The following is a 126,658-nucleotide window of genomic DNA, read 5'->3' as shown; positions in this document are numbered from 1 at the left end:
AGAAAACAGAAATGCTGCTTGTTAGCTGACCTCAGTCTTCATGAGATGGGTGGGTGGCTTTACCAAAAGGCAGTCATCTTCTCTGTCAACTCTGACACTGAAGGTTGAGCAGAATCATTCCAGGCTGGACTGGGAAGAGTAATTTCTCCATTTGATATGGAGAACTTTTTCCATGGAGCCACCAGTGTTGTGTCCATTGCAGCCACATGAAAGTGCAGAGTGACCCAGTGAAGGATATGGTCATGTTGTTCTAAACAAGCATGGTTGTGGTGGTTGGAGTGCTGTGCTGGAGTCACAGCTTTTCCATTTGGCTGGAAATAGAAGGGAAGCAGGAACCTGTCCACTTAGGACATCCCAAATGGAAGAGCAGACCCTGGGGCCAGGCAGCAGACACAGTTCTCTCATATTAAGTCACAAGTTGCATATAGTCATTTGTCTAACCTTTTTGGCCTTTTGTGTGTATAGAGCAGATGCTAATGCACCTGAAAATAGCAAGTCTGAAATTAATTTATTCATCCTTGTTTCATATTTTAAAGCTTATATTTATATGTATAAAAATATGTCTACAAATACATCTGACAGGAGCATTTCCTGGTAATCCCTGACCCACTCATTTCCATCATGCAGAGCTGACTCCCACATTCTGCTCTGCTCTCCAGAGCCCATTCTGCACAGTAACATCCATGCTGCTTCTGCTGCTAGGCTGAGCACAGACTGTTACTGGAAATTACAAGGCATTGCCTGCATATGCCATCTCTTGGAATAAACCCCCTATTTATTCCCATCCTCCCCTGAAGCAGAATATGTGTAGATACTATTCTATGGTGGCCCTTTGAAAATCTTCTTGAAAATCTTGGTCAAAGTATAGAAGGCAGGCAAGCCTTGCAAGTTGTTGCCTAATACAGGTGTAGCTCCAGATGTGTTTTCTGCTGAAATCCTGCATTCTAGGGCATCTTTATTTGTGATAGCTAAATGTCCTGATAAGGGGAATCTCAGACAGGTAATGTGAGATCTTCATGTAGTGGTGCTTGTTGGGTTAGCTAATTTCAAAATTGCTTGTTTTGGCAAGCTGCTCTATGTTGCCTAACTCTTGTTCCACAGATGCCACAAACAGATCCCAGAAATGAAAGATTCCTTTGAAATGCACCCAGGGTTTGTTAGGAGGATTTAGAGAAGTTTTGGAGTAGCTCAATTTGCCATGGTGATGAAGTAAAAAGGCATTTCTGAATTTAAGACTGGCTTGACAGACCTGGGAGGAGGCATATTTTAGTGAGTGCTTTGACTGGTGTGAATACCTGTTGGGAAAGGTCCATCCCAGGCTACTTTTCCACCTGCTGCTGGGTTTCCTTGCCAGTTCAGTCAGACAATTCATTTCAGACTGATGATGAGATGTCATATAGGTGCTGATTGTAAAATCATGATTAAAAATTTTTTTTATAAAGGGAGTGAAATGCTAGAAAGTGCTAGAAGAGAAATCACTATAAAGACTCTGAACTACTGATGGTCTTAAGACTGATCAGGCTGAAAATTAATTTCATGATCCTAAATACATGCTTAAAATACTGAGACCAGAAGAGTGTCAGGATAGTAACACATGTTGGCAGCATCCAGGTGTTTGAAAAGGTTAGGCAGAAACAAAATGTACTCTACTCAGGGGAAAGGAGTACAGATTAGGGCCTTGTCTTAGTGGGGTGTCCAAGACAAGTCTCTGCATCTCCTGAATTTTTTCTGCATGGGTTGCCACATCCATTGATCTCTATGCACAGGTTTTATTGTAACAGCATGGAGGTACCAGGGAAAGATTAGCTCTGAAAAGCAAGTTTTAAAATAATTGCTTTAGAGCAATTTTGAAAGATGTTTTTTCCTTTTATTCAACCATGAAATGGAAGTGTCCTGCTGATGGCTCCAGCATATTTTTTAATTGAATAATTAGCATGGATAATAGGCATTCAGCAGCGTTTTTGTTGATAATCACTGGATTTACTAATCTCCCAGAAGGTGGGATGATTCAGAATCTTTTAATGCCCCAAAATAGAAGATAATTAAAACCCTACACACACAACTTGAAATAGAAATGAGTACAAATGGTGAAGAGAAATTAGAAAGTGAGCTTGAGGGAAGAGGATGGTGGTGGTGGGGATAAGAGTGCTAAGAATAGTCAGGATACTTATGAATTGACACGTTCAGTACTTGGAGTTTTCCTTCACTTGGCTCTCACCAGTGCTGTGTATGGTGGGGCTCAGTGGGAACTCTGGTCACACATGCTCTCAGGAGTGGGTGTTGCACGAGTCAGCTGCTGAAAATTGTGTGTGCAGTAATCCCTGGCGAGCTGGCCAAGGGGAGAGGACCCTGCCAGGGTTTTGTGGGGAGGGTTTGCTCGCAGAATCACTGATATGCTGCTCCCAAAGAAAGTCCAGTGAGGAGGTGCCTGCCCTGGCTGTGCTGCATGTGCCTCAGTGGGTGGGCATCGGAGCCAGAGCCCCAGGGCACAGAGTGAACATGCAGGGTTTGGGTTGAGCTTTGGTGTGACACGTTTCCTTGCACTAACACCACTGTGAGTGTAGCACACTGCTCCTGTTCCACGTATCACTTGCCACGTATCACTTACAGTCACCTGACAACAGAGGGGCTGCTGCCTGCTCTTGGAGTTAATTCTCACAGGAATGAAGAATTGACACAAAGTAGGCTTTTTTATTGCATGTGTAAGAGATATTATTTTGACATCAACTTTTCCTCTTCTGAAAGAGGTGGAAAAAACCCTGCAGTCACAAATCTGTCATTTACTTGACTAGATGGAGACAGTCATGCTGAGGTGACTGGGCATGGGATGGAACCCAAATGGAATAAGGAGTTACTAATCTTATTTCCAGTGTCCATAAAACAAAGCTATTAATTAACCTGCTTAATAAGTACTGTTTTTACAGAGGTACAGTGGATACTTGAGACTTCACTATTCACTTTAAAGAACAAGTGATCAAGTTTGAATTGGCACAAGCAGGGCAGGGCTGGATTTCTCACCCGGGTGCTTCTCTGCCAAATCCTGGCTATTAAAATACATGAGTGTGTGTTTGAAACATCATTTTCCAGCTTTGAAAAAGAGATGCCATTCCAAAGCAAACATCATTTGCTAATTTGGAGACTCTCTTTGGTTTGTGGCAAGCATCTGTCATGAAATTGGGAATCTCTAGAGAGGCCTGGTCTGCTCCCACAGAAATTTTTACTGACACATGGGAGGAAGAGAGAAAGAACACAGCAGTGGGCAGGGCATTGCAGTGTAACCTTAAATTGCTCTGACCCTTCCCAGGCTGTGATGCCTTCCTGTCAACACAGACAATTGTTCCTTGAAGTATCCTCCTGCCACTAACCAGTTCCAGATGAGATGAAACAGTGGATTTCACGGAGTAACCCTGATACAATAGAAGGATATTTACCTTATTGTGCCTGCATGGGAGCTGTTCTGGTCACAAACCCACACAGATCACTGCACCAGGATGGCTTGGCAGCCTCTCTGTGAGTCAGTAGTGCTGTGCATTGGCAGAGCTCAGAGGAAAAATTAGGCAGTGTCTCTGGAATTGTGCTTGCCTCTAGCAAGTAGCATTGTTTTCTGTCATGTAGCAGGACTCTGCTGCAGACAAATGAAGACCAAAATAAAGCAGATTTGGAGCACTGCTTTCGATGAAAAGGCAGACTCTGCCTGGGTTTTGTGCATCAGGCAGTGTAAGAGCTACCAAGAGCATCGTGTACCCTTCACACAGCAAGCAAGCAAGAAAAAAAAGTACTAATTTCTCCAGCTAGGTATGCCCACTTGGGGACAAATGTTACCAGGAAGGGAATGGCCAAGAGGACCAAGATGATTTCATTCCCCATTAAATCTCTATAAGACACAGAAAGGAGGAGCTCCAGTGCCTTCTATTCAAGTGGCAGATCTTAGGAGTCTCCTCATTTCAGTGTAGCTGGTTTTGGTTTTGGTTTTGTTTTTTCTTTAAAATCCTGCTGTTCTTGAAAAATAAGGTCAGTTAATTGAGATTTTTCTTGGGCAACTGTTTTAGAAAAGAAAATGAAGCAGTGAGCTTTAAAAACACCAAGACTGGAATTTAAACTAACCCTAACTAACTAACCAACCCTAATATTAACTAATATTTATTATCATTTTGAGGTCCTTTGGATGTCTGACTCTAGTTTATAGGTCTATATCATGCTTTCACACACATTATTGTTCCAACTATCTCTGGGATAAAAGCTTGTAAAAGCATTACTTTTGCCCCAAAACTCCATGGGGTAGTATAGTATTTTACCACTCCAATGCCAAGGGGGTTTGAGTTGGGGTTTTTTTGAGCATAATATTCATTAAATACTTCAGAAAGGTCTGATACTGCAAAATTAATGTGAAAAAGATTATGTGGGGAATTATTAGGCAGTGATTATTCACATAACTAAAAATTTGTCATGTGAAAACATTTTTACAGTAATAAAGTCATATAGCCTAAATATTGTAAGTTATTTGACATATAGGGAGTTCTGAATTAAAACTGGGCTTTGTTAATAGAATACAGTTATTATCACTGCTGAGCCTTCCTACAATGTCTTTTGTAAATTTTCCCCCCTCCTGTCTTTTCCTTCTTCCAAAAGCCATAATCCTGGAATAGATGGTTTTGAAACTGAATTTTATATAAACCAAGTGTAGAGCCATTTCAGAAGCTTTGAATTCACTTTGGGTTGTTCTGTGCTCCAAAATTTTATTCATTTAGTGCTTTGGAGTACAACTGGGATCAGAGAACACATTGTCAATGTTAATAAAACCATGTTACCTCAACATTATCCATCCAGTTTTGTAATAGAGGAGGGATAGTGCCTGTATTATTTCATGTAATCAAAAGAACAGTTGTTGATTAGTAATTAAAATTTCCATTCCATATATACAAACCAGTGGAAATCTCAAAGATTTCCAAGATGCTTTTAATACATGTAGGGTACTGTTTATCCATGTGCTGGTAGAATTATTGGGAATTCAAATCCATGCAGAGTTCACTTTTTGTTGTAGTCACAAGACATTTTTTATGGATGACAATCTTTAATTTTTTTTTTTTTTTTTGCTAGGTATTACTCTTTTGAGCAGCTTGGGATTTAAGAAAACATTTTGTTTAATGTACATTGAATCTGTTTTCATTTTCAGAAGGCTACTTGTCCCTTGCATGGCTTATTATAATCTTGATTGATTGAATGACATTAAGCATCCAGAAATTTTGAGTGAAGGTTGCACTTAAAGGTAATGCTGTCCTCTCATTTGCATGTGCCAGACATGCTGCTTAATTGCTTGGGAGACAAAACTCTCCATGTGCATCCCAAGAGTGAGCATGACCCAGTCTGCAGGGAAGGGAAGTCGAGCCTTGGACTGTCCCATCTTCAGGCAAAGTGAAAGAAGCAAGGTGGTGGGAATTTTCCTCTTCTCTTGCCCTGTGATTGGAGAAAAATGTAGTTTAACCTTTAAATCTCTCTGGGAAGTAGGATACTAAGCAGCATTCCCCTGTGGTTGTTACAGAGTCCATGATTTGAAAGAGAAGGAGGGTGGTGGGGACCCTCCCTGTTACCATTGCTGGGAACTTTGTAGTGATGCTGCTTTTTTCACTCAGACTTTTTCTTTTTTTTCCTAGTGAATTATTACTTTGGTCAATGTGCATTATTTCATGCTACTAGCAAATGTTGGTAAAAATAATTAGCATATGAGAATGATAAATAGCTTGTGGCCATGAGGTACAACTTAAATTGCCTGGATTATCCAAAGAAAAGAGGGAGTACACGTGGGGATGTGGCATTGGAGACTTTGCTTGCTGATAACTTCATGCATCTCCTTCCACTTTCAAATATTAAAACTCAGGCTAAGAAAACCAGTGCTAAATGTTTTCTTTTGTTTAGTTGCCCTGGTTCATGTTGCTTTTTTCTGTAAGTTATATATAAAGAAAAATCTATTTTAAAAGCTTTTGGAGAAGTCTTTGTCTTCCATCTGGCATGAAGAGCATTTCTGGAGGGGAGGGGAAAGAAACAGAGTACTGTCTGAGGTAAATTTGATAGTAGAAGATGGGATAAAACAAGAGGCACTTAGACTAATTTAATTAATGCCATGGTGGATTTAAGAATATGCTGTCCTCTACAAGCATAAACATAGATCAGTAGCTGAATTAAGGAGGCAGTATTAGTCTGCACCTGTTGGGTTTCAAACTGAATTCAGACCTTGTTTCAGTATTGCAGTTGGGACTGGCAGTTGCTGAAGGGATTAAATTATTTAAAGCCTTCAGCTGGCTAGTGTAGGCTAGCAGTAGCTTATAAAACACTTAATCTATTTTTTTAATCTCTTCATATGTTTGCTTTACTTAGACAGTAAAACTATACACGACACACACCTGCCACATTCTGAAGCGTCTTTGTCAGATATTTTACATTTATCAATTAGAGCAGCCTTTAAACTGTAGCCATTTGGCTTTCACACACAATACCCTTCTTGTTAGCCTGCACGTTTTCTTCAGTGAACTCAAACCCAAATGTGAAGTATGCAGACATAAAGTCATTTTCCCACAATTTATTCTAAAAAAGATGTTCCCTTCTAAAGGCAAATGCTGCTCTCCAAATAATTAATGTTTACTGTTACCTTTTGGGTTGTCATTTAAAAAAAGAAACAAACAGTTTGGAGCTCTGGAACTATTTTTGCAGTGCATTAGTTGACTGCTTATAAGATAGTAGAGTAAAGCAGTTAAAAATAGGTGATACAGTTTAGCTTGTTACGTGTCTCTTGTTTCTAGAAAGCCAAGAGTAAGTAATGAATAGCAGCAATATGGATTGGACAGAAAAGCCATTTGGATAGCTGTGCAACACAGGATTAGTTAGGCAAATCCTCTTAGGTTTGATAAGCCATTGCTTAGACCTACAGTTTATTTTGTCATTGGTTGCTCCTATTAATGTCTTCTTTCTGTCAGAGTTTATTACTCTGATTTCAGTTTTGCATGATACCTTTTTGTGTCAAAGTGAAGTGCCACTTCCATCCTTGTAAGTACAACTTACAACCCTCCTAATGATAAGCAGAGAAATGCCTGGAGTCAATTCAAATCAATGCTGGCATCCCCTTAAGAGTCTTTTAAATAATGAACTTTTTATATGGATAATTTCTGTTGAGCAACTGGTGTGTGACATCTTTTTAATTTGGCCTTCAGTGTTAAGTTACAGGACAAGCAGGCATATGTGTCTGCTAATAAGGATGAGCAAATGCTAATTCATGGAGATGAGATGGTTTCTGCAGCATGCTCTTTATAAAAAGCATATGGTTTTGATATTTCTGGGCAACCTTTAATTTTTTTTCTTCTTTATGACATTGCAAAAAAATAATTTTATTTCTGTAAAAGGGGTAAAAGGGGTGTTTTCTAGTACCATCAATACAGAATAACTTTGCTGCTTGATCTCCTCTAGGCTGGGTTTTATTTTTTGCTAATGTGTAGAATATACTTGAAAAATATAAAGTACATACTTTGAAGTCATGTTACTAATTAGTGCTCACACTCTGTTTCAAACTTTTTTTAAACTAGGGAATGTGCCATTTTTCATGAATTAAGAAAACACAGAGGAGAAGTAAAAAGTCTTAACCTGCTTAACCAAAAGACAGAGACTAACAAGCACCTCAGGACTAGAGCAAGATGGCTCAGCCAGCTGGGTGGGGGGAAATGTGCAAAAAGTCATGGGAAGAATTGGGCATTTCAGTGGGTGGTAATCAGAGTTTCATCAGCACTGGGATTTCAGATTGTTAGACAATGCTTTGTACGTGTCAGGGCTCGTGGCTGCTGTGTGCATGGAGCACAAAATGTGGGAGAATGTTCCCAGTGCTCCTTGTTAGTCAGAATTTACTGCAAGTCTTTGTTCAGCACTCATCTGAATATTGTTTCTTCTGTGAGAGGGTGTTATATCTGAAATCCTCTTTCACCTTGAGTGACCTGGGAAACTGTTCATGTATGATTCATCTGATGTGATCTATGAATTAGGTTGAACTCTGCCATATCCCCAGACCAAACCAAAATAAATCTAAATTATAGTAGAAATTTCACTGTGAGAATACAATGCCCTTCAATAGAAAATCAATTGAAATCAGAGCTGCTTGTAAAACCTGCAGGAAAAGACAAACCAGAACTGTGGCTGAAAGAGCAAAGTGGGGAATGCACATGACTGAGTGGCACCTTTGGGTTGGTGTCTGTGAAAAATGAGAGCTGTTCCAGTTTGCTCCTGTCTGACAAGGCCCTGGAGGCCATTCCAGCAGGGAGTGGAATACAGTGTGTGCCCTGGCACACCTCTGTGCTGGAGGCTCTGGTGGCACAGGCACAAAACCTCCGTTCCCAGAGTCTGCTGGAATGACAGCACGTCAGGAGAAAGGCAAGGTCTGAACCTTTGTGTGGGCTGGAAGTGAAAAATAACCATACAGCCTAGGAGAAGCATGTTCTTAAGATAGGATAAAAAATTACTGAATGCAGTGAAATTTAATAATCTTAAATTTATGTAATGTTTATAAAGTTTAGGACCACCTCATTCAAATAAAATTAAAACCTTGCTGATATTACTACTGATTTTTTACTTCCTCACAGACCCCTACAGAGCACCATGATTTCCCTTAGCTGGAAAGTGAATTTCCTGCAAAGCTTTGTGATGGCAAGAAGAATAATCTGATTTTACCACTATTTCTCTTTGATTCTTTGGCTGGTTTTCAGTCCTGCTGTGTTGCTGGGACCATGAGGGGCATGAAGTGACACCACAGCTACTGTGGCACATCCAGGATGCACTGAAACAGCATCAGGGAGAGGAGGTTCTGCAGGGATGTCCCAGTGGGCTCAGGAGACAAACTCATCTCAAGAGCTTTAAAAATAAGGCAGTGATGATTAGTGGGAGAGGAAAGAGTTTAGCATCTTTTTTTAAAAATTATTTTAATTTTTTTTAAACTGAACCACACAACTTGCAATAATTGCATATTCCCAATGCCAGGATGGGATTATATTTGTAAGGTTTTCTTAAAGAATAAAATATTCAGCGAGTTTTAGTTTGATCAATATCTAGATTAAGGTCAGCAGTTTTGCAGTATTAACCATTCTTTTCTGGAAAATACTGATTAAACCTGGCTCTCCTCTAAGAAAGACTGATTCAACTCAGTTGGAAGAATTCATGAAAATGCAATGATTTTGTAGGAATCTGTAATAAATAATGTCAACATGTTGCAATGTAATCAAACTGTTGCCTTTAAATCATGATTTTCCTCTCTACTTCAGCTCAATTATTTCTCTGGGCTGTCTTGGTGTGTCTTAGGTAGAAGAACCTTTCTACACATGTCAAGGCAAACATTTTAGGGGATGTGTTATCCACTTTATTTTACATACTCATTAGCACCAATTAAGCAAGAATTGTATACAGAGAGATGAAATTATTTTAATTATTTATTTGGGAAAAAAACCCCCATGGATTTGTCATTCTGATTCGTGGAAATGAATTCTTTCTAGGCAGCATTAGTGATATTTCCTGTGAAAGGTTACTTTTAATGGTATAATATATGCTCTCTGGCTCAGACAGAATAATTTTCTGAGCAAATATTGATTTAGAATTAGGGTGAAAAATAGATCTCACTTCCTCATGTTAAACTAATTTCAAATTAAGATTTAAATTAAAAGGTTAGAAAGAGGTCTCAAAAATAAATCACTTTGGAGGCCTCACAACTTCATTACTGTTTGTCTAATAAACATCAAGCTTTAAAAATTATACCCTGGATAGAAACTAAATGAAAATTATGATTCAGAAAGGAGCTTTGCCAAAGATGTTTTGATGAGGAAGTTTGATTCCACAGTCACTTAGTGAGTGTAATAAGGTACAAAAGGCAATGTAAAGTTGTTGTAAATAATGTAAATGCAAATGATGTTAGAAATGACAGAACTGAGTCTGCTGGAGCAGAAGTCATTTCTGAGGCTACTGTGGAAAATATGAGATACAATCACTGAAATGAAAGGGGGGAAGGATAAATGCCCAGGTTGCTGCCATTGAGATACTCCACCAGTCATCAGAAATAAAGCCAGGAGATGCACTTTTTTCTTAGGTTTAAAGCTTAACTTAAAGGACATGGGTCAACCAGCTCATTTTTAAGTATGACTTAGTGCAAAAGCTACAGACAGTGATTAAATTCGTTTTAAGTGCCTTACACTAAGAAGTACATTTGTTAAAGAACTAGATAGCTAGGCAATTTGCTTTTGTGTTTTTAATTAAAGATAATATTTTGTGTTTGGAAATGCAACACAAAGAAGTTAATTATTGAATTAAACTAGAGCTTTTCAGTATCATCTGCTGAGTGGAATGCTATTCTGCCTTAAAAGCCTCATATAAGCAGCTAAAGCAATCTTTCACACATGTAACAGATACAACTATTTAATAAAAAATGAATGAGAAGCTACTCATACCCTGCTGTGAAATAGTTATTAGTTCCTGCTATAATACATGAATTTGATTCTCCTGAAGAAATGCATTTAAATGATAAAGAACGGTTGATGTCTGATTGTTACATTTCATGTGTTCAACCAAAAATATTTATACTGCTTTTAAGTTCAGGAGACAAATAGGTGTCCTCATGCCAAGCTATAAAAAGCTGATTTCTATGTCTATGATGGTATGTAATGATGAGTGGAACTTTGTTTAGGATTTTTTTTAATGCTTTTTTTCATTAAATTGACATCTCCAAGGGCTCTCTTTTGAGAGGGGATGAACACATGTTTAAACAGTACTTGAAGAAATGGAAAATGTCTGAGTAAAATCTTGATCCCACCCATTCTACTGATTTTTTTTTTTAAGATTTCAGTGGGACTTGCATTATATTTATTGGGCTTTACATGACACACACATTTTTGTCTTTCAGGAGAAAAAAAGTCTTGGCAGTCCTACAATAATGAATAAAACTGGCACTGGCAAAATTTCTTCCTTCAGGAAATAAGGACTCCTGAGGCAGGTGGGCAGCTGGTGCACTGATATGATGCTCCCTACAGTGCTGGCCAAGGTTGTCTCCTCCTTCCTTGCACACTCCTCTTTTTCTCTCTGAATCCATCTGTCGTCTCTTGTCTGGTACTTGGACAGCAAGCTCTGGAAGGTTTCATTTGGAAGCCATCTTTGTGGTTTATATTTATTATATTATTGACTCCTGACCGTGAAATTCTTTCCATAATTTGGGCTACTTTGTTAATTAATTAAAATTAATACCAATATTCTGGGTATTCCCCTAAATGCTCGTTAGTAGTTTAATATAAGCATTGTGAAAATTTTGATTGATTTCACACAAAGCATCAGGAGATACTTCAATGAAAATGGAACTTCTACTATTATCCCAGCATTGATTCTAAGAGCTGTACACATAAGAAAATAAATAACAAATTCAGTGTGCAAATTTTCTTATTGGATATTCATTAATTTTTTCTTGAGTTTAATTTTTTCAAGAGTTTTTCCACGGTCTGGGACGTTGCTTTCCAAGACCTGTGCACGTCCTTTCCCTGTTCTGTAATCTCTGCTTAAGCATAAGTCATAAACAAGTGATTAAAAAAAGATATAAAACTGGCTACATGTGTGTATACACAGTAGTGCTCAAAAATAAACACCTTAAAATACAATCAGTGTTTAAAATAAATGGTGGAACTTCTACTCTGCACACAGGCTGCTTGAAGAGCCCATAGCTGTTGATTAAATAATGCTTTTTCCTGCTCTTTTCCATGCCTTAATTTTGAGATGTTTCAGTCTGTGCTCCAACACTTGCCCTTTTAGTTATTACCTTCAGCTGCTTCTTGGTATTTTTGTTAAACATGAGTGACTGTGATCCATTTCCTCACAGGATGCACTTTTATCACATTTTGAGGATTATCCAGAATAAGAACCATCGATTATAATGTCCACATTTCTGTAATTAAATATTAAATTGATTAATAAAGCAGATTTTAAAGGAAATGTCTACTCTCAGATTTGTATTTTTAAATTTATTTTATTACATGCATATAGAAAATGAAGTCTATATAGATGCTTTTTGTCATTGAGGTAGAAACAGGATAAACTAATTTGCACGTATTAAATTGTTTTTGTCAGGAACAGCTGTACATAATTTCCTTTGTGAGATATGGCACAAGAGGTATGAATGGGAGTATTTCAATCCCTGACAAATGTACTTTTTATGTAACATGTACCAGTTCATTATCTTATTCTGAGATATGCAGCTTGTATTTAAAAAGGAAAAACGAATCTGAAAATGATCTGGAGGTTCAGTGCATATATTGGAACTGTGGTTTTTGAGTCACAAGTATAGCCTTGACAAAAATAACTTATTTGTAGAAGGATCTCCAGTTTTCTTGAGACCTTCAATTGAAGTAGCATCTGAGACTGGGGCTGTGAGCCTTTTCTTGTGCCTCTGAGTTCTGATGGCAATTTGTCCACTCCCTGTGATCCCCTCCAAGAGAAAATCCAGCAAAATCATTGCAGTGCTGTTGCCAAGCTCCGAGGATGCTGTGAGAATTTTTGCATGTACACATGGAATTAAATCTCACCATGACCTCACCAGGCTCAGTCTTCCTGGGCTGCTGCTAGTGTTTTGTGCTCTGCAGTTTCTGACCTTTCATTTTCTCAGCTGGTGTATCTCATTGATGTTCATTTTGGTGTTGAGTATGATGTGTATGACCATGTTTTTATTTATAGATATCTGTTTGCCATTTTCCTTTCCACTTCTCTCTCGTGTTCTTTCCAGCATCAGATCATGTCTAAGGCTGTATTCCCTGTTTCAGAAGCAGAGTGGTAATTTTATCAAAATATGATAAAGCCATAAAACCCAACTCATTTCCTGTCTACCTTCACACAAAATCTAATTAAAATGTCACATGGGTAGACATGATATTTTTGTGTATTTTACACTAAAACATTTTAAAATTAAATTTGTGTCTGTGTCTCTTAAGTCAGAAAACAACATGAGTTTTACATCTAACTAGCAAAGAGGCGTTAAAAAAATAAATAACAATATTTATAAAGGTTTCACTATTATCCAAATACTCATAAACTGAAAGTGCTACAGGTCAAAGCAGCAGCAGCAGCACTAAGTGCACATGCAGTTAGCTCAGCACAAGTGTTACCTGATCTTCCCCTGCATTGTCTGGGGAAGGATTGCTCAGAGGTGACGGGGCTTTGTGCCAGCCTGCTGCCATTGTTCCTGCCATGAGATACTTTCTGCCGAGTGTCTCATTACTAGGAGGAGACACGGTGGATTTCACTGGGTCAAAACAATTCATTAAACTACTGCCGAGCATCACCTTTTCCTTTGGAACCGATTTGGGCTGTTACTGGTTAGCAACAGAAAAATAAAAAAATAAGCACGAGTTTTGTAACCTTTGTAAGAATTCTGCACCTCTGAATAAACACATTTATAGGAAAATATGTTCTTTACTAAAGAAGGATTTTATTTTCCTTTATAATGGTTTGATTTGTTTTCATAACTCATGTAATTAATGTGCCTTTTCTGTTGCTCATTCTAGGAGGAGAGTCTCTAATGTGGTAATTTAAACCCTTAGAAGATATTTTTAACTGGTTTTCCATTAAGGATGTCTCATGGGGGAGGGGAGAAATAAGGAGATGTGCTTTTAAAAGGCAGGGAAACACACGGATAAGTTGCTGTTGTATTGAGGTGTTAAAGGAGGGTGTAGGTGGACATTTGCAAGCCACGTGCACATTGACTGGGGTAAAAATGCTTCTCAGGAGGGATTTGTGCCACAGACAGATTAGTGACAGGGCCTTACACCAGTGGAACAAAAGGGGGTTTGTGCAGTTTGGATTTCATTTTTAGCTGCTGATAGCAAAGCCCTGGCTCAGTCCTCAAGTGCTTTCACAGTGAGGTTGGAGAGACCCAGGTAACGAGGTCATTTCCATTTAATTCTAAAATAGGCTTGGATGTGATTCAGTGCCTGCCAGAGTTAAAGCAGTCTCCACTCCTGTGTGCTGCAGCTTGTGGGGGAGACTGGAACACACTGCATTAAGATAAAACTTCTCTTTGCCACAGCAAAACATCAGCCTGGACCAGCAGCCAGTTCATCAGTGTTTACTCTGGAAGGCTTTGGAATATGCAAAAGCACAGCCCCAGAAACATTCATTGGTGTCAATAGTTTCCCTGGAGTCAGTAGAGCTGGAGTAATGCAGGATTATGTTTTAATTCTGTAATTTGACTGCCTGCTTGTGTTTAGTGATGTTTATTTGTAGGAGTGATGTGTTTGGGAAAGTGAGGTCAGCTGGAACATGTTGTGCTCTTTGTCTTCCTGCAGCCCTTGATCTTCCAATGTATCAGTCACTAAGGAGAGAAGTCATTACTCACCTGTAAAAATGAAAAAATTTAGTATTAGTGGATGGTACCCTATGGATATTCTTAAAGGTAGGGTGCTTATTGATGCTTATTTCAAAACAACAGGAAAAAATGCTATATAATATTTGCTATTAAAGATTTTAAAAATTGGCACATTGTCATTGGAATTTTAGTTTTAAATATGCTTTTTATTTTAAGAAGTTAATTTTCTCCTCCATAGAAAAAGTGTTTCAATGTTTTTTAAACTTTTTATGTAAAGTAAATATTTTTCCAATGTTGGGTTATCATTAAATTGGGAGTGGATTATCTTATTTTTTGTTGATTGCCGTGAATATTAACATCCTCAGTTTCTATTAGATTCTCTCTATTTTATGTTGTAATAGTCAGATATTGTAAAATATATTTGTCCTTGCCAAACACCTCAAAAATAGAAACATACTGCATTTTTGTACACATTTAACATTCATTAACAATAACTTTCAATTCTTTTCCTGCTTGAGTGAGTGAGCAGACAAATGTAATTATTAAGTACACTTACGTGAAAGACAGACACCACAAAGGCTTCTGATTACATGAAAATAGCTGATTAGAAAGACTCTTGCAAGAAAATTTACAGTGTCAAACTAGAAATGTACATTATCATGACACATTTCCTGAAGACAGACCCTTTCCTTGTGGCTCTCCTAAGGTACACGAGTGAGAAATGATTTATGGCTCTAACAAAGAGTAAAACCAGACTGAAAATGAAAATACAGTCTGAAAAATACCACACCATGATACTTTAGGATTTGCTCAATCCAGTAAAGATATCTCAACCACCCCACAAAATATTGCATTTCATTGACTCTTTGTTAAATATGTTAATATGAACAAGATCTCAGCATAGTTTAAAACACAGCAATAAAGCACTGTCAAATCTTTACCTATTGTGTAGTATGAACACAAGCAGAGAAATAAATATCTCACAGTGTCCCTGGGCAAAATCATCTGTGACAATTAGCAGGGTGCCATATTTTTAAATTATAGTTGTCCCAGTTAGCTGTTTCAACAGCTATGGCACTGAAAAGGACAATAAGGTTGAAAATAAACTATTAAAAAAAAAAAAAAAGGAGAGAGAGAGAAATTCTGTAAAACTTTAATTGAACTAGTAGGTATTTATGTAATTTCAAGATAAATTCATTATATTTTTTCTACTTATGTTTTTTTTTCCTTTTGCTTGTGTATAAACATCACTCTTCTATTAAAGGTCAGACTTGATGATCTTGGAGGTCTTTTCCAATCTCAATGATTTTATAGTGTAGTTATTCTGCCTTTCTGTGATGTGAAAAATTAGGGGATTAGTGTTTTAGTTTGGATGAGGAGTGCATTTCATCTCAAGTTGCCCAGCTTTTGTCCACATGATAACCAAAAAGATTTTGGATTCCTTCTCACATTTTCTAAGAATGACCATTTTAGTCACCCTGTCATTACCTTTAAATGCCAGACAAGTTTATTTCCTAGGAGTTACCATTACCTGGTAGAATCTGAAATAACAATGTCAGGATGGTGCAGGAAGTCTCTTGGAACTGGATTTTAAAGGCTGAGGAAGGAACAAGTAGAAACACAGGCAATCTGAAAGATGCTTTAATCTGATTTTCTTCTTTGGAAGAGCCACAGTGGATCACTCCTCATGCATGCCTTGGGAGATGCACAGAGACCTGTGGTGTCTTTTTTTAAATCTTTCCAGAGTGGCCAGGCTGTTGAATTTGTAAGTTAAACAGCAAACAACAGACAAATACTTTCCTCCCCCACTCTGCCTTTTTTTTTTTTTTTTTTTAGTCCTGCATTAAATCTGTACAAAATAAAGTGGAAATAAAAGGTGAAATTTGGGCTTATTTTTTCAAATGACTCAGTGTAAAATGCATAGGGAAACCTGTGTGTTTTTAATTGAGGAAACACAGTGCTTCTCAATTGACCTTCCAGTTGTTGCAAAAAGGAGCAAAGTGTATGTTTGCTTTAAATTTGAAAGAAATTTTCCATTTACACCCAGCAACAGGAGGCTGGATTTTGGATACATCTAGCAAACATATCTGTGGGGAGGGGAGATGGGAAACTTTGAACTATGCTTATCTGAATATGATGGTAATCAGTGGGAAGTGCAGAATTAAATTTTTATATTTTAAAAGAGCACTTTTTATCAGTTTAACTCTGATCCCTTTACAGGTTTCCCCAGGAATTTGGATTATGAAAAATTTTGATTCAAATGCAGAATGTCAAATGCTTGTTTCTCATAATACTTAAGTGACAGTAACACCAGTTTAAAAAATGCTTTAGATAAGGAATTGTGAGCAAAAAAAATACTTAATTTTGTACAGTCTTCTGTCTCTTTGGGAAGGATAAATACTGTAATTTTAGCCAATGTGAAAACCACTGAATATTGTCATTTCAAATCCTATCATTTGAATCCATGAATTAATTCCCTGCTTAACAAATTACTGAATACTGTGAGAAAGACTAAAGACTGTGGCCTGCAAGTTTTAAAAAAAGACAAATTTAAGTGGAACCTTTGCTTGTCCCACCTTGTGAAGGCTTGGAAAGCTGCAGTGGTCACAACAACACATTGCCAACAGTTTCTGGGTTGTTTTATTTCATAAATTCTACCCAGGAAACTCAGCTGGAGCCTGCACAGCTCTCCCAGAGCTGTGGGCAGAGGAAAAACTCTGCCTTCCTCTTTGTGTCAGCTCTGACAGTCACTGTGTTCCTGACCCAAGAAAAGCCTTTTCTGCTGGGTGAGTTGAATCTGCTAAATGGGATGTTCAGTGCCAGCAGTGGAGAGCTATCCCTGGGAAAATTTAAGTGGTCAGGAAAATGGTGAGAGGCCAGTTCTGTCCCTTTTCCCTGGGAGTGTGGCTTGCTGTTCCATGCACTTGCACCTATGTTGTTAGGGACTGCTGGATGGAATTACAGCCCTGTGCTCTTGCCTCCTCCTGTCTTATCTTTGTGCCTTTGCTCTAATGGCAGAGCCTCATTCAGGACTCAAGCCTGTTCAAAAATTAAGAGTTTAGCTGATACAAGCAACTCATAAACTGATATGAACAGCTCACACTGGCTGTAAAAAGTGTTTTGATGATACAGCTTATAGCAGTTTTGACGAGTAAAACAAATTGTTCTAGCCAAAGCATTTTCAGTCTGCATCTACACTTGGGATTTTGATAACAAAAATAGCACAAAATGTCACTGGTAGGTGTTCTGCCAAAAGCTGCTAGCCTGTGTTTGTCCTCAGATCATTTCTTTTTGCTGCATAATAGATTACATCTGTTGGAAGTATCTTCTTCTTCCAACTTCTGGGGTTTTTTTTTCCACTCAGAGCACTCACACCTAACTCTCTTATCCTCTGCAAAGGCTTAGAGACAAGGAGGAGCAGGAGCCCACGGAGGTGTGTGTTTCAACACTGAGCTTCACAAATGAATCTAAATGACACAGGGCCTCCTTCCACTGAGTTACTTAAGCACTTTGAAACAAAACACTCCCCTCCAAACGGTATCAGGAGCCCACAGTACTGAGAGGTGTAACAGGAGTTTCCACATTAACCCCTCAGCTGCCTACCAGCACAAATTAGGAAAATTAGGACAGGGAAGTGTTTGCTGCTTTCCAGGTGACCAAAAAAAGAGAAAAGAAGCAATGTGAGGGCTTCTCTGACACAGTCACATTTAACCTCTGATAGAAACGATCATCAGGGTGTTTAAAGCTCGCTGATACATCTAATGTTGTTTTACTGTGCTTTGTGGGCACTTAAAAAGTATTTTGTGGCCAAAGTAATCCTTAGGAGTCACTGCCAGAGGAGGTTCAGCACTGCAGCCCTCGGTCCCAACGCTCAGGAAATGGGCAGTGGATGAGGAAAACTTTAATTGCAACAGCTCCCAAAGAAGGGAGCTTACTGAGGGAGGAAATAAGGACAAATAATGGATCTGCAGAGGGGTGCTGTGCTCCACCAAGGAACTGAAGGAGTTTCAGAGAGATTTGAGAGTTTGATTACAGCCTGGTGATACTCCTATTGCAGGGTGAGTGGAAGTCTAGCTTGATCTAATTAGCAAAAACTGGAACATGAGGACAAGAACTGACAGGGCTGGGATGCTTCAGGAGGTGCTGTCATTTAGCAAACGTGACCAACTCAAAACTCCAGTGAGACAACAGTGGTTAAGAGAGGTTAACGAGCCCAAAGTCACCCCTTCTTTTCTAAATCTAAATTCAAATCTGTTCCTGAAAGTTGGTTAAAATTTGGCATATGGATCCATGGAGCACTGGATTCAGAATTTTGCCTGTTAGTAGAGGATTGGTATTGTTCAAATTTACAACTGTATTTGGATTATTTTGGTTATCAAACTGTAAGAAGGTACATAGTGAAACATGAGAAATTTGCCAGAAATAGATCCTAAAAAACAGCTGGAAAAATTATGCTGAGACTTGCCAGGGAACCAAAATTTGGGGTAATATACACCAACTTAAGTATGCAGATGAACTAATTGAATCAGCACATATTTAATGTGCTTTTTTTGTTAAGCCATTTTAGATTTTGTATGGTTAAGTAATCAACAAGAATGTTTATCAACATTTACTGCTATTTATATGTTAATAAAATGTGTAGAAATAACTCTGTAGGATGTTATTTTTTAGGAGCTTGATTAATATTTCTAAAATTAGTAAGCAATAGATGTGATGAGCAGCTCTTGAGTGCTATAATTTACTACCATTGACACCCACCTGTTTCTTCCCAATCCCTAAATTATATGGCTCATTACTTGCAAGACTGAGAATTGGTGATGTTGTGGTATTAAACCCAATGTTAGGTTTTAGCACTTCTGTACAATAAGCCTAGCTTCTCCAATTAATTAATTCAAATTCTGACTTCACCTCCTAGCAATCTTTATTACAAGGATTTGTCCTAAATAAAGGTTAAAATCAAGCAGACACGTGTTGAAAATACTGGAACAAGTAGTGAGAAAAAATAGCAGAGTACGTGTAGTTGTGCAAGTAAATAAAGAAATTCTTTGTTATTTTTGGCAAGAGGTGGAGAAGCATGTGATGTCCAGTTGTAGCTGTAGCCAAGGATTTATCTTGGGGCTAAATACTTTTTAGGCAAACAGTGTAATTCCTTTCTCGCCCCACATCAGCTGAACACTATTTCGGGTCAAGAATGCTGTTTGCAGAAATTGACCAGTCCTACAACCAACCACTAAAATTTAAGTGATGTATAATATTAGGGACACGTTGTTACTTGGGGGTGTGTATCCTGTTATTTCGTGAAGCGTTGAGCAAGGCGAAATGCTGAACTGTAATGCAGGATGAGGACTGGTCGATACATTTGCTGCGTGCTGTCACCTCTGGAGCTAGTGCTGTGTCTGACGGGCTCGGGCTAGCGTGGCAGGGACTGCTGGCCAGGGAAGGATGTCAGACCACAGCTGGAAGGTTGGTGCTTCGCGGCTATTTTCAGGGCTGGCTGGGCGAGTCTCTTCGTCTTACAAGGCCAGAGCACCCGTTTAAATGAATCGCGAGTTCACATGTTCATTCTCACCTTGCCATCGAAGCTGCAGCTTTTGAGCCGGGCCTTTCTCCTGGCACCGGTTATGTTAGGTGTGAATGGTGTTAGGGGAGCGGGGGGAAGAGCTCACCGTCCGGGGAGCGGCGATTGGGGCGGCAGCACCGGAGGGGGATCGGGGAGTGCCTGGGAGAGCCCCGAGGGCATGAGGGTGCGGGGCGGCAGAGAGCGGAGCAGCAGGAGCATCTTCACCTGTTCCTGCCAGGACTTGCCGGGGGGACCGTCAGCAGCTGCTGAGGGCCACACAGCTGCGTCCGTGTCCGGTCGGTGCGGAGGGCAGGGGGAGCGAGCGGCGGAGCGGGGCCGGGCGGGGAGCGAGCGGCGGAGCGGGGCCGTGAGGGGAGCGAGCGGCGGAGCGGGGCCGGGCGGGGAGCGAGCGGCGGAGCGGGGCCGGGCGGGGAGCGCGCTCCGGGCGGGCGCTGCCGGCGGAGCGGGGCCGCGCTGCGGCGCGCGGCGGGGCCGGGCGGGGGCGCTGCCGCTGCCGGTGCCGCCGGGCCGGGCGGAGCGGGCGGGCGGCCGGAGCGCCCCGCAGGCTGCGCCCCGCGGGCCGGGCTGGGCGGGGGCCGGAGCGGGGCTCGGCCGGCGCCCCCTCCGCTGCGCTCGGCGCGGCCGCGGCCCGCCGCTCCGGGGCCATGGGCGGCGGCGGGCGCCTCTAGGCCGCCGCGGGCAGGGCGGAGGCGGGAGGAGGCGGAGGCGGCGGAGGAGGCGGCGGCCGGGGGCGGGTTGGGTCCCTCCCCGGGAAGATGAGGCGGAGGCCCGGTCTGTCGAGCGGGCTGAGCTGGGGCTCTTCCCTCGCAGCCGCCAGGACAAGATGGCAGCGGCCGAGGCGGCGGCGGCAGCAGCAGCAGCAGCAGCGGCGGGGCTGAGCGGCTGAGCCCGGCCGGAGCGGCGCCTCCCGGAGCGCTCCCGGACATGCCCAGGGCGGTGGCGGCGGCGCGGCCCGACCCGTGAAGGTGAGCGGCGAGCGGCGGAGCAGAGCGGGGCCGGCCCGGCGGGCGCGGAGCGGCGCTGCCTCCGCCGCCGGCGGTCGCGCCCTGCCCGCGGGGGCTCCGCGCAGCCCCGACCCCCCTGGCCGAGCGAGGAGCCGGCAGCGCCGCTTCCCCTCCGCGAAGTTTCCCGTTCCCGGGCGTCGAGGCCGCCCGGAGGGTGAGGCGTGCCCGCCCCTCGGCCGCTGCCCCGCCGCCCTCCTCCGCGCCTTGTATGGAGCGGCGGGGCCGCGGGGGGTCCGGGGTGGTGCCGGGCGCTCCTCCCGGCCCGGGCGCTGCTCGGCCCCGCCGCGCTGGCTCCCGGCAGTCCCGGCGGGACGCGACCCTCGCCCGCTGAGCCCCGCGGAGACACCGCGCCGGGGCGGCAGATGCTGCCCGGGGCCGCTATCGCTCGCAGCAGCTGGAAGGGAAGTGGACGCTGTAAAATTTGGTCAGTTTCCCAAGAGCGAGCTGTGCGGGAACAGAGGGGTTTGTTTGCTTTATTTGAGGGCTCCGCCGTAATGGTTGCGGCAGGGATTGTGCGGGGTTTGTTCTGGATTCGTCGTGGTGTCAGTTGTGAAGCTGGCAGGTGCGTTTGCGTGTGTTCAACGCGGTAGGACATAGTGATGAGTTTGTGAAAATTATTTTTGTTTCAATCCAGCCCTCAGTCGTCAGTGCTATGTGCTTACACGTATGTAATAAAGAGCTTTCTTTTGAGGCTATACTTTTGTTACTAACTGTTGCATCTGACTTAAAATGTCAGAAACTGCGATTGTTTCCTTTTTTGTTAACTTAGTTTTTAGGACTCCAGGGCTTGACTCGCCAGAAATTATGTGGCGCTTTGTTGTTTTTGCATCTTCCTGCTTGTGTATCGCCTTGTTTATTTCAATTATTGTAGTGCCTTTAAATTGTGGGAGAATATGTTACTACGAGAGACGGTTGCATTGGGTAAAGCTGCAGTTGTGGATAACAATGCATGTTTCGGTGATTATTTATTTTCAATCCAGTGTTACCTCCCATGACATCGTTTGCGAAAAGTTTAGGCTCTGCTTGATGCCACACCAAGTAGGAAAGCTCGGATGGACTGCGAGGGCTTACTTTCTGACATAATAATTCCATTACAGACTTAATTTGCTCGGGCTTTTCTATAAGTTGAAAACACACGCAAGCAACTGTCGAACAAGTGTGGCAGCCAGCAGAGAGATTAATTAAGCACCTGGAAAATAGGTCAATACTGTATTACGGAGCGGCGTGGTGAGATGGCAAATAAATAGAGCGAAGTGTTAAGGCGGGCTTAGCGGGGGAAAACTGATCCCGCTTTATCTGCGCTGCCGCGGACCTTTTATGGTAGCGCGCACCCAGGGGATGCTCGCAGCCCTGCAGACGGGGCTCGGGCTTCTCACTCCCTCCACCTTCTCCTGGGGGCTCCTCTTGGAGCTGCTGCCTCAGGGTGTGGCACGCCTTGTGCTCCTAAATGATTTTTTTTTTTTTTTTTTTTTTTTTTTTTTTCCTCCATAGATAAATTTGGCTGGGTGTTGTAATTCCGATTGTGGTGTGTGGCTCGCCGGGCTTGGGGACGGTTTGTAATTGGATGGATTCCACGAGCTGGAATAAAGTTTCATTGAAAATTTGCTCGGGAAGCTGCCCCTGCCCTGGGGTCTCTGCGGTACTTGTGTTTTTTCTTTGTTTCAGGGTTTTTTTTTTTGTGTGTGTGTGTTTGCATGTTTCCTCCCTCCTCTCTTTCAAACAACTACCTACAGAAACAGGGAAATGAGACCGGCTTCTGCATAACAAGATAGCAGAGACAAAGACAGGGTGTGGGGAGGAAGACTGAGCTTGCAACTCATCCCGCAGAACTAACTGATAGGAATACTAGAATTTGCATGAGCTGCTTTTCTCTTTGTGTCTTCCAGTTCGTAGCAGTTGCTTCCAAACAAATGTTGTTTTGGAGGTGATTTTTCCCAAAAGCATCTCTCTGTTAACGGGGACTGGAGGCTGAGCAGCACTTTCAGAGGCAGAGGGTTGGGTAGGGGAACAGAATTAACTGTGTTTAATTCTTGTGAAAACCCCAATCCAAAGGTGCAGGAATGTCAGGCTGTGTTTTTCCAGGCCCATGTGTTTAGGTGTATATACCCCTCTTTGTGTACTATTTCAAGGGATTGCACACTTCCTGCTTTTAGAATAGTTCTCTTTTTACCTCTATAGGTTCTCTTTCTTGTATTTTCTCTTTTGCCACTGTACTGATCAGGGCAACAAAGGCTCTTTTGACAAAGCAGTGCATTTTGAAATGGGAATTTTGTAGTTGGCTTTCTTGTATGTGAGGGGGGAGAAGAGCAGCGTTGGTAACAGGAACAGCACTGTCATTTGAGGCTGAACATGTATTTTGGAGGAATGTTAAATACAGATGGAGAAACTGCTTTTAGTGGAGCTAAATTTTGCTGTTGCAGTGTGGGGTGTCGTGGCATACGAGTGCTGAACAATTCCTGCAGGCAGTGTCGCTTTCTGCACACAACTTTGGGGAATAAAGCAGAGGACAGAGAGGCCTTCTTCTATTTTTTTATTAGATCAGCCTCGACTTTTCTGAATATATGAAATTATTTCATCTGATCTGCAGAAGCATTGCAGCTGAATTAAATTGCTCTGACTGACAGAAGCAGGCCTGGTAATCACCTGGTGATCCTTGGTCCAGGGAAGAAGAAATGTGGAAGCAGCATGGTGGTGCTACCAACATTCCTCTGTCATGAGTTTGCTGTTGAATTTTGTGAAATAGTATCTACCTTTCAGACTTCCAAAAAGCTTGTTGGTACCATTTTGGGTTTTCCAAGTTCCTAAGTCACCAAAATTCTATTCTATTCTATTCTATTCTATTCTATTCTATTCTATTCTATTCTATTCTATTCTATTCTATTCTATTCTATTCTATTCTATTCTATTCTATTCTATTCATTTCTTGAGATCCCTTCACTGACATGAAGAGATGGAGTGGAAAATAATGTATTGCTCTTAATAGATCTTGAAAGAAGAACTCATTATTTTGGGTAGGTGTGGGATGGGACTTTAGGTCTCTGAAGCTGTGTTTCAGAGCCCTGGCTGGGCTAAGCACAACCCCAAACATGGGGAAAGGAGCAAGGATGAGCACTGAGCATGTTTGAGATGACTGCTGTGTGTGCAGTGCACCTGAAATGACTGTGTAACTCTATTTAAAGCAGCCTAAAATAACTGATGCTATGATATGGGTTAGTAATGGGTTACCTTTTCTGACTTCTACAGTCAGTGAACACCCCCTGTTTAACCTGAAATAACCTATAATGAAGGATAAAGCCTGGAAAATCCTGTTACCTGGTCTTGGCTTCCCCCACCCCCTCTTTAAGACTGTTTTAATTTAGAACCTCTATCTTGTACAGAATTTTAGAGAAATTGTGGCTTTGTTTTTCTTCAGAGTCACTGAACTTTGAGTGACAGGTGAGCAGGGAAACAACAGGTAGTTGTGAAAGTGGATTTTAGTTGGTGACTTTGTTTGATAATGTAATATTTCTTACAGGCTAAGTTCTTCCCCCCAGTTCTTCAGTTGTTTTATTTCCATGTAGTGAATGTTAGAAAAGATGGCAGGAGTTGCTGTGAGTCATGATTTTAGGTGCAGTTTGGGGATAATACTTGTAAAGTTCTGTAGTATTTTTTTCATGGTATATCACTTTTTTCCATATAGTATCTTAATGCTCCATTTCACTTTTGAGAGTGGGTAACTTCCTGACAAAAGGGAGTTAATCTCTGGTAAGGCAGTTGGGCTTGGAAAAGGAAGAAGAGCCAAATAACTGAACTGTTTTTTAAGCAAGTCAACTCAAATAGCTTAGTTTTTTTTTTTTTTTTCTTCTTATGCTGACTCCAAGTCAGTGTAATTTCAAAATACCTCTCCTAATGTTATTAACTTTACATATTTATTAGTTCCAGCATTATGTAAACTTTTTGTGCAGTCTTTTTTTACATTATATCTTCAGAAAAATATTGTAAAATTATTCCTTTCTGTAAGTAAGAAATAGAATCTTTTTCCCCACTTTTCTCCAGCTCTCTTATGTTCTACAGTATTTGGGTATAACAGGAAAATGCTAAGTTTGAGTTCCAAAAGAGAGCAATAAAATAAGATGCAGTCAAACATCCAAAGACAAAACAGACTTAAGAAATATTTTCCTATCTTTTAGGATGATCAAAGCTACAGCAACTCCCAATATTAGTAAAGTAATTGGATTCTTATGTGCAGAGAACTCTTTTTGCATGTTAGGAGGGACACTCCCATCAAAAAAGCTATCTAAATCAGTAATCTTAAACTTATGCTTTTCATTCTTGCTGAAATAATGTAGCAGTTCTAGAAAACTTTTTAGTGCTTTTTAAAGCACGTTAAAAATGAAGTACAAAAAACATTTTTAATGTAAAAAGTTGATTATTGCCAAATGAAAGTTCTGGTTTTATTTTTGCTGGGTACATGTGGTGCTGTAGTAGCCACTCATTTAAAATAAGTGCTAAGGAAAACTTCTGGGCAAGAAATTTCAGGTCTTGGTACCTGTGCTGAGTCTCAGAAACACCCTTAAAAGAGGAAACATGGCTGTTTTTCCTGCCCTGTTGGATTTCATAGTCCTCTGATCTGAGTGTGTTGTGCTCTCCTGGAGGCTGAGCTGCTCTGGGTCACCACACTCCACTCTGCTGTTCTTTGTGTGACCAGGACACTAAACTTCCAAGGAACTTAAATTGCTGGGTGAGGCAAGATTTTTATCACAAAGCTTGCATGGGACAAGCAGCCACCAGTACCTGAGAAAACCACTGGTATCAGGTATCCATAAAGAATATTTATGGATATTTCCACAATTTTTTACTTATTTACACAATTACAGTTGTTTACACAATTTTTTTCTAAGGCTTTATTCATTTACTTTTGCAAGAATAATTTACTTTTTCATATGTAGATAGAATAAATATTTCTTCTCTTGTGTTTCCTCACAAGTCTCAACATGTTTGCTGCTTTGTTTTGGTCCTTTGTCAGCATTTTTAGAAAAATGCTGTTAACTTTTACCAAATTCCACATGATTTTTTTTCCCCTCTTTCCTATGGTGCAGGGTTTTTTTTTTGTTGGCACAATTTAATTTCCAGGAGGATTTTTAGTTGTTTCTTTTTGACTGAAGCTGTTGATGTGCATCATTATCTTGTCAACATCTTCCTTCTTGTGTTTTTCCGAGAAACTTTGGTCATCTGCTACTTTTTACCCCTTTCCTTTCAATTCTTCCCATTTTTTTTTGTTTTTAACAATTGGACTTGGTTGCTTGTCTACAATCTGTGTTGATTGAGAAGTTTTTTCCCAGTTTCTTTTTGAAGATTTATAGGGATTGTATGTGGGTAGAAAAGGTACTCAGATAATCTTTATTTTTCAGCATTTTAATCTGTTAAATATAGGAATTTTGGTGTTTGAGATCTTGTGAAGCCCTTCAGAAGGAACCAGATTTGTTCCTAAAAGGAGAAAAAAAGCTCTTTGTCTCCTCTTAACTTTTAATACCAACTTATTTTGTGATTCATGGCATTAGTTGGTGTTCAGCCTAGTAAGATTGCTTCAATGAGATACTAAAAAGTGATTTTAATAATTTTTCTATATGACTTTTGTGCTGATGCTGTGGGTTGCCTTCTTCCTCTGGGCTGTGTCAGCTCTGAGCCCAGCAACAGGACATTGTGCAAAGTTTTCCCAAGAAACACTTTGGGAGCTCTTTGTGACAAATGCTGTCTGAGACTAAATGTGTTTTTAAAACTCTGTCACAGAGGTGTCTAAACATTCTTTGGAAGATTAAAACAAGAGTGGCTGGTAAAAGTTTATTTATCCTACAAGTGGAAAGATTATTAAACATGGAAGGGAATACAACAGAGAAAAAAATGTATGCACATTTATCAGCATTATTATGGCATATAATCTTGCCTTTCTATTCACATGCTTTCTGGGCAATTAAATCAATAAGTTCCTTTGCATAGGGGAGGGGTAGAAATTTCTTGCCCTGGTGGCTTTGGGAAACATTAAAATATGGATTATTACAGTTATTGATTCATTAGGAGGCAGAAGGCTGATCCTTCTGTGAGAGAGAACTGATTTTTACCTGTAGGAAATACTGCTTTCCTCCCCATCCTTAGAAAGCTGAAAGAAGTGGTAAACACCTTTTCCCTCTATTTTTTCTTTCCTGTTCTACATATGCCATGTCCAATTTATACAGCTGTTTTTGGTAAGCAACCAATGCTATTTTCATGTTGTTGCTTACAAGGAAAGAAAAACACCTGTTGTATAAAAGCAGAATATTATAACCACTTTTAAATAACAAATTTTTATTATGGGAAAAATACTGGGACTTCATAGAGCTTTTTTTTTTTTCTGTCTGTGTGTATAAAAATACCTTCCAAACATGTGCTTGCTCTTTGTGTGTGTGTGTTTTTCTCAGTCTGTTTGAAAGTTGTTACTGGGTGTAGCTGGGGCAACTGATCTGAAAACTGCAGCAGAAAAAGATCAATCCAGATAAGTATGTTGGATTAGATGCCTTAATGATTTTACAGTTAAATCAGTTTTAAAACAAATAAAGGCTGGAGTTCTTATTTACTCTTGGCATTTTTATTGCAGAGGAAGTTGAATATGCTCTAGGTGTGCTGTCATGACAACTCAGTAACCACTTGATAATGACATTCTTGTTGGTTTTCTTGGAAGAGGGATGGATTTTTCCATGTATTTGGGCAGTGATTTAACTCAAATATTACTTACTAGCAGGTACTTCTCAATGTGTAGGAAACAGTTTTATTTACCTCCTTGCTACAGGAGAGCCTGATTTGCAAATTTTTGCATTGCATGTCATACTCAATGAGTTTGACAGGTTTTTTGTGTGTGTGCTGCTGCAGACTTAATGTGCAGGTCCTGTGGGGAGAACAGGAATTTTGTGGTGTTGTTGTTGGTTTTTGGTTTTTTGTTGCTTGTTTTTGTTGGGGATTTGTTTTTGTCCAGGTGAAAATATTTTTTTTTAGTGAGAGGGAGAAAGAGAATTTTGGATGAATTTCCTCCTCATTGAGTAGTTGAGAGGACTTGATGAACTCTGTGTAAGTAGGACCCCCTTCATGAGCAGGCATTCTGTGGAGTGGCAACAGCCATCTAGATGTATGTTCTTACAGGAGCTGTTCTTGATATTGTCTAAAGCTGTTTTAAAATGAAACTTCTAAATGAAATGCTTAGATGGGCTCATCCATTTCTAGTTCTAACAAAACCACAGCATTCTAAAAAATGCAAAATTAAGCAGTTACATAAAAATAAAATGACTGGAAATAAGAAAGGACTAAGGAGGATTTTTTTTTTTTTTTTTTTTTTTTTTTTTTTTTTTTTTTTTTTTTTTTTTTTTTTTAAATACAGTGGCATTTGAACATGTAATATATCAACAGGCAGTTCAAATTTTATTTCTGCTTTAGGGAAGGTGGCAAAATCTTTAGGAAATACTTAGGCAATGGAAAAAGTGTCCTGCCTGTCTGCTTGGCCTGGTCCCTCCTGCACTGGAGCAGTAGTTTGAATAGATCCTCCAGCACCACTGTCTGCAGAAGGTGTGGGCTCTCCTAAAGCCCACTGCTAGGGGCTTTCATTTGAGTGTGCCTGCTGTTTCCAGGTTCAAAAAGAATTAGTCCTCTAAAAGAAGAGATTAGGCTGGCTGGGTGAAATGTGCTGTTTGTGTTGATGGTGGCACATTCTGATTTGGAGAGCATGTTGTCACTGGGGGCTGGTGGCCAGCACTGCACTGCTTGTGTGCTTGCTTTCCAGCAGCAGCTTGCCCTGAAGAAAAAGAAATGCTTCAAGTCTTGTTTCATTTATCTTTTCAGCTATGATTGCAGTCATATTGGTATCACAAGATTTAGCTTTTGATATTCGTGGAAAATATGAATAAAGCAATTGTATTCTGGAGAACTGCTACTGGTGCTATGGCAGCATTGAGTCATAGCAGTTCACCCTGATATTTTATGTAAAATACGTTTGTGCTCGGTGGATGGCGTCAGTTCTGTTTCCAGGTATCCAGACAATGATGCAACTGAGGCTGGTTTGTATCACACTTAAACCAATTGATATTTTCAATTTCTGCTGTCCGTGCAACATTGGTGGTGTCTGATTAAAAACACCTCCAGTGTTGCACAGACCTAAGCACACCCTGTAACATTTTTTTTGGTGGTTAGTAACTAAGTTCTACAAGGAGAGAATTGGATCATTGTATCATTGTATCATTTGCTTCCCATTGAAACTCTCTAAAGCTTAGAACCAACCTTTGGCCTTTCAGCCTGGACCTGTGCAGGACTGAGGTTTCATCTGGGGCAAAGGTTACTTTGGCTCAGCTGAATGCTCTTGGTGTGTGATGGGCCCAAATCCCTCAGCTCTGATATGGTAATGATTTCTTTTGTCATTTAATTGTTTGCTACCCCAGAACTGGGTGTTCTTGCTTTGGTCAGGTATCATCAGCATCACCCAGTTCTCTCTGGGGGAGTGTGCATGGAATTTTGTGTCCAGAATTTCCTCTGTGAGGAAACCATTAATACAGCATGAGTTACCTGAAACACCTTGGTGCTTCCTCCTCTGCTCTGCTCTGTCCCTTCTGAGGGTCACAGATGTGCTCACAGAGCTGCTTTGGATGGCTGGAGGCTGGGACTCCCTGGGCTTGTATTTCTGGGCACTTCACACTCTCTGAGGATGTGTTTTCCTTTATAAATTGCATGAAACCTCAATTGGCAGTGCTTTGTTATTAATTGTACAGCTGGAGTGAGGGAATTCCTCAGGGTGAGCAGGTCATGGGGTATGAAAGTATCAGTACAGCTTGTTCAGCTGTGTATCCAAAATAAACAATAACATAGAGGTGCTGCTACTACTGCTAATAAACTTTCATCTGTGTGGAAAGAGAGGGCAGCTAAACCAGCTTTGTATTTGCTAAATAACTTGAGAGGTTGGGTGGCACCTAATATAAGGAGAACAATTGTTCTACCTGGAAAAAATGACAGTAAGTACCCCTACAGTGTTTCCAAAGTGATGCATAATGTAAACAAAACATTTCCTAAGTGCCACTGCTCAAATTGTGCATTTGCTGGAAGTTACTGAGTGTTTAGAAAGCTGCACTGTGGGAAGATGTGAGAGTTTTGGAGCTGGTTTTTGCCCATGGAGGCCAGAAAGAAGTTGGAAAACAAGTTTTCTTGGGTTACAGTGTAACTCTGTTATTAGGTGAATTTACTACACCAGGAGGAAGGAGCTCTGTGTTTTGCAGAGGAATTAAGGGAGCAGTGTGGCAATTTTTCCTGAGCTCCCCTGCAGCGGCTTTATTAACCAGTTACTTTACCACACACCTCCCTCACTCAGTCATGTGGAAATGTCACTGTACAGTTAATTATTAATGGTGGTCAGCCCTGGAACAGCCTGTGCTGCTCCAGGGTGTCACAGTCTGCCAAATCACTCATGTTCCTGCATTTGCCTAGAACTGCCCAGAAGGCTGGAGGTGTAATTTTGAGAAGTAAAGAGCATTGTTCCACTTAGGTGAACATTAGCAGGGTGTTAACCAGAGGTGCCTCATTTTGCTGAGACACATCTGCATGGTTTGCTGCTCAGTTTCTGGGGGAGACTAACTGAAGTGCCTCCTGTTCACTGACATTACTTTGTGAAAATATATTTGTTAATTTATTTAAAGGAATAAGCAATGAATTTACTTAATTGAAATAGGTTTGCTTCATTACTTTGTTCATACTTTTTTCAGAAGCACAGAATTCACAGTCTTAATTCTGGTCAGAAGTCACATGTTTTGTATAGTTTCATGCTTAATAAGCCAAGTTTTCCCAATTCTCTCTGCTTCAAAGCAAGAAGACTCATTCCTTTGGAGGAAGCCTTTCTAGAGATGGTAGGTGTTTTGGGACAGCCTTTCTTTTGCACATTCCTTGCAGTATTTACTAGCAGCAACCTCCAGCTGGAAAATACAAGCTGGAGAACTCCAGAGCCAAATTCAGCTCAGTGACAGCCCAGGAGCATCCTGGTTTGCATCCTGGAGGGGTCTTATATGGCACACATTTGGTTTTTATTTTAAATTAAATTTAACTGGAAGATGTGCACCAGTTGCTTATGTGTGCTCAGGCTCAAGTAACCTCCCTGAAATAAGCACAGAAGATTTTTCTTTCCTTTATACTGGTTGCCTTTACACATCCCTCTCATTCTGCTGCTGGGCTTGTTAATGTAGATGTAGTCTGACCAGCTCTTGTTTGTATGAGGAAGCAGGAACAGTCTCATTAAGAAGTATGCACTCAGTGAAATGTTTTGTGACAGGGGAAAAGAAAGATCCACTCTCTGCTAGGTGAAAATGTACTGTGTGTTGTTTTCTTTTGCTGGGAGTCCTGGTTAAAAAAAAAAGGGGGCAACAAAAAACCTGTACACAATAACTCTTTATTCTTTCAGGTGTAGCTATCCATAGGATTGTATCATAATCCAAATACCTCAAAGTAGTTTTAAAAAAGCTTCTGAACTCCACAAACTAATTAACACAGTAAGAAAAATAGAACCAAAATACCAAACCATCCCCAACCACAAAAAAATCCACAACCCCAAACCAACAAAAAATCCTTTACAACACAGCAGTGCTGTTATAGTCGAGGGTGTTGTGGTATTTTCCCTTTCTCTTCAAGGTTTGTTGTGCAGCTCTTTTGTCTGTAGGGAATTATTTTCATCTGGATGGGGGGGGAATCAGTTCTGTTTATCAACATTGCTTCTCAAAGCAGAGGCCTCCAACAACTGGTTGTATTGGATAGTTCCATGCTGTCCTGATGAATTTCATTGCATATATGTTGGGTAGAGTGTGCTTCTGTCTGAAATGCTTTCTGAGCACTGTGAGTGTGTGGCAGAGTCTTTAAGCAGTCTCAGGTGTAGGATGCTGCAGGGTTTTGTGTGCCTGTTTCACCTTATTCACTGGTTATGTGAAGATACTGTAGCTCCTCCAAATGGCATTGGTATATAGAAGTGTGTGTTTAGAAAAAAACAAGCAAAATGATGGGAATAATGAAGAAGTGTTTAGGAGAAGGTAAGAAATTAGATGATTGTACAAGTCTATTTTTATTAGTGTAGAGTAAATTTTTATTAGTTCTGTCTGTCATGATTGTATCAAAGGTTGATCTTCCAGGGTATGTTATCTCTTCTATTCAGTGCTCAATTTTCTTTTTTTAATTTTTTTTTTTTTTTTTTTTTTTTTGAGTTCTTGTAATAACAGTAAACATTTCTTATCTGTGAACAGAGCTGTTACTGTGGTCGGGGTTCAGGGTCGTGGAGCTCAGCCTGTGAGAACAACACTAACCCCAAAAGATGATAGTTTAGTTTTTCTGATCCAGCTGAAATTAATGTTGAAGAGAAAGCTGGGACTGTGTTCCTCCAGACCTTCTGGATTGGTTTGAGCAGATGAGCTATAGAAAATTTACTCGTTTTTAAATGCCAGGCTCAGGTGAGAATGTCTTGTCTTCTGAAAACATCTTTAATTTCAGTGTAGCTTTTCTAAAGTAGTTATCATCATCATCTAGTGCCTTCAACTTTGGTGGCAAGCTTACCCAGGCAAATACCTTCTCCAGAAGTTAAATGGAGCAGGATTTTTGCTGTTAGGTCACAGCAGATTCAGAGCAAATAGAGCTGCTAGGGCTGCTGTGGAAGTTTTTTTTGAGTTTGAATATTCTACTTGTTTCATGCACATATGTGTCAAAAAGTAAGGGGATTGTGATGAAAAAGCAAGCAGATTAGTATTTAGTGGGAACCTCAAGAAGGTTTTAAGAAGAAAACTCCCAAATATAATTTTGATATTTTAGTATCTTTGGCAGGTGTGGTATTTGAGTCATCCCAGAACTGGAGGAATGTAAGGTGAGGATAGAAGGCTTGGCTTGGCTGAACTGTGCAGGTGCCACTGGAAGCTCCAGAGAGACTTGGATATATGTGTTTTTTGGGGCAATCAGGGCTGATTTTTGGATATCTAAATTATGTGATCAGTGTAAGTGATTTATTTAAATACAATTATGATAGAAAAGGCAGTAGAAAATGATTATGCACCTTGTAATGGGGCACATTATTTAGGAGAGAAAACAAGAGCTTGGGGAATTTTCTCCTGTGTTTTGAAATTAATAGTGTGAAATCCTTGGTGTGCAGCAGGAGGCCAGTGGCAGCCCCATCATATTTGCTGGTGGGAGAGCCCAGCTGCTGGCTGGTTCCTGGCTGTCTCCAGCTTTCTACACGTCTGGCTCTGAGAAAACAGCTTTGGAAAGGAAAGAGCTTTGAAGTTTTCTTCTGCAGCTGGGACAAAACCCATTAGAGGATTCTAAACTGAGGTGTTGGTATGATTATTTTAATTGCTCTTAAGATATCTAAATGTTCATTTGCATAAATCAAATCACAGCTTCAGAATAATTATGCTGTGCTTTTGGTTAGTTTTCATTTGATCAGAGTCACTGCAATGTCTAGCTCAAGTTTTATGTGACTCATCTGCAATTTAAATGCCTATTACCAGAATTTTCATGTGCTTGGTATGATTAAGTGATCTAATTAAGGTATTATTGGTATTGAATTTGTCTCTGGGAGCTGATCAAGGTTTCAGGGAAGTTATGGTTTATACCAGTCTGTAGTTACACTGGGATCCATGCAGAGCCTTTTTCTTAGTATTTAGCTTAACTACACAAGTTTAAGGCTGGTGTTTGGCAGGTGTGGAAGGGCACACTGGGTCAGTGCATAGAGGACACCTGGAAGGTAAACTCAGTGCCTTTACCCCCATGACTGTCACTGAAACATGAATTTCTGCAATGGGGTGGAACAGGGCTCAGGGAGGGCACCTGCCTTTGGTGAATGGATTAGGTTACTGTACATCGTAAGTTACTGGAACCTTGTCGTTGTTTATGTGTACATACCCATGCTCCCTAAGCTATTTTGGGCCCCATCACATGGCTTGATCACTTTCATTTTCATCCCAGTGAAATTCTTTGAGCTGTGGCAGTTGTGACATTTGTCTGTTCTTGGAAGCCTGATGGTGTTTACAAGGAATAGGTTGGATACCTTGTGTAACAGGTAGCATTGACTCACAATTAAGAGCTTCTGTGTTATGTCATCATTGCTAAACATTTGAGTTGGTTTTTCATTGTGTTACTGAATGCTGTGCTACTTTTGTGTGTAGAAATGGTGGGAGGTTTTAAATGAAAGTTGAGTTGAACAGCACAAAGGTAGGACCCCTGCTTGAAAAATGAGATGTAGTGCTCTGCTGCAGCCTGTCTCAGTCCTGTGCAACCAGCTAAAGCACTTAACTGCAGTGACCTGCTGCTGCTCAAGTCCTCCTGTGGGCACTGGTAAGGTGTGAGGGCCTTGTTCTGGCCACAGGAAACTATACAGTAAACAAATTTAGACCAGCTCATTTGGAGAGCATAATCGTGTCCCGAGTTTCTGGAAAACTTGGAAAACTGCATAATTTTCACTTGTTTTTTCTTTTTCTCTCCCTGTGTAGGTATGGCCTCACAAGTCTTGGTCTATCCACCATATGTTTATCAAACCCAGTCAAGTGCCTTTTGTAGTGTGAAGAAACTCAAACTAGAACCAAGCAGTTGCGTGTACCACGAAAGAACCTTCCCGCAAATCTACGTGAATGGTAAAAACTTTGGGATTTCTCCCCACAGGGTTAGTACTTTCTTGCAGACTAAAAACCCATTGGACAGACCTCGAGGACAGAGCTTTTGGTCACAGTCAAATGCTGTTGCTTTAAAAACCACTGCAGGTGCTAGCAAAGCGTTGGCGTGGGCGCAGCAGGCTGAGCTGGAGGCCCCCGGGGCCGGGCCGCAGGGGAGCCGCTCGGAGATCCTGGAAGGAGCCCAGAGATGCGGACTGAAGCGTAAGAGCGAGGAGCTGGAGAACCAGAGCAGCAGCATGCAGATCGTGGATGAGCTGTCCATCCTGCCTGCCATGCTGCAGGGCAGCGTGGGCAACCCGCTCACCGTGGTGGCTTCCAAGCAGAGCGGCAGCGGCGGGGACGGGGATTACCAGCTGGTGCAGCACGAGGTGTTGTGCTCGGTGAAAAACACCTACGAGGTGCTGGATTTCCTGGGGAGAGGCACCTTTGGGCAAGTGGTCAAGTGCTGGAAGAGGGGGACGAACGAGATCGTGGCCATCAAAATCCTGAAGAACCATCCTTCGTACGTGCGCCAGGGGCAGATAGAAGTGAGCATCTTGGCGAGGCTGAGCACTGAAAATGCCGATGAGTTTAACTTTGTGAGAGCCTACGAATGCTTCCAGCATCGGAACCACACCTGTCTGGTGTTCGAGATGTTGGAGCAGAATTTGTACGACTTCCTGAAGCAAAACAAGTTCAGCCCTCTGCAACTGAAAGTAATAAGGCCTATTCTGCAACAGGTGGCCACTGCACTGAAAAAACTGAAAAGTCTGGGTTTAATCCATGCTGACCTCAAACCAGAGAACATTATGCTGGTGGATCCTGTTCGGCAGCCTTACCGGGTCAAAGTCATAGACTTTGGGTCTGCCAGCCATGTATCAAAGACTATTTGTTCAACTTATTTACAATCTCGGTATTACAGGTGGGTGTCTCTTATTTTGGCTTTTTTACCTGTTGTGGAACAAGGTTTTAGTATTTCTTAAAGTTAATCACTTAAATAATTGCTCCTCCAGGTAACTAGTAAGAATAATTTGGAAAAGATAAAACCATTTAGGAATGTGAGAATTATGTAGTTGGTTGCCATTTTGAATGTGAATACTTGCTTTGAATGTTTTTATAGCATTGCCTTTTCCTGGAAGTATGTTTTGTGTTGCTCTCCGAAATCATCACATACTGTTATTTTGAGGCCTCTGCAACTATTCAAAAGGAAAAGAAAAAAAATTCTCTCCACTTGCTTGTTTAGGATGTCTTTCCAGCCTTCCTAATATGATGGATTTTTTTTTTCCTGTAAGCAGCTGGACAGTGTACTACAAGTGCCATGTTTCTATATCCTGTTGCCAAAGATTATGTAAATGCCTCTGTTTTTCTCCAGCACTTGTAAATATTTTCCCTAGTTCTTAGAAACTCCATTCTGACTGAGTGCCTTCAGCAGCTGTGGAGTTCAGTAAACTTTAGGAGTTAGGGAGTGATGTGATGCTTAAATGTTTAGGGTGATACCAGAAGGGCATTTAAAGTGATTTTGGTATATGGTTGCATTCTACTTTTGCCTGAAAATGGATGCATGCTTTTGATAGTTTTGTTTGGTTATTTTTTAAAGTTCTTTGAATAGTTACCCAATCTGCCTGACATGTAAAAATTATCAATATTTAGTCCTTTTGTTTTTCTTACAAGCTAATCTTGTCTTGATTGAAGATCTTTCTCAGTTCTGCTTTGCCTCATGGGCAGTAGTATGTGCTGTGTATTGCCTGTTTGCCAGTTCAGTAAGAAGCTGGTAAACTAGGACAATGAGTACTTTGAAGAAAATTTTAAATATTTTACAGCTCTTCCTGCTGGAAATGAAAACTTCTGCAGTGCAATTCTAGGCTTGATGAAATTAGTGATTGGAGTTCATGCCAGAGGAATCTATTTTGTGACTGTAGCTTGTAAACAAGAATGCTTCATGTACAGTGCTCACATAGAATATTCTAATTCATCACCTGCACTCTCTATTACTTAATTGCAAACTGCAGCAGAGGATTTAAAAACTACACCAAGTTCATCAACAGAAAATAAAATTGGGAAACTTAAATTATGGATTGATGCATGTCCACATTATACAAAAATATATACGAGAGGGAATAAAAAATTAACTAACTTGGGAATTCATTTTGGTGTAAAAGCTGTGTGCTACTTAAGCACTGTGGTTCAGGACAAATCAGGCCAGGCTTGCAAAGATGGCAGGAATTCTGAGAGGCTCTAGACAAGTGCAGAAGTCTTACCTTCAGCTGGTTTGTACAGGGTCATAATCCAGCAGATACACAAGATGAGAATGTTTCCCTTCCTATTTTGGGTTTTTTGTTTGTTGAAGCAGTTACAGATTACTGTGAGCTGTTGCCATTTTCCCTTCTCTCTCCCCAAGAACTGACAGAGAGGGGAGGCTGTGCACAGCCAGGCTGGGTGGTCCTATTGTAGTACTTCAGCCTCAACTAACTACTCAGCTTTTTTTTTTTTTCCTTCTGTTTCAGATGGCTCAATAGACAAGATACTGTTCTTTTTTAGTTGCCTACATAAAAATGTAGTAGCTGTAGTTCTGTTTTAGTTGGTTGATGTTGCTTTGCAGCTCTCAGTAGAATTCTGCCATTGCTGGCAGGATCAGCCTGCAGCTCCTTGGCATTTTGGATGCTTGTGTTGCACTCAAGTGTGAGTAAATGAGGTTCCCTGTGGATGTTTATGCAAAAATATCATCCCCCAAGAATAAGATAAAAAGTGTGGGTGCATAGACTTGTCTTGCCTCAATGATGTTGAGTGATATGGACTCATGGCATGTGCACCAGAAATTTCCTAGTTATTAAGTGATGCTTAAGTGCTTTGTAAATACTCAGGCTTCAGTAATCATATTCTTTGTTCTTTATAGTTTTATAATCCTTCTGTAAAGTAGCATCTAGGTCAGTAATGTTTGAAAATCAAAAGGACAAAGAGAAGAAAAATAGCTAGGGTCCATCTACTTGAATTTTTTTTAATATATAAATATTGGTTGGGATAATTTTGAAGAAGAAACCAAACAACTATACTTCAAAATTGTTTCCAACAAAAGTTTTTGCTTCTGAACAAGTTTTTAGCATGCTGGATTTCATCATGGATGCATAGCTCTCTACCAGTTGTGTGATTCAAACTAACTTTGTTTGCCATGAACCGGGTAGTTTCTCAAAATTTCTTTTTGTTCCATTGGAAGCACCAGACTAATGTAAATAATATAAAAAAATAGGGATTTGATTCAAAAGGTTTTAAAATAGATGATGCTGGGGAAATTTAAAGTGAAAAGTCTTAAAGAAGAATGAGAAAGGCCTTCAGGGAATTTTGAGAATCTTATTTTAAGAGAGATTGTACTTTTGTCAATCAAATAAGGAGCAGTTATATATAGAATATAACTGTACTTAAATGCTTTTAGTATTAGAAGAGCCTGGGAGTGAAAGTGCAGGTTTGACCTGTTTGACTATGACATGTTGAAACAAGTTTTACAAAACTGAATAAAGAGAAAAGGTTGTTTGTTGTTGTTTGGTGGATCTTTTGTTGTTTTTGGGGTTTTGTTTTTGTTTTTTTTCCAGTCTGATCATTGCTTCTGTTTTTTTGTTCCTGTGACCATAGGGAACTAATGATCATGAGAATGAAGAGTGCCCCAAAGTCCAGTGTTAGGGTGTTTATTTTGAATTCTAATGCCACTGTTTTGCATTTGTAAGAGGAAGTGACTAATGGGTTGGAAAAATGAGTAATAAGAGGATTAGGACTTTAAGAGAGGAACATAATTTAGCCAGGTGAATGGATAATGGGCTGACTTACCTTAACCATAGCAGAAGGAGAGGTGGGTGACCTGATGATGACTGTTGGAGATATTAGGGTACTTTTGTATGAGGAGAGGTCCTAAACAAGTGAGACTAAGTGAATTTTAAAAGTTTAGAAGCTAGTAGAAAAATGGAGACTGCATGGAGCAATAATGACTTGATGTCTTCCTGTGTCTGTTTCAGCTTTGTCAAGCAAAGAGAAAATAATAAAATGGTTAAAAGAAGTATGAAAAATAAATTTTGACATTTTTTTACCTTTTGGAAGCTCCTGTTTGTTGTATTGCTAGACATTGTTGAGTATGGGTGTGAATAAATACCAGCTACAATACAGTGTCTGAAGTCACAGATGATTTTTTTATTTGTTTTAAAGATCAGATGTTATTCTCACTGCTCTTTTCCCTGAAAGGCAGTGTCTGTGCTTACATGCTCTTTTTATGCTGGTCTGGATTTTAATAGCTGTGGACTAGAGAGATCTGGTATTTGAAGCCCTTTTCTGCTTCTGGCCTCACACGTTAAGACTGCTGACCTTTTATGAGTGATCTAAGGAGGTAAATAACTAAGCAGTGTGTACATTTTCAAAAGAAAATGCCCTTACATACAGCATAGGTGATCAGGCTTTTATCATTTATGGAAATGGTATGAGAAGTGTGTTGCTGTCCTTTTGGTCAACTGTGCCCCAAATCATGGAAAGGGGAGTGTTGCATCCCAAATGGGAAGCAGTGCAGGCTGTGGAGGAGGAGAATCAAAACATCTGTTTCTAAGTCTGGTCTCTTGTGCTCATCTGGGGAGGCAGAAAGTTTTCCCATGGCATGGTGTTTGTCTCTGGAAGTCATTTTGCTTTGTTTTGCCTCTTTCCTGAGGTGAGATGCACATATGAGAAGAGAGGCTTCCAAAAGGCTGTCTGCAATGGGCAGTAGGCTCCAGGAGGAGTGGAATGGTCAGGGTGGTGCTGCCCATCTGCTGCAGGGAGCCAGGCTGCTTCCCTTCTGTTGCCATGGGAAGCAGTGACCTTCTCTGTATTGCATTCAGAGGTGGCTTTTCAGGGAATTACCACCTGATTTTTTTTATTTATTTTTTTTTTTCCAAGGGGAATCACCTTCCTACTGATTTAATTTGGGTTGTCTTCCTAAGGGGATTTTGAAGATGAGTCTCCAGTAAGCCTTACCAAACTCATCATTCATAAAACCCTCTAATATTGTGGATCTGCCAGCAGTCATTGCAGGTGTAGGAGTGAATGTGTAACTTCATTGCAGGCTCCTGCAGCACAGCCCCAAAGGGAGCTGAACAGTGGCTCATCATCAGCCCTTGTAGCTGCCTCCATGGTTATTTCACCTCCTGTCTCCAAAGAAAACATCATCACCTCTGTGCTGTGTCAGATTGTATTGCTGGTGGAGTGCAGCTGGAAGCTTGACTGAAAATATGGTGCAAAGGATGTTCCTTTTGGCATCCAGGGCTCTGCAGGCAAACTGTTCTTTAGCACAGCCAAATTCATTGGGAAAACATGGGAAGCAATATAAATGATCTCCAGATTAAACTGGGCAGCAGTAGGCCTGTGGGCAGCTGCAGTGGTGTGGCAGGATGGAAGGTGTCTGCTTAGTAGGAGATGGTTGTAGCTCAGAAATGCTTTTCTGTTCCACTGGTGACAGCAGTCAGATATGATCCTGGGTATTCAGCAGTGCACTCATAAGGAAAAGCAAGTGATGTGAGTAGATGCACTCAGTGCAGTCGCCCCATTCCAGACCTGGGCAGTGATATTCTCCCTCCAGCCTTCCAGCTCAGGGTAGTTGCTAATCAACAGGCTCGTTCCAGACAAAATGCCAAATGTCAATAGTGTTGCAACGGAGCTCAGAGAGATGGAAAAACTGCTGTTGGATGTGTTCCTGGTGAATGAGAGCAGGCTTTTCCCCCTCTCTTCTTACCCTGCTCTCCCATGAAGATCAGAGAGGACAGAGGAAAAGTGGTAATAACTGTGTTCTGTGGTCACAACACTGCTTTCACTTGCCCAGTCAGTCCTGCTGCTGCTCAAAGAGCGATTTGGTCTGATATGGGCTCTTCTGTTTTAAAGGGTTTTGGAAGAAGAATAAAGTGGTTGAGCTGTGTGGTTTAATTACTGCCCATGGGCTGGGCTCAGTTAGGGTTCTGTACGTGCTCTGAGGCTGTTGCAGCAGGACAGATTTTTATTTATGACTTTTGCAGCTTCATGCTAAGTTTCAGAATAAATTGCCATCAGCTTATGCTGGTATTTTTTCCCCCCTCAAATTGATGCAATTTGCTTGACTTCTTGTTCTCCTTTCTTACAGGCATTCCTTCAAAATTAGGAAAAAAATTCTCATGGCTGTAAATTCCCAGGGAGGCTTGTCTTCTCCCTGGCCTTTGTAACTTGGTTAGATGTGGCCCTTGCCACTCCAGGGGCTCCTGAGAACACAGGGTGACAGTGATTCTCCCTGGAATGGGTTTTGGGAATTGAATGTTTTCTCTCTGTAGGTTGGGGCTGTCAGCAGGATGGGTTGTTACGACTCAATAACGCAACCATTGCATCCCAGCAGCTCAAGGATTACCTTCCCTAATATCAGATCAGCATACAACTTGTGTATGTTTAAAATAGGACTTAAAAACTTGTATACAAATAAGCATCTCTCTTCATACAGCTTTTCTTTAAAGCAGTGAGCAAGGGGAGAAGTTGTGCAAAACTGACATCTTGGGAAGCAGCTGCCTTTCAAGTTCACCCATTGCTGTCGCATACTTGAAGCTTCTAAATGAGCTTTATCTAGAGTGGGGTGTCTTGGGATTTTTTTTCCTTTCACAATGCCTGAAATTCTTGTTTAGTATTTATTACATTTTGGGGTTGGTATGTTTAAATGAGAAGCAAAGCTTTGTTAATCATTCGATTTTTCTGTCAGTTTGGGAAGCGTGGTGCGAGAACAAGCTAAAAATGCCTCTGTAAACAACTTACACTTCAACATGCTAGCAGATGTTATTCTATCACTTTGAACTGTGCATCACTGAAGTGTATTGGGATATCTTAAAATAGTCAGGGGTGGTGGCCAGGAACGGTAGACTTCTATAGATGGTGAGGCTGTTTTGCTGCTGCAGTGAAATAAGCCAGAAGTACATGCTGCTGAGGTCGTTGGCTTGCTCAAGGTCAGCCTGTTCAAAGTCAGCTGCTCTGCTCTGAGCATGGTTACTGTCAGTGCTGTATGTAAGAGAGTCCTGATAATGTAAGGAATTGCTGTTACAAGTGAATTGGGACACTTAACAATTTTTCCCTCCTCTCTTTTAAGTCGCAGAGCTGTGGCTGCTGGTTTATTTCCTTATCTGAGCAAACGGAACTTAATGTCAAGATAAGCTTTTGTGGCTTGTGTCTGTGAACAAATTGTTTTATTGATTTGGCAAGACTTTGTTTGTACTTTTTGCATTCTGTTCATTAATTGTTCTGTTGAATTCCCATTTTAAACTCCTCCTTCATGATTAATAGGACCTAACAAAAACCATGATGAGTATCATCCAGGAGTGGCAATCTTAGCTCATCATAACTTCATGTTTATGTAGCTATTTGATATTAAATGTATTTCCAATTCTCTCATTATTTTCTAGTCAACATAACATAAACATAATGTGATCTCTAATACCTTATTATTCTCTGTTCATAGAAGCAGAAAACAAGAGTAGATTTTTTGATAATGATGTGGGTTTTTGGTTTCATGTTTGGGACTTCCTTTTAAAATTCTGTAGAAATGAGTGTCAGGGTTACTGTAATTTTGCAAGGTTTTTTGGGTTTTTTAAAATCCTCTCTGAAGATCCAGAGGAGAATCATGAGGATGAGAGTGGATGAAATGACATCCAGCCTTCATGTTGGATGTTTTCCTGAGCTGGGAATTTTCTGAGTAACATAATCTGGGATAACACATGAAGCATTTGAAGGTACCATGTACCTGCTGGAGATTCTAGTCATGTCAGCCCAGATTTCAAGTTAATCATGATGACTGGAGCAACAATGTAAATCAGAGTTTAGATGAGGGTTCTCCTAGTCTTTAGGCTGCTTCAGTTGAACAGAAGGGAAAATCTTTCATGATTTTCATGGCAAAAGAGCTCTTGGTTCTTGCTATATTTCATTTTTGCTGAGATTAAATGATAGACCTGTTTGCCACAGCTAAAGTTTTGGGAAGCAGCTTTTATTTTTCGCACATTAAAATAGATCTGCTGAAACGTGATCCTTTTTTTTTTTTTTTTTTTTTTTCACTGCACTGATATTTAAGTCTCAAAGATCTGTTCATCGTCCATCTGCCCCTACAAGCGTGGCTGTATCAGATATCTCAGCTGCAGAAAATATCAGTGGTAGCTGCACTGCTGCATTTGTAAATATTGTGACAAATTGCTCCCACTGGGCCTTTCTTGCAAATATGGCTGTGCATTCCTGCTGTAGTACTAGATCTGAAACAGTGTGATGGAAAGCCAAGCCTCTGCACATCCTTGGAGTTTTGTGGTGAAGGCTCCTCCTGCATCCATGGCATCCACCAGGAGAGAAGAGGATGGAGCAGACATGTGGGAAGTGTGTGGAGTGGAAATTCAAGTGCAGATCGATATGTGAGCATGTTTAGGACACTTAACACTCACGTGGAGTCAGACCAAAACCAGCAGGAAAATCCTAGGGAATTAAAAAGCAGAATACTGCCTCTTGTGAATTCAGGCACTGATTGGAAAGTGGTGTGGTGTCTAGGATAAAAAGAACTGTTTAAAAGTTTAAAACTGTTATAAAGTTTATATGAACATAAATTGCCTGAAATGCTTGGACTGTTAGATTTTATACTGTATATTTGAAGGTCCTTAGTCCTACAGTGCTAGCTAATGTTTTCAAGGGGTTTTTTTTGTTTTTTTTGTTTATTTGGACTGTTAAAACAGCTTCTAACAAGTGAAATGGGATTAGAGGGCTGGGAGGAACAAGCCAAAAGCATTTCACAGATAAGATTTTCAAGCAGTTGCATTTTGAGACCATGATGTTACCTTAAGAACATTTCCCCCTTTGTAAATACCAAGGATATTTTGGTTGTCCCAGGACAGTGCAGCAGTCTCTCACAAAATACCATCTTTATAATCAAAATATCTCTTTATGTGGTTACCTTTTTTCAGAATTGCACTGTTGAATTTGAACGATAGGGTCTGATTCTGGTAGTGAATCTTTAAGTATTCAAAATGTTTAAGCCACCCAAAACTTCATAATGAAATCTTTCACAGGAGTACACTTTATTGTTTCTAGTGTAGTGCACAGAACATTTTTTAATGTTGAAGATTCAAAATTAATGTGAATTTAAAATATATTTTAATTGCCCAAAATTGATCCTAGGAATTGAATTGAAACAGATTTTACCATTATTTTTGTTACTTTCTTTCAATAAAACATAATTCCCTGATAACTTTCAAACATGTGCACTTCATGTCTTCTTTGAAGAACTGCTGGCATCACCTCACTTATGTACAAGGCTTTTGTATAAATATAACACTATATGAAGCTTTTGTACTGCTTATTATTGTTGTTTTATCAACTGAAAAACTGTTAGGTTGTGCTGTAGGTCATAGATCACTAATAGCACTTGGTACTTGCCAAAAAGATATCTTAGCAAAAGCTGTGTTCACACTAATAGTATTTGAGTCTTGTTCTTGGTGCCTTTCTTTTTGAAATCCAGTTAATGTTTAAATTTTTCTCACTCTTTCACTGCTTGCCATCCAGTTAAGATCTAGTTTGTTTGTTTGTTTTAATATAAATTATGCTGCACGTCTACACATATTTTGTTGAGTGTTTTTAATATCTTGAGGTATTCTTCAATACAAAGAATACAGTGAACCTCCTCTCTAGGTTGAACACCCCCAGCTCTCTCAGCTGCTCCTCACAGGATTTATGTTCCAGACCCTTCAGCAGCTTTGTTGCTTTTCTCCACAGTCGTGCTGGCTCAGCACTGTGTGGAGATGCAGCTGGTTTTGGACACTTCACCTCTCTGGAAAAGTAGCTAGAAGTAGAGCAAAGAGCCTCAATAACAAGAGCTGGAAAAGTAGAACAGGAGGATATAATTTGTAGATTATATGGTATGGCTGCTGACTGCTTTGGTTTTCATATAGCCTTGAATTATTTCAACAATTTCCAGTAAGAAAGTCAATGAAAGCTTTCCTGTGCCCACAGGAGCTGGGACAGCTCTGTAGCTGATGTCTGTGACTGTGCTAACTTCTGCAGAGAGAGGCACTAAAAAAAGTGGAGTGCTTAACTCATTCTCAGGTTTATTTCTGCTGCTTTTTAACTGCTCTCTTGGCCCTGCCATGAGCTGTGAGTCTTCTCTCACTGAGTTGGCAGTGATCTGTTTTGTTCTGACCAACACCACTTCCATCCCTAGTGTTATTTTACTTTATGTGATTTTTCCTATTTGATGTAGTGTTTAATATAGGCAGTAGTTGTTCAGCTGCTAAAAGCCTACCAAAAAAAAAAAAAAAAAAAAAAAAAAAGGAGGAAACTAACTGGTATTTAGCAAGTGAAAAACCCTGCAACCCTGCAGGGTGTTCCATAGTAGGATAATTAGGAATTAACTTGTGTCATTAGTGCCCCAATGCTCCACCCTGCCTGTGGAATGACTGTCCCACAGGGATGGTAGCTGCTGGACTGGTGCCATGTGCCATTTGGGATATTCAATTTGTAGCCATGTCATTGCCTTCTTGAAAGAACAACCTCAGGATTGCCTAAGACAAATTAGCACTAATTTTGTTCCACTTAATCTCTCTACACACTTCTTCTGAGGGTATGATTATTAAAAATCTATGTGTATAAAGCACCTTTTCTTCTTCATGTCTGTGTCTGTAGCATCGTTATTAGACTTGTACAAATATCATCAAATAACTCCCCACTGACTCTGTTCTAAGTAGTATCTGATATAAAATTAAAAGAGACACCCCCAAACTTAGTCTAATATTTAGTTTATTAAATTGGATGGATGCCCATCCGTGGTTTCCTGTTCTGCAGGTATTTTTTCACACTTCAGCATTTTCATTCTGTGTATCCAGAGGCCTGAGCTTGTGTGAGACCACTGACTCTTTCTTGCAGGCTCATATGAAATAATGAAATGCCTCTTCATCCAACTGTTAACCAATGTTAACATTCCCCCAAGACACAGAATCTGGATCCATGTAACCATTTCAAAGAAGGTGGTGTTACCTGAATGTGGAATGCCAAATCCATAACAGCAACCACAGCCCTTCCTTCTTCTTTACTGACACAATGAAAATTCTAATAGAAGTTAATCACTTTATAATTAGTGCTGTTCTCTCTGCAGACACAGGAGACCTGCAATTTCCTAGTTTTTGCATGGTCCTTGTTTTGGGTTTCCATGGGTTTCTGCTGGTGGGTGCCAGGCTTGATTTTAGCTTTGCTTTTTAAGGTAGGAAAGGTGTTTTCAGACATTTTTCCCTTTTTTTTTTCTTGTGACTGTGCCTTAAGAGACAGCTCTTTCCTTCTTGAGACAAACTTAATATTTTGTCAAGCATGTGATTTACATGCTGTGAGTTAAAAGGCAGTACACAGGTTAGTGTGTTTTAGCAAATCAAAAAGTACAATGGCAGTCATTGGAGTGGTTTCATTCTGCAGTTTTTAAGTTGCAGTGGCATAGCTTAATTTTTCTTCTGCATGAGACAGCGTCCATTTAGTTCCTTGTAAAGATTCTTCAAATGTTTTGAGTTTTTCATGAGAGAATGAAAATACTGAAATGTCTCTGTGTATGTTGCACCTCTAAGTTTCCAGTGGTTGAGCTGTGAGGACAAGCAAAAGCACCAGTTTTGAAAGTGGACTGTGGTCAGCTTGTTGGAAGGGGCATTTGGTGGCCTGCACTTGCACTTCTGAAATAAGTGCTGCAAGAAACTCCTGCAGTAAGAAATCTGGTGTTTTCTGGATGGGTGTAATCTAATGGGGATTTCTGGAAAAACTTCAGAGCTGACCTCTGAGCTTTTTTGTCTGACTGATTAATGTGCATAAAGTGTGCCTTTGTCCCAGTACCACTGAACCTTCAAGTACTTCAACCCAAATCTGACAGGAGATGAAAATCCCCAAGGTGCCAGTGCCAGAGGTATGAACAGCAGCTGCAGGGTAGAGGGAAGATTCAAGCTAGTGACTCCTGCAGGGTGAAAAGGGAGAAGTTGGTGGTTGTCCTTGCTGTTTTGCAGTAGCTATTTGGCAAGTCAGTGTGTGCATAGCTCTGGGCTAACTCAATAATATGTGTGCTGCCTTTGCATGCTATAGAAAGCAAAACAGAGATTGAGGGTTGTTCATTGTTGTCTGGGAAGAGGAGTAGTGCAAATTTGAAGAAACAGCAACAGCAAAGTGTAATTAAGTCCAGAGGTTGTTGATAGGTTTGTTTACATTTGTGTGGCATGGCAGCAGATTCTCTTCTTCAGCAGCATGTGGCACAAGTGCGAGAAGCTTCCTGACCTCTGAAGTGGAAATAGTTTCCTGATGTTGACTAAGAGCCTGTGTTCTTAGTTCTCTCTCCAGCTCATTGCTCAATGCTTGCCTCTCATGGTACTGCCACTGCAAGAGGAACAAAAAACTCTGCAGATAGGGCAGGGAACTTTATTTAAAAAACAGCAAGACAAAACAGCCATACCCCCACAATGCAAACAAAAAACCCTCCACCCAGCAACCAAACCAACCAAATAAAAAGCTACAAACCCCCTAAAGCAAAAGACATCCCCACCCCACCCAGAAAATGTACTGGGGAATGGGAAGGGAGTTTATGCTCAGAGATAACTGTAGCTGTGTACACCTGCACTTAAAGGATTGCCTGCTCACAGCACTGTACTGCTGTATTTAATTTTTCTTCTGTTAGTTCCTTTGGTTGGGTTTTTAACCATCTCATGAAGAAACAAATACTTTATGATGTCTTGCTTGCTTTATCTAGTCTGTAGTATCTTGTGCCAGACTTTTGCAGGTCTGAGTAAATATTTGAAAATTTAAAATTAGCCCAGATTGTTCTAAAATATGTTTTGATGTTTGACATCTGAAATACTGCAATGTGGGGTTCTGAAGATATTTTTACTAAGCACTGCCCTTTGACTGCAGCAGCTTGAGCAGGAAGGAAGAGTTCTTTGTGCCTGTAAATTAACTTCAGTGGGAGTCATATTTACCTTGTTGATATAGCATGATTAGTGTGTGGTTGGGGAATTCTTCCATCCCTTGGAAGCACGTGGGTCCAGCAGGAGTGGAGGTCAGTCCTGTTCTGCCTCCTGGGAAACACCAAGGGTCAGCATCTCCCAGCTTGGTCCTTGGGGCACCTGGAGAGGGGGTGTTGGAGCAGCTCCCTGCTGCTCTGGGTCAGCAGCACTGTGGCTGCAGTAATCTGTGTAATTATTTGGAGTATTTAAGTATCTGCAGTTAAGCAGGCAGGCTTTGCTGCCCTAATAACATCTTATGCAATGGGACCCTTCCCACGCTCCTGGCGGCTCAAGGCGATGTGGCACGCTGGAATTCCAGTGCAGAGAGGTGGGAGTGCAGGAAGGCACTGTGTGCAGTTAACAATATTTTCTTTTGCAAGTCAAAATAACTGTTTTGTTTTTTTTTCTTTTACATTGAATGAACTGTTACATGTTACTGGAGAACTGGTAGCTGAAAGGGATTAATACCCTAGGTGTTAATCTATGATGTGGTTTAGCACAGTCTTTTTTTATTTTTTTTTTTTTTGCCAAACTTAGCTTTTAATTTAAACTGAATTTTAAGGAAAATGTTTTCATTTTTATACTTTTAATTTATAACCAGACTAAGTTTCCAATTTGTTTTTTCTTTTTCATTAGCTTTGGTCTTTTTTGGTGTATTGGACTCAGATGTGGCTTGTCTAAGAAAAAGGCAAAAAATTTTTCATGCTTTGAAACCTGATTTGTATAATTTGCATAATTGGCAGCTGCATGCTTAGGGGTAATGTTTTTGATACATTTTAAAATAATAAAATTAAGTACACAACATACATTTCTGTGATCACAAATGTGTCTCAAGTAGATTGTCATTACAATATAATTTCCTCTGTAAAGGGGGAATCTTCCTATGCTCAGTCTCATTACTTTTTCTGTGTCAAACATAACCCATTCAGTAAAAGATGGGATGAGGCAGAGGGCTGTCTCTAATAACTTCATGAAGAGTGAAAACTCAAAGATGCTGTCAGTGTCCAGTCTCTGTAGCACATTAAAGGTAGTTTTTTGTTGCTTCCTTTCCTTTTTTTTTCCTTTTTTTTTTTTTTCTTTTATTAGTGGGATACTGCACTTCTTGCCTGGCAAAATTGCACAGTGAAACTCCCCAGTCTAATTCTGTTTTATGAAATAGATTCTGTATTTGCTGTGTGAAAAGGTCCTGATGAGGAGCTCTGTGTGGTGCAACAGGCAATTTTATTGCATGAGTGGCCAGCTTTGAAATGTGATCACTGGCTGCTGATGTTGCAGAGGCAGACAAGAGCCCGGGAAAATAGGGGAAATTGTTTTGGAAGGATGGGCTGATGAAATTTCCAGGCAGCCCTGTGTCAGTACAGTAGGGTGGCACTTTTGCCAGTACAGAATGAGGAAATTGTAACTTGCCTTCTTGGGTCCTTTGTGCAGCCAGCACATTGGCCTGTCCTGTCCGTAACAAACATGTTTTCTTTGGATTGTGCTCTTGTGTGCTTGAACCTTTTTGGTTATTCCCCTTTGGCCCTTCCTAGGGGTGTTTTGGGGCCCTTCATTAGGAAGACCTGGGCTCTGTCTCCCACCCAGCATTATCAACATCAGGAAACACAGAGTGTTGTTGGGAGATGAGGAAGGAAGTTAGGCTTCAAAATTCCCCAGTTTAGAACCCATTAGGGGTTTTTTTATTGTTTTTGTTCCTGTTATTAAGCCTGACTTTAAAATAAATTCCCTTTATGTGAAGTACAGTAGTAACAAACAATGATGCCAGAGGTTTTTTTTCACTTTCTTTCTGATTTTAGCTAAATACTGCAAATGGAATGAGATTTAAAAAACGAGGGTTCTGCTTGTATTGACATGGTTCTTGATTCCATGAAAGCAGAGAGGTCAGAAGTTCCTCTTTTTGTTTATCTCTGAAAAGAAAGTTATTTCTGTTCTTTTTCTATTTAACATCTCTGTGTAAAACCTGTGTATTGTGTGTGCTAAGAAATGGGTGGGGAAAGTGAGTGTACATATCTGAGGGTTGCTTTGGATAAGAAAAATGTAAACATTTTCATGAGAACTATTTGCTGAGAATGCAGAGCTGGATTTGCTTTCCCTAGAAGACATCTGAGAGTTGAGTTCCAGGCAATAGTAAATTTTCACAGCATCAAAATTGAATCGTCTTTAAACTAAAAAAAAAAATCACCAATGTTGAAAATCAGGTGATAGGTTCTTGGTTGGCTGCTAAATGTGTTTAGCCTTCCAACCTGTGACTGATGCATGGTCTAATTTCATTAGAACAGGTAATCCTGTGTCATGCATCTCTTGAATGTTCTTTGCAGCAGTTTTTTTTAGAGCACTTTGGGAACAAATTCATGATGAGCTTGGTGTAATAGTTGCACACAGGATAAAGAAAATAGCTTATAGGTTTGTTCTGGAAATGATGACTTGACAGTAGCCTCTGGCAGTGGAATTTAGCTATCAATAGTGTGTTAATCCAGTTAAGTAGAGAGCCTTTCATAGGGAAATAAGAGTCATGTGTTCTAGCTAAATAATTACCTTTAAAGTAATCATGCAACTTGTAAACATTGCCTCGATATTTTTGTGATTTCTTTTTTTGACTCAGTTATGACACAGCAATAACTTCTTATTGAAGCAGTGGCACATGCAGTGGCTTTGGATGGTATTTATTTCAGAACATTCTTATCTAAAGCTGTGTTGATACATGCAAGCACTGACATCATCAGCTAGTTTTTGCCTGTTCCTGTTTACTGTTTAGAAAATACCAAACATATGACAATTGTAATTAAGCTTGTGTTTATACAGTGCTTCTAAATCATAGCAAGCTTGCATTGAGACACTCTGATGATTTGGAGAAATTTATGAAGCCAGTCCTCTGTTTTGTCTGGTTAGGATGTGTTCCCAGGGGTCAGTTTTCACCCTAGAGATGCCCTGGACACAGTTCAGCTCCCATCCTCTTCCCCCTCCAGAGGCTGGGTGATGAAATCACCCAGAAGGAGGAAGAGCCAGTTAAATGAATGCATGATGACTGCCTTCAGTTAACTCCTGGTGGAACTTCAATCTCTCAATTAGTAGATTTTTAACATATTTTTCTTTTCCATGCTGAACAGTGAAACAAAAACCACTATGATTTCACTTGTCTCTCATTTCAGTGGGTATACTGGCACCAGTGGGGCATAAGAAATACACAACAGTCAGAGGTATGTGCTTATTCTGTAGAACAAAACCTATTTTTGGTAGTCCTCTTGAATTTGGTAGGCTTGTTTTTTTCTTTTTCTGCTGATGAGACTATAATCACTGAAATTTGAACTCCTTCTCCCCCTGACCTTGGCAGATCAAGTCAGATGATGCTTGTTAGGTTGGTTGGTGTTCCTATTCCAGTTTACTATGCTGCTTTGAGGTTGGAAGGGTGATGGAATCTAGGGGCAACCTGTCATCTGCCACAGTTCATATAAACTTAAAATGAAGTCAGGGATATTTGAGTCTGTTTTCATCACATTTAAAGTAATAAAATTGATTTAGAAACAAGTCTGGCATCTTTGAGAAACCTTCTCACCTATAGTTTTATAAATCAGCAGGCCTGTTTACAGCAGGTGTAACTGCTGCAGCTCCATCAATTTGTTGCTTAGTTATGGTTTTAAATTGCCAAAATGGTCACTTCTTATTCTGTGGAGCTGTAAGCACCTTGGGGAAAGCACTTAGTAATCATACTGCACTTTATTGCTACGTGGTAGTTAATAAGGCTTAAAGTGAAAGCTGTAATATGACATTGGCCATCCTGAGAGCACCAGAAAAAGCAGCAGAATGTAATGTTCTGTGTTTTGTAACAAGGCCATCTTGCCTTTTATTTCCAGAGACACTTGTTTGAGGTCACTGAGGTAAAGGCCTGTTTCCTTGGTACCTCACCAAAGCAGCTTTCTGTCTTTAGGTACTTACAGTACCCTACAAGGCTTGAGAAGTCAGTGACATACTTCTTGCAGACTTTAGTGATTTTCTTCTTCAGATGAAAATTTATTTCAAAAATGAGTCTTTGGGGGGGTTTTTTGGATGTCTGCTGGATTTTATGTCTTTCTCTGTTGGTTATTTTTATTTATGTTTGTCAAAATCTGTAATCTTAAATCATAGTACAAGCTGATTTGCCCTGAGGCCATTTGCAGCGTCAGAGACAGAAAATAATAACAATAAAGAGTTTGTCTAGTTCTGAAATGACTAATGAAAATACCTGTATTTATCATTATGCTCTAATGGACTCTTCCTCATAAGGTTATGTTACTAGCCTCTAAATCTCTTCTATTTTGATTTTGATGTAGATCTGATACTGTTCTTGTTTCCAGCTATTTATTCTCAAGAGGCTGTTTCTGTGTAAGGCTTCAAGTATTCCAGCATCTCAGCAATTGTCTGATAATGGATAATTTTGCTGCTCCTTTCCCAGCATCATCATTAATGTATATGTTGTTTACAGAGCCATGACAGGGCTGCTTGACAGCACCTCTTCCTGGGTAATTGTAAACAAATTTGTAAGCCTGTCTTGGCAGTGGGATTACTGCCAAGGATTCATTTAGTGTATTGGCCTGCTTGTGGTGGTTTATGCTACTTTATTCATGGCTAATATAATTTCTTATTCTTGTATCATCAATACTCTTTACTGCTTCAATCTTAAAGTTGCCATTTTGCAAGGAAGACATTCAGGAAAACTGATTAGGGAGAAAAATCACATTACACAAAAATCCCACTGAGCTGATGATAGCAATCCTGTCTGATTTCACCTCTAAACTTTTGGGTCAGGGACCCAAAAGAACTATAGCAACCTGATGAATGTAGAAGAAAACCACAAAGATTTCCCCCAGCCACTGAAGTGTGTGTGTAGGGACTGCTCAGACTGCAGGCAGCAAAGTAGGACATTGCTGAAATGGAGCTGGAGGTGGCTGCTTTTGGGAGGTGGTTTTTTTTTCCTTTCAATAAGGTTTTTTTTTATTCCCTCCCAGTTTTAGCATATGCAGGTTACACTTATTTTTGTAGGTTGACTTCTTCCTAAAAGTGAAAAGCACAATGTGAGACTGCCAGAAAACTTAATGAATTTGACTTAAAAGGAAATATTAATTCTGATAGCAAAGACACAGCAAGGCCAGTGCTGGGAGCCTTACTGGAAAGCAATGACATAATGCAGGGCTGGCCTTTGAAAGCTTGTCCTATCAATTTGTGGTGTGACAGCATAACCTAAAAATAGTTCCTGGGACTAAGAAAAAGTAGCACTTTGATTTGAGGGTTATTTTTTTCCCCATGGAAAATTTGTATATGCTGGAAACAAACCAATGTGTAATTCTACACATATCCAAGGAAATCACAGGTACCTTTTTAGTAGAGATTTGTAAACTGGACCTTAATTTTCATCTTTTCAAGGAGTTCCTGGTAAATACTCCCACTGTGCAGACTCTCATAATACCACAGCCTTTAGGGCACTGTTCAGGACTTGGCTATCACATGCAAAATAGTCCAACTTCACAATGATTTTATTTTTGCAATTTTTGTTAGTTATTGATGCTTTGCGTAAATTTTTAGTTGGCATTGTCTTGGTTTTGTATTTTGGTACAAGTCATTTGAAAGCTGAACCCAAAATATCTCCCTAGCCCAGTATGGTACTTAGATGGATTATGGGCTTTATGTAGTGTATATTTTTATTCTTTGTTCAGGATGTATTTGAGAGTGCTTAATAATCTTTATTGGTATTATATTAATGCATGTTTAATAGTTCAAATTAAATGATAGTTGTGTTCTTGAAATAAGTATTGCTGTTATTTTTTAAAGTGCAGGAAATGTTTATTGCCACTCACACTTTCTCAGCAAAACCTTGTAAAATTCTGTATAATTCTTTCTGTGCACTCTGAGAAGAGCAGGCAATGAAGATAACTTCCCTTTCCTTTTCTTCTTGGAGACAGAAGTTCTTCAGCCCCAGTCAGGGCACTGACAGTCCGTGTGCTGCCCAATTTGAGCAGCAGCTCCTCTGTGAATGAGGGGAAAGTTCCCTGTCTATTTGATCCTTGTTGCTTCTGTTATTATTGTCAACAAGTGTGCCTTTTCCTAACATGAGTGTCTGGCTATATTGGGAACAGAATGAAGTTTTTAGCCATAACTAATGAACTGCTTGCAATTATTAGTGTCCTGGATCAGACTCAAAGGGTTCACTCAGATGAAAGGCTCCCATTATTATCCAGTTATTATCTAGATCTCATTTTTATCTTTTTTTTTTTTTTTTTTTTTTTTTAACTGCACTACCTGTTTTTAACTTCTGTTTGCTCACAGCAACATTTTAACATTCAGCATGATTAAAAAGAATTCCCAGGATAATCTGGTTTCCCTGATTTCTTCTTCTAGTGTGCTGGTAGAAGGTCTTGGTTTTAATATTAGGATAATATTAGGATATCAGGCAAGAACTCTTAAAAATATCCCCATTTATGTAATAAGAAGAAGAAATGGAAAAAATCCCTACCCAATGCTTTAATGTTTGGGTAGATGCATTTTTTAATTCAAATTTTGAATATAAATTTACTTCAAGAATCTTTGCAAGGCAGGGCTTGCAGAAATGCTGGGGCTCTTTGCTGTGGCTGCATTCCTGTTGTAGCATGTTGTCAGGGTCTGATGTGACATCCATTCTGAATGTAATAGATACATAGTTAAGCAGTTTATTTTAGGATCCTAAACTCTTCTAAGAATAGACAGGCTCTCCTTTCAACGGGAAAGGACAAATAAACTAAAATGGAATAATAGGGAAGGAAAAATAGGAAAAAAACAGGGAATAAAGCATCTAGGGAGAACAATAAAAGGAAAAAACCAGCAGCCCCTTGCTGGTGGAGTTCAAGGCTGGGGTAAAACATTTGGAGGGACCATTGCATCTGGATTCTTTCAGTAGACTGGTGTAATGGGAAACAGGTGATGGGATGTGCTGGAAGGCTGAGGTCCTAACAATATAACCTACCAAAATAGACTTGTAGTTTTTCTCAATAGGTTACATTCATCAGGGAAGGGAAAAAAACCCCAAAACTTTTAAGTCTTCTTTATCAGAGCATTAACAGGTGGCTTTCCATTGTGCCCTAGAGTTCATTTCTGCTGTGTTTCCCCATGGATGTGTTAGTGGGACTGCTAAGCCATGGGTAAGGATGAGACTGGTTCTGCTGGTGTCATATTCACCCCATGGGTCTAATCATAGAAATCTGGATGGGAGGAACTCACCAAGTCAGCCACTGGGTTCACTTGCCAGAGCAGCAGAAATTACTGCAGCATTCAGGTGAAAATTAAAGTGAAGTGTTGGTGTTTACTGTGTGTTGGCTGTGGAAGTTACAGATTCCCACAGGACATTGAGCCAGACATGTAACTCTTGGGTATGAATCCAACAGAACATTAAAAATATTTTTATTCACCAAAAGGTCTCTACTAGTGTAACCTTGAGAAAGCAGATTTAATTTCCTATGTGTTAATTCATCTGCTCCAGTTGCTGATCTGTAGGCTTTCTGTCATAACTTTCATGTTACTATTCTTTCTGATTTTTTTGTGTTTAATTTAGCAGCTGGCATAGGTACTAAGTGTCTAGATAACACTTCATATAGGGGAGTATCCAAAGTGAAATGGATTCTGGTGTTCCATTTATTCAGTGAACAGGACATGAATCTTCAATGCTAATCTGTTATATCAAAATACATGGCATTTTGCAAGACACTACTGTTCAATTGTAAATGCTTTGAATATTTGAATTCTAAGTGATCATGTTGCTGTTAATAGATAATTTTTTTGAATACTAGATTCTCCTACAAGCCTGTTTGCTTGTTTGTCTTTTAAAATTAAACAGTTTTAACAAGCCTACCATTTCTGTTTATCCTGATGTCATGTTGTCAGTGTTGAATCTTGATTTGACAATGTGTTTATAATCCAGTATCACTACATAAATTTTCTGTAACGAAAATACGGATTTTCTCTAAGATTACAATTTTTTTAAACTTTTTTTTGGTGAGCTTTCTATAATTTAAACAATGGAATTTGAAGTCAAAATTTGTCAGTCTGAGTTGCAAAATTTCCCATAGCATCACTCAGATGGGCACATATCAGCAGTTTCAAAAATCCTTTTCACAATGGGTGAGGATGTGAGCAGATTTTCTTACTCTCTGCAGTGTCTGTGGGGTGTGTTCATCTCCAGGGCACTGTGCAACAGCTTCATGCTGGAAAATGATTTCAAATAGTTCAGTAGTTAGGTCTTTTTGCCCTCTGTGGGAGGGCAAACTCTGTTACAAGTGCTGCTGAAAAATTGAAGAAATTTTCCTTTGTGTCTCAGGTTAGACTTTTCTTTGCATTGTTTTGAGTTTTTATTTTTTATTTTTTTCTTTTTTCTTTTTTTTTTTTTTTTGTTTTTCTGGACAGGTTTGGGGGTTTTTTTTGGTTAAATTTTGATTTTTTTTTTTTTGCTTTGGTTAATAGCTGGTTAAAATGAAGTTATGATTCACTTGATTCTTGACATAACAGCGGCATCCTTGTGTTCTCTCTTTTTTTAATCTGAACTATGGCAGTAATGGAGACCTTCATGCTAATCAGTGATGTTAGAAAATAATTCCTCTTTCCACTGGGTTTTGTCACAACAGGATCTAACTTTGTTCCCTCAGTCCAGTTGCAGGACTGTTGTCACCAAGGGTTGAAACACAAAAAGCCTTTGCAGAAAACTGACTTTAAAGGCTTTGGCATTCTCCACAAGGATACTACAGCAAATGCTGCTGTGCTTTTTACTCTTTTTTTAGTACTCTCCACCTGTCCTTCAGCTTATGTCAATAGACCCATATAGAGTTAGAAATTGTTATTCCCACAGAACCAACAATAAACTAAAGCTGGGAGGGAATTAAGTTCTGCCATGTCTGAGCTGTGAGGCCTTGAAGCATCCCACGCTGTGCTCTTGTCCTGTCCTCCTCCAGAGCTGGAAATCTGTGTTTGATCCTCTCCTTGGGTGGAGGTCAGCTTGTGGTTGCCAGCAGCCCCACTGCTTGGCCTTCCACAGCTTCTTGTGCTTGCCTGGACTGCAGTTACTATTCCAAACAAGATCATTTCAAGTCTGGTTTCCTTCAGAAATAACCCAGACAGTTCAGGTTTGTTTTGTACCAAACCTCTGCACAAGGTTTTAGATGTTTTCTTTTTCTGGGCAATGTCTCTGTGATCATCTCTTGCAACCTTGGACCAGTGCAGGGTGGCCCCAAAATTAGGAGTAAATCCTACAAGCACACAAAGGATATTGTCTAAATTCACTTATTGGAAAGTAACCTCATTTGACACTTTAGATATTGACACTTCCCTATCCAAAATGGAAATGTGTTAAATAACAGGCTTTATTTATCAGTAAAGCATCTGAAGAGTTGATATCTGCATCATTTTGTTCATTCTGTTGCTGCATCAGTATCTACTTTGCTTAATTTTCATGTAATTCAAAAACTGCTTGACATATCAAGTGTATAAATAAATCACTTGGTAAGTCTTGTCAAGGAAAATCAAAATCATGAAAAGGCAGAAGCATAAACATCTGGTTTTAATAAAATCAACTCCTCCTTTCACGAGAGATAGTGGATAATTGGAAAAGAGTTTGCTGAAATCATTTGTTTCATTATTCTCATCTGAATAAATCAAACAGGAATAACTAAATGATTATCTTCAGTATTTTTGGTAAGTGCTTAGAGAAAGTATGTTAGCTTAAAATTTATACTTGCTCTTTCAAAATTGTTTTTGAAAAAAAGATATAGTTTGTTTGTGACTTTTTTATTATTTGAGGAAATGACCTAGGTTTTAATTTTTGTCTCATTTAATTTCTTGTGGAATTTTCCCCGTTCAGTTATGAGCCATAAGTTCTAAAGAATTTTTTTGCAATGATTGCTTCTTTTTTTAAGTAGTCACATGTGTGGGCTGCTTTCTATATAAGATTTTTAAATCCTTCTCTAGGGCAGACCAGGATTCAAAGTTGAACTGGCAGCTGCATGGCAGTCTTGTATGTTTGTGTATATATATATATATATATATATATATATATATATATATATATATATATATATATATATGTATATGTATCACTGGGAGGCTCTGAGGGGAAGTTAATTTTTTTCTGGCTGTTGAGCATGCATAGTCCTGTGAAAATGTTTTATTAAGCAAAAAATGAGGTTTTATCATTTTAGGATAGAAAAACTCATCCTGTGGCCATAGGATTTTACAGCAGATACAGTGAATGATTTTTGTCTTCACTGCTACTTCCCATGCATCAGACTCCTTCAAAGGAGGAATGAAACTGGGAATGAGGGGGTAACTTCCCAGATCAGCTTGAACATCTTATTTTTTACTGTATTTTAAGGTGCATGGTGCCATAGCTTTAAATTTTGCAGGGTGTGGTGGGGTTGAGTCTTTTCTGCTGCCTCAAAGACAAAGATGCCCCTGTCCAGTTGAGCTAACATTTCCTGGGTCTGTGTCTGAGCACTTATCTTTTTGATTTCCAAGTCCTCTTACATTCTTAGAGTTTAAAAATATACCCCCCATCAGAGTTTGCTACTTATGTACTTCCTAATGCCTAATCATAAAAGAGTTAAAAGAACCCTAGAAAACAACAAAGGCCAGGAGTGTGAATGGAAATGCAGAATTCAGTTTTTCATTACTGGTTTGCAGCAGTGTTCCTTCCTAAGAATAGGGAGGAAGGCTCTTTGTCTGGTTTTGTATACCATACTTGCATTTTTAAGATCAAATATATGTCAGCACATGACACTGCCAGTCTGCATTCTGACATCTCAGTGGGCTTAAAAGCAAGAGAGAATGAAGGCAACTATAAAAGTGTTCTTAGCAAATGCAGCTGAGTGATTTTTTTTATGTGTAACACAACTATTTTAAAGACACCTATAAATTTTATTGATATAATTATTATTTTAACAAAATGACATTACAAGTAGCAATTATTCTGACCATGAGGAAGATTGTAGAGACCAGAAGATTGTAGTTTGGGTCAAGGGATTTGCTTGGGTAACTGGTATATTTGTGCAAGAATAGTGGTTTTAATATGTAGAAATGAGACATATGTATGTTCTCAGATCAGCAGCCTATGTATCCTGGTCTTTTGTTGCTGGGGAAAATTTACTGTAGCACAAGGTTGTACTTCAGTGTCTTCTGATGCAATTTTCTTACAGCTCTACACAATTGATGGCTGTTTTTGTTCTACATGGATTCAACCCTTACTGTATGATCTAGAACCCTTGTGGATATTTTCCTGTCTATCCATTCTTAAATACTCCTAATATTTTTTATCTCAACAGGGACCTGAGAGTAATTGTAATTCTGGCTTTTAAACTCCACATTTATATTTATACCAATCTTTATCTCAAAATGGGTGGGGGATTCCTAGAGTGAGGCAGGAAATTAGAAACACCTGTCTCCTTCTCTTCACTTATTAAATAAATTTAATAAATAATTTGAATAATGTTACTATCATCCATTCTTCCCTGAAGCTTTATAGTTCTAACCAGGGTTTCTTCTTGTAGCCAAATCTCTTCAAGTTTTTAATTTATATTGTTCTTTTCTGCGTCTTTTCTATTTGATGTATCCTTTTTCAGATGGGGGTGACCAAAACTGAACACAGAATTCAAAAGTGAACACACACTATTCAAGGTGAGGGAATATCACTAGTTTTATATAAGGCATAATATTTTTATATGTCTTTGTCCTTTAAAAAGAAATACTGGTGTCCTGATTATTTTTTGCTCCAGTTGTAAAATATTTTCCTTGAGTAATCTGTATAGTTGTCTAGATTTTTCATTGAAAAGTTGGTTAATTTAAAACACAATTTCTTCTGGGTAATTAATTAATGCCTATGGTACATTAATTTTCACTGTGGTTTACTGTACACCATGTATGCCTCACTTCCTGTTGTTGTGTTGATTTAATTGCATATTTGAAATTCCTTCTGAAGACCACCATGAATTCACTAGAGAGCCAACTGATCTTGATATCCTCCATCATTTCCATGGTTCCTTCCCATTTCATCCTTCAGATTACTGAAGTGTATTTGCCTGGGAGTTTTTTCTGGATATTGCCACCTTGATTTTGATCCCTCCAGCCAGGAGTTTTTCCCTGTATTCTTGCAGATTTTGAGGAAAGGTTTGCATTCCTTCAGATACATGGGAAAGACTGGTAGTTGAAGAGAATTAATTGGGGTAAAACTCATCAGAATGTCCACTGCTATATCTCATTAACTTTCCCACTGCATCTGATCCTTCTCTCAGGCCTCCTTCATGTAGAAGAATTGTAAACTCACACCCCATGTGTGGTTATTCCTTTCAGAAGGGATGTGCTTGCTTTATGTTTGTGATGGTAGCAGGGGGAAAGAGGTGTTCTCAGGCTGGTAATCTGGTTTGACTTTAACCCTTGCAAATTGGATTCATTTGCATTTCAGTTCTCCATACCAGGACTTCTACCAGGTTATTAATAAAAAAAAAAAAATACAAACATCCCACCTTTTTGATGGCTTCCTTGCATTAATATTTCTTATCATGGTGACATTGTGTTGTATCCAGTATAGGTAATTATTAGACACTGTCAGCACAGTGGTAAATAGAGGTGGAGAAGTTTGGTAGCAAAGTTTGAGGCTGTTTCTATACTCCCCCCTCTGGAGAGCAGCAGGTGGGCAGTAAATAAACCAGTGCTGTGATCAGCAGTCCATACATTGACCCTCCCACACTGCCAGGGAAATGGAAATAAAAACCACTCAACCTTTAGTCTCATTTCCTTGATCTGGTGTGTAGTGTGACTGTGTTACAGAACCTTCAGTGGGAACATATTTGAAATGATTCCTGCATTCAGCTGAATTTTTCATGAAAGTACAGTTCTGGGAATCCGCTGTTCTTATTGTTTTGTGCTGTTCTTCAGCTGTTACTTTGTACAATGACTGTTGGGTTTTAGCTTTTTCATGTAACTTCTGTTCTAAATTGGATTTCTAACCAACCTTTTCTAGGTAATGGTCATCTGAAATGGTTTGACTTCTTACAGATTTTTTTCTGACTTGTTTTTGTGGTATGGGTAATTTTTGCTCTTCATACTTTGTTCCCCCAGTGTAAGGGTTGGAAGAAATTGTCAATTTTATGCTACTAGGCTCCAGTTTTGATTTTTTTAGCAAGTTTTTGCTTTTTTTTTTTTTTTTTTTTTTTTTATTTTTAAAAATCCTTCATCAAGGAACTGCCTCATTTTTCTTCAAATTTGTTTATTTTGTTGCTTTATTCCAAGCTGGCTAACATACTGAAGCTAAACTATTTTATGAAATATTCTGGTGTTTCAACAAGTTAATGGAACAAATGGTCTGATTTCTTTTGTAATAAGATTACAGAAGGTTATAGGGTAGTATATGTATTTATGACCTTTGATGTAACAAACAGAAATGTGACTATCCAAACAAGGAGCTGAAACAAGTATTCATTTGTGTCTTTCATCTTTTTAGATATCTTTCTAATTGTAAAGTCTAAGCTGTGCTGGTTTATGATAATGTCTTTAATAAATGTTTAATTAACACTGATAAGAAGGAAATAGGTGATTTATCTGAAATCTTACTTTAAATATTTAAGTAAGATTCTACACTAAGAAGTTTAGAAAATTCTGTGTTCTGCTTGTTGATGTCTTGATACTGGTGCTGTTTGCTGAGGTGGAGACTGTGGTGTCCTCTGCTGCACTGAACATCTGTGATCTGCAGTAAAAACCAAGCAGGAGTGTATGTGTGATGCTGTTTTTAGAGACAAATACTAGTTACACTGTTTTTTGAGTAATCTGATGTTAGAGTGAGTGTTGGGACATATGCAGTTCCTACTACTCTCATGTCTGTGCTTGTAATTAGAAAGGGGAGTATCTTCCTTTTGAGGTGCATGGTGAAATATTCCTTACAGGAGAAAACAGCTGTGGATCATCTTAAAAATAAAAAGTGAAGAATGATTCTCTCCACTTTAGCACTTTTCTCTCCAGCTCTCCAGACAGATTTTTAGTGGGAACTTTAAAAGAAGGAGAGACAGAAGCAGGTGTTTTTGAGTTAACAAACCTTTGTTTAACAAAAATATTTGAGCTGGTTAAGGCCACTCCAAACATAATCAAACTCAGTTACAGTTCTCCTGCAGCTTAATTTGCTGGGAGAGAGTTGCTCCATTTAAAAAATTAACATGAGACACGTGGTAAGAGACATTGGCCCGAAAAGAGCAGCAGCTCTTCATCTTCCTCTCTTCAAGCTGGCCTGAAAATGTTTTTTTTGTGCCCTGTGCTGCAGAATGGTGCAGGTAGCTGTGCTCAGGAGCACATTTATTTCTTCTTTCTGCATGGTACATCCAGTGTTGGAACACCTCCCTTCTCCTTAGACTTGTTTATTAGTGCTTTTCTTTGTGTAAAACTAACAGATTACTGTATTTTGAAACACAGTTGGTTTATTTTTTTTTTTTTTTTTGGCATTGTGTCTACTCTCATCCTTCTTTTCTTTGCCACCCTGTCTTCCTGGAGGGACAGACCAACAGACTGCAGCTATTTTTGTATTAACCACTGAGTAAACCTAAGAGGTTTTACAGAGCTTATTTTAGCAGAAGCATTTGTTAAAGCCCCTGTATCCATAGGCTGTGTGTATATTCATTAACTATTCAGGGCTGTAACATAATACAACAAAAGGAAGTGTATTTTAACAGAGATCTGTAACAACCATAGGCAGACTGGCACCCAGCCAGGGGAAAGGCAGACATTTCTCACTGCTATTTCTGTCTTGTGGCATCCAGAGATATTGAATTGATTTCTTGGATAACAAAACTAGCTGAGACTTACTGCAGTGTCACGATCTTGCATTGCAAAAATACATATGTTTGATCCCCAAAAGTTTATTGTAGTCAAATCTTTGGGGGCAGGGGAAAACTGAGCCTCTCCAGTTTCACTGCCAGCATGACAAGATTTAACTTCCATGTAATCACCAAAATGGTTTGTGGCAGGGATGGGGAGAGCTGAAGTGCTAGCATGAATGGAAGTACAGAATTATTTAACAGAGTATCCTGCCCTATAGATTTTCTTATCCATGTAAAGTGTTGGGTTTTCCCTGTGGCAGAAGCCTGAGTGGCTTCACTGGTCAGAGATGGGCAGAGCATTGGGAATCCTTTCCCTTTTCCCTGGTGGTGAATGTGCATCCTTGGAGCTTGAAATATGTCTGTGTACAGCTTCTACCAATACTCCTGGTGAAAGGGATGGAGATGGCTCAGCTCTTGGTCTGCTCTACAGCTACATGATGGCTTCTCTGTCCCAATGTAGCATAAAACCAGGAATTTGTTCCCAATCCATGTCAGTAATGTAAAGAATATTTTGGTAAAGGTAAATGTCCAAGGAGAGTGAGGTAAGAAGGTATTTACTATAAGCAGAGTCTGTTTTGTGTGTGAAATGTCAATAGACTATTCCAGGATGTGCTGAAGCATAAGATTTGTGAGCTTTTACCCAGGTGAGAAATCCCTGGATGCTCCTGTTCTGCCCAGCTGCAATGGGAATTACCCTCTTGGTTTTAACCACCTTCCTACTGTTCTGTGACATGCTGAGCAAACAACTTTAAAAGTAGATCCTTTTTATAGTGTGATGCTTTAAATAATGCTTTACATCTCCAGGCATCTTTCTGCACTAGAATGCATATATAAATTAATTCTTTTTCCTTTTGTTAATAGCTTGAATGAGCTGGGAGGGAAGATTTTAAAAGGATAAATACAATGAAAATGGATATTTGTGAAATACTTGAGTTCCATTCCATGTGAACAGAGATGTTAAAAGCCCCTTTAGCAGCTGTGTCAATACCAATTTTTCTGGTTCTTGAGTGCAGACATAAATTCAGATGGTGTTGGTTAAATAATCCACATTTGTTTTTCGTGAAAAATAACACCTGCTCTGTTTAGCAAGTGCAATGCTTTCATTTAAGTGATTTAAAAATTGATCACATTCAACTGATTTGAGTACATTAAGGGATTTGCAGTTATGTAATTAAATTGATATTTTAAATAGCTTGAACTGTACTGTAGAGTTGAGTGTTGAAGTGGATTTTCAGATAACACTTCTAGTTGGTTGGTTTTTTTTGAGATAAAAGATTATTGTGCTTGCAATATAGTTACAATATGACATTGAGTGGACAACTCATTTGAGACATACTGGAGGACAGGCAAAAGTTCTGAATCTGGGACATGCTGTTTTCCAGGCATATCAGTTATTTTCATGTCATAGCAAACTGTTACTGGTAGAAAAAAAAAAAAAATCTTGGAGCTGCAAAATATTACCACAGGTTACCTAAATAAATAAAAATGCAATTTCTAATGCTGTGATTTTATTGAAATAATTATGAAGAAACGGATTTTGTTGTATTTTTTTGTGGTGTTGGATTGACTGACCTCTCTTCCACAAGGACAAAATTTCAGTAACTGTGTTTGATTTGCAGAGCACCAGAGATCATTCTGGGATTGCCGTTTTGTGAAGCCATAGACATGTGGTCCTTAGGGTGTGTGATTGCAGAGCTGTTTCTTGGATGGCCTCTCTACCCAGGAGCATTGGAGTATGACCAGGTAGTAGAATAAATTCCACAAGCACACTTCCTGCTACTTAAGAATCTCAGATCATTAAATCCAGAGTTTTAAATGCTAATAATATTCCCTATTATGTAAGCATTTCTTCAAGCCTGTTCAATGCTTTTAATTTAGCCTTATTGATTGTCCTAGAAACATAAATTCTCATTCTGAATGAGGCTGTAGATTGTGCTGCTTTTTTTTTGAATTAAATTTCCATTTGTCCTCCTCCCTCCATCTTACAAAATAGTTTTTGGTATTGAAGCTGCTTTTTCTGATGGAAACCAAAGTTTGCAGCACCATCACTGCATTACAATCTCTCTTTCATTTGTCATGAACAGGGTTGACTCTGGAATGTCTATTCAGATGTCAGGATTAATTGTGTTCTGAATCCTTTCTGATGCTTTCTGGAAACCTAACAAAGCTCAAGGATTTGAGAGCCTGCACTTCAGAATGAACTGTCACAATCCTGCTGTAGATAGGCATGGTTAAAGCTTGGAGCTCTTAAAGCCTTTGTTATGTTGGAGTTTTCAGCTACTGACACCATCAGCATTAGTGAGCAAACTTAATAAAATCCCACATTGCTTCTAATGAAAGATGTAGAACATTTTTATTTTAAACACTTAAAAAATAATGTGGAATTTGAGAGGAATGTAATCAGCATCCTGACTGTATCCACCTGGTTTTGAACTTTGCAAATGAAGCAATCTCTTGAAAACCCCAAATGGAACAGCACTGGCTTCTTGCTAAATTCTAATGGAACTGGCTTCTTGCTAAATTCTAGTCTTTGATTCAACATTTAGTTCAGAGGAGATTATTTAGGTTATTCAAGTCCTGCTCATGGAGTGGGTTTTGGCTCTCTACTTTTCTGAAAAGTTGTTTGTTAGAACTGTTTTCAGGGGATGTATTAATTTTGTGTTGATTTTGCTCATGTTTCATATTTCAGTTTCCTTCATTTACACAAAATGCAGCATTTCACATGTGAAAAGTGAGCTAGGAATGGAATGTGGGTTGATGTTTTGATTTATTTAGAAGACCTTTTTGCACACTGTTGCTGTTAAATAGAAAATTAAAGAGGAAACATTTAACAACCCATATAATTTTTAAGGATAAAATGAGAGAATTTTTTTTAAAAGAATTTATAATGCTCTCTCAAATTTCCAAGAACTTGGCAGATTTTTTACCTCTTACATATCATTCAAGTTTGCTAGAAGCCTCAGTTACTAACTCATCCAGCAACTTGCCTGATGCTCATGTTGGGGAAGTCTTGGTGGAAGAGGGGCTGCACCTCCTTTGCACCAGCAGCAATTGCCTTACTTTACCCAGCCTTGTAACTGTGCTCAGCAGGGCTGCAGAACTTGCTTTGGAGAAACTGAATTCAGGGCCAGCCACTGGCCCTTCAAAGGGAGCTCTTAGTTCTTAAATTCATTTGTGGTTAGAAGCAGTAACAGCTGTATTTCTCAGTGGAAAACAGCCCTGTCTTCTGAGCTTTAATGCTCATTAGAAACAGGTGCTTAGCTGCTGAATTTTTGAATTAATGCACTGGCTTTTCCCCTCTGCTTTTTTTCTGAGGATAAATGATCTAGAAACATTTCTGATCAGAGTAGGATTCTCCTTACTCCCTGAGGTAAGGAATTATGGAGGATACTAAACACCAGAAGTTGGCAGCATTGTGTTTAGTTCCTCCTCATTTGGGTCTGTCACTTATTTCTCAGCAGAAGCCTCACATGTTCCTTTTACTCTCTACAGCCCATCAGTTTTTCTCCTCTCAGGTGCTCCCAGCTCTCAAGTCTTTTCTCTTTCATTGACTTTATCTTCTCATCTCTTAATTTCTGATTTGGTGTATTTGGCCACTCTCTCTTTTTGCTTTTTCCCTTTCTTCTCTCTTTTATTCCCTGGCTGCTCCTCCTTTTCCAGGGGCTGGCTCACCCCAGCAGTCCCTCTGTGCTGTGGGACCCTGCCCTTCAGAAGTTCAGCCCTGGCTGCTGGAATCTCTACCCTCTCCATCCCAACTTGAAACAAGCTTGGCTTTTAATTATTGCCAATTGTTGTTCCAATTCCAAGGTGGTTTTTAATTTTGAAAGCAATACTACCTCTGGGATAACTCTCCTCTTGTAGAGTGAGTTAACAGTGGTTAAAACATATCATGTTTCAACAGATTTCTATTGAAGCCTTGAAACTTAATTTTTTTGTGTAATCCATTGATCAGCATCTATGATAGTTAATGCAAAATGCATAGTAAATCATCTTCTCCAATAAATGCATCTTGATCATTTCAGAGCAGAATTTCTTTCAGGCATAAAGCCAGACCATTCCCATCACACCTAGTAGCAGATTATCTTGGACAACAACACTATCTTTTGCTGCCTGGAACTTGTACAGGCACTCCCTTTCCACATGGAATGTTTCCTTGAAATGCAGGTGTGTCAGACATGTAAAAGACTGATACACTGGAAACAGCAAATGGGAAGGATTGTTATCAAGTTACATAATGAGAACATGCAAAAAAAAATAAAAAAAATTGAAGTTCTGTAAGCAAACAAAGCACTCCTACTGATTCTCCTGTTTAGAATTAAAACAATACATTTAGGATTTGAGTGGGTTGAGGAGACAATGACAGCCACTCTCCCCAGCTCCTCATTGCTGTGACCCAACCTAAAAAGCTTGCTTATATAGGTCACTGGAGAGGTTTGTTTATGTCTGCCATTCTCTAGAGATGGAGACAGCAGTGCCAAGTGCTCAGGGTTAGGTTTCTCCCCTCTCTAAAATGTACCTGTCCAACTGTGATGCTCTGAGCATGGTTCATTTTGCCATTTTGTCATTTTTTTCAAATGAAATTACAAGCCTTTAACTGTGTGGGGATCATGTTTTGAAAACCAAGAGGTCAATTCTTTTCCCTGTTGTATTTTTTCCCCTCAGATTCGTTACATTTCACAGACTCAAGGTTTGCCAGGAGAGCAGTTGTTAAGCATGGGAACGAAAACTGCAAGATTTTTCTGTAGAGAAACGGATGCACCATATTCTAGTTGGAGATTAAAGGTAAACAGTAGAAAGTAGTAGAAAACAGCACAATATTTTGTGAGCAGAGAAGCCAAGATGCACTATATGACCATTCTCTCCCTGTGGTTTTCCCCAGCTTTTTTTTTTTTTTTTTTTTTTTTCTTTATCCCTTCAATTTTTTCTGTTCTGCCAGGCTGTGCTGTGGGTTATTCAAATTAAACCTTGTGTCTCCAGAGGTACTAAATGAGTGGGTTTGTTTTGTTTTGCTCTCTTTCTTGCTGGGTTACTGCTTTTCACTTCATGTAAGGAATTTGTCACTTCTCTGTCAACATTTGCCCAGAATTGGCTTCAGGATCAGAAGTTCTAGGAGAAAAAGGAGATTAAGAAATAACATGGCTGTGTACAGCTCATTTCTTTTAGATCTCCTGCTAAAACAGCCTTTGTTGGCTGAAAGCTGCCATACAGTGAGTGCAGACAAAGTTAAAACAAAATGTAATTTTATGTCCTGCACACCTTACTTCTCTCTAAGCAACATTATTGCACTCTGGCCATAAGCAGAGCTTTTGCTTCCTATGCAAATAATTTGCTTTTTTAGTTAAAAGCTCTTTCCCTGAAGTGCCACCTTGCCTCCTGTCTGTGTTCAAGAAGGAAAATTGTAACAGAAGGTACTATACCAACTCATAAACCATTCATTCTCTAGGATGATCTTATTTCATACTGAAGTATTTAAAATATTTATACCACTTGTTGTGTATGTGGGGGAATAAAAGTATAAAAATAACAAAAGAAAAGGGAGTTGAACGGAGACTGCCTGGTTTTTGGTTTATTTCTTTTACAGTGATGTGATGCTGCTGCTTGGTTTAAAGTCTGAGTTTGAGAAAATTGGTAAAATGCAATAATAGAAAAGCTGTGATATATAAAAATATAGGAGTTTCATTTAACTGCTCTATGCTAGGCTTTCAGCACTTCATGTGTGATTCACAAACTATCTGTTGTAATCCAGTAGTGTGGTTTGTCAGATGTAAAATATTGTAGTTATTGTCTTTTGATTTAGAGAATGAAAGTAGCCAGTAAATACATAATTGATATAATAATTATTTGGGAAAGAAACAATGTTTTTAGGGTCAATAAATACATAAAGTTAGTTTGTAGTTATAGGTGACCTTTATTGACAGATCCTAAACTCAGCTTTCCTTTGTTTTTTTTTGAGACATTGGAAGAACATGAGGCAGAAACAGGTATGAAGTCTAAAGAGGCCAGAAAGTACATTTTCAACAGTTTGGATGATATAGTGCATGTGAGTATTAAAGCCTCTTTCCTCTGCAAAAGGAATGTGATTTTAAAACTTCTTTTACTGGTTTTGAAAGAAAAGCCTTTTAGAATATTATTTATTGTGTCTCCATCATATTCATTCTCTGCAGCTCTGGGGAAAATGTCTGGCTGTGTCAGTCCTTTGAGCTTTTAGTAAAAATCTTCCTTTTCCATTGCTTGTGTTAAACAGTGGAACTTGTCCTTGTGGTGGGATAACCCTTGAATTTAGTGTAAAATGTTTACTTTCTCTTCTACCTTATCTGCCACTGTAGCAAAGAATAAACAAAGAATGCCTATGGAAGCTGCTCTGTTTATTGCATGATTTCCAGTATAATTCTGTTATCTTAACAATATAATTCTAAGTGTAGTTTTTTAAATTTTGTTTTTAAAAACATAACTGTTTCCTCACTTTTCTTTAGCTTTATACCTCTGCAGTCAACAAGAAAAGGCAATTTTTTATTGTCTTTCATATCCTGAAAAAAGGATCAAATCTTGTTGCAAGGTTGGCATTAATACCTGCTTGAAATTGTTTTTTGAAGATCAACTCTGTAGTCTGAGTTAGACCATATAAAGATCTTTATTTCAAATCTTACTTAAATTCTGAGTCCCAGACTGGAATAAAGCCTTCAGCAGTTTTTGGCTGGGGGGATTGCAAGGGGAGAGTAGTGTGCATGCCTAAAAAAAGTCACCAATTCCAAGCCAGCTGTTTTGGGATAAGAAAAATCCACTAATCCCAATACTAATGCTGAATATTAATATTTTATAGCAGAAAACAATAGCAGAAAGAGTTAAACTAATATGCATACCTTTGTCTGACTGTTTTGTTTGATGCCAGGTGAACATGGTGATGGATTTGGAAGGAAGTGACCTGTTGGCAGAGAAGGCAGATAGGAGGGAATTTGTCAGTCTGTTGAAGAAAATGTTGCTTATTGATGCTGATTTAAGAATCACTCCAGCTGAGACCCTGAACCATTCTTTTGTTACCATGAAGCACCTCCTTGATTTTCCTCATAGCAACCAGTATGTAACATAGAAATCTCTGTTGTTGCAATTCATTTGTCTAAAAGTGTTGTTTCTTCTGCTGTCAGAGAGAAAAAAAAAAAAAATCTCTCATCATTTTTGCAATGTCTTAGAAAATTCTTTCAAGTGCTTGCAGTACTAGATACATCTGCTGGGTCAAGGAAACTGCTTGAATAACTATATTTTTCTCTGAAAGTAACAGTTAGAGCAATAGATTTCTGAGTTGTTTTTATGCATGATAGTTAAAATTCCAGCACTGCAGAAACTTGGGTGTGATTTTTGGAAGTATGAGAGGCCCTAGTTCCTGTCAGTCATTGAGGGCTGGGGTAGGCATTTCCTCTTGAGGTTAACATCTCAGATCCTTCCTTTCATGTATTGATTAATGTGGAATATATATATATATATATGGAAAGTTTTCTTGCAGTTCTGGAGCATTTCTGTGCATTTTTTAAAGTTGCAAGCATTTCACTGCAAAAACAAGCTTTTCCCATCTATTTAATTTCCTATCTTTCCTGATTGTACCTAGCTGTTAGAAAATGATGTTAGATGAGAGCAGAAAGAAGCAGCAGTATTTTTCTTGAATTTCAAATATGCACCACAGAGGCTTGATGGGACCATAGTAGCAGCAGTGTTTCTATTTTTCTGTCTGTGTGGATGATCCCATTCTGTGAAACTGGGAAATGTGGGGTTTGAACTAATTTTTTCCCCTTATTTTGGGGATTTTTTTTTTTTTTTTTTTAGCCTTTAACAACATGAAATGGTGATTAAAGCAACTTCTTTTCTGGTTCTGATAGAGTGAAGTCCTGCTTTCACATCATGGATATTTGCAAATGTCGGTCCAACCTGTATGACTTAAGCAATTGCAATAAAACATCACTAATGAGATCAGTTGCCTCAGGCAGTGCAGCCAACCTGACTGCAAGCTTTACCAAAATTGGTCCAGTAAGAAGTCAGGTAACAACAATGGTTCCTGTTTTTCTTGCTTTTGTTTTATTTTGTTTTGTTTTAACTGTAAGTTCAGTTAATGTAGTTTTTCTAATTAATGTAATAATTGAAAAAATTGCATCTGTTAAGTGGCAAAATATTTTACTTTTTTTTTCCCTCTAATGTTTTCTTAAATCATTTAGAACATGTTTCAAATGAAGTTACAAGCTGGGATTGCCAGTGCTGTATTCTGGTGCCCTCCAGTGGCCCAGTGTGATGGCTTCCTGTGAAATAGATTTGAAATGTTCATTTTTTAAAGTTGTTTTAGTTATTTACTGTATGAAGTGGTGAGATAAGTGTGTGAGAGATGTAGATTCACCATTACAATAACTTAGCCTGTGTTGAATCTGTTCCCATAGGCATTAACTGCATCTGCCCACTCAGTTCTGCACCAAGGGATTCCACTGCAGGCAGGAACTGCTCAGTTTGGTTGCAGTGATGTTTTCCAGCAAGCATTGATTATATGTCCTCCAGCTATTCAAGGTATATTTATTGGTAATTGTCACAGTTCCTAAAATATGAGTGTTAGTGCTTGTCTGTTAGCAATATTTGAGTTTTCTGTTATATCCACTTAAGGTTTATATTTAAACCAACTTAATTATGTCATTTAAAATCAGTGTGTGAGTCAGATGCAGATACATGGCACCTTTCTGAAAGAGACAGCAAATCAGCACCTGCAGAAAATTATTTAAGCAATGCAGAGCCCATCTTCATATACACACATAAATTTATGTCTTGGTTAAAATAGGAGAAAAAAATGTGAAAGGAGAAGCAATAAGGAGGATTCTGAAATAAAATCTGAGAGGAAACAAGAAAGATGAAATACTTATCCTAATAATAGTAATTTATGGAAATGGGAAAGTGGTTTATATTGTTTGCTTATTAACATAGCTTGATTATAGTCTTTGTTCCAAAGATGTAATTTATTTGTCTTGGTGGTGTTCAGCTTCATGCAGAGATCAGGTCTTGAAGTTACAAAATTACAGGGAGTAGTTTTTTTTTAAGAATGACCTTAGTTTTCCCTCTGCATTTTAAAGTTTCAGGAATCACACTTGATGCACTCTGAAATGAAACAAACCCAAAATATTCAACCCAAACTTAAACCCCAGGAAGTCTTCTTCTGAGCAGTTAATTATTTAAATTGTATATGTTCTTTACACAATGGCATACTCCATAGTAAAAAAAGCCCAACAAACCCTATTGTTTTCATTATTCCCAGATGAATAAAGTGATTTGTAGAAAAGGAAACAGTACAGGCAGACACTTTATCTGTGATTTGTATACTGTATTCTTGGGATAATGATAACTTTCCAAATTTAAATTCTGCTACAGCTGAAGTGAAGGGGATATATTGTTTTCATCACATAGGTGACGAGTTGCTGGCACAGATGAAAAGGGGATATTAATGGTATCTGGCACTGCTTCAAAGTTTCCCAGCTTGGCTGCTCTGTGGAATATCTGAGTGCTAAAACTCTGTACTTGTGTCAGAGCTAAGATGTTGCTCTTCTAGATGGCTGTGGGGAAAAAAAATCAGCCAAGTGCATTTCAAAATGAAAAGCTTTGAAGTGCATGGTTATAACTGGGTATTGTGTTATGACATGAGAGAATTACATCAGATGAAAACTTTCTTTCAACCTGTGCTGTCAAGATTAAAAAAAACCCAACCAAAACACTTGCAAACTTTAGAGTAGTAATTTTTAGTAGTTACCTGTGAACACAGATTCCTTAACCTTTGAGTAAAACACAAGGCATGAAGTGCAGTTAGAAGATGAGATCAGGGATATCTTTTCCTAGCCAGTATTTTCTTCTTGCAATGTCTGTTAAGAAAAATGCCTCTTTCATTACAGTTTGACATTATTATGTAAAAAAATGTTATTGTAGTAAGCATTGCAGCATTACTATATGTGTTAGTTTCCTGTGGCAATAATTAAATTTAGGGCATGAGATGCATCTTTATTATGTTCTTGTGAGCAGTGCTATAGTTTGTGCTATTTTGATGAAGAGAGGTATAGGTTTATGGATTCTACTGCAGATATTTGGTGAGGTACACAGAAGATTTTACATTGTTTCCCACCAAAAAGATGTCAGTGAAGAGGGACATTTTACATGTGGCATTGCCAGCTATGAAGGGTGAGAGGAATATGTTTCAGCCTGCTGGAAATACAGAGCATGAGGTGTGCAGGAGTCCATTCTGAGAAGCTTTGAAATTCAGTTCTGCTTACTTCTGCCTGCTTCCTTTCAAATTCTTTTAATGTAGCTTGTGATACAGAGTAAATGCTTAGCTCTGCAGAACTTTACTGCCAAAGTAATTCCTCTTTCTAGTAGTCTGTTTCCAACTAGTAGCTATTCTGGGAACTACAGCTCAAATATTTGTGCAGAGAAGTTGTGGCACAAAAATCTTCTAGGTGTTAATTTGTTTGGTTTGAAAGTCTGAATTATGGAACTGGATCATAAGCAATTAGTTAATTAAAAAAAATGGTGAAATGTTTTAAAATTGTCTTCTGTGTTTGCTCAGAATATGCAAGCCTGCTGTTTGCCTAGAGCTTGGTTGTGTGTTTTTTTCCCTGGCAGGAATTCCTACAAACCCCAGCAAACCCACCAGTTTCTCACTGAGGGTGGATAATGCAGTTCCACTGGTGACCCAAGCCCACGCAATTCAACCACTACAGATTCGAGCAGGAATCCTTTCTCAGGTTGGCCTACTTTAAAGCAAAAACTCTTCCTTATTTAGTTAGTGAATGTTTTGGGGTGCAGAGTTCTGTTGCAGTCCCTCTCTGGTCTGTGCTGTGCTGTGTGTGTTATTCAGTGAATTCCTGTGCCATAAAAGCTGCTGTGCTTCCCAGCAGGCGTGGTCGAGCCAGACACAGCAGATCCTGGTTCCTGCATGGCAGCAGGTGGCACCAGTGGCAGCTCCAGCCACATCTCTGCCCTCTGATCCTGTGGCTGGCCCACAGAGGCTTGGAGACTGGGGGTGAGTCCAGCTGCTTTTGTGCCACACCTCAGTGGCTGTGATTTGCCAAGCACCAGGGGTGCAAATGACCTGCAATATAAACCTGTCTCTCCTTTTCCTCAGGAAGATGATTACCCAGGGCACCCACTACAGCTCAATGATACCACAGCCTCTTTTAGCACATCAGATAACCTTGTCTGCCCCTCAGCCAATTAGTGTGGGCATTGCACACGTTGTCTGGCCTCAGCCTGCAGCTACCAAGAGGAACAAGCTGTGCCAGAACAGGTTGGTAGAGTATTTCTAAGATAGAACATTCAAAGACAGTGTACCTGTCATTGCTGTTTTGTGGGCAAGGGAAGGAATTGTAAAAGTGACATCCTTGTTGGACCCAGTTCCTCTTAGTCTTTTGGAAGAATGTGTTCTACCTCCTTAGGTTTTCAATATTATTTTGGTAGTAGACTAGATGGGACAATACTTGCAATACTATTAGTTTTAATTCTTTTTGATTAGTCTGTGCCTGTCATGGTGGAATGTTGTCTTTACAGGCTTTAGGAAGGTATAAGAATATCCTGAGGTAGCTCTAATGGGCTATTCCTAAGTTTACATGAAGGAGGTTTTATCAGCTTTAGACAACTGAAAATAAAAGAGAGGTTGTGTAACAGGGTTGCTGTGTGCCTTGCAGTCATCTTTCACTGATAGCCAAAAATATTTCAGCTGCTTGCTGAAGAAAATATAAGAAAGTAGTAGAAAAAGTGTGGGGTGCTCCATAAGGGGGGCAGTATGGATTATGTAGGCAGTGTCAGGAATCCTGTATTAAGCAAGGGGTTCATCTGGAGGCTACCAGCTCTTGTTCTCAAGGAGAATCTTTGCAGGAAATATGGCTAGATTTTGTTTGCTTGTTTTTCACACAAATGGGATTTTCATTTGTTTTTTACCTTTATAAGAAAGTGGGATTTGATGTTGATGTCTTTGTTACATACTTGTTAATGTCTGAAACCATCCATGCCGAGTATTTTTGCTTGTATTTACTGTTCTGTGTTTTTCTAAACTGGTGGCTTAGCCTACCATTTTGGGCTTAACCTACATTGCCTGCTTTGGTTTTGTTGAAAACAGCAGAGTTTCCTGATCACTAAACACCAAACAATGTGTTTCCTTCACAGGAGCAACATGCTACAGAACACCAACATCCAAAACTCAGCCTTCATCTCTCCAAAGATCCTCAACCTGAAGGCTGTCAAGAGGCTGAGCTGTGTGGAAGCACAGGACAATCTGAACTCAGAGGGGGGGCTCAGGCTGGCCCCTGACCCCTCTGTGGCCAGTGGCCCACGCCAGGCTCTGTTCCTGGCCAGCTCCCCCAGCCCTGTCAGCGTCATCACCATCAGCAGTGACACCGACGAGGACGAGGTGGCTCGGACGCACTCGCTGAGAGAGTGAGCACCTGCCTGCCTTCTTGTTAAGCTTGGCTTAAATACAGCCTGTGGTGCCTAAGAGGCTGCCTAGGACAGAGTTAAAGGAATAAAGCAGGGATTTATAAAAGCCCTTCCATGATTCACCTTGGGCAGGGCAAGAGCCTGGCCAGGGATACACCCAAGATGGACCCTGAGTCACAAATTTTCCCACTTTTATAAATTTTGGTCCATTGGGGTAAATTGTCCAATTCCAGCTCCAGGTTCTGCAGTCCCATCCTCCCAGATTGCTCACCTCAATTCTCTTTTTTGCACATTTTGGGGCTGAAGCTGCTTCTTGGTTCTGAGGCTGGGAAAGGATTGTGTTGTCTGACTGAGCTGTGAGGAGAACTTTCTAAAACTTCATATAAATTTCAGAGTCACACACCAATGCAGTGCAGAATCTAAAAAATATGAAAGCTAAATCTTGATGCATCATTTTAGCACAGCTAATGAACCTGAGTTAAAAAGGACAAACAAATCAAATTTCAGCAGGAAGTTAATTCTGTAGCACCCTGTTATTGAAAGGGAACACCACCACCAAAAATCTACCTCATTAATTGTGTGTGTTACACCTTTTCAAACCACAGGGATTTTAGGTTTTTTTCATATTGTCATGCCCCATTTATTTGTTGAAGAACAATATTCTTGCTGTGTATACTCAATGTCACCATTTTAGCAGTAGCATCCAGTAGATACTATTACGCTTTTTTACTATTTACTGTTTTTTACTATTACATTTTCTACCTATAAATAGAAAATACTTCTCTAACAGTGTAAAAAGGTGAATCTTTGGGTACAAAAGCAGGAGCTGGGTATTGTCCCCCAGTGGAGTTTCCTTTCACAGAGCCATCACAGAAGCATGCAAGGCTTAAAAGTTTAATGTTTGTTTGACTTCATCCTTGTAATAATTCAGAGCTGGAAGAACTTGTATTTTAAATCCAAGCTTTGTTAAAGGTTTCAAGGCTCTGAACTGCTGTAGTGAAACATTTTAATCTATGTGTTTTAGTATTGATTAAGTAAAATAATTATCCATTTAGTAGGTTTTAAAAAGTGCTAGGCTAGGCTAGAATTTTGAAAGAACAGCGGTTTAAAACTTGGTTTGGATGTAAAAGAAGCAAGGAATTGGATGTTAATTTACACTTAAGGGGCCTTGTATAATAATGGACCATTTTTTATTTCTTAATTGCTGTAAATGGGTGGTGAGTGGTGTGTTTCTGTGTGCAGGTGTAAGGGGAGCCTGGAGTGTGAAGCCTGCCAGAACACGCTGAACATGGAGCGCGTGTGCTCGCTGAGCAGCCCCGACAGCACGCTCAGCACCAGCTCCTCAGAGCAGTCCAGCCCCTCTCCCTGCAAGAGACCCAACAGGTGACACCTCAGCCTCCTTTCTGCAACCACCTTAGTGTGCAGCAGGCCCAGCTTGCACTAAAAATGCACAGGTTTTGTTATATTGCCAGCTGGTGGGGGTAAATGATCTGTTTAAAAATTGATTTACTGGCCTGCAGTTGCACAGCATAGACTGCTCTGTTCTCATTCCTGACAGATCTGTCTTGCTGCATTGGAAGCTTTGAGAATGCTGAATGAATGGTGTTCACACAGAAAATAGAAATGTTGCATGCAACTTCCTTTGGAATAAAAATCTAGAGTTGCAAGATTATAAAATAAGCCAAAGTAGTATGTGACAGATTTGGTCACCACATATTTTTAAATTTCTGCAGCCTCTGGTGTTCCCATTGTGTAAATCTTGTAATCTTTAATGACATTGATGCCTTTTTTTCTTCTACCAAAATTAAGGCTCACTTAGGTGAACACTGTTCATGTGAACAGCTTTTAAATGTTTTATCTTCACTGCCTCGTGTCCAGCTTGAGCCTTCAGCAGTTTCATTGTGCAAAATGAATTCTAATTAAGGTCCTAATGAAAAAAGTTTGTTTAAAAAAATTAAAGATTCTATCAGAGCACGTATTGACAAGGAAGTGGGACTTCAGGTCTGCATCAGGTAGTCTTACTGGTTGGTAGTTAACATTGTCAGTCCTTTGATACTCTTTAATAACAAAACATTCCAAAATTCTGATAAGTTTTCATAGAAACCTGTTTGATTTTATGGTATTTTCTTTTAATTGTAAAGAACTGACTTGTATTTTAATTCTCCTTGGTAATTCTACTTAATGTCAGTAGCAGAGGAGTGTGTTGGATTCTGGTTTCAGTAGCATTCTACTTATATTAAATCAAATAATTAGCAACTCAAATCAAAAGTTGTTAATACACAAGTACAATTAATTGCTCAGTAGTTGTCACATTATCACTATTTGTTACTTGTAAAAACTACTCCAAATTACCTGATTCTGTTGGTTAAATCTTCAGACTTTTGTGCTGGCCCAGTGCCAAAGTGCTTTTCACAAGAAGCTGATTTTCATAAGTGGATTTATTCGTATTGTCCTATTTTAAACAACACGCAGAAAGGATGTGTTATGTGAGCTGTAAAATCACTAAAGGACTTGATCATATGTTTAGTCTTTAGTGAATTCACTGCTGTTTCTTGTGTGCTGTAAGTTAATTTTTGATATAAAGAAGTTCTCTCTTTTCTCTGAGCCTTGCAATTTGTGGGCAGGGTGAGTTTGCATGGATGTGCTTGTCTAATTATAATCAGTTTTATCCACCTTTGAGTAATTTCACTTCTCTACATTTAATGTATTGATTTAAGAAAATGTACCTCTATTGTGAAAATCTCTTTGCTTCATTGAAATACTTTTATTTTTTTGTCAGTATGTCAGATGATGAACAGGAAAGTGGATGTGATACAGTGGATGGTTCCCCAAGCTCAGACTCCTCAGGACACGACAGCCCCTTTGTGGAAAATGGCTTTGTAGACAATAACAATAAAAATAAGGAAGCAAGAGCCTCAGTTAACCCTGAAACCAAATCAACAGTTTGCACAGTAGTGGTACCACCCATGAGACTTGAAAACAGGTTACATCTTGAGGAACAGATGGTGAATACAGGTAAGTTAGTTCAGGTGGTTTTTTTCTTTCTATGCCAGTAGATAAGAATAGAAGTATCAGTATTTATTCAATATATTTATTCAATATATATGTGAAGATTTTGACCTACTCATACAGCTGCTAATCTGTAGTAACCACTTCTAAACAGAGCTAGTGTTTGACTTTAATTGGTATATTGTATTATTATTTCTCCCTGCATGCTTAAACAAATGAAACCTTGTCTAACTTTTGCCAGAAGAGAATAGTGACAACAAAAGCATTAAAAAAAAACCATAAACAGCATTGTTTGTTTCTGTCTTGCAAGATGCTACGTGCCAGCCACTGAGAAAGGGTCGGTCTGTCCTGGGAAGGATAAACCAGTCTTCTGTGGTGGGAAACCGTCAGCAGAAACTGGCATCAGCATTCCATCAGCAACATGGAAACTTCAGTCAGGTATGTGCACTCACATCTGGCAGGCTCCAGACGTGGGGCTGGAGAAGCTGAGTTCCAAACTGAGTGCTCACAGTTTCAGTTGCTGTTTGTGGCAGCTGCAGGTTTTCAGTAGCTTGATTAAAGAAGTGCTAAAATCTTGAAAAACAGATTTTGACTCACTGGGCAAGTCATAAGTGTCTTTCATTTGGGGTCATTTTCTTAAACAGAAAAGCCACACTGGGAAAATTGTCAATGGTTGGACAATATCAAAGCACGAGACAAAAATAAAAATATGTTAGCATTTCTTTTTCCTTTATCCAAATGCTTGGTGTGCAGTTAAAATCTGCAGCTGTATCTCAGTGTTGTTCTGTCAGTAGTGTGCATGAAAATCTTTTAGTTTGAGTATCCAGAGGTGAGATAGAGCTCAGCAAACCCAACTGTTTCTTACCTTTGCTGCCAGGTAATGGAGGGGACATGAGGCTGTGATTGTAGTTCCATCCAATGTTAGAAGATACCTACAGCTAATTTAAAAGTTACTTTTATCATTGTCCAACAACACAGTAAATGTGTCTGCTGTGGCTGGGAGCTGAAGCTGACACATGACACCAAGCTTAAGCCCCTTTTAATTAATTATCTTGGAGCTGTAGCTGCATTGAGCTTTGGGTTAGACAGCTGGAGGTACATTAATGTGAGAGCAGTACCTGTTTGTGTAAGTCTTGCAGAGAAGCTGTGCATATTGTAAGTTAAATGCTAAATGAAAGCATGCCATGTGTAGATAAGAGGATTTAGCAATAATGACTTGAATAGTTTAGATTGAAAGAAACATTTGGGTGGGTGACACAGTCGCCCCTTCTGCACGATTATGCAAAAGGATTGGTTTAATTAATTCTAAGAAAACCTTAATATGATCAGCATGGCATTAATTTTTAATCTCTTCAGTGTCTGCAGCTCCTCAGCCCCTTGGCAGAAAGTGTAGAACGTTATTTTCATTACAAAAATTTATGCTGATCCTTCCTTCTTTGGTAGATGCCCTATGTAGTTTGAAGTCTGCATCATTTAATGGGAGTAATTGATTTTTAGTCTTTTCTCTTTATAACTGTTAATGATTGCCACATCTTCCTGTGATCATAGACCTAGACTTCTGTTTGCCTAGTTGTCTCAGATATTTTCAATCCGTTTATTATTTTTCCTGCTCTCCTCTAAAATTTCTCTCCTATTTGTCCTCTTTGTGCCTCATTATGGTGCCCAAACTGAATGCAGCACTTCCAATTGATGCCAAGCCAGTGCTGAGTAGAGTGGAATAAGCACCTTGCTCATGTGATACATGGTATTTCTGTTAAAACAGCCCAGCATGGCATTTTATCCTTCTTTTTTTCCCTTTGCAAGAGCATTAAAATAACTTGTGTTCTGTTTTCCATCTCTTATTGTCTGTGCCGCTACCTACATAGCTAACATATCTTTTTGTTCTGTCAAAGCATTTAACAATCCCTGTCTCTATACTCCTGATTTTAAGTTGACTAGTTTTAGTGCATTTTCCTCCATTTTTCCCCACTCTCTTTGCCCCGGGGATCTCTAAGCCCTGTCCCTTTCTGTGTTGCCAGGTCCAGCACTTCGGCTCGGGGCCGCAGGAGCGCAACGGGAACTCGGTGCCGCGGAGGCAGCAGCAGCAGCAGCCTTTCCTGGCAGCCACGGTGGCCAGCCACGCCTTCTCCTTGCCCCAGGGCAGCCCCAGCCACCTGGCAGGTGGCAGCTCCCACCTGGGAGCCCAGCCCGCCCTCCTGCCCTACGCCTCGCCCGCGCCCGTGGCGCACCTGCTGGCGTCGCCCTGCGCCTCCCGAGCGCTGCTGCAGCACCCCGCGCACTGCTACAGCCTGGCCCGGCCTGGCATGGTGCACCAGGTGCCAGTGGGCATCAACCCCCGCCTGCTGCCTTCCCCCAGCCTGCACCAGACTCAGTACAAGCCCCTCTTCCCGCCCCACTCGTACCTGGCGGCCTCGCCCGCCGCCTACGCCGGCTTTCCGCTGAGCCCCACCAAGCTCAGCCAGTACCCCTTCATGTGAGAGTTTGGCTCGGCAAGAAACATGGTGGTCATCACCTATTAGCCATGGCACAACAGGAAAATTATTTTTTTGAATCATGTAGACTTGGGTGCAATTTAAACAACTCTGAGCTTTAAAAAAAAAAAACAAAAAAAAAACAAAAAACAAACTCACTTTTAATGTGTTTTGCACATTTGGTATAACTTGTCTTTGGTCATGTTATCTTCTTATATAGTAACTTTAGACAGGTGACTTATGGGAGCAGAAATCTGGTTTTGCTCCTGCTATTTTTTATAAAATTGCCTTCTAACTAGTGCAAGACACGTCTACATTTGGGAAGCCATTCAGTGTACAGAACTAGAGCAACAGATGCACATGTGTCAGCAGTACAGGTGTAGAAGTAACTCGTTTGTGTTGCGTACCTTGGTGTTTAAATGTTGAGTCACTTATCTAAAAGTTGAGCTGTTGTTCTTCACATTGCATGTGTCTTTTGCATGGGCAAAGAAAAGGCCTAAACATTGCTCTTAAATGTTGTTGTCCTAATAATCTCAGCTGCATTGTAAACTGTTCCCACACATAGTGCCTTAAATATTTGAGGTTGTTAATGTTATTACTTATATATAAATGTTGAGGACTGCAGCACTTAAAAATTCAGATCTGCTGATTTTTTGATAGAGTAATGCTCTTTTTGGGTTTTGTGTGGTATTATTTTAGTATTGGGTGTATTTTCCTGATTGAGAAGGCAGCATGTTTTGCTGTAGCTGAATTTTGCTGTCTCTTTTTTTTATTTTTTTTCCCCCCCAGAATGATCTAGCTTCAAGACAGGACTTTAGTAGTGCTTAAGGAAAGTTGATTCAGTAGCTATTGAGTAGTGACACACAAGACAGTATTTCATACTGGTAAATGGAACTGCAATACAACCTAAGTAGTTTTATTTTAAAAGTGTTTGTCTAATTGGGTATAATAAAATGTTTAGAGGTGAGGTAGGCATGACTGACTAGCTAATGAAAGGAGAAGCCAAGTGCTCATTGATCCGTGATGTGGTTTCATCTTAGCTTGAGCAAACCATGCAGTATTTAATAACTAGTAGCAGAATATTTACTGTTGAAGCTTGAAAAAGATGTGAGTTCTTTGTGTGCAATCTTTCATTTATGCATGGGAGAGATTTTAGTCTTTTTACATGAATAGTATTTGTTTTAGCCTGTTGTGGGTGTTTGCTTATTTAATACATTCCGTCAGGGACGTAAATTACATGCTTTTTGCATAATTTTTTTTTTTTTTCTTCTCCTTAGGAAGTGTCTTTCTGTTTTTTGTTTTGTTCAAATGAAGTTGCTTTTGCAGCACCAAAGACTTAATCATCCATTTCCTATAAAAGGTAGCTACTTTTTCATAGACCTCAAGTATACTGTAGTGTAGAGATGGGATTTATGGAAGGTATTAAGCTGAGGCTGTGTTTTAGCTTATGGGCAAGTAATAAATTGTATCATTTATCTTGAATGTATCATAGATAAGCTGCTATATAATGATTGCCACTTCAGATAGCTGTGAAATTAGGTGATTAACTAGTTCTTTCTTAGCCTTCTAATTTCTGTACAAGTCTAATTACATGAAATAGAAGCTGGGTTTTGGGTTTGGTTTATTTTATTTTATTTTTTAATTTCTATTTTGTTTTCATGTTTGAAGTGTCGTAACTACTATACTGTAAATGATGGAAGATGATTGCATATGTTTTTTTGGGGTGTGTTATTTGCATCAGTATTTTATCTCCATTAACTTTGAGCTCATCACTGCATATAAGTGGATGTATTAATGTAACTTAATTTTTTTTATGTTTTCATATTGGCATTGTGTAGACACTTAAGGAGCTGCATCTTGCAGGCTTGACTTAACTTTTTTTAAAACAAAATCTGGAATACAATCCTTGCAATGTTGACTGGAATAAGAGTGAGAAGCATTTGAGTTTAACTCTGTCAATAAGCTAATAACTGGTAATCTTTTTCTTTACTCCACTAACACAAGCAGTGTTTTATTTAATGAATGTCTGAATGAAATAAATGTGCCTACATTTGATTTATTTTATAAGTAATAATTAAGATACAACAGTATTAGATCATAAAGGAAAAAAAGAAAATACCAGCAGTACATTTTTAATCACACTGAAAATTAAGAAACCTAACTTTTCCCAAAAGTTTTGATGTTTTTAGGAATCAACTCTATGCATTTTGTACAAGTGTGTGTGTGTATAAAGTATACATTAGCAACTAGGAGTATCCTGATGAATTTGCAATCTTACCAACACCATGTATGGAAAGCCTGAACACAGGGAGTCAATTTGGATGTCCACCTTCACCACTTCAAGCTCGTGCTGTGTGGTCCAGCAGGCAGTTTTCTGTTCACTCCCTTTTTTTGGTGCTCACTCCATTGCAGGCAATGGACACACCAAGAACCACCAATGCAAGCAGAGCACATTGATTTTTGTATTGTGGTAACAACAACAACAACAACAAAAATACTGTTTTTGTTTTGTTTTGTTTCTTTCCTGGGGCCACGGGGATCATCATGAGTCTGATGTATTTTCTGTATTTTATTTTACTGTGCTTGAGGTTTGGAGCTGATGTGCTTGTTGAATTGACACCACAGTATCCTGCCCTATGCAGGAAAAGGTTGCTGTAAATGTGCCCCAAATTAGATCTGCTGCTCTTTCTATGTGTTGTAACCTTAGAAATGTCTGCATTTCAAAGAATGAAATATTTGGGATCCTGCCACTGCTTAAATTGAGCACACCAGGTGACTTTCCCCCCTCCTCCCTCAATATACTCTGAGAGAACAGACTCTTGTCACTGCAAGTGTCTGGGGCCCATCTGTAGAAATAAAAAAAAAAAAGCTTTCAGGGTGAGGGCTTTTTCTGTGAAAAAAGTCATCCTCTGAGAAGCCTTTTCACACCAAACCATTTTATTGCCTTTTTTAAATAAAACACTGCATGACTACGGAATTGCATATCTGCATTTTACTTTAATTTGCAAGGTTTTATATGAATTTCTTGTGTTGGGTTTTTAACTTCAGGGTGTTTTATTGGTCAAATATGCTACTGTATTAACTTCTTTTTTTTTTTTTTTTTTTTTGTTTTGTTTTGTTTTAGTTTTTAAATTTTCTGTTTTTACTGCTAATTAACGTGGTTTGTGTTAAGTAAAAGTTAAATCACACTGCAAGCTGTAGGAAGACTTGTTCTAGAAACACCCAGTGATAGAAACTTGATTTATAAGGTTGAACTGTTACTGTTTAACAATTTGTAGACTTGTGGCTTTTTTTTTTCTTTTTTTTTTTCTTTTTTTTTTTTCTTTTTTTTTTTTTGTTTGCTTTGGATTTTTCTGCTACACTAGTTCGCCATGTAGCAATTGCACTGTGCAATATTACAATATGAGGACTGGGAAAATTTTTTATGGATGTAATGTCTCTTACAGTTTGCGATAGTATTTCTTTCTAGTTCTCAGTGATTTAAATGTGACCAAGCCTTCTGTACTTTGTCACAAAAAGCGGGTTTTCCAGGTGACTATTTTGGTGAGTGTCAAAATAAGAATTTATGGTGTATTACTGTCAAGATTCACTTTGAATTAAAATATATATTGCAGCAGATGACTTTTGGTGGCTTTTATTTTTTGCTGTGTTGCATGAAGGCAAAGATGGTGAAAATTCACTGGGAGGGGTCTAAAATCCTGATGTGATCATTCAACTAAGCTTCTTTCTGAAATTTTAAATTTTATTATTTTTGACACCAAAATATTTCAGAGTTGGCAGAATGCTTTAAATGGCTAAATACAAGGTGCTGCTGATGTGGATCTGTCCCAGCTCTCACCCTTCAGTGCAATTGGTCACAGTGTCTGCAAAGCTTCTCCTGCAGCTCTGTGCCTCAGGTGATGTGTAAACACCTCTGTCCCAATTCTGCAGACACCTCTTACTTTGAAAGCTGCTTCCTTTCCCTTCTTTACAGCTAGCCTCGTGTATTGTTGACTTTTAAATGCATGTTGGTGTCTAGATCCCACTTCTCCCACAGCAAATAGAGCCACTGGTTTGGTGCATTTCCACTCTCACTTCTGGCAACACCTGACAAACAAGGAAAGGCAGCCTGAGCCTTTCAAAGTGAATACTCCTCCTGTGAAGTCCTTTCTTTTCCTGGTTTCTATTAGTCATGATGTCCAGCTGTCCCCTAGGTTCTTCCTCATCCTGTGGAAGGAGTGGACTAGGACAGGCAGCTATCTGTAAATCATCTTCCCCTTTAATTGTCTTCAGGGTGACAAACACTGGTTTAAAAGCTGGTGTTTTCCCTGTCACTAAATGCAAAGGACAGGTTTGTACTGCAGCTAAGGTGGCAAATAATTCAAGGAAAAGCTTCCAGAGTCAATGGGGCTGTCCCATGCCACAGATCTGCTGTAAGTTAATAAATGTAACAGGCCTGTGATGTTCAGCAGGTGGTGTTGGAGCACCAGGGCAAGGCTGCAGCCCCTCCTGCCTCTCCCCACACTGTGGCTGTCCTGCTGTGCAGGAAGGTTTATTAAGTCATGGGTAAGGTTTAATGGTGATTAATGTTAATTATGTCTTCCTGCCTTTCACCTGGAGGAAGGAAGTTGCATTTTCTCTCTCAGGAGGGGTGGGTTTGTGCTCTGAGTGGGTTCAGATAATTCTACCTGCACTTGTCCTGGGGAACAGCACTGAGTATTCTTTGTTAGAAAGATAAAGCTTTATGCTGAGAGGCTGAAATACACATTACAGAATGGATTCTTCTCCTTAGACCCTGAAATGGCAGGGCAGGAGCACCTACACCCAATTGGCAGAGATGCTTGGAGGCTGGACTCCATTCTGTGGTTGTATTTGGGGAGTGAGATATTCATCAGAATGAAAAATGCCAATTGTTCTCTTGCAAAGAGGTACCAAAGCCTGCCAGCAGCTTACAGAGAAATCACAGTCACTTCTCATCTGTGGATGAGATCCTTGCATTATCCCTTATAAAAAGAAGCAGGACTCAGAGTGCTTGCAGTAGGTCTACTGCAAGCAAGGCACTTTTGGATCTGGACCCAAAAACAACCCAACCCAAACAGTATTAGGAAAGTTAAGTTTAGGAAGTAGCTAACTACAATTGCTTGGTAAATCCCCAGTGATTTTTCACTAGCTGTGAAAGGTCCATTCCTCATCCTGGAAAATACACATTTTTAAAATCCTTTGAAGTAACAATCTACATAATACACACACACACACAGAGTAATGGAAAATTAAGAGAAAACCATAATGCTTAAGAGCTAGACTGAAAAACGTGCTGCAAAATTAGCTTATTGATGGCTCTATTACAAAGCTGAGTTATGACAAAACCTAGAAAAATACAAAAAAACCCGATTTTTTTTTTGGCTCCCTGGAGGTGCCAGCAGAGGGCCCTGCACTAAACGTGAAGAGTGATGAGCCAGCTCCATTTCACTATAATAATCATAAACTGCCATCTTTGCTCTGCATAATCAGCCAGGGGAAGCTAATTTGGCACGGAATGAATTAGTGATTTGGGGGAGAAGTAAAGCGGCGGAAATGGGACGGCATAATGGTGTTGGTGACACCGGGAGTGTGCTGAGCAGCCCGATAAATATGTAATCATGGGTTGTCAGGGCTTTGGGTGCTGGTTCTCCAGCTGTGGCTGGCCCATGCTGAGGCTTGCTCGCCCTCAAACCTAACTTCTAAGAATTTCTCAGCGCGACAACCGAGTTGCTGGGAGGCTGGGGCAGCTTTTCTGCGTGTAAGCAGCGCTGCAGCCTTTTTCAGGATCAGCTCTGGGGGTGCTGGAGCGCCGTGTGCCCCAAACCTTTGCACTGCTCCTGCTCCATCAGGCATCGTCTGGGACTGAACGAATTCAGGGATGCAGTTCGGGCAAGGGGCAATAGCAGGATAAAGAATTCACGCTGCCTCTGCTGCGGGTAGCACTTGGAGAAAACACTGAACGGGCTGTCCCAGTGCTGGGTGTGACCGGGGCTCACCCCTCTGCTGTCCATAGCACATTTCATGTTCTTTGTGTGTGTCCTGGTGTACCTTAGAGCAACACAGAGAGGAAACTCTGTCTTGGGGCTGCCCTTTGAGTCTGGACGTCTGGGAGCCAGGGAGGGAGTGATGGAGAGGAGAGGGGGGACCAGAGAAGATCTTTGCTGTGGTGCCAGGTTGGTCACCTCCTGCGGTAACACTCGAGTTTTATTGTCAGAGCTGCTCCTGCACTCGCAGAAACGCTGCCAGCGCTGATGGGCGCTGTGGCAGGGCTCGGGCAGCTTTGCCAAGAGGAGGTGCTGGCCGATGCTTGGGATAACGAGGGATATCTTCGGAGATGTCCCGGCCCGGCAGCTCCCAGGTCGGGACATCAGCTGGCAACGAAGCGTTCCCACTGCGAGAAGAGCTTTAGCCTCGCCAGGTTTTTAGTGAGCGGGCTCACCTCAAAGGCAGTGCAGGGCTCCAAAATCACACCAGGGAGGTGACAGAGCCGCTGTCGCGCTGCTCCCATCTCCATCCCCGGCGGGCGAACACCGAGCCCGGCTCCGCTCAAGCCCGGGGGGCGAACACCGAGCCCGGCCCCGCTCCCATCTCCATCCCCGCTCCCATCCCCATCCCCGCTCCCATCCCCATCCCCGCTCCCATCTCCATCCCCGCTCCCATCTCCATCCCCTCTCCCATCCCCATCCCCGCTCCATCCCCATCCCCGCTCCATCCCCATCCCCTCTCCATCCCCATCCCCTCTCCATCCCATCCCCTCTCCATCCCCATCCCCTCCCATCCCCATCCCCGCTCCATCCCATCCCCGCTCCATCCCCATCCCCGCTCTATCCCCATCCCCTCTCCATCCCCATCCCCTCTCCATCCCCATCCCCGCTCCATCCCCATCCCCGCTCCATCCCCATCCCCTCTCCATCCCCATCCCCTCTCCATCCCCATCCCCTCTCCATCCCCATCCCCGCTCCATCCCCATCCCCTCTCCATCCCCATCCCCTCTCCATCCCCATCCCCTCTCCATCTCCATCCCCGCTCCCATCCCCATCCCCGCTCCCATCCCCATCCCCGCTCTCATCCCCATCCCCTCTCCATCCCCATCCCCGCTCCATCCCCATCCCCGCTCCATCCCATCCCCTCTCCATCCCCATCCCCGCTCCATCCCATCCCCGCTCCATCCCATCCCCTCTCCATCCCCATCCCCGCTCCATCCCATCCCCGCTCCCTGCGGAGCCCGGGTGGCGGCGGAGGGTCCCCGCAGCCCCGGCAGCGCCGCCCCCGCTCCCGCCTCCCCGCACTCGGAGGGCGGGGAGCGGGGCCGGGCGCTGGCAGCGCCGAGAGCCCTTTGTGGGCGAATCTCCGCTCCGAGCATCCCCGGCCGGGCTCCCCGAGGCTCGGGCAGCATGCGGGGCCCCCGCTCCGCCCCCTGGGCCGCCGCCCGCCCGCGGAGCCGGCGCTCCGGAGCGCGGCCGGGCTGGGGCAGCGCTGCCCGCTGAGCGGGGCCGAGCAGGATGCGGAGCGGGGCGCGCCCCGCGGGGCTGCGGGCGGCGGAACGCGGCCCCGCCGAGCCCCCGCAGCGCGCCCGGGCCGGCGCCGGGGCCGTGCTGCCGCTGCTCGCCCTCGCCATCGCCCTGCTGGCCAGCCCTGCCCGCGCCGAGCCGGGTAAGACGCCGCCCCGCCCGCGGGGATGCGGGGAGCACCGGGGGGACGGCCGGGGATGTGGTACCCGGGAGCGGGGAACGGCCCGGCGCGTCTCTTTGTCTGCCGCATCCTTTCTCCGTGAGCGGGGGATGCTCGCGTTTCGTGCTCGTCCCCGCATTTCCATGGGACGGGATAGTTGGGTTAGGTCCTGCTCCTCTCTTGTGTTTTTTTTTTTTTAGGATCAATTGTAGTGATTCTCAGTGTGTGTATATGTGTGTGCGGTGGGGAGGAGGGGAAGATAAGGAGGGGTTAGGAGAGGGCAAGCTCTGCTGAGATCGCAAATGCAGCTGAACGCTCCGGCAATTTCTGGGCTGTATTTTTTTCCCATCTCCCCGGACTTTTCGAGTCGGGCAGTGTCCTGTGCTCTCCAGGCTTCTCACAGCAGTGGGTGTACTCGGTGACCTCAATGCAGAAATGGTTACTGTTGCTGGCAGTTATTGTATGTGCCAGATAGAGGTGCCAAATATAATTCTGAGGCTGTGCTAAAAGAGGCTGAAATTGATATAGGGCTAGATTATTCCTATGGATTTAAGAAAGGATTAGGGATGTGAGTCCACCTTTTGAAGCTGTTGTCATGGATGTTCAGTAATTGTATAGTTTTTTCAGTAATTGCCAGTTTTGCAGCCATAGCATAATCAGGTTTGTCACCTGCAGGTTCTAGGTTGGTGGAACTGTGCCTCTTACTGCATTACTTGTGCTGGGCATGTAAATACCACAGCCTGATTTACCTCTACAAAATTAATAATCAGAGGAATGGCTGATTTTTTTTACCTTTGCTTGTTAAGTCAGTCTGGATTTCACAGGAACTCTCTCACCACACCTGAATTATGTGTTCCTTCACTTAAAGGTAGCCAGGCTCTCAGAGCTGAGATATTTCTGACAGTGCAACAAGACACCTCTTCATGCTCCAGGATGAGCTTCAAGAGTAGGATGAAAAGTGTTAATATTCTGTTTCTTCCTTTGTGGTCTGCATGTATTTATGGCACAGCCATGATCTCATTTGTAAGTGAAAAAATCCAATAGAGTTAAAAAGCATATTTGTAGATATCTCATAGCCAACAGCTTGGAAAAGAGAAAAAGAGGTGAAAAGCAACAACAGCACCAAGTCAAAGAATATAATCACAGTGTACACAGCCCACACAATGGAAAATACTAACACTGATAGGCTTTACCTGGGAATTTTAGATTATTGGGTAGTTATATGGAGATACTAAACATAATTTGTTGTACTTGATGGCTTTGAGCTTTACAGCTGAAATTGCAAATAAAACTTTACTACTCCTGTGCTGTGTTGATCACTAGAGATGATTGCTGAGGTGCATAAATTGGATGTCAATTAACCTCAAAAGCTCTGCCTTCCAGAGGTGTAGAGCACATGCAGTGCTGCCTCCCTTTGGAGTCAGCAGCAAAACGTGGTGGAGCCAAGTTTTCATTATTTTTCAATAATGTAATTTGTGTCTAAGAATGTCTAGGCCTGGATTTATTTTAAGCAAACGTGCTTTTGCTCATTTTGGTGATTACTGGAGGAATGTGTGTGATTAATGGAGCTGATCCACTGCCATGGGGTCCAAGTGGTGATACAGGGTGAGTAAACACTGGGAGCAACACTTGTCATGCACCATTCTTACTACAGCCTCCTCCACTGGGCAATATTTGCCTCTCTGGGTAAGTTATATCTGCACAGATGCACACACTGATGGATCAATGCTCCAAGTCTTCTTTTGGGTTTGTGGGCAACACATTGCAGTGTGTGAAGATAAACAGGGAACCAGCAGCATGGAGGGAAGAACCTGTTTTACTCTGGTGCTGCTGCTTCAGAAGACAACTCAAAATTTTCCTGAGATCAACCATATTTCTTTAGACTTCAACAGAAATTCAACACAAAGGGTGACAAATCTCCTTGAAGAGAGATCCTGGCAGGATGAGCACTGGGTTTCCAGCTGTTGGGAGCAGAGGGATTGGTTCTCTCTGAGTTAGGGGCTCAGAGCCAGACCTCAGTGCTGGTCAGTGCCCTGGGACACTCTCACAGTGATCAGGTTTCAAACATCAGATGAGATGTTTTATTTGAGGTTTCACATGTATTTTAAGCTCCTTCAGCTGGGTGCTGCCGTACTGCCCAGTGACATGCAGAGTTAATAACTAATTTCCACAGTATGTCACCCCCAGGACCACTGCTTGAGTTCAGCTCAAAAAAAGTTACATTGCCCACCATAACCAGAATTATAGAATGGTCAGTGCAGAAATTAGGTCGAACTGAACTGTCATGAAAGAAAAAAATGAAGCACCAGAAATTAAAGGAGGAAAAGTGAGGGTTTGGCTCCAATCAGGTAGGACTCATTTGTGACCCAGAGGTGTGAACTGTGGGCAGACATTTCTCCTGGGAGGAGAAGAGAAACACAGTTTTGAGAGGCAGCTGCTGAAAGCTCTCTGGTGTTGGTGGAGCTTCTCTCAGCCAGACAATTCCTGTGTCACTATTGTTTGAGTAAAACAGAGGGAAGGGCACACTGCTGATGAGATTAATCAGCTAATCAGAGGGAGCCTGCAGAAATAAAGTTTCCAGAAACAATAAAATACACCTTTTACATTTTGAATCATCCTTTGTGCAGCCTGTTTGAATGATAGACTTGCCAGGGAAAAGGTCCATTTCTCCCTGTGTTGGCTGAACACCAGCACAGCGAGATCTCACCTTAATTAACAATGATTTCACAAACAATGAGGACACCTCCAGGGCTGTGCCTGCTTCTCACAGCTGGAGCTTTGGTTGAACAACTCAAGAGTGCTCCGTGCCAGCTGCTGAACTGTCAGTGCCACTTCCCACAGACCAGCTACCTGAGCACTGCCTTGGTGCCTCTCAGCTCCTGGAGCTCCCCAAAAAGCTCCAGAACTGCATCTGGAGTGTGCAGCTTGGTGCTCTCACTGCCAGAGGAGCTGCTGCAGGGCAGGAATCCTTCCCTACACCAGCTCTGCATTGTGGAAGGGATGAGGATGTAGAAAAAAACACCCTCCACCTCCTGTGGTTGCTCTCCAAAATTGAGTCCCAGCATTTTGGAAAAACAGCAGTTTCAGTACTGCTCTTTCAATTTTCTGGTCACCCCAGCTGAGCAAAATGCAGGCAGAAATCTCAGGTACCCTGTGAAAGAACAGTGAAAAGTTCCAGTTCTGCCTCATTTTGGTCAAATCAGATCAGGGATATGCAGCCAGGCTGGAAGAATGGGATCCCAGGAGCACAGAGATCAGGGATCTGCAGCCAGGCTGGAAGAATGGGATCCCAGGAGCACAGAGATCAGGGATCTGCAGCCAGGCTGGAAGAATGGGATCCCAGGAGCACAGAGATCAGGGATCTGCAGCCAGGCTGGAAGAATGGGATCCCAGGAGCACAGAGAACAGGGATCTGCAGCCAGGCTGGAAGAATGGGATCCCAGGAGCACAGAGATCAGGGATCTGCAGCCAGGCTGGAAGAATGGGATCCCAGGAGCACAAAGAACAGGGATCTGCAGCCAGGCTGGAAGAATGGGATCCCAGGAGCAGAGAGATCAGGGATCTGCAGCAAGGCTGGAAGAATGGGATCCCAGGAGCACAGAGATCAGGGATCTGCAGCCAGGCTGGAAGAATGGGATCCCAGGAGCACAGAGAACAGGGATCTGCAGCCAGGCTGGAAGAATGGGATCCCAGGAACACAGAGATCAGGGATCTGCAGCCAGGCTGGAAGAATGGGATCCCAGGAGCACAAAGAGGGATCTGCAGCCAGGCTGGAAGAATGGGATCCCAGGAGCACAGAGATCAGGGATCTGCAGCCAGGCTGGAAGAATGGGATCCCAGGAGCACAGAGATCTGCAGCCAGGCTGGAAGAATGGGATCCCAGGAGCACAGAGATCAGGGATCTGCAGCCAGGCTGGAAGAATGGCATCCCAGGAGCACAGAGAACAGGGATCTGCAGCCAGGCTGGAAGAATGGGATCCCAGGAGCACAGAGATCAGGGATCTGCAGCCAGGCTGGAAGAATGGGATCCCAGGAGCACAGAGATCAGGGATCTGCAGCCAGGCTGGAAGAATGGGATCCCAGGAGCACAGAGAAGGTGCTGCTTTGGCAGGATTTGGGGTTTTGAAGGACATGCTTGGCATGGATCCTCCAGCCATGAGTTACCTTCCTCCACTGCATTCCTGGGTCTGAGCTGATCAGAAATAACCAGCTGACAGAAAATAACCTGTTTTTAATATCCATATGGATGGAGAATGCTCCAAATTCATAAATACTGGAACCATTCTGATGAAGCTGATCCTGTAGATTAAGACAAGCAATAGCTCAGAATAGGTTGGGGAATATCCATGTTTTTTTTCTGTAGGGAATGCTGACTGGCTGTTTAAGGCCTATGGTAAAATAACTTTTAAATCTTATTTTCTGACATGTTCACTCACCCAGTAGTGTACAGCATCCTCCTAGTCTTCACTGGGCTGTTTTTTTACATCTTTCACACTTGCTTGAGGCCAGGCCAATGAACAAGAGAAGGGGACTGTGAGTAATTTTCTGTTGATGTTCCTTCCTTAGTCATTTGGGAAAGGTTGTTTCTGCTGCAGTAAATACTGACAATGTTTGCAGATGAATTCAGGCTTCAGTGTCCAAACATGTCAACCTTTCATTGAAAAATAAATGAGCATTTTGGTGGTTATTTACTGTTCTCTAGACCAGCAAGGTGGGATAGCACTGAGGGGATTTGGAGAGGGCATTTCTCAGCTCAAACAGCACACAGAAAAAAGTCACAGTGAGGGAGCTTATTTAATTAGAAGTGAATAGATATTAACTAGATGCTAATCTAGAATATAGAATTAATTATACACTATATATTGCTATATATTATTATGTAATATTTTATAATGTATAATTAATATGAATAATGTATTTAAGTAATGATTACTTTTAAGAGGTATATACAGCATGTATAGCAAAATGTAACACATATTTCTATGTGATCTGGAGGTTGAATCAGAAATTTTCTGCATTCTGGGAGCAGGAGAAAAGAAGGAAAAATGAAAGAACATTCAAAGATGAAAACAACAAAAACCCAGACTCATAGGACAGTGCCCATTTCTGTGTTTTCTCCACTGTGCACTGCTCTAGATATGAAAGATATAGATATAGATATATAGAAATAGATATAATATAGATATAGATATAGATGATATAGATATAGATATAGATATAGATATAGATATAGATATAGATATAGATATATAGATATATAGCAATAAGTATAGATATAGATATAAATAGATATATAGATATAGATATAGATATAGATATAGATATAGATAGATAGATATATAGAAATAGATATAGATATAGATATAGATATAGATATAGATGATATAGATATAGATATAGATATATAGATATATAGCAATAAGTATAGATATAGATATAAATAGATATATAGATATAGATATAGATATAGATATAGATATAGATATAGATATAGATATAGATAGATAGATATATAGAAATAGATATAGATATAGATATAGATATAGATATAGATATAGATATAGATGATATAGATATAGATATAGATATAGATATAGATATAGATATAGATATAGATATATAGATATATAGCAATAAGTATAGATATAGATATAAATAGATATATAGATATAGATATAGATAGAAATAGGAAATAGATATATCTAGATATAAATATGTCTCCAGCACCTTGTCTGTCATTTTAACACTTGTTAGCAACCTTTTTAGGGAAATGCTCCAGCTGATTCCTACTGGCTCTGAATGGGAAGAACACGTGGGAGAAATTACAGCAAAATCTGTGTCAGACTGTAAACACACAGTGTAAGTCTGGGCCTCCAATTTTCAGGTATTATCATCAGGTTTGGTGTGTCAGCAGGGGAGCAGCTGCAGCTCTTCTTTTGCAATTCCTCCTGAATTTCCCTTCATGTGTCTGCATTTCCCTCCCCATGGCTGGGAAGCCTCTGTGTTGAGTGCAGGGGTTTTGTTTGCTCTCTAGGAAAGTCTCTGTGCACCAGGTCCCCACTGGGGTGTGATTTCCTCAGTGATAAAACCTTCCTGGAGGGAGCTGGTGCAAACTGCAATCCATCTGTAGCCCAGGTAATAAAAACAACCAGGCAGCAGAGCTGTCCTGCACCACTCTGCTGCTCAGGGATGTGATGATCTCACTGCAGTGTCTTCAGCTGGAAAGGTGGGAAAAGCCTTTAAACAAATTGCTGCCCTGAGTTTGAGGGGGGTGGATTTTGTAAATTAAGCCTGGTGTAGTTCCTAGCTAGGCTAACACCAGATTGATGCATAAATGCATGTCACTCACAAGGTCAAGGGACTGCTTTTACTAGCACAAGAAAAAGGATAAGCATTCAGATGCATGGAAATTAAAATGTCATAAAAAAAACCCCCAGATTCCAAAGGAATGGGAAACAAACTTGTGTTGGTTTTCTCTGGTATTTCTTAAACAATGCAATATCTGACACCAGCAAAATATTTTGGCAAACAATGTAAAAATGGTAAGAAAAGAGTTGGAATATGGAGCTTTATCTGAGGATTCAGTTTCTTACCACATGGCTGTTCTTTGTTTTGGAAATAATGAAAATTATTTCACTTATGTGATGTTCTTTGTCACTCAAGTTCTGAAAAACTGATTTAAAAGAGACCATTACAGACTTGACAAGTTCTCCCTTTGTGCAGCTTGCCTTTAATCTGATGAGTGGCTTTGGCAGATGAATGTGTCAGTAGTGAAAAATGGGATTTTTATTGGGGTCATGGCTAATCAGGACAGTTTTCTGTCATTGTCTTCTATGAGAAGCTGAAATTCTTAGGGCTAGTTTTCAAAAATTCTTAAAATTGATGTTATTGGTTTTATTTACCATATTCTGGTCTGGCCTTCCGTGACACTGTAACTTTCAGAGTATTTTGTGACCTTGTGGTCTTGGCTGAATGTTTTGAAGACTGCTACAGGCTTGGCTGTTGTAGCTGTCCAGTGTTCTCTGATGGGTTTGTCTGAATTTCCTGGTGCTCACCAGCTCTGAAAGTCTCAAACCCTGATGTGTGGTTTTCTTTTTTTTTTGTTTATTTGGTTGTTTTTAAAGATTTTGTTTGTTTGTTTTTTTGCTGAGTGTGGCTGCTGAATTAGATACACAAAAAGTAGACTTGGGAAAAAAAAAAAATTGTTCACTGTTGGCTGTCAGTCCCTAAACAGACAAGAGCTCTTGTAGTGGGTACTATAGGGATGTTTTCAGAGCTGCAGCCTCCTGAATTTATCACTGTATTTCCCTATGCAAGGTTTGACATCTAAAATATTTGACTTTATTGGACTATTAGAGCTTGACCTCTAAATTGTCTACAGGCAGTGATCTCTTGCTAAATAAATGTGGGAGTGTTGATTTGATGTTTTATGAGATGTTCTTTGTGGCTCTCCTGCTATTAAAACAAGGATTGTGTTCTATGTACCTTTCTTTAGGCTGTTGAAACACCTCTGAAAAGATTATGGGCTCCTGTCACATAATTAACATGAAGTTATTGAGTTCTTTTCAAAAAGAATTTCACCAGATTATCACAAGACCTCTTTGTGTATTGAGTGAAGTAAAACATTTATGTTTTACTGGGAGTCCATGCACAAAAATGTTGTTGACCAGCTGGGGTTAGTCCTGAGCACATGAAGATTTTCCTTCAGCAATTCCATATCCAAAAGAATAACCAAGTGTGAGCTGGGGAAGGGTTGGCCATAAGAAGGAGTTCAGGACATGGGAAAACCCTTTCTGGTAAAACTTTTCCAGGCATTTAGGTGACAAAGGAGCCACTGGTGTCAGATTTGCCTTCTGAAAAACGTGAGCCAGAAGTTTTCTCTTTGTTTTGGTGACTGATGCTCGTGTGGCACTGCTGCTTTTGCCTTGAGCTCTCAGAGGGTTCCATCATGGTTCTTTCCCACATTTTTCTTCATCCTTGTGGCTCTTTGAGGTGTTTTCAGTCTGGTGTCCCTCTGTCCAAGCTGCTCTGGTGCTCCTGGGCCATCAGCAGCAGTGTCAGGATTTTTTTAATTTTTTTTTTTTTTTTTTTTATTGTAGTGCTGGTCTTCCCAAATGTAAAAGTTGAATTAAGGTTACCTCTGAAGTGGTGTCCATTGATCTGATTATTCATCTCTGCTTCCAAGCCTTACTTTTTTTTGTTTTTTAGAACAAGCCTACTCTGCAGACTTTGGTGTAATTGAGAGAAGCAAGATTAATGACCCTGCAGCTCAAGTGCTTCTCCTCCTTGTGGGAGCTGCTCAGTAGCCACAAATCTCCACCACAGCTGCCCTCATGGACACTCTGACCCTGTAAAATTGGTCTCCTGTCCTTATTTCCAGATGTGTGGTCTGGGGCTTGACTGCATTCTGCTGGGTTTCATTGTTCCTCACCTCCCCACTTGTCATCTGACAACAGTTATTAGATAGTTTTGACTTCCTCCTGCCAAAAATGTTGGCTGCAAGGCTGTGAATCAGTCCCCATGTGAGTCTATTAAAAGCACTGCTGCTCAATTTAATCATTTAAAGTCTGTTGCATAGGCACCCTATCAATTTTATGTTTTATTAATCAAAATGTGAGATTCAAAGTCAAATGCCTCGCTGAAATTTAAGAATGCTAGATCAAAAATTTAGTCTGATAGAAATATAAAATGAATTTAAAGTGGCTCATTGTCCATAAAAATTCAATCCTGGGCATTAATTATTCCATCCTCTTTTTGTTCCATCATCAATCAAATCCCTTCTCTGCTAATCCAGTCTATCATTGTCATCAATATCAAAATCTCTATTGGACAGTTTAAATTGCCCTGTTTAAATGTCACAACACTGTAGAACAAAAGTAAATGCTGTTCTTTGTTTGATTTGTCTCCTAGCACTAGCAATAAGGAGACAATCAACAATTGAGGGGAAAAAACCCAACCAAAAAACCCAACAAACCCTTATTCCAGACCAGTGAGTGATGTTTCACTCTCCCTGTAGGATTCCTCTTTTTGTGATAGTTTTGGCTTCCTCTGCTTTGCAGCCTGGTGCCCTAGGTAGAAGGAATGGCATCTTGATATTAATCTCCTTTTTATCCTCTAAAGTCAGCCCCTGCAATTAATGAAACCCTTGAATGCTCCAAGAATGCTTATCTGAAATTACACTCCTCCAACGTGCAGAGCATCATCCCTGCTGGATGGGCACTGTGAGTTCTGCTGAAAAACCAACAGCTTGTCTGAAAAAAAAATTAAAAAAAAATCACTGGTGGATTAAAAGTAATAGATAATGGGAGAAGGACTGAGATAAACCTTGAATATTCCACACAGTATTATCAGATATTTCAATATAGCCAATATTTTCAGTTTAATTAATAGATAATTAAAATCACCCCAAAGAAATCACCTTACAGGAGTGCATTCTCACAATGTGGTGTGTTTTCAGCAATATTAACTTTAGGCTACAATAAAGCAGCACATTGTGCAGAGTCTGTGTGGGACAGATTTCTGCAGCTATTATTACAACTGTCCAATCAAAGAAGTCTCTCTGTATAATTTCTGCAATTATTTAAGTGCTAATTTGATTCTAAAATTGTCTTTCTAGGCAATTATTGCTGAAATCAATGCCATCTACTCGTGCAAGCAGAGCAAAATTCTTACCATTGTAGGCAGCCTAAATTCACTAAATTGATGTTGAATTGCTTGGTTAATTTCCATGGCTAATTAGGGCTAACCAGAATTATCTTGACTGTGAGGCCTGGGCTGGTCAGGGAAGGGATAAAAGGAATTCTGGGGTCATCAGGGGGTGGGGACTGAGTCTCTGAGCAGTGAGCTGGGTCTGAAATTTGGGCTGGTTCTCCACTAAATTTGTAAGGATCCAGCTGGGAGAGGTTTTTCAGAAGGTTTCCAGAAGGTTTTGATTGTTTGTTCTGCAACAACCACAAAGCAAAAAGGTGAAATTGCTACAGAGAGCATCAAGTATAGAGGATGACAGTGATGCTGTCCTAAAGTGCAGGCTTAAATAAACTGAATTTGCTATTTTAAAGTGCCCAGCAAGTTGTACTGCTCATCTCTTGAGCCTTTCAGTGAGTGGGACAATGTAAATAAATAAAGAATTATCTAGAAGATAACTGCAGTGTGGTATTTGAGTTATCTGTGCCTTCTTAAAATTGGTTTTCCCCCTTCAATAAAGGGCAGGTCTTTCCAGGAGATGTAATTGTTAGCCAGACAACAGAGTGTGAAGTTACCTGCCTTAGTTAAACTGGTGTAGTGCTGAGACATCTCTGCCTCTGCTCTGTGTGAGTGTGACATTTTCAGGAATGCTGTGAACTTTATTCCACTTCAGAGTGATGCACAGTTGTTGTTTTCTCTTTCCAGAAAGAAGAAAGAAGTATAGTGACATGTTTATAAGCCTTCTCACTCTTTTTTACTTTTGTGTTTTGTTGGTTTTTTTTTTTTTTCGCCTCTGCAAACAAAGATTTATTAGTCACAGAGCACTTTCCTCTTTTAACAGAGTTTTTAATATCAGAATAAGTCATTGTTTCTCTTCAATACTATTTAAACACATGGAAAGTTACACAAAAATGATAGCAATTACAGAATGAAAAGTTATGTCTTTGTCTATTTCTGTATGAAGACTTAGATCCATTTGTGTAACACTTAGAATTCTTTTGCTACATCAGTACTTTTCCCAATGATAATATTGGCATTTGTTCTTGTAAATAACCAAAGGATTGTGATTTTAGCTGACACCACAGTCTCCTTAGGGAAATGAATTTTTGTGACTATTAACATTGCACCTTTGATGATTTTCATGTCTAAAGGGCGAACATAATCTCAATTTGGATCAGAGAGACTTTCTATTTAATACAAGTGGCTTCTTACGACTGAGGTGGCAACACAATTTGGGAAGCTTAGAATAAATGGAGTTTTATGCAAGAATTCATTTTTTTTATTCCTAAAATGTCTACTGACAGTGTTGATAGAGTGGCATTTAGATGAGGTTTCTGCTGTGGTTATTTTTAAATATTTGCCAACCTGCACATATCCCATTGTGTGCTAAAAATTGTTCTTAGGAGTATTGGGTAAGCTGTCTGCTGGAGAAAACATGTAGTATTCAAGAGGGGAGAGACAGTGAAGTCACTTAAGGAAATGTCTCCTGTGGGTGCCCCAGCAAGGAGTTTGTGCTCCTGCTTTGTATCTCTCAGCTGGAAAAGCAGGGAAATTCTTCATCTCCTTAAGAAAACAGAGGGTTCACATCCCACAGTCCACACCAGGCCTGTCCCCACCAGGCAGTGGTGCAGGGATCTTTGGGTTCATCTGGAGTTTTTCAGCTCTTTTCTGAGGTTTCCATGTTGGGAATTGTGCTGCAAGTGCTGTGCCCTTGGTTTTGAGGGGTTTCTGGGTAGCAGGTTGTCCTGGCTTGAAGGACAGGTGTGTGTGCCAATAAAGGGAGAGGCTTCTCCTTGAAATGGAGAATGTAAACCCCCTCCCTCCAAATTATTATAATTTGAAATTAAGGGGCTCTCAGGCAAAGGGATGGGAATTAGGAATAACAGTTCCTTACTAGGAAAATTAAAATAGGAATGCAGTATTACACAGAACAATCCCAACCCTGCCAGAGTCAGAATCCAAGCTGACACCCGTCAGTCAGTCAGGGTGTTGGCACAGTCCCATTCAATGGTGGCTGCATCCTCCTGCAGGGGCAGATGTGGTTCAGCTGGAGCAGTGCTCCTGGAGAAGGTGCAGTTTCCTCTGAAGCTCCAGGGATGATGTGGAAAGGTCTGGCTTTCCTCTGGAATGCAGTGGAAAGAAGGTCCCTTGGTGTCCCAAATCTCAGTTTTTCTCTGGGTAGGAAAGGCTTGGCTCCTCCCCTGGCTGGAGCATCTCCCAGTGGATGATGGAATTTTATCAGTCATGCCCTGGGACTCACTGGCCATTAACAGGAGATATCTCCTGGAGGGAGGATGGGCTGTGGGAAAGATAAAGATGATTGCCCAGCTGGTTTAAAGATGGCCCATTAGCAGAGGATATCTCCCACAGAGATAAGGGTCACTGCCCCACCTGGTTTCAGCAGATGGTGACAGAATACAGAGTTTTGGACACATCTTTACATTGTAACCCAAGGCACAGGTGCTTCCTGCATTGACTCCAAGCTCTCTGCTCCTCAAGCACAGCATGGGCGTGTGCCCAGCACTCCTGATCCTCACTGGGCTGTGCAAGTGTCTGAAAGGTTTTAGTTAAACTCTGCCTGGGCCTCTCTGCACAGCTCCTGCTGGCAGAGCTCTCAGAGATGACATTATGTGCACTTATTCCTGCCACCAGCTCCAGAGAATTAATGTGCTCTAACGAGCGTCTGCTCGCCACGCCGACAGCAGTATTTACACTCCCTGAGCTCAGGCTTCTGCAATCCACACTGTTGCACTTTTTGCTTCCAAAATGTCATCAATTGCAGGAGCATCACCAGTGCAGAGTCAGTGATGCACTCATAGAGCTTGCTGTATTAAACCCTGTTTCTTTATGTGTTGGAACCAGGGGAGTTTTGAACTTTCTGTGCTTTCTGGCACTGATCCCTCAAAAGAAGCCTTGGAGAAGGTTTCCAAAACTGAGTGATGGAGTTGAGATTCACTGGTATGTGATTTGAATAGAAGTGTGTGATATCACATGGTGAAGGGTTTGGGATTTGAAGTTTTAGAATGTAGCAATAGGTATGGGACAAGATGGAGGTTTTGGGGCTTTGGTTTTTCTTCCTTCTTGTTTTCTTGGGTTTAGGTGGCAGTTTTTAATTGGATAGAGGATGCTGCAGTGCAGGTCAAAGGTGTTTGGTCATTGGGTCAAAAGCAAAAACAATGTTGGTGTTAGCTTTTAATTGGACCTTAAAAGACCTTGTAATGAGCAAGATACAGCTCCTTTTTTTTTCACTTTTAGCTTGTTAGCTGGAAGTGCTGTAGAATCCACTGCACTGTAGATAAAAACTATTATAAAACTGAGTCCCAGCATGAAACTTTGTCTCTTGTGCTTTCAATCCCAACTCTGACTGAAGGCAGATGAAAAAAAAGAAGATAAAATCTAATATTTATGTATTTCTTGGGAAACAGTGCTCATGGGGTAGTTTCTAAATCCAGAGGAGAGAGAGGCTCCCAATCTATTTCACTGTAGTATTCCCTTACTTTTGCTGAGTTAATCTCAGATTAAAGCATCACATTTTCATCTTCACCCTTTTGTGCCAGCTTGGGTTGCTCAGGTCAGACAATCTGTGAGGTCCCAGTGCTGCATCCCTGCTCCAGGCTGGCAGTGTTTGCCATCCCAGTGGGGCAGCACTCTCTGGGGAGGATTTGCAGCAAAGAGGCAGCACAGATCTGAATGCATTTCTCCTCAGTGCCACCTGCCAGCCCTGACACCCTCTGAAGGCAGCAGGCCACCAGCATGGTGATGTCAAACACCTCCACAACACCCTGAGAGGATGCTCCTTTCCTGGCATCACAGCTCTCCATTTTGTCTTTGTGTTTGTTCTTTGCCTCAGTGCATTTCTAAATGGATGTTTTTATCTAATTGTTTTTAATAGTTGTTTCTTTCAGCCCAGCTGATTCATACACTTTCCCCCAGCATTTAATTTGGTTTCTGCTTTAATTCCATATCAGGGAGTAATTAGAATAGACAAAGAAAGAATAAGTAGGACTGAAGTTATGAAACAAAACCGCCATGTGAATTTATTGCCTGTGGTTCTTTGGGACCCAGTCATCTGCTACAACTTCTTTTAATAGCTCCCTCTGACTTTAATGTGATCAAAACAAATGTAGCATCTTGTTCTTGAGTTGCATTTGGATTCTGCTGCTCAGTGGTTGGCACAGAACCCACGGAGAGGGTGGGAGCCCTGACCCTGAAGCTTGGGGTACCAAAGCATCAGGGATGCAGGGCACGGCCTGGGGTACACGGTCCTCTTCCCTGCAGAAATCTTCTACAAAAAAACGATTCTGGCTTCTCTGGGATTTTGCAAATGCATTGATTTTTGATACAATTTGATAGTGCAAGAAACACGAGGTAACATTTCGAAACATTTCGGGGAACAAAACCAAAGCCTTGGATTTTACCTTTCTGCTCCCAGTCTGTTTGGAAGATTGACAAAGCACAACCTTTCTCAGTAACTTTTTAATCCTTTGGCCACTTCCCATGCAGTTTGTCAGAGATAGAGCTGTCTGCAGTCTCAGGTTCTTCCTGCTTCCACAGCAGAGATGGAGGGGAGCTGATAACAAGTGCTGGGCTGTTATCTGCCATTTCCTGATGCTTCCTGAATTTCCCCATCAATTCCTGTTTTATTGTGGCAGAGGGGCACTGATGTGTGCCCTGACACTGGCAAGCAAATTTGAATTTGTCATGATGCTGGGTGGGGAGCCTGGAGTCATTTTGGGTGTAGGGACAGAGAGTCTCCACTTCCCAGGATCACCACCATAGGGGCAGCTGGAAAGATTCCTGGCACAGCTGTTGTTTCATCCCTCCAACAAGCTGTACCAAGAAACACAAATTGTTTCTTAAAAGGTCTGACCTATTTCTGCAGGCTTTTCTCATTTGAAACAAAACCCCTGTCAGCACTTGGTCTTGTTTACACGAACACATGTACACATGTAATAGTTCCTTTTAAACTCCATGAGCATCATCCTGCTGAGTGCTCTCTTGCAGCTCTGGGTCCTGCATTCATCACTGTGGCACTAATTTAAACTTCTCAGAGTTTTTTCACAGTGTGATTGTCAAAAAAAAAACCCCAAACAAACACCCCAAACTCCCTCAGTGCATATTTCAAAAATACAAAATTATCTTCCAAGATACCTTGCATTTAAGTTATCAAGTGTCAAGCATGGAAATTTCTTAAAATAAGCTTTTAATTTTTTTTCTTTTTCTTTGAGAGATTATTCACAAATTGTTAACTAACTGGTATCAAGTTTTTGGGTAATCCCATGAAGAGGTGATGCAAACGGTGCTCAGCCATTTCTTTGGGGACAGAGAATAAAAAGAGTACATGCTGCAGTGGGGAGCTTTCAGATCAGTGATTACATTATCACAAAGTGTGATTTAAGCTCTTATGGTAAAACAAGATGAAATTAACATAAACTTTGATTCAAAAATAGCAATATGTTCCAGTTGGAGCTTTCAGAAAATGCTCGGAAGTAAATAGCAAGTCAGGCTCTTGGAAGCTTCTCTTGCTCACCCCTGTTGCTGCCTCCTGGAATGAAAATAAAACCTGCTCCATCACTCCTGGGTAGCTGGGTCAGGGCTTGTGAAGGTGCTCCCATGGTTACAGGAGTGGAAAGGCAGGATCCCAGTAGGAAGCCATCCCTATTTGGAGTTTGCTGGACTCTGCCTGTGATTCTCTGGATGTGACAACCTGTGTGGTTCCTCCTGTGTCCTGATATTCAGTATTTTAGCTACTGGAGCACTGGTCCTCATTGGTAGGTGCAATATCACAGCTAAGATTTACATCAGGGCTTTCATCAGCCACGAGCTGAGGTTTTACAGCATCCTATTTCTTGTCATTTTTGCCCTTTTGTCAATAGAAAAAAAAAACCCAAAACCAAGCCATTTTAAGTACCCAGGTGTTTCTAAAGGCTCAGTTTTAAGTCTAGGCAGCCCAGGCAGCAGGGCTCAGTAATTTTTAGTGAGTCAGTAGCACCAGAGCTGGCTGCTGAGAGCTACAGAGGCGTTTGGGTGCCTGCAGATGCAGATGGGAACCTGCAAGATCACTGGGGGAATTTAATCACTTTTTTTTTTTTTTTTTTAATTTCACTGCATCTCCAAGGGGCTGGTGGCTTCTCAATGAGTAGGTGTGAGCTGGCAGCTCCTGCAAGTCCTACCAGGCACTTCCATGCCTCATTTGTAAATCTGCTCCTAAGGCTCTAGTGATGAATTGTTCCAAGCCCTGTATCAGTTTTGTGCTTGTTTTGTGCAGGCACTGCCCTCTCTGGTTTGTTTGCAAGGTTATGCATTGCTCTGCTCAAAGTCTCTTTACTTGCTTTTGGTGTTGAACATAAAGCACCAGCCCTTGGTGTTGCTGGTATTTTAAGGATTAAAAATAGCTGGCACACGCCAGAGTTAATTTTGCAGAGCTGCTGCAAGGTGCTTGGGCTATTCAGTGAGCAAAGACTGCTGCTTGCTTCTGACTCTGCCTTATGGCTCCCAAAATGCCCTTTCAAAGGTGAAAGAATCTCTGCCCTGTGCATGTGTTCACATGAGTTTTGTGCTCTTTTATATGGGATGTTTTGGTGGTTGTGCTAGACTGGAATATTAAGTAAATGTATTTCTGTGTGAATGTATGGCTCGCATGCAAATGTCTGTTTGTGCTTTTCTGAATTCCTGCTTTTCCCACCCCATGTTTCTGCAAGGCCAGCATGTGTTTATCTGAAGGTGTTATCTTTAGAGTTGCTGTTTTCATGAATATTTGATCCAATAAAGGGTGCCCAGCTCCGTGATTTATGTTAATGAATTAACAATCGCTGCAATTTCAGAATATGTGAAAGAAATGGAAACCAGCTCTCTCCCTGTATTTATTCCCCCCAATTTGTATTCACCCCTGATTTGCATTTGAGCCACCCACACTGCTCCACACAGGCTGGTGTGCTCTGCAGCACAGTCTCCTCCTCACTCTGGGTGTGGGTGCAGGGAGGAGCAGGGATGCCACACCTCTGGGATATTAAATTGAACAGGCTGCAGGATTTCTCCATGCTTTTTGGGGTATTTAACCTCACCCTGCTGCTTTTCCCTTGCAGACTTTGGCTTCCTCCCAAACCTCCCTTCAGCTCCTCCATGCATCAGGCACCTGCCCAGTGAGAACTGGAAATAATCACAGCAGAGAATCCTTCCACAAAGCTGCCATGAAAGCTGTGCAGGTTTTTGGGGTGGTTCCTGTGTCACTGCTCTCCCTGGTGCTCAGCAGTGGGTTGGTGTGACAGGGACATGGGGGCTGTGATGTGTTTGTGACAGGAGAAGGTTGGGCACTCCTGCCTGCCCAGGTCTCTGGGCATCTCCATCACTGCCATCCTTGGCCTTTGCCTAGTGAGGAATGAGAATATTAAAATTCTTTAGCCTGAAAAAGATGAATGGAGGTTTTTTGCAGTCATGAATTGCCATTCATGGAAGTGACCAAGGTGGTGAATAGAGACTCAGTGCTGGCTCTTTTCATTTATTTGTATTTATTTGCTACATATCTCACTGGCTGCTGTACAAACACCAGGCTCAAAGGTCACCTCTCCCCAGCAGCTCATGATGCTCCTGTTCAACCCACTGCTGATGGGCAAAGCCTTCTGTGCTGCTTTGGATAGTTTTCCTCTTCCATTCAACTCCCCAAATTATCTGGGGGTGCTTTGTCCCATACAGGCAGCACAGCTCCTAGATCAGGTGCTCAGGAATGAAACATCTCCTGGCACCACAAAACTGGATTTTGCTCCCTCTCCCCAGACATGCATTCTTTGCTGATGAAAGCATTTGCAAGTGAGAAAATGTCTGTCTTTCCACTTTTCCCAGCTGAAAGTGCAGCCAATTCACTTCAGGGAGCTACATGGGGCATTTTTTAATTAATCCTCCCTGTGAATGTTGACATTGCATTACATGATTGGGATAATGGGTACTAAACTCAGTGGCTCAGGGTTGTTTTCCTTCCAATTACCATTTTGCAAACATAAAGGAGAGGGAGTACAGTGAGTTTCTCCAAAAATGCCTTCTGTTATGCAAGGTAATATCTTTCAATCAAATCTCTTCATTACCACCTTCTTTTTTTTTGGCATTTCTAATTCTTAGGGAACTACTGAATTCTAGATGGTTATTGTAAAACATGAAGTTGAGGTAGGCTGCTACTTATCCTCAAATCTGCTGGATTAGGGTTTGCAGGATTTTCAAACATTTTAAATCTTGATAGTGAGCAAGGTACACTGAGCAGAATCTGTCAGTCAGCAGTGAAAAGGACTCAGCACTTTATTACTTAGAGCACTGAAAATAATTCAATGAAATCAACAGAAAAAGCCAATTATATCAAATTGCTATGGCAGATATTTGGACTGAAAGTGCAGTGTAATAAACTCATACTCATATCAAAATGGAAAATCAGTGTGGGGCTGATCATTAATTTTTTTTGCATTTTTAATGAGCTCATTTCCAAATGAAGGTAGTGATTTCACAGCAGTGCTGATTTCCCTCACCTGCAGTGCACTTACTGTGTTATTAATGTCATTTATGAGCAGTGTTACACCAATGCCTCAAGGTGTGCATTATTAATGGTTTACTGCATCAGGAAGTCTGCTGTTGATTCACACCTGGAGATTTTTTGTCACAACACAGGATACCTCTTTTTGTACTCCCTCCTTTGAACCTCTCAGCTCATTCCTCCCCTAAAGGGGCTCAGTGAGTGGAGGGAGAATGTGGAATGAGGCACCTGAAGCATCTTCCATGGAACTTCTCTCCAGCTAAAGTGTGCTCATCATGGGGTAGTTTCTGCCCTGCAAGCAGAATTCATTTGCTGTTAATTTATGGAAAATGGCTGAATGTTGATGATCAGGATAGGGGAATCCTCCATGTGGCTGTTTTTGTTGAATTGCTGCTGACAACTCTCCAGTGGTGCATCATGATCTACTAACCCTCACCTTTACACATTTAGCAGAGTTCCCTGTTTCAGCAATTAAATAAGTGAACTATTATTGTGCCACATAGTTGATAATTAAGAGATGAAGCTGCAAGTGTAACCAGTACAATTTAAACCAAGGTGAGGAGTTTTTAGCAGTTGCTTGGATAAATCATCTTTTTTTCTTGTTTGGGCAGTATTACCAGACAGCACTTCAGACTGTGGGATAAAATCACTTAATTACCTGCCCCTTTATGGTTATGTACTTGGAAAGAATCTTACCTCAATGAGCAACACTCAGACCTGGGAAACATTTGGTGGGGAGGGGAAGGTTTTTATTGGTGTATGACCAGAATAAATGCACTGACACAGCAGTGATGCTGCAAGGAGGGCACAGAAATCTGCAAACAGGGAAACATTGCTTTTCAACACCTATAGAATAATCTTTAATTTCATAGTCTCTTCTCTCACTTATTTTTAAAGCCCTTGAAAGTTTTTATCTATTTCAGTAAATAATGGATCAAAAACTAGGAATGAGCCAGGGCTGTTGTCAGCTGGAGGATTTGGAGGGTGATTTTTGCAGTGGAGAACAAATGCAGAAAGGGAAGGGGCTCTTGGGACAAGGCAGCTGCCATGGGCTTGGTGCTTTTGAATGCAAAGAGTGAGCACAGGAGGGTTTGCTCACCATGCTAATGCAAAATGTTTCAAACCAAATTCGAGTTTACCCTTTTCCCTGAGTGTCTAGTTTGAGAAATCTGGGGTCTGATTTAGAAAATGTGTTGAGATGAGGGAGTTTTGACAATGCTGCCAAATTCTAGCAGGTCTTTAGAATGAGTGAATTGTCATTTTTCAGAGGCTTGTAATGAGTAGATTTGGCTGGATGATCATAGGGACAGTAAATGACACATTTCTGTACTTCACACTCCTGCTCAGAAGAATTTGTATGCTTGTATTTCTCAAAGAAAGAGCTGCAGGAATTTCTGTGAGGACAGAATAGCAAATTTCATCCTGAATATTCTTTTCTAAAAAAACCATAATCTGTTTTATTGAAAACCCACATCCCTTTATTTCTAGGTCTGATTTAAAGATCATCTCTCCATACAACCTCCTCTTGAATATTCCAGTTTAGAGAGCAGAGAGAAGTGAAAATAGGGCATTGTGGAGAGAATTCAGCTGCAGGAGTCCCTGCCAGCCCCTCCTGCCACATCCAGAGAGCCACAATCAAAGCTGCAGAAGAGATCTGGGGACTGAACTCACCTGCACCAGTTCAGTCCATCAGCACTGGGGGATTTCCTGCCTTCCCTTCTTTTTAAGTCTTCAGTGGGTTGTGATTTGTGGTGCTTTGTTGAGAGGGTTTCACAGCATTAGCTCTGGTTTCAGAGGGAAATTCTCATTTTCCCCTAAAGGAGCTGCCAAGACAGGTACCTGGCAGGATGCAGCTACTTCACTGTTGGAATGGTGATAAATATTTACAGCTATTTCTCCAGAGCTCCTTAGTGTTGATAAAATGAACAAGTCTGATTAAGGAATGTCTGTTGAGGCTGTGGTGACTCAGCCACTGGTGCAAGGAACAGAGGAACAGAGAAATTTTCCTTTCCAGCTTGGGAGATGCTCCTCATGTGGTTTTGTGGCAGGAGTGACAGGAATTGGCACCATTTAGGCACCTATGGACCTCCTGTTACACCAAAAGTTTGCATCATCCCCTTTTTGAACACCCATTAACTTGCAGCCAGAGTTAAGTACCAATTGCTTTGATGACATTTTATTTTGATAATGTCTAGCTCACAGTGAACAATTCTCCAGTGGCAGTTTGCTGAGCTCAGATTAGATAATTTTGGTTCATTATTGAAGGAAAAATGTGAATATCACCTGCAGCCCTTGCAGGGGGAGCAGTGGAGCTGCAGAATGTGCTGTGCAATCCCAGCCCCTGTTAGTCTGAGTTTTGGAGGGAGTGGTAGCTGAACACTGCTCTTGACCTGGATTTCTGGGATGACAAACCCCAGGAGAACAAGCCTAGGGAATTTTAGATGGGTGGAATTGGTGGGTTTTATAGAAATGAGACTTCCTTTTAAAATCTCTACAGCTCAGCAGAGAGCACTCTGTGAATTCCTACATGGTCATTCAAAAGTTCCACAGAAATTTCATAGTATTTCACCATAAAAAAATTAGTTTATAACCTCAGCTTACTCATTGTGCCATTCTCATTGGCAGAAAAACCTCTTTTACTGTGAGGGTGGTCAAATATACACAACAATATATAAGGAAGAGATGAGTCAAATACAAGAAGCAAGGTTTCCACTGGATGGATACACCTGTGGGAAACACAAGATGTGAGATCATGCAGAATTTTTTTATAAACAGCATTATAAATTACCATTTGAGTTTAGATGTCTTTGATGCAGCTGTGAGCCTTTGGCACAAAAAAAAACAAACCCTGAAGCACTGAATTGTTCCATTAAACTCTATGGGCATCCTAAATTAAGCAGGTCAGCTCACTTCAGACATGAATTTATAACACCACACCTGAAAGCCTTTGCAGAGTTGGAGGTCACCCACAAAACAAAGTGACACAGGGTGTGGAACTTAAAAATCACAGAATCAGAGCAGGAGGTCAGATGGAAAACCAGGGTACCATGATGGGTATTCTGAGTGTGGAGGTGTGTTTTTAGAACTGCAGGAGTGAAACAGAGATCTGAAACTGGGCATATCTGATTTTATTATGATGGGCCCAACCTTTATCTGTGATTAGACCAAAGAAAGGTAGAGTTTTATAGTACAGCTGCAATTATCCTCAGTGTTTGCACTCAAATTCATCCCTTCAACACCCTTCCTAATGGTTTAATTCAACTCACCTTGCATCCTGTGCAGTTCCATGGAGGCAAAATTTGGCCTTGCAGCTTCATTTTCACCATCCATCCACACACAGGAATTATTCCACAGGGTTTCTGATTTACACTGGAAGTATCCCTGTGTGATTTGGCTGAGACCATTCAGAAAGAGAGGTGGTGAAAAATTAAGTCTGAAATGAGCTGACCTGCTTTAACCCTGATGTGCTGTATTTATAAGCTGTGACAATGGAACAGTTAAACAAGACACAGGTCGTTGTATCAATCACCAATGAGCTGTTTCCTGATTTCAGCAGGGGTCATTACACAGTGGCACTTGAAAAACTAACATCAGCAAAGCTGAGCAGGGAGGGGAGGAGATGTCACTCTGCTCAGCAAGGCACAAGTGATGCTGCTCACAGCATCCTGCCCACAGCCTGCTCTGAAAGGCCTCCAAAGGCTCAGTTTAGTGCAGGAATGGGACAGATTTCATTGGCAGATAAAGCACCTGTGTTCAGGGTTTATTTATTATTTTTTTTTGGTTGGGTTGTGGTTTCCTGAAGCTGCTGCTGCTCAGGTTGGTTTGTCAGTGCCACAGTCCTGCTCTGGGTGCTCTCCTCCACACATCATAGTCTGCTTGATCTAAATCTAATCTTTACTTGCCCTGACTGAAGGCCTGCATTTCCTTTTTTCTTGTTTTCCACATCCCTTTCTGTCCTGCTGCTGTCCTTTGGCTGTCGAGTGGCATCGAGGGTTTTGCACCCTGCAGCTCTCCCAGCTCCCTCTGGCATCCTGCTCTTCCCTCAAGAGGCAAATGCTTTTTGACAAGAGAAAATATGCCAGCTGTAATTCTTAAATCAGCTGAAACATGGAATCAGTTGGTGTTCAGGAGCAAAACCACAGGAATGGGCAGAAGAACTCCAGCAGGTGACAGAGGAAACTTGAGATAATGTTGAGCACCACATGCAACCCTGCAGCCTGATCAGGATGTCCTTTCCAAGCTGCACCAAGAACTTCTCCAGCTAGATTTGTTTTGAAAAGGCCTCATAATTCTGTGGTGGATAAGGCAACACAATACCTGAGATTCATCAGGGTTTTTCATGGGGGAAAAATCCCACAGAGAGACAAAAGTAATGGGACAAACCCCAAGCCCCAAGCACTGTGTGTGACTGAAAGGTTGCAATTTCACTTTAGAAATGAAGCTGAGCTGTTTGCAGTGAGAGGTGATGGCATTATTGCTGGTCTGATTGCCCTGCAGCCAGGCACAGTGTGCACACCTTGCCTTGTTCTCTGTCTCTCCAAACACATCCCTGTGCTGCCACAGCCCCTCTGTGGGTCAGACCAGTCAATCTGCTGACTCTGGAAATCATCACCAGAACTCTCCTTTTTCCCCATCAATCTGCCAATAGCTCCTGTGCTGCTTCTCTTTCATTCAGGGCTGAGTCACACCTGTCACTTGTTATTTACTTGTTCCAAACCCCAGAGTTCTCAGATGAGCTGTGAGCAGCAGGGCATTGGGAAAAGCACAGAAACTTTCAGCACACTCAACAAAATGTTCTCTGAAGAGACTGGTCTGCCTTGTTAATTGTTTCGTGCAGCCCAAAATGACATTTTCCCCAGGTGACTCACATGCTATTTCACAGTATTTGCTGATTTAAATCTGAGTGTGGGGATGAGGGGCAATCACTTCATAGCTTATGTAGAGCTTGAGAAATCCTTGACTGTGCTTGTCTCTCTTTGCCTAGTGGTGGAAAAATCTTTTTTTCACCTCAGCTATGCTTGGGTTGATATCTTCAGGGAGTGAATCAGTACAGAACCTCGAATCTCCTTCTCCAGGGTATGTAAAAGTTGTGATTATTTCTCACTTTTTGTGAAATGTCCTATAGACACTGTAGTCTGATTCAGTCTCAGTTACTCTGAGAGTTTTATAGAGGATGTAGCAGCTACTCCTTACTGACTTAATAATTTGATATTGCTCATAACATCCCTTCCCATTAGTGGATACATTTATACATTGATGCCAACTGTCTCTAGATTTTATTAAAAGAAAATAGCAAGGGAACCTGATACATTCAAATGAGAAATGGAAAAATATGGCACATAAATTATAGGGTCGTTGTGGAAGAGCAAGGAACTCCTAAGAAATTCTGTGCTGCAAATGTTTTACATGAAACTTAAAAAAAAACAGTGCTGGAAATGGAACAGGAAAAATGGATGAAACTTGGACCTGCAAAATGAACCTGAACTGTGTTTAGTAATCCCACAAAACCAGACTGTAAGAACAGTGTGTTATAATCTTAGCTTAGCTTGTTGGTTCTATTTAAATACTTGTACCATGGAGTAGCTCAGCTGTTAAGTTTCCTGGCCTTATTTGATGTTTTATTTTATATTTGTTTTCAGTGGGGCTGCTGTGTGTGTCCCAGTCAATGGAGACACTCAGTGCATCCACTCAAAGCACTTGGAGTCCTAAGCTTTGTCTAGGTAGGAAAAAAATATTGCTGTGTCCTGTCTGCTGCCTTTTTTTGGGGAGATTAGCTTTACTAAAAATCCTTTGCCACTGGGAGAACCATTTCCTACTCTTGTTCTTCTCATAACTCATGAGCTGACAGGAGCAGTGCATCTTCTGGAGGTTAACTCAGAAATTATGGGGAAACAGCATCTAACAGCAGAGCCTGTGAAATCAGCCCTGCACAGCATGAAAAAAATACAGATATGTGTTTTTGAAATTTTTATATGCATATATGAAAAATATAAATTTGAATGTAATAGAGGGGGAGCCAATGGAACTGCTGTAAAGAAAGCTGCAGATACATTTCTGTTTGGACAGTGGGACAAATTCCCTGGATCCTCTGACCAAAAACCCCAGAGCTTCTTCTGCTGCCAACACATGATGAGAAAGGTGCATTATTATTATTATTATTATTATTATTATTATTATTATTATTATTATTATTATTATTATGTCTGGGAGGGTATTACCTAATGCTGCTCCTGCACTTGTTGCCCATATTAGTAATTTTGATAATGTAGAGAGGTTAGAAGGATGAATCAGTGTTTGGTAACAGAACAGGCATTTTATTTATTGCCCCTAACTCCTGAGCCCTTTCTCAGCTCACTTTCATCTCAGAGCTGCATTTTCCATGCTGTGACTAACAGGCTCCTCCATCCCACTGTGGAGTCATGCCAGTGCACCACAGAATGCAGATTTCTGCCTGGGTGGTGATTATGTTCTAGCCTGGGGACAGGAGCAGACTATAAATCCTCTGGGGAAGCCTGACAAAATGTAACCAATATCTAATCTTTGCATTACACAGCTGCTGATGGAGCTCTAGCATCTACCAACTCACTTGCTGTTGCCCATTAGGCAGCTTCCCACTCACCAGCCACCCTAGGTGTTAATCTGTGCTCCTGGGAAACAATAAAGCCTCTGATAGCTCAACTTTCTGCCTTTAGTGCCTTCTGTTGCTGTAGAATAATTTTTTTTTCCTGCACAGAACAGATAAATACAAATTTGATCTACCTATTACCATGGTATTGTTTTGTGATGTACATACAGCTGGAAATTTTCAGACAATATTTGCCTATAGGGAGGCCTTATGGGCAGCCAAAACCACCTCAGTGGTGTCATAAAACTTCCATTAATCCATGGGCTAGGATTCACTGGCTTTGCTTCCTTACTCACCACTTTGAAATAATGCCTTGTGAGTGTGGTGGAAGATTGGCTGAAAGTACAGGTGGGTTATGGCTCCTCCTCTGAACAGGAGAATCCTGCTGCACAACTGATCTTAGGGTTGTTGGGGTCCAGATTAATTTCTTTTCACTGCCATCTTCAAGGCTGGAAGGGCTGAAAATTCAAAGCTCTTCCCCCAGAAGATATATACAATATATACATATATATATATAAGATATATATATAAATATTTCCTTAGCCATGGGGAGAAGACATAAAGATCTGCATCTTCTTGACAGGGATGTTGACTCCTCTTAATAGTAGCAACTCTCATTCAGTAAAAATTCCATTAGAGCAAACCCCCCAAAAATAGCCATTTCAGAGCTGCTTTGAAAATTAAACCTAAAAAAGGGTTTGTTTCTTGACTTATTCAATATTTATTTGTTTAAGGCCATAAAATAAATAATTGGAATGCTGGTTGGATCTTGCATGCTGCAAAATTAATCCTTTTGTGCCTCCCAATACTAAATTTTTACTCTCTTTCATCCAGAGCATGGATATTGCTGCCTCAGTCACAGCACCAAGGGCTCAACTAAAAACTGATTTTTACAATTTCTGTGTGTTGCAGTTTCTATACCCTTTGGTTAAAAAGCAGTGAGGTTCATTATGGGAGGACCACTTCAAAGACCAAATTTACATTTTTTGAGGATGGAAATGTTCTGAGCACAGACCCAGGCTGTTAATCCCATCAGGACAGACCTCCTATAACCTCCTGCAAATTTTAGATGCTTTGGGCAGGTCCTTTTTTGGCTGATTTGGGAGCTTTGACTGCTTGCAGTGGGTTTATGACAGCAGCTCTAAAGCTGTGTGTGATGAGAGTGAATTTCCCATAAGGTGTGTTTGCTTTGTGCCTTGCTCATCACCATGAGCTGTTTTCCAGGGAACTGGAAGTGTTTGCCATACTAACTGATCATCTGGGTCACTCTGCTAAGCAGAAACCTTCTGGGATAAACAGATCACAATCTGGGTCTTGTGCTGCTGAATTTTTGTGCTACAGTAACTTTGAGAACAAATTATTTTACAGATTTAGTGTTTTTTTTTTTTTTTTTTTGCCTCTTTCTCATTTGGTGTGTCTCCCTGTCCCAGCCCTGGCTGGCAGATCCCATTAAAATAATTCAAATGAGATTTTTTACACCTACTGCAAGTGGGGCACAAAAGCATGAAGAGATTAAATCCTGCCCACAAGGAATTATTGTCCAAAGCTGAGCCCTGGAGTCCAAAAATCCATTTCAGATTTGCAGGAATCTCTCATGCAATTCCCCTGGGTGCTGAGTCTGCAGGATACACAAAATGAAAGTACCTTTGATCTCTTGATTTAACTGCTACACATGCTTAATTAAAGCCTGTTTGTATTTCATAGAAAAGGTATCAGAGTTGTGCTTTGTGAGTCTCAGATTTGAAGGAGCAGTACTGAAGCCTTCTGTGACTTTGATGCAGGAAAGTGAATTTCTAACACATTTAGAAAACACCTTTTGAAGTGGAATATAATTGCAGCACGTGCACTTTTAGCTGGTAACATGCAGGTGAATATCTGCTTGCTCTGGCTGCCAAAATGCAAGCCAAGCTGCTGCCCTGAAAATCTTCATCTCACCTCATTTCCCCTCATCTGAGGGGAAAACCTGAATCTCTTTTAGCTTGTATTTCTCTAATGAATATTTTAAGAGTTTTATTTTTTTGGTATTATGTCTGTGCATTTTGTGAAATTGTCTACTTCCCTCTGAGAAAGAGTAGGCATTTTTTTTTTTTTTTTTAAGACTTTCTCACCTGCTTTTTAAAGGTTCATCCAATTCAACCCTTTCACTTAACACTAAATCTATCATCCACTGTCAGGGAGAACTCTAGTTGTTTTTCAGCTTGCTGTTTTAAGTCTAAATCTTTCTTTTAATGTCACTGTTGTCCACACAGTGGGGTTGGTTTTAGGCTTTGCTGTCACAGTGCATGCAGGAATGTTACTCCAGCTTGTGCTGAAGTATTTGGATATTTGTTTATTTGGATATGATGTGTGGATGATAATTTCTGATCCCACTGCACCAGTTCTTTTCTCACACTTTCCCTGCCTGCACAGCCCACCCATGTGCTCCCCATCTCCTCCTGGCCAGCCTGTCCCACCTCCTTTCCCCCTGCCCTGGCTCAGGAAAGTTCCCTTTTCCTGGGAAATAAAAAAGAGACCACAACCTCACTGGCCATGCCATCAGTGCTGCTCAAGTACTACAGCTCCAAAGGAATCCCCCTTTCCTCTTTTCCAAACATTTAAATAAATTCCAAAGAGAAATCACAAGTTATTCTCTTAAAATTAACACTTTCCAAGCAAGGTGATCACAGCAGCATTAAAGCACTAAATAACTGCAGCAGAACACTTGTTTCCATGAAGAATATGCACTTTTTAAAGTGGTTATGAAACAATATTGAAGTGGACAGGTCTTTTCTTGGCATTCTTTGACCACCAGTGGATTTACACTGATTTATGACAGATAAAACCTGGCTAGTTTTACCCAGTGGGAGTGAGCAATGCAGCAGCTTTGACCCTGCTTTGATCCTATTTCTCCTGAATTCAGTGTGTGGAGCAGAGGTAGCTCCACATTTAATTTAACCATTATTTAATAATTTGCTGCTGGCTTGAATCCTGCTTGTTTACTTCACAAGCACTTAGTGGTGACACTGAAAGGAAAGAATTGCTTGGACATGTGAAAGTCTTTTGAAGAGAGGGACACCAATCACACCTGCTGGTTTAAGGCTGAGTGGTATCAAAAATGAAGAACACACCTCAAACCAGGCTCCTCTAGGGAAATACTGATTTTTATAACTGTGGGCAGGCCAGAAATATGGCTATTCAGAGGCACATCAAAACCCACTCTGGAAATTAATAGCATTTCCTAAAAATATGCCATTTCTCTCACTTTCTTCTGCAAAGAAAACATCTCTTAACCATGAGCATTTCTGCTAAATGAAATATTTGTTGCATTCAACAAGAACAAAGGAAAACACAAATACTAATGATTTTTTTAATCACTTGGCTTAGCTATTTTTAACCCCTTGCAATCAATAGCTGACTTTTCCCTAATTCAGCAGAAATGTTTGCACCTTCCCATGTGGCACCAGCTTCACTGGAAATAGCTGTGGGGAACATTGCACCCCATATTTACAATTTTTAAGGGTTTTTTTTTATTTTTTTTTTTCAAAGGATGCAAACCCAAGTATCATTTTCAATAAGACTCTGGTGTTTTGTAATTCACAGACCAAGTGTGAAATTTTTTTTCTTTGCTGTCTGTACAGATCTGGATAAGGGTGAGTTTGTACATCCCTCCCCTGTGCCTTTGGCTTATTAGGGGTCAGGGTCTGTACATGTTCTGCTGATGCTTTTGTCCATAAAATGCATGCAAAACCTCTGATGGGGATAAAAGGATGGAAGAAAAAAGAAAATGTCACAGACTTTTTTTCTTGTGATGATCTTTGTGCTTCTGAACTCCCCTTGGTCGTGGCACTGCTGCAGCTGGGATGGTGCAGGGTGATGAGCAGGACAATATTTATAGATTAAATATTTTATTGGGAACAACTTGCAGAATTCCTGTTTTAGATGCATCTTTTAGGTCTGAAAGCTAAATTCATGAATACAGGTGCTCAGAGTATAGAGAGGTATGAATTAGAGCATCTTTGAGGACCTTATGAGGAAGAGGTGAATTGCTCTTTAAGGCATGAAAAATGTACAGGGTATGAGTCCTTTCAGTTTCCTGATACCATCTACTCACAGATATGTCAGTTATATTTCTGTTCACATTTTCCTGTGTAAAATAAATAATTATTAATGTCTGTTTTGGACTCTGACACACCAAGAGCAACAGGCTTGGAAAAATCAGGTTCTTGGGATTCCAACTTCATATCCAAAAGCAGCAAGGAGGTGAATTTTAGCATTAATTTTCTTGTACCTCAGATTCTTTATGTTTTCCATTTCTTTTTTAATTTTTTTTTATTTTATTTAGGGAATGGATGAGAGAATTTTGTTAGGGGCAGCATCCTCAGAGATAAATAGGAAACAGGAACTGAAACATGGTGCACACAGCAAATGTGGCAAATGTATGGTGAGAAGGGGATGATTTAAAAAAAAAAATGAACTGACATCTTAATTCCTGATTGCTACCCAGTCCCTCTGCTGAATGAGGCAAGGATTTGGAGGAAAGGGTCTGCAATCAAAGGCTGTTGTAAGAGGAACATTTTCTAATTTTGGAACACTCGACTTTCCAATTTGAGTAACATTCACCACTCCATGATTTTCTTTGGGAATTATCATTGCAGGATGTGTAAAAAAAAATAAAGGAACATTTATGTATGAATTATGGAAGCATTTCTACCAGCATACTGAAGCTTCACTCATTTTTTTTACATTCTTAAATGTCACTGGTTTTGTTGTTTATGAGGACCACAATATATTTCTGCTGTATTTATCAGTGATATTTTTTTTTTAATGTTGAAATTAAACATGTTGCTGCTGTGGTCTAATGCTGGGATTACAAGTTCAGTTTTTGACTGGAGAGTGCTTTGCTCTCCTTCAGGATTCCTATATATTAAAATAACATCAGATGTGTATTTTTGAGAAGCTATTCAGACTTACCAATACTTTTTATTTCCATTCATTTCGTTTTAATCAAAGTCCTTGGTTTTTTTGTGTTTATAATTGTTTTGAAGCCACCAGATGAGATTTAAAATCCTATTTTTATCAGTGAGGGGAGGGCTGTTGTTAGCAATACATTGTGTTTCAGATTCTTGGACTTTTCACAAAAAACCTGTGTTTGTGTGACCTCTGAGTCTGGCAGGCCATTAAATGAGTGATAATTGAGGAAAATCTCTATATTTCACCTTGTTTTGATGTAATTGGCAGTCCATTTGTAAGATTATTATCATGTCATCCTTCCCCAGTTAATTCTCACTCGAGTTGCTCACTCACCATCAATTTTCCTCCATGCTGATCTCTCTGGCTGCTGTAGGTGAAACACCTACTGGAAAGCTCCCACTTGTTTGGTATTTTCAGGATTTGTGTTGGAAAAAGCATCGAGTGAGCTCAAGCAAAACGTGTTGTGGGATGTAAATGTAAATATGTAAATCTGGAGGAGATGTTTTTGTGGTTACAGGGAGGGCTGGTGAGGTTGGTGTGAGAGTGGGGGTGTCTGGGGGCAGGAGGGATGGCAGGAGAAAGAATGGAACACATCTCAGGACGTGCCATTAATTAATGGCTTGTCTGCAGTTTCTTCTGTTTTTACTCAGAGTCAGGATTAAAAACAAGGAGATGAATTTTCTCATGTTCAGGTTTGGTTGTTTATTAATCTTATCTAAAGTACAGAGTTCTGCCACACTTTTAGCTACCAGTTAAAAGCAAGCAAAATGGAGCTGAACCCAGCTAGTTATAAGGGTTTTTTAAAGTTAAGCAATCCAATAAAGAACTAACACCTATATTATTTATACTTTTGGCCCAATAACTAAATTCCTGTGACCCTCAGTGCAGCCACTGACTCCAACCAAAAACTACTGCCTGAAATTATGAAGAAGGAAGAAGACAAAAAGAGACAATCCAAAATCCTCCATCTTGTCCCATACCTATTACTATATTATAAAATCCTCAAATTCCAAACCCTTCACCATGTGAAATCACACACTTCTATTTAACTACACATGATGGATTTTAACTCCATCACTCAAATTTGGAAGCCTTCTCCAAAACCTCAGGACAAAAGCAGTGTTCTCCTGTTAGAAAGCACAGAAAGCTCAGAAATTCCAGATTTCTGGGGTCCAGCAGGACACACTGCAAGCAGGGAGCTCTTGGTCCAAAAATCTTCCTCACCCTCCTCTGGGCACGTGTGGGAGTGTGGGTTGGGGGATGAACATGAGTGAAAGGAGTTTTGTTTTAAAATAAAATAATCTTGGAGATATGCTCTGTTGGTGTGTAATCCAGGAATAAAAGGGTAATAATAATAATAATAATAATAATAATAATAATAATAATCCAGGGTTATCCTGAAGTCAAATCAGCATTCCACCTCACCTTACTACTGAAGTTTGTCTATATTGCTATAACTACAAACTAAAAAGGTGAAGAAATAATATTTAAAATACACATTTTTGTGTATTTAGCTCAATCAAGCATTAAACAGACCATCCCTGCAGCACAAGGTGTGTTTAATGCCATGACTGAGAGCTCCAGGCTCAGCCTGAAATGTGAGTGAGAATCTGCCACACTTCAAACTTTCAGTGACATTGGAGAACTTCTGGGGTATTTGGTCTGAGCATAGAAAATATTTTAATTTCCCATTTTTGTTTGAATTAGTACAGTGAAAACACTTCCTGGCATTGTAAAAAAACACCTGTGCTCTGTTCAGATTTGTATAACCCCTTCACCTCAGGGTTTTGGGTTACTTTGGCCTTAAATTGTTGAGAAAAATGTAAACCATGGCTAAGATGTATTTGTGCTTTAGAGAATAATGTTCTCAGGCCTTTGTGTGTGCACAGCAGTCACTCACTGTCCCCAAAATGAAATTACTTCTCTCCAGAAAAGCAGTTTCTGAAGTATTTCCTACATTCTTGCATTTTGCCAGTATGAGTGGCAGAGGATTTTTTAATTTGCTTTTAATTTGCTAAGGGATCATGAAGATGTATTAATGATGGTGGGAAAATAATCTGACTTCTGCCTAATAAATGTGCTTTATGCCTGGTAAACTGAAAAGAAAGAACCAAGTTTTAATATTTTTAATTTTAATTTTTTTGTATGCTTTTCTGATTTTCTTGAGGAATTTGGGGTGTTTTTTCAGGACCTATCGATCTGCAGCTGTCTGTGGATCTGCAGTAATATGTACAAGAAATGTGTGAATTATGTTTGCTTTGGAACATGTTAAAAAAATTGGACTGCCACTTAGGCGAAAATACAGTATTGTAATTTGTATATTTTGCTCTTTGACTGATACAAGCAACATTCAGCTTTTGATGAGCAAACAAGGAATGGGAAGTGATAAATATAAATAGAAATAGAAATAGAAATAGAAATAGAAATAGAAATAGAAATAGAAATGTAAATATACTTTACCTTTTCAGTACCTAGAGGTTTGACCTGTGAATTTTCTTTGTCTTGAATCAGAGCAAAATTTGGCTTCTGACTCTTCCAGCTCCCTTTGATGTAATTTTGGTGTGTTTGTTCTGTGCCTCTCTGCCATGGGGTGTTCTGTAGGGGCAGGTGAGTCATTTAATGCAGGTTTTTATAATCCTGTGGCTACTTAGGCAGTTTGAAAAATAAAATAGTGGTTATTAACTAATTGGAGAAGTGTGTGCTCTCTGCAATGAGCTGCTTTTAGTAAAAGCTGAATTTTCTGCTGGAACAACATCAGGTTGTGTGGACCAAGCCTCAAGTAAAGGTGAAGTTTTATTGGTGTGACCTGGTTTTCCTCACTTGTTTTACTCCTGCTGGGGGAGTGGGACCTGTGAACCATCCAGCTGTGGCTTCACCCCTGGCACAATATTGGTTTTAATGTTAATCAAAACCTGCACTGGGGTGCAGACAGATGAGAGAACACACCAAAAAACAAGGATAAACTGTTGGATACTGCTGGGAACCAGGAAAAAGCATCCTTGAAGCCTTGGGTTTGTCAGGCTGCTCAGGGACAAGAAATTATAGCAATGATTAAACACCTGCTGGAGATGTGATATTTTGCATAAAGCATGTTTTCAGAGAGGTGTTGCCTTCTTGTACCAATGAGCCTTTCCTGTTGTTTTGCACAAACTACCCTATAAAAGTGTAGTTTTCTTTAAATAAAGCTGTCTTCTGCTTCTCCACTACACAAAGGACTTAGCTGCATTATCCTTTCCACCACTCCTGTAGCCAAAATGCAGCAACAAACTCCTCTAGAGCTGACAGAATTAACAGAGCTGATTGCTGCAGGGATGCAGAGATGTGTGAAGGTGTGTTTGGGCTTCTCTGGGCTCTCAGGGCAACATTCCAGAGGGCTGGATGTGCATGCAGGGCTCTCTCCTTGCCATGTAAAGAAGTTAATATTTTATTTTCCCCACGTGGTTCTGTGTAAAATAATTAATTTAGGGAGGAAAAAAAAAAAAAGTGTTTGGATAGGCAGGCAGGGAAATTGTCCTTCCCCTGCTGAGTGGTCAACAACTTGGTCTTGGCCACTTAAACCAGCTCAGGACCTGGGCTCCAAATTCAAACTAAGATCCAGGATGATGCAAGGTCATCTGGGGTCAGCAGAGTGAAAATAAATCCTCTCCCGTTTGTGTTCCAGCTGGAACTCCTTGTCTCTGGAGTGGGATCCTCAGAGGCATTTCTTCATCTTGCTGGCATTTGAAGAATTTAGGAAAATGTGTGTTTTATGCCCTCTCTATTGGTGCTATGATATTTTAATGAGCAGCCCCTGGGAATTGGTGCTGTGACATTATTCTGGGTGAATACTTTGTCAGATCTTGCCCCTCTCTGTGTGGAAAAAGTTGTTCTTGGTTCCCATTGGAAATACAGCAAATTTTTTACATTACTGACAGAAGAAAATATTTGTTTTCTCCCAGCCTTTTTGAAGAATGATCTGCTTTTTTTTCTGGTGTACAAACACATCTGTTTTCATGGTTTGTGGCTTTGTAATAAATTGTGTCTGGAATGAGCATCCAAGTCAGAGTTTAAATATAGAAATAAGTGTTTGCCCTTCTGTGAAGGAAGGAGGGGAGATCTTTTTAAGATTTATTTTACTTCTCGTTATCCTGCTTTTGTCAGTAATAAATTCAGTTGATACCTCTAATTACAGCCTGTTTTGCCTGTGATATTTTGTGAATGATATCCCCCAGACCTTATCTCAACCCTTAGAGAGGTTTTAGGGGGTGCCTGGCCACATTCCTTGGTAATTCCACAGCAGGAGGTTTGTCACCTCTCTGGGTGACATCCATTATTTACATGAAGATTACTTATTGTTTTATTTGAAAATGAAATTTTAAAATACTGTATTTTCAGGAAGATTTCCTTGTTTTTTTTTTTTTTTTTATGTTGTTTTGTTTTGTTGTTTAAAATCAAAATGCTTTATTGGCTTAGAGAATTAGAGAATTTACCTGCCTTTCATTTAATTTTAAATAGCTCAATTTAAAAATTCTTTCCTATTTTCTTCACCTGGATTGGAATAATTCTCTGGGGTTTTTTTTTGCCCTTATTTTAATTCTAGTACCAGTCAGAGCAGCAAGTGTAAATCAAGTGGATTTATTTCCACAAACTCAGTGTTAAATTTCATGTTCCTTAAAAATACTCACTCATCTACCCAAAGTAGCAACATACCCAAGAATTTTTTTTTTTTTTGGGTAAAAACCCCCATAAAATCACCTTGAAAAGAAGAGCACAATACATAATTTTTTTTTATACCCATAATTCATTTTTAATTTACTTTCAGTTTTGGAGAGGGCAAATCACAGAGGGCAGATGTCCAGGCTCTGCATGAAAATGTTGATTGCTGTGTGCCTGGCAGCTTGTAAATGCCAAGTGCTTATTAGATGTTCATGAAATTATTTTCAGGCACTTCAGCTGATGAGTAGCTTGCAAACTGAACCTCTTTATTGAGAAATATATATATATATGTGTGTATGTACACTTATAAAAAACCCAAAAAGAACTTCCAAAGCTCCTAGAACTGTGACAAATCTCTGAGGATCCTTCATACTGGGTAAAATAGTTTATGTATTCTGTATTTCAGAAGCTGAAGACCAAGCTGCCATATAAATCTTTAATGCATAGAATTTTAAATTACTGTTCAGTGAACTCATTGCAGAGGGATGGTGAGAAGAAATCCCACAGGAATAGAATGTTGTTAATTCTAGCTTGTATTTTCATTTTCTTAGAAATTAATGTGTCTCTGCTTAGCAACAAATGTACTTCAGGCCAAATAGCTGAATTGCATGTATCTGGAGGTCTTAGTTTGGGGACAGGAATCACAAATTTGACTGTCTTTGTAAATGATCCTTGAAATTTTTGGCCACTGGGTAATGAGCAGATACACAGCTCAGGAAAACAGGTTGCTCTGTTTTGGTGGCTGACTCTGGAATTGAGTCCACCAAGTTTGTCAGTGTTGCTATAAAGAAATAAAACTGCTGAAGGGGAAAGCTTTGGGCAATTTCCCTCTGACAGGTCACACAACACTGTCACTTTTTCCCAGCTTGGTCCCTACAGCCTTGGGAATATGGAAGGGAGGAAAGGTGGGCACAGAATTCAGTGATGCTTCTGTATAACCCCCTCCTTCCCACAGACAGAATAAATATCTCCATGGAAAACACTGCACATCCTTTCTGAGGGAATGTGCTCATGAGTCAGGAGCTGTGGGTGAACGTGGAGATGGGATTTGCCCATCCCTGGAAGTGATTTGCAGCAAGTGTGGGTTTGGTGGAAGTGTCCAAAGCACCACTCCAAACTTTCCTTGACAAACCTGGGTCTGAAACCCTTCCAGAGCAGAGAAGGTAAAAAGGGAAAAATCAGTGGCCACAGGAAAGTAATATTTGGGTGCTCAGTTAAAGAAGATATTCAGTATTTTGGATAGAAATTCTGTCATGGTGCTTTGACTCACCTGGATGTGGATGAGGTTGCATTGCAGTTTACCTGAGCAACTCTATCTGTATTATTCACTATATAATAAAAAATCAAAAGAAACATTATTAGTTATCTACCTAAAAATGCAATGTGTTTTTTTTTTAAGGTTGTTTTTTTTTTTTTTTTTTTTTTTTTTTTTTTTTTTTTTTAAGAAACGGCTTTTCTGCTTGTTAAATTGTGAGGTAGTTTGCAGCCAAGCAGCAGGTCATTGATCACTGAACACACATTCCTCCTCTGCCTGTTTTTCTAATGGAATGGTATTATCTTCAGGATACTTGTCTAAATGGCTTTTTTAAAATTTATTTTTAATTTTTTTTTTATTGTATCTTGCAAGGAGGGAGCAACATTATTCTCAGCAAACCTTACCCCAAGATTTATTTGTCTCTGGCTAAAAAACCACATTTTCCTGTAGAAACAGTGGACCAGCAAGGACTAATTCTGTAATTAAATCACTGGTGGCTCTTCCTCTAATCCCTCAGCAAACATGGCTTGGCTCAGGCCAGCTCAGAATCACTGCAGAGTGCCTGATCTCTTACAGAAATCTAAATATACCAATTTATTTTTAACCTTGGAGCCCTTTGCCACACTGAGGGGAACCACTGGAAGGTATTTTTTGCCTCCCAAATGTTTTCACTTAGCTGGCTGTGGTTTTTCCTGGATAACTGGAATGCATTACCTCCAGGCACATTGTGTGGTACCCAGTGTGACTAATGTGCATCCACAATTCAATAAAGTTCCTGAAGATTTATTTTTTCATATGATAGTGCCAGGAGATCTCAAAGGCTTTGATGTTGACAGTTGCAGTAATTGCACTGCTTCCATTCTGGTGTTCCTGGTAAATTGGATTTCCTGAATTTGCCTTAGCAGAGGTGCAGTCTCCTGTTTTAACATGCTGTCTGTAATTTTGATCTACTGAGAATTAAATTTTGGATTGTTTATTTCTAATCAGATTACTTGCACATACATAGTTCACTTCCTTACTTATTTCATAGGTACCTGAAAATGAAGGTGGTTAACAGAACAGCTTACAAAAAAGCTCTCAAAAATGAGAAAAAAAAAAAGCTACAGACAGGAATTTAAATTAAAATTAATTTATTTCTCGTTGGAGTTCAGAAAGTAAGACTTGCCTGTAGGATTATCCATTTCCTTTCCTTTTACACCTGTTCTGACTGGGTGTGCTGCTGGGTGATTTCCCAGAAATCTCTCATTTGTATTTTCCTTTCTTTAACAGCTTTGAGTCCCTGGGAAAACTGAGCACCAAAAATAAAGAGAAAAAACAAAACAAGAAAAGTAATAATAATAATAATAATAAAATAGAAATAATTGGTGATTTCTGGCATATTTTTTTTGGGATTTTAAAAAATACTCTGAATTTTCCAGAGCTCTGAATGCTGAAGCAGCAGGTGTGATTCATCCCTGCCCTGCTGCTCTTGCAGCTGCTTGCAGCTGTGAAAAGCAAGATCAAAATGCTGCCAGATCAACAGATGAGCCTTTATTCTTAGAAGGGGCAGGTTTTAAACACAGGAGCTGAGATATCTCAGCACTTGCAGTCCCTTCCTTGAGATGGGATGGTATTAAGTGACCTCAGTTAGGATGAGCTTTACTAAAACTCAAGTGGTTCAGGGCAATGGGGCTTAGATTTGCCAAGTTTTGCAGTATCTTGGAATGTATTTATGTAAATAACTGAAAGGAAAAAATGAAAGAATAAAGGAAAAAAATTGAGTGAGAAGAAAGCTGGCAGTGCTCCCATTTAAAGAGTTCTCTCCTAAACAAATGGAAGCAATATTTGGGAATTGTGTTTTCATGGTGGAACACAACAAGTCACACACAGGGAGACAGAGCTGAATCCCACCCTGGCTCACCCTGCAGTGTGAGCTCTCCTTCTAATCCACATGATTTCTTTGTGATGGGGATAAATGCATGCTATTAATTTTTTAGCTCCTAGCTAAATTTTGCACTGCCAATGAACCATCTTATTTCATAACAGTGCAGCCTCATTGTGATAGCTGCAAACTGAGGTCCTGTGATTGATGCTATTAAGCCATGTAATATACTGCCTTCTGTTGTCAGAATGTATTTTTGTTATTGTCAGCATTTTAATGTTCCCAGGCAGAGTTTTAAATAACTGATGCAGTAAAAGAAGCTTTTGGTTGAGAAATATGGTGCCCCATGGTTTGCAGGAAGGGGTGGGGGGTGTGTGACTGAAACATGTTTATGACTTGGAAATGACAGTTTCTGAGATGACAAATCCTTGCAGGAAATTGTTATTTAGTTTTTTAATTGGAATTCTGGGAACATTGCTCCTACTCTTTTAAGCATCACCTGCTAATGAAAAAGCAGTAGCCAGTGAAGAATGAAATTAATTGCTAGTCTTTTCTTAAGATTCAGCTTTTGGTAAAACCATGAAAATGAAATTAATGGGAAAGCCAACAAGACAAATCTCTAGACTATGACCAGAATTTATAATCTCATTTCTGCCCTTTCCTGCAAATGAAGCATTTGGCTCCAGCTGAAGGTAATTCAGAATATCTTTAAGATATTGAGGTGGGGGTCTTGTGTGTCCCTGTCTCATTTGGGCTCATTTTGGGCTTTTCTTCTGCTGCTCAGCTCAGACCTGGCACTGGCTATGGAAAACTGAAACCAGAAGCTGTCTTAATTTTTCAGCTGCTTTTCTCTGCTCTTTCAAGGCACTGTGCAAACCAGACTTTTTCTGTGGCCAACTTAACCACAAGGAACTCTAATTCTTTGTAAAATCATGCTCCTGGGACTCTTGGAGAGTTACAGGAGGAGAGGAAAGCAGACAGAGCTGCAATAGGTGTGGTGTTCATGTTCATATTGGGGCTGCAGGGAAAGAGAACAAGGAAAATGGCAAAGAA

At 40.4% G+C, this 126,658-nt stretch overlaps 1 protein-coding gene across 8 annotated transcripts; it reads left to right on the top strand.

The window, feature by feature from the left end:
* Positions 1–19,350: 19,350 nt before the first annotated feature.
* On the top strand, positions 19,351–83,967 carry HIPK3 (homeodomain interacting protein kinase 3). 8 transcript variants are annotated; one of them, XM_056493915.1, is made up of 17 exons: positions 20,738–20,899; positions 34,435–34,604; positions 34,702–35,515; positions 64,051–64,174; positions 67,094–67,213; positions 68,385–68,471; positions 69,321–69,505; positions 70,300–70,459; positions 70,849–70,972; positions 73,061–73,182; positions 73,333–73,460; positions 73,563–73,724; positions 74,600–74,869; positions 76,112–76,252; positions 77,649–77,884; positions 78,189–78,316; positions 79,897–83,967. In XM_056493915.1, the coding sequence occupies exons 3-17, from the start codon at positions 34,851–34,853 to the stop codon at positions 80,353–80,355; spliced, it is 3,111 nt and encodes a 1,036-aa protein (XP_056349890.1). In that variant the 5' UTR covers positions 20,738–20,899; positions 34,435–34,604; positions 34,702–34,850; the 3' UTR covers positions 80,356–83,967. The 8 variants fall into 8 exon arrangements, with proteins under 8 accessions (XP_056349886.1, XP_056349889.1, XP_056349887.1 ...); XM_056493916.1 differs by having other exon boundaries at positions 20,739–20,899; positions 73,336–73,460; XM_056493911.1 differs by lacking the exon at positions 20,738–20,899 and adding an exon at positions 19,351–19,816 and having other exon boundaries at positions 34,435–35,515.
* Positions 83,968–126,658: the final 42,691 nt, after the last annotated feature.

The sequence above is a fragment of the Oenanthe melanoleuca genome, chromosome 5, assembly GCF_029582105.1.
Source record: "Oenanthe melanoleuca isolate GR-GAL-2019-014 chromosome 5, OMel1.0, whole genome shotgun sequence".
Taxonomy (NCBI): domain Eukaryota; kingdom Metazoa; phylum Chordata; class Aves; order Passeriformes; family Muscicapidae; genus Oenanthe; species Oenanthe melanoleuca.
This window is presented reverse-complemented; position numbering and strand designations above follow the sequence as displayed.

Coding starts and splice junctions, on each gene's coding strand:
- HIPK3 (XM_056493911.1), top strand. CDS start 34,437: ATGGCCTCACAAGTCTTGGTCTATCCACCATATGTTTATCAAACCCAG. Junction 73,725..74,599: donor AACAAGCTGTGCCAGAACAG/GTTGGTAGAGTA, acceptor TTTCCTTCACAG/GAGCAACATGCTACAGAACA. Junction 74,870..76,111: donor CGGACGCACTCGCTGAGAGA/GTGAGCACCTGC, acceptor TTCTGTGTGCAG/GTGTAAGGGGAGCCTGGAGT.